The following is a 144179-nucleotide window of genomic DNA, read 5'->3' on the forward strand; positions in this document are numbered from 1 at the left end:
TGTGGTTTATTACTGTAAGCTCTCCATTAAACATTATGGCCTTAAACAGCTTTAGACGGAACAGCTGGCAGGTTCTAGCTGGTAGGATCACATGTTCAGATGATGTGGACACTAATCTGACCAGCTTCTGTTTTGGGGAATCATTCAGTGATGGGACTAATTTTGACTCTGCACTTGTGGCTAATTCTCACCCCTCTGAATGGTGGTGTTTATGTTGTAGTTAGTGTTGCTCTTGTACTTTCAGCTGATGATTCGGACGAGCGAGAATTGCACCTCAAAACATGGACACATTTTGTCGGGGAAAGAGCGACCGTTTGCATGTTGATGAAAAATCTCCAACCTTCTTTCTCCCACTTTCAACCCTGACAAAATGTCTTGCAAAAAGTTTCTTTGTTTTCAAGTGAACAACAGACCTGGTTTAAAAATTATAAATAAATTATTTGATTTTTAATCAAATGTCGTAGCTTGTTTTTTCCTTCCTTCTGAAAGGAGCACTATAAATTTCAGATTAATGATGTGGTTGCTTCATATTTCTCGGACAGTGTTGCCAACTTAGCAACTTTTCAGACCCTCCCTAGCGACAAATTTTCAAAAAGCGAGTAGCGACAAATCTAGCATTTTTTGTGTGTTCCTTTAGATTTTTATAGACTGTCATATGTCCAGACTGTACCATCCGTCCCTGCTCTTCTCAACAAGCTGCGGGTAATGCCGCCGGCCCCTCCCCCGCCTCAGCGCACTGACAGGCGGCCCAGTCCTAGCAGCAGCAGCCTTTCCTACCTGCAGCCTGACGGCAGATCACCCTCTGTGTACCAACGGCAAATTTTTTAGCACCGGCAGTGTGAAGTTATTTCCCTTGTACAGTCAAACAGATCTGATTTAATCTGAAAAATCTGATTAATCTGAAATTTCGTTTATCCTTTTTTTTTGTTCACAATCACAAATATTTTAGTTTCAGTTTCGGGATTGTCTATTACGTCTGAGAGATTATGCTGCAAATTCACTACACATGTATTATGATATACTGTATTCAAACAGCAATACATTTAGTTAAATTGTCATGCTTACATAAAGCGTAGTGCAAATATAAATACTCAACACATTCTCACGGCAATTCGTAACTTTTTTTCATTTATTGGCTAATTCGTATGAATTCATACGATCTAATTCGTACAATTTAGTACGATTTGCTTATCCCCCAATGACGGGTGGGGTCAGGTGCCACGCCTCCTTTTTAAAATCGTACCATTTCGTACGACTGAACTCGTACGAATTAGCCACTAAACTGGCAAAACGTAAAATACTTACGTTTTCTCGTGAGATCAGGCTGAAATACCCCTTTATTAACCTTAGGCTGTTAAACAAACAGAAACGGTAGAACGTGATGATGTCAGTAATATACTGGCTAAGCTTAGCGCCTTTTCATTGAAAATTGTTGGCAACAGTGTTCTTGGATGTCATTATTCAGTCCATTTCCAGCTTCTGGATTAAGGGTTAGTTTACAGAAATATTTAATTGAGTAATTAATTGAACTAATTAAATGAATTGCTTATCCTCATGTCATTCCACACCTCTCGAGACCCCTTCATTCAAAGTGCAGGAAGATAGCAGGGCAAAAAATGGACCATATGCCTTTAGTGCAGAGGTTCTCAATCCTATTTCTGGAGGTCTACCTTCTTGCAGACTTTAGCTGTTAAGATTAAGTTAAGTTATACTTCTGCGTCGAGTGATTGGCGTGATCCTTGAGTGTAGTAGTCCATTTATACTTCTGCACGCTGTTTGTGTTGCTCTGCAATAACACTTCCAAAACACTAGCTAGCAGTGAGGTTTTAATGTTCCTCTGTGTCAAGTTTCTTCGTAGGTATTTTGTTTGTTCTGAATGAAGTGCTTCTACAAGTAGCTCAAACTCGCTCATTCAGAGGCGGGAACTGGCGGACGTGCAACTTTAATCCTAATGTAAACACAAAACAAAAGTTTCCATCTGGAGCTCCTTCATGTGACTCGACACTTGTAAACAATCGCTCCATCGAGTTCTCTCAGCATCGCCAACGCTCGTCACCACTACCAAGCCGACCAATCAGAGAGCTTGCTCTTTGCATTGTTGCAACGTGTAGTAAATTTTTTTAAGCAGTGCGTGTCAGCCACGGCAAGGGCTATGTGACTATGCACAGTAGTGATGCGCAGATGGTGGTTATATCTGCGGGCGCTGCGGATAATCCGCAGGTCGGGTGGGTCAGGTAATAAAAAAATACATTATGATTAATTGCGGGTTGGTTGTGGGTGGATTTAGCGGGACATGGCAGTGGACCAGCAAAAAAAAGCAGAGTGGGCTTTGCAGAATGGGAAGATGAGGTGCCCGAATTAATGAATGAAGTGCAAGAGTAGCCTACTGTTCAAAGTTTCAGTTAGAGGAGTCATGAGAGGAAAATCTGCTATCGTTCTGGGAGAAACAAGATTGTTTATTTCCACAACTGCAGCGCCTTGCGAGGAGAATCTTGTTCATTCCTAAAAGTGGTGCGAGCAAACACCCATTCAGTGTAGCAGCCCGCGTTTTGGAGGCAAGGTAGACTTGCCAGAATCCAGGCACAAGAGATGCTATTCTGTTTTTGCAGTGCGAAGAAAAAGGCCAAGTAAACATAACAGCTGCCGTTTAGGCTGAAGTAGCACCCCTTTTTGTTATCTGTAAAAGCTATAATGTCTTAGTTTTACTTTTTGTATCTATTTAAAAATGAAGAAAATGTTGTCCAAAGACAAAATAAATGTTAATTTAAAAACGTTTACGATTAACATATTATTTTACTATCAGAGATGTGCAGATTATAGCTCACTGAATGTGCTGTTAATATCCACGGTGACCAGAGCCAGCGCATCCATATAGGCGACCCAGGAGGCTGCCTAGGATGACAGAATAGAGAGGGCGCCGACACCCCCCCACTTCCCCGGTCCTCACTTTCGTCCATCACAATCCCCCCACCAACCCGTTCCTCGCTCTCATACGCGCAATCACACTCGCGTTTCTCGTTTTCGCGTTCGGTATGAGGGCAGCATGATCATCTTTTGCCTAGAGCTCCAGTTCAGTTTACTCCGGCCCTGACGGTGACCTATTATGCCTAAAACAAAGAATTAAATTATTAAAGTGATAATCGGATGCTGATACATAGATAAAACTATATGTGCAGGCGGGTGGTGGGTAGATGATTAGTATAAAGCCGCGGATTTGGGTGTCATTGCAGCTGATCTTTGCTGATCCGTATGCACAGGCTGAGCCAGACCATATGCTTGTGCTCTATGCAGAAGTATAAATCAGCCTTTAACCCTATACTGTGCCCTATACTGACACTGAGGTGAAGAAACTGTTGAATAAAGTAAGTTTTATTTTATGTGCTCACGTGACACATTCTTGTAGCTTGATAATTTTTCGATTTAATCACTGAAAGCATATGGTCTGGTGTAGTTTTTTTGGGGTATTTTTCTGGACAAGTTGGAATCTCGCTGTCTATGGAGGATGAAGGAGCTCTCGAATTTCATGTAAAATATTTTAATTTGCCTTCTGAAGGCCTCAGGAGTTCGGAATGACTAGAGGATGAATAATCAATAACAACATTATGATTTTTGGGTTAGGGTGAACTGAGGCTATATCTGCATTTTTCTTTTTCCAAAGCAAATATACTTGATTTAGCTCATGTCAGATAAAAAAGAGACCAAAATGTGATAGGTTGGGGGTACATGTACATGATATCCAGGCTGTCATAAATCAAATAATCAAAGATTTAAGTGTGCAGTATTAGTGTCACCAAGTGGACTTGTAATCTGTGTGCATGTGCAAACATTCTTGTTTATTTTTGAAGGGGCAACAATCCAAATTTGAATAATGGAAGCCCGGGAATTACCTGGAACTTGTTTGCAACATCATTTTTCTGTTTGATTCTTCCAGTAGTGCAGCAATTACAAGCTTGACTTTTAAACCTTGCTTACGTCAGTTAAATAAAAGGTCATTGCAGCAAAAAGGGACCATGACTTCAACATCAGCTGTATTCCAGTGCAGCGCCTTTTATGCTAATTTACAGAAATAGAGGCACTTGATTATTCATTGTTCATGTTAATTTAAGTGTGCTGATTTAAATCTGTTAAAATTCATTATTTGTTGTCAAGAGGAGGCAGCTGTACACAAAACGACAACAATGTTTAGTTTATCATGACAACTGAAGAAGACAGACTTGCATGACAAGATTGTGTTTTTTATTCAGACTACAAACAATATGTTGTAGAGGGAAATTCCAAACATAACACAACGACTTACTTTTTTGATTATTTATTTGTTTTGCATTATACCAAGGGATGTGTATCTTTTTTTATTGTAAGTCATTTTTATTTTTATTGTTTCAATACTTGGAACAAATGCCTGCAAGATTGTCATCACTTGATCATCACTTGGATGATGCAACAGCAGCCACAGGACAACGGCGCCAGTGCGCTCACCATACACCAGCTATTGGTGGAGTGGAGAGACAGGGATGGAGCCAATTCGGTGGATGGAGATGATTAGGAGGCCATGGTGGATATGGGCCGATGGAGGGAATTTGGCCAGGACACCGTGGTTACACCCTTAATCTTTGACTAGAAGTGCCTTGGGATTTTTAATGACTACAGAGAGTCAGGACCTCGGTTTAATGTCTCTTCTGAAAGATGGCGCTCACTGACAGTGTAGTGTCCCCTTCAATTTTACTAGGGCATTAGAACTGACCAGGCTCAGCCCTGCTTAGCTTCAGTGAGTAACTGGTCTTGGGCTGCAGGGTGATATGGCTGTGGCGAATATTGGGGAAATGAATGGGAGGAATTAGATTGGTTGTGATCTGCTGACAGATTCCTTGGTTTCTCTGCTTGGTATAGTCTCTCAGCAAGTCAGCTGCTAGTTTGGGCAGCAGCTAAAGTCTGAGACACTGGATGCTCCCAATTGAAAATCATCTATATATGTCACATCTCCTTGAACTTTGGAAGTTTAAACAGGCTAAAATTTTAATAACCATAACTCTACATAGGGCAAAATATGTGGAAAATAATTAAATAGAAGGTGATTGTAACTGACTGCAAAGTTTCTTTTTGCAGTCCAAGTCCAAGCCAGATGGATTGCATGACAGATATGCTTTAGACCATGGTTTTAAGACAGTGGGCCTCCCTTTTGACACAACTTATCCATTGGCGCCCCCCTCCTCCCAAACACGCGCACACACACACACACACACACACACATATATACAGTATATATAAAGACAGACAGATGTCAAGACTGTTAACTCACTTTTATCATCATTTGCATGAAAGTGCAATTATTTACAGAGTAATAAGTATTTTAATATAACGTTTTTAAAACTAGGATGATGGTTCAATATGAATAGACAGATCCAAGAACTGTCCATCCCAGTCAAAACAGTCGAAGTTTAGCGGGTCTCATGCTGTCATTAGCCAAAATATCTTGACAAACCACACATAAAGGTCGTGGTTCATCAGCTGGTCCTGTTCACGTAAATCCTAAACTCAAATACTGATCATCATATCGTCGTCTTTTAGGTTTAAGCTCTGAACTTGAAGGCTTTGAATCGGGGGGTCTCAGAAACCGATCCATTGTATTAGCAGGCATATACCAGTATTGGCGGGCTTGCCAAACAGAAGCGAATTCACAGCTATGGCCTTCTGGGTAAAAAAGGTTTTCTTATTTTTGACGTATTATTTTATTTTTTTAGCTTTGTTTAATTAAAACATGTAAATATAATAAAAATACATATAATAATTAAACTTAATAATTATATTTTTATTATATAATATTTTTTCTCGCGCCTCCCCTGACATGCTCTGGCGCCCCCCAGGGGAGGCACGCCTCACACTTTGAAAACCCCTGCTTTAGACCACAATCACAAACATGAGAACAAAAATCCTATATTTATCCATTTTGCTCCTTTGGTATGTGGTGTGTTGCAAAGTGGCACAAACCAACAGCTATTCAATCAGATTCTGACTATGAACATGGCAAATCCATTTGAAGAAATTTATTTGATCGTGTTTAGAGATGCTGTATGAAAACTTATCCTGTTACCCCAAATTGACATACTGGTCCTCCATCTCTACTGTCCAAATACTTCAGTGCAGCGCCTTGACTGTGTTTGTTATGCCTCCATGTTCTATTACCTCACTTTCTGCCTGGATATTGTTTTTTTCATGTGATAATCTCCAGATTGTATTTGACCTTGTTGTTCCTCCCACTCATCTTGATTTCTGATCAGAAATATTCAGCGTGTTGAATATTTACAATTTGCAATCAAAGTGCCTCCAATGTTCTTCTGAGCAGATTCAGTCCTTCCTAGACAGGAAAATATTATAAGCCATTCTTTAATCTTTAATCGAGGTAATTGGGACATTACCTAGGCTTTGATGCAAAGGAAGAAATCAGTGTAAAATCAGGTAGATTATCTTGTGGTGTGTATTTAGCTTTAAAGTTTGTGTAAACCCCTGAAGGAATGAACTCATTGAGAAACATTTAAGCAGTTGAGTCTGAATTGGTTTTAGCTAAACTGTAGAGCTGTGGCCCTCAAGATCATTGCTCTACACTAGGATTTCTCAATCTTGCTCCTCATGAGTCCCTGCTCTTTTTTTTTTTTTTTTTTTTTTTTTTGACACTATTTTGTTTTAGATAACCAGCTCTTTAGAAGACAGCTTCATGAAGAAACTGTGTTCAGATTGACAAGTACCCTGCATAGTGTTCACTGTTTACTACCCATACACATAGGAAATCAGCTTAACATGAAGTTTACTTCATTAATCCTTTAACATTTGTAGCATTTTCAACCATCGCAGAAATGTGAAGGGTTCTTTAACTGTAACCATGAGATTTCCATAGAAGTTATGTCTTGCGCAATGATAATAATTCATAACATTTGTATCGTGCTTTTCTGGACACTCAAGGCACTTTTACATATTGGGGGGAAATCTTCCTGGATGATTAGATGGGAGTCATTTTGCACACCAGTGAATCGGTGGAGAGGAGATGGAGTGATGGAGGACATGATGGACCGAGGCCCAAGGGCAAATTTGGCCAGAATACCGGGGTTAAACCCCTACTCTTTTAAGGACCTCGGTTTAACATCTTATCGAAAAGAAGACACTGAACGGTATAGAGTCCTCATCAATACTGGGTTACACTAAGTTGAGCACTCCTTGCTGGCCTCACTAACACCACTTCCAGCAGAAACCTTTCTCATGTGGTCTCCCATCCAGCTACTGACCAGGCACAGCCCTGCTTAGCTTTAGCGGGCGACAATATGAGAGTTGCTGAGAGCTAGCTATCAGACAAACTAACCTACCATTTGAATTGAACACACTTTCAAACTGGAATCATGGCAGAATATCCGTGAAGTCCACTTCAAATGGATCTTACGGTCAACTGGAACAAACCCCTGAAGCGGTAAGAGAAACACAAAATATGCATAGCAGTAGATCCTGAGGACTAGGATTGAGAATCTCTGCTCTACACAAAGATTAACTTTGATGCATCTGGTGTTGTTTACAACAACAGGTGAGCATTTGCTGCATGTGCCTCCAAATTAATTCACAGAAATGGTTAATGTAGATGTGAAACATATGGGGAAAGTTTAGTTACAGCTCTACACAAAGAAACATACGTTTTTCAGAATCACTTGAAAATACTCTGGTGTGCTGAAACTTCTACTAGGAACAGGGTTGAAGCCCTCTGACCCAGAGTAATGTCCATGCTCATATATTTAACTGCTATTGTACATTTTCAGATTCATTTTTCCTCTCGAGGCCCTTCAAGTCTTTCGGCTAAGATATCGTCATGCTTGTGTCATGCAGCCTTTGTACTTTTCCTCTCAAACCCAAGTCCAGATTTGTTCTGCTCTTTTGACAAATCAGGGAGTCCTTATAGCACGTTTCCATTTTCAGCCTCTGGCAGTTACATTTTCTGTTAGTGGTTTGTCATGCATTTTGCCTTCTATGTTTGTGCCAGCAAGCTGAGGACTTGGCTGTATCAGCTCCCTTGGATCCAGAATCTGTCCCTCAAAATCATCCCAAAAGATGTTTTGTGCCCTTGGTCTAGTCACAAGCCTGACCTTCTGTCCTTTGCTCTCATCTTCTTCTACTGGTAAATAAGAACAATTCTTAAATGAGTTTAAGTGAACAAGAATCATATGGGCAGTGCATTAACTGGTAAAGCGAATGATCCGAGGAACTTACCATAAGGGGTGTACACCTTCTTCTGTGTCCTTTGTCTTTCCTGAAACCACCTGTGCTGAGCTTGCTGCTTCTTGGTTGCTTGGTGACTGTGCATCGTCTGTGCCAGCAGGAGACCTTTCACATGTTCCTGTGAAGGTAAAGAATGCTTCCATGCAAAAATCTTGTCATGACACAAATTTATGAATACCTCAACCAATTTGGTTAACAGATTGATTGACTGAGGTATGTGTAACCCCCCTAAAATAATGAATGGGAGTAGATAAAACAGATAAGATAGATAAAATAGATAAGACAAATAAAAACAGATAAAATAATAAATAAATATACACCTCATCATCATTATTAAAGTGTTAAAGTGTTGATGTTAAAATAAGTATTAAAATAAAATGTATAAAAAATGTTAAAACATGTATATGTGAGTTATAATTCTCTAATTGGGTGTCAGGCTGTCAGCAGTCTTAAGTCAGCAAATGAGAGCGCTGGATGCTCATCTCCGCCCCCTTGTGGTTGCGGATATTACTAAAGCATCGGAAGAGACACACAGCGTGACAGAAAGGAAACCCGAGTGATTATAAAGTAAATATAGCAAAAATACATAAGTTAAAACTTTTAAAACCAATATAATGTTAAAAATATAAGTCTATAGCACGAGGATGGCGAGGGATTGAGTAGATATATGCTGATTTGAGCGCGATGGATGCATTTTGACTCGGTGAGTTTATCATTAGCTTATTGCTAAAATAATAGAAACATATTGAGTGACAACATGTTGAATGTGATAATATTTTATTAGTTTCATGTTTAAGAAGTGATAGAAAGTTGTATCTTTCTGTTTAATGGAAGAATTATCCATTATCACAAGGTTATAAAACCGCATGGTGTTTTATTATTTACTACAGCTCACAGACATCACTGTGGTCACGTGTACCTGATAGGAATAAAAAAAAGAATACATTAGAAGAACAGGTAACTGAAATTAATGTTATTTGTTATGACAGTAGTTTTTGTATATGTTTTGTGGATGTTTTTATGCTATTTTGTTCTTTATGTATATATTTTTTTATTATATTGTAATACTGAATATTTGCTCTGGTCTGTGAAAACAGGCCAGGTTTTTTATGTTGCTGGATTTTGGAACTCTTGCGATTCTCGGTTGATGGCGAGCCTCCCAAGTGCAGTTTCAGTGGACCTACAGGAAAGGACTGATTTCTAGGGAAAAAGGACACTTGCTTTTTCACTATTTCCCTTCACTCAAGTAAGAGGATTTGATCCTTAAGACTGTTTCTCTTTTTTTTCCAAGAGGAAGACATTTTGTGAGTACCAAAAAGACAGTTGAAAGTAAATAATTCATTTATTTTATTTTGATCTTCCTGGATTTGAGACTTGATATATTTGGAAAAATTTTATTTGGTTACATGTAACAAAACAATTTGGAAATTGCTGATTTATTTGAACTCTCATCTATTTGTTAAATTGTGAATTTAACAAAATTTACAGCGTCATATAAAGGGTGCACCCGGGGTATATTTTTACTTAGTGTTTATATTATTGGTATTTCTTTTGTGTGTGTATATAATACAGAACAACGTTGTGCAACTTACTCTTTCGTCTCTGTGAGTTACTCAGCATCACCACTACCTCCTTTACCGTTCTTAGTAATCTTCTGATTTTAATTGTTTGGTCCTTTAAGGTTTAATACCCGTTACAAAGTGGCGAGCCAGCCAGGAGGTGGCGCTGTTGCTGAGTATTAATTACATTCTAAGCCATTATTTTTGCCTACGTTGACCAGTAACAATTGACAATGGATATAATAGAGGCAGAAGGGATTAAAATTCCGAACTCAGTGATCATTAGCGGATTAACACAAGACAAAAGTGATGATGAGCTGTTTGATTTCCTAAAACAATATGGTTCTTTTGCCAAAACAGTTTTTATTAGTGACAAGGATTCTGAGTTTTATCAAAGTGTTATACTTGAATATACCAGTGGCCAAGCTTTGCATTCTCTAGAGCCACAGCTACCTTATACTCACCAGCTATCAAGTGACCCAAGTGTTACTTACCATGTGAGAGCATTATCTAGTGTGTTTACACAGTATAAGGGAACCAGTGTCACAAAGTCATACCTGGAGGGACTGAAAGAAGTAGCAAAATTGAGTGGGACTGATTTTGAGATTGTCTTGAGCCAGATGCTGTCGCAAATGACTGCTGAGCTTACTCCAACGTCCGCTGACACAGAGGCTGATGACGAGGATCTGGATGAACCACAAGCTCAGGTATGTCCTGAAGAGAGTTTTACCCCAGCCCCTGTCAAAATTAGTCAACCAGATGACTCACTGTCACAGCATACCTCTGCTAAACCAAATAAGCCCCCCCTCTTAACCTCTTCAGAGGTGTTAAATCCACCTGAGGTTCAAAAACTCGTAATTGAACATGTGGTGAGAACTGGTGAAGTGGCTACTCAAGGACTTATGCAGCAAAGGCTTAGGGTATTTTCAGGAAAATGTCCCAGACCCGGAAGTGAGGTCGATTACGACACTTGGCGCTCCAGTGTAGAGCTAATGCTGAAAGATTCCACCTTATCTGATTTGAACGTATCCAGGAAAATAGTAGACAGTCTTTTACCACCCGCAGCAGATGTTATAAAACATCTTAGCTCTGAAGCTCCATCATCAGCTTACCTTCATTTGCTGGATTCTGCTTTTGGAGTTGTTGAGGATGGAGATGAACTCCTTGCAAAGTTCATGAATACTCTGCAGGACGCTGGTGAAAAGCCATCTACTTACTTGTACAGATTGCAGACAGCTTTGAGAGTGACAATAAAAAGAGGTGGTGTCTCACCTGAAGAAGCAGATCGGCATCTTCTCAAGCAGTTCTGTAGAGGCTGCTGGGATAATGATCTAATTACTGACCTGCAGCTAGAGCGAAGGCGTAATAATCCTCCTTCATTTGGGCAGCTTCTACTTATGTTACGCACTGAAGAAGACAAACACACCGCAAAAGTCACTCGTATGAAGCAGCATCTTGGGTCTTCTAAACCAAGAGCAGTAATGCACTCGCAAAGGACGTGGGTTTCTTCTGAGGTGGAGCAAGGAGAAGTTTCAAACATGGTATCACTTGCAGCTGAAACTAAGGAGATCAAGAGACAGATAGCTAAACTACAAAGTCAGTTGGCTAGCCTTGTTCCTGCGCATAAAACCCAGAAGAAAGCTTCACAGCAAGCAGTAGTAAATAAACAGGACAAAAAGAAGTCAGATACTGCTAACCAGTTAACTAGGGCTCCAGTTAGCCAAAGACAAAAGGACAGGCCTAGACCATGGTACTGCTTTACCTGTGGTGAGGATTGTCATATTGCATCCTCTTGCACTTCTGAGCCAAACCCCACACTTGTTAATGCCAAGCGTAAACTTTTGAGAGAAAAACAGCTACTATGGGACTCTCAGAACGCCAACTCCAACCCTGATTTAAACTAGAATCAGTCCTTGTTGTGGGACAGACAGGGGCTGAGTTGGAATCACAATGTCCCAATACTAATCATGTTTTTGAAAAAAGTCAGGTTTCTAAAGTGCAAAGCACTAGCTTGCCAAAGGGGTTAATAGGTGCTATGAGCATTGCTGAAGTTACTATAGCCAATGAAAAATGCAGCTGTTTATTGGATACAGGCTCTCAAGTAACAACAGTTCCAAAGTCCTTCTATGAACAGCATCTCTCAGGATACCCAATTAAGTCCATTGATGATATCCTGGAAGTAGAAGGCGCAAATGGTCTATCTGTTCCATACGAAGGCTACATAGAAATGGGAATTACCTTTCCAGAAGAATTACTAGGAGTGAGCGTTGAAATACCTACAGTAGCCTTGGTAGTTCCTGATGTAAAAGCTCACAATCAGTCAATGGTTCTTATTGGGACAAACACCTTGGATGTTCTCTATAAGAAGTATTTAAGTGCTGATCCCCCAAGATTTCAACCTTGTTCATATGGTTACAAAGTGGTACTTAAAACTCTTGAAATAAGATGGAGACAAAACACAAGTGGTTTTCTTGGCCATGTACGATTGAGGAGTCGAGCACCCAAAGTTTTAATGGCTGGTCAGACTGTAGTGGTGGGAGGTTCAGTTTCAAATCCATGCAGAATAGATCAGACTATACTTGTGGAGCACTCACCTGATTCGTCTCTACCTGGAGGGGTGTTTGTCAAGCGGTGTCTTCTTAATCAGCCTGAGAACCAGATGAATAGTATACCAGTTGTGCTTACCAATGAGACAAATCATGACATTACTATCCCACCCAGATGTGTGATCGCTGAGCTCTATGCTGTGGACTCTTTACAGTCTCTTTCAAAAACTTCCAATAGTAATGGAGAGGGTGATTTCACTCTGAACTTCGGTGATTCCCCCTTACCTCAGGTATGGAAGGAGCGCATTTCTAAAAAACTCAGAGAAATACCTGAAGTGTTCAGTCATCTTGACCTAGATTTTGGCCACACCCAGAAAGTGAAGCATAGCATTAAATTGCACGATGAAACTCCCTTTAAACAGAGGGCACGACCTATTCATTCACAAGATATTGAGGCAGTTCGTAGGCATCTACAAGATCTTCTTGCAAGTGGAGTCATCCGGGAATCAGAGTCACCTTTCTCTTCCCCAATTGTGGTGGTGAGGAAGAAGAATGGGGATGTACGTCTATGTATAGATTATCGCAAGCTGAATATTCAAACAGTGAGAGATGCCTATGCATTGCCGAATCTTGAGGAAACATTCTCGGCTCTGACAGGATCTAAATGGTTCTCTGTCCTCGATTTAAAGTCTGGGTACTACCAGATAGAAGTGGATGAGGCAGACAAACCCAAAACCGCCTTTGTCTGTCCGCTGGGATTTTGGGAGTTTAATCGCATGCCACAGGGTGTGACGAATGCCCCAAGTACATTCCAAAGATTAATGGAAAAATGTATGGGGGACATTAATCTGAAGGAGGTACTTGTTTTCTTGGACGACTTAATAGTTTTCTCAGACACATTGGAAGAACATGAGACTCGACTATTAAATGTCCTGTTTCGTCTAAAGGAATATGGTCTGAAACTCTCCTTGGAAAAATGTAAGTTTTTCCAGACTTCAGTCCGCTATTTGGGACATATCGTGTCAGAGCATGGAGTGGAGACTGACCCTGAGAAGGTCCAAGCTTTAAAAACCTGGCCTGTACCTAAAAACCTAAAAGAACTTAGGTCTTTCTTAGGCTTTGGGGGATATTATCGTCGTTTCATCAAGGACTACTCTAAAATAGTGAAGCCACTTAATGATCTGACCTCAGGATATCCTCCGCTAAGAAAGGGTGCCAAGAAGTGTAACAAGGGAAGCCAGTACCATAACCCAAAAGAGTCCTTTGGTGATCGATGGACGCCTTCTTGTGAAGAAGCATTTCGAACCCTTATAGAAAAACTCACTTCTGCACCTATTCTGGGATTTGCTGACCCCAAACTCCCTTATTTTCTCCACACTGATGCAAGTACAAAGGGACTAGGGGCAGCACTTTATCAAGAACAGGATGGGCAGATGCGTGCAATAGCATTCGCAAGCAGAGGGTTGTCTCACAGTGAGTCTAGATATCCTGCTCACAAACTTGAATTCCTTGCCCTAAAATGGGCAGTGACTGAAAAGTTTAATGACTACTTATACGGTAACCATTTCACCGTTATTACAGATAGCAACCCTTTGACTTATATCCTCACTACAGCAAAATTGGATGCTACAAGTTATCGATGGCTGTCAGCTCTTTCCACCTTCTCTTTCAAATTGCAGTACAGAGCTGGCAAGCAGAATGTAGATGCGGATAGTCTCTCAAGGAGACCCCAGGAACCCATTCCTGAGACTGCTTGGTCCAGTAAAGAGCAGGAAAGAATCCATCAATTTGTACAACACCATCACCATGATGCTGCTGACATTGTTAGTGCCCCAAATGATGTAGTTCATGCTATTTGCGAAAAGCACCTTATTAATCAAGACGCAGCTTCTGGGGTTGCACTGGTGGGATCACTTGCACTCCGTCCTGATGCTGTACCTGATGAGTATGGAGAGGATTGTAATTTAGATGGATTACCTGTTATGCCTTACCTACCACATGAGATTGGTGAAAAGCAGAGAGCAGACTCAGTCCTTCGAGAAGTCATTTTTCACTTGGAGTTGGGGGAGAAACCTTCTCCTACAGTGCGAAAAGAGATTCCAACTTTTCCTCTTTTTCTAAAGGAGTGGAATCGACTTGAGTTGCGAGATGGAATACTCTATAGAAGAAGGCAGGAAAATAATTTACTCACTTACCAACTAGTACTCCCTGAGGAGTTAAGACCCTTGGTGATGAGCAGTTTACATGATGACATGGGTCACCTAGGGATTGAGAGGACTGTAGATCTGATTCGATCTCGTTTCTACTGGCCAAAAATGGCTGCAGATGTGGAACGAAAAGTCAAGGAGTGTAGTCGCTGTGTGCGTAGGAAGGCACAACCCCAAAAAGCAGCTCCTCTGGTCAATTTTCATGCCACTAGGCCGTTACAGCTGGTGTGTATGGATTTCCTTTCATTGGAACCTGACAGGAGTAATACCAAAGACATCTTGGTTATTACGGATTTTTTTACCAAGTATGCAGTGGCTTATCCTACACCGAATCAGAAGGCTAAAACAGTAGCAAAGTGTCTTTGGGAGAACTTTGTCACACACTATGGGTTTCCTGAACGCTTGCATAGTGACCAGGGCCCTGATTTTGAGTCACATGTCATCAGAGAGCTCTGTGAAGTGTCAGGCATAAAGAAAAGCCGAACAACTCCCTATCACCCGCAGGGAAACCCGGTTGAACGCTTCAATAGGACCCTGCTGGGCATGTTGGGTACTTTGGAGGAGAAAGATAAAGCCCATTGGAAAGACTTTGTCAAGCCACTTGTCCATGCGTACAATTGTACGAAGCATGAAGTCACTGGGTTTACTCCTTATGAATTGATGTTTGGCAGACAGCCAAGATTGCCTGTTGACCTTGCTTTTGGTCTGCCTCATCATGGGAAATCAGATGTCATTCCTCATTCAGAGTATGTGAAACAGCTGAAATCACACTTGAAGGAAAGCTATTTGCTTGCTTCACAAGGTATGTTGAAAACTGCTGAAAAGAACAAAACCAGGTTTGACAAATCTGTCACTCATTCTTCTTTGGAGGTCGGGGATCGTGTCTTGGTGCGAAATGTCAGACTGCGTGGTAAGCACAAGTTAGCAGACAAGTGGGAATCTGAGGTGTATGTGGTGGTAAAGAAGGCTGGCGACTTACCTGTCTACACCGTTCATCCTGAAAGCAGTGAAAGTCCCCTTCGTACCCTTCACAGGGACCTCCTTCTTCCTTGTGGTTACCTGCCATTGTCAAACAGTTCAAACCCCTCCCCACCCAAAATGTCAAGACCTAGAACAAGGCAGAATCCAGGTTTCCAACAACCTGAAGAGGATTGTTCTTTCCTTAGTCCAGAAGATGAGGATTATGAGTGGTATGGTGATAACCATCAAAATGTGGAACCATTGCAGTTCTCTACAGTGTATGATGTTCCCCAACCAGTAAAAGGAAAGAGTGTGTCCTTAGCTGATGAATCAGCTGGTCAAAACCTCGGAAAAGATGGAACTCAATGCAAGGAAGGAACTCAAAATGATAACCTACCTGTAACTCCTCCAGTTGACAACTTACCTGATGATCTTCCAGCCAATGATCCTCCAGTTTATAATGCACCTGTACACTCTTCAGTTGATAACCCATCTGATGATGTTCTGGAAGTCTGTGAAACAACTGAGACACCTGGAAAAGACCAACCTGAAACTGATAACAGTAAAGACTTACCCACTCAGAGAGAGAGTAAAGTTGAAGAGGCAAATGATTCAGAAAACTCTGTTTCTTGTGAAAGAGAAGAACAACAATCAGAACAAGAAATACCTTCACTAAGACGTTCTGCAAGGGAGAGAGACAAACCTGAGAGACTTACCTACTTTCAGCTTGGAAATCCTCTGTCTCATGTTGTTCAGTCTCTGTTCCAAGGATTAAGCACTGCTCTTGTTAGCTCTCTCAATAGTGTTGAAGATCTGGGTGATTCTCCTATAACTTCTGACATTCCAGCAAACATAGTGACTACCCAACCGCTCAGAGCATGCAAAGGGACTTGCATTGTTTCAAGAGGGGAAGGTGTAACCCCCCTAAAATAATGAATGGGAGTAGATAAAACAGATAAGATAGATAAAATAGATAAGACAAATAAAAACAGATAAAATAATAAATAAATATACACCTCATCATCATTATTAAAGTGTTAAAGTGTTGATGTTAAAATAAGTATTAAAATAAAATGTATAAAAAATGTTAAAACATGTATATGTGAGTTATAATTCTCTAATTGGGTGTCAGGCTGTCAGCAGTCTTAAGTCAGCAAATGAGAGCGCTGGATGCTCATCTCCGCCCCCTTGTGGTTGCGGATATTACTAAAGCATCGGAAGAGACACACAGCGTGACAGAAAGGAAACCCGAGTGATTATAAAGTAAATATAGCAAAAATACATAAGTTAAAACTTTTAAAACCAATATAATGTTAAAAATATAAGTCTATAGCACGAGGATGGCGAGGGATTGAGTAGATATATGCTGATTTGAGCGCGATGGATGCATTTTGACTCGGTGAGTTTATCATTAGCTTATTGCTAAAATAATAGAAACATATTGAGTGACAACATGTTGAATGTGATAATATTTTATTAGTTTCATGTTTAAGAAGTGATAGAAAGTTGTATCTTTCTGTTTAATGGAAGAATTATCCATTATCACAAGGTTATAAAACCGCATGGTGTTTTATTATTTACTACAGCTCACAGACATCACTGTGGTCACGTGTACCTGATAGGAATAAAAAAAAGAATACATTAGAAGAACAGGTAACTGAAATTAATGTTATTTGTTATGACAGTAGTTTTTGTATATGTTTTGTGGATGTTTTTATGCTATTTTGTTCTTTATGTATATATTTTTTTATTATATTGTAATACTGAATATTTGCTCTGGTCTGTGAAAACAGGCCAGGTTTTTTATGTTGCTGGATTTTGGAACTCTTGCGATTCTCGGTTGATGGCGAGCCTCCCAAGTGCAGTTTCAGTGGACCTACAGGAAAGGACTGATTTCTAGGGAAAAAGGACACTTGCTTTTTCACTATTTCCCTTCACTCAAGTAAGAGGATTTGATCCTTAAGACTGTTTCTCTTTTTTTTCCAAGAGGAAGACATTTTGTGAGTACCAAAAAGACAGTTGAAAGTAAATAATTCATTTATTTTATTTTGATCTTCCTGGATTTGAGACTTGATATATTTGGAAAAATTTTATTTGGTTACATGTAACAAAACAATTTGGAAATTGCTGATTTATTTGAACTCTCATCTATTTGTTAAATTGTGAATTTAACAAAATTTACAGCGTCATATAAAGGGTGCACCCGGGGTATATTTTTACTTAGTGTTTATATTATTGGTATTTCTTTTGTGTGTGTATATAATACAGAACAACGTTGTGCAACTTACTCTTTCGTCTCTGTGAGTTACTCAGCATCACCACTACCTCCTTTACCGTTCTTAGTAATCTTCTGATTTTAATTGTTTGGTCCTTTAAGGTTTAATACCCGTTACATATGGGCTGTATGAAAAGAACCAACTGCAAACCCAACTGGTGGAGCTTGATGTCTAGTTCCTTTTCTCTGGAGTTTATCGGTAGAACTGGATAGTCCAGCCATACCCTAAAGGCCCTTGTATACTTCAAAACATAACTGAAATGGCATTATTTTGAACAAAATCTAGCCAAAACAAGCTACCACTGGTCTGTTGCATATATGAAATGGGTCTGGTGTATACTAGAATGTTTTGGACATGAAATTTCTGATTGTATGAAGAAAAGACAAAAAAGACAACATCCAAAACAAACACAATAGCCACTGTAAAACACTGGAGGTTTGAGTAGCAGAGCTGGTACAGATGTATCTGCACCTGGACGATTATTTACAGAGAGATTTTAGGGAATCCGAGGGGGTCACACACCAGACGAGAAGTGCCACAATGATGTAGCCATTCAGTGTCTGTCTGTAACAAGTAGAAAACTATGTAAAGATGTGGTACATCACCAGATGTCAATGAAATGTTAATTTTCTATCTCAGCCCTTGTCTTTGTGTTTTGGGGTGCATGCAAACAGTGTGACACATTTATGACCTCACCTCCTACAGTTCGAGGGGTGTTTAAGTGTTTGAACCGTATACTGTCACTCAGTCTTTTCAAACTTACTTTGGACCTCGAATGAAGAACAAAAAGAACTTCATTTGAAGAATATTGAGGCCTTAAGCGTAACTCCATCACAAACATTCAGAACTAGGTCAAGCTCCACCCATCCAGAGAGGGAGATTTAGTCACCCCTTTAGATCTGCAGTGAGCAAAACATGTTTGAATGATGTCAGTGTACACTTGTTTAGAAGATTGGTTAAGGTCGTACAAGTGAAGATCTCTCAGTGTTGACTAAATCCGGCATTTCCAGAGTAAGAAAAATAGATCTACACTTTTTTTTTCTTGTACCCTGATGGTGTATCCCAGAAATTAAGGCACCACGACTACAGCGAATTATACTTTCCACTCCAACAACACTGTAATCAGATCTTGTGGGACGACAGGGCAAGGCTCAGTGCTCACCAGCTGCCAGTCTTCTCCCTCTTTATTTGAATCTTTTATTCTTGAAGCACTCACAAACTTTTAGTTCTTGTATCAGATCCACCTATTTAGAATATACCTGACTGAAACTCAATTTGCATGTTTTTTTCTATATGACAAGCAACATAAGGTTCAGAGTTTGAATTGTACTAACGCAACTCATATCAAACACACCTGCCTGTAACTATGACGTAGTGTTCAGGTCCTAATTAATTGGTTCAGGTGTGTTTGATAAGGGTGGCAACAGAAATCTGCAGGACGGTGGCTCTCCAGGAACAGGGTTGGCCACACCTGTACTATCGTTTCAAGGGAAACTTTTATTGTGAATAGGAAACCTAAGGTGTACTTTAGAATATCAACTGCCTGACTGTACTTTGTCCATTACAAATCTGTAAACTACTCAATACTACTTTGTCTATGAGTCGTAATGGTGCAAATTTATCAGTTACTTAAAGAACATTCAGAATATAAATTTACATCAAATTTGTTTGTTTTCATTAATATATATTGTATTGGTCTAACCCAGGGGTGCCCAAACTTGGTCCTGGAGGGCCGGTGTTCAGCATAGTTTAGCTCTAGCTTCCTTCAACACACCTGCCTGGAAGATTCTAGTATACCTAAAAAAAGAGCTTGATTAGCTGATTCAGGTGTGTCTGATTGGGGTTGGAACTAAACTCTGCAGGACTTTGGCCCTCCAGGAGCAAGTGTGGGCACCTCTGGTTTAACCTGAATGAGTGGTATACCTGTGGTGCTTTTCTTGTGCCACAGTGTCCGCCCAGGCTGGGAGTGGAATAACAGTGGACAGGCCCATCTCTCCATTCCATTTCCTGGCAAGAACAAAATTCATGATGTTCATTAAATGGCAAGACCTAAGCCACCTTATGGATCACCCTGCTTTAGAAACAACTTGATGCATTCTTTTTAAACTATTCAGAAAAGATGAAAGAACATTGTAAGTAACCTCAGACGTTGTTGTTTTGCCTGCCATGCATGCATGCTTGTCAGGATTCAGATCAGCCCTTGTGGCAAGGATCTTTGTTTGCCATCCCTGTGAGTTGAATGTTAATAATTAGGATAAAAATGATATTGATTGCAATAAATTTCTGAATGAAAGTATGAATGACTGTTACTATTTGTTATGTTCAGAACTTTACTGGTTGTGGTGGATGGGACTTAATAATATTGTCACCAGATTTATCACAGGTGCTTTGAGATCCTTTGGCTGACATTAGAACTCGGTACACAAGTATAAATAAAGTAATGATAAAAATGCATTACAAACAATTGGGGTTTAACAGTACACAGAAGTCAAGATTTGGTAAATCCCTTGGTTTTGAGGTCAGAGTTTGATAACAGGAATATATTCTCTGTGCTTGCCTTTTTTATTTATTTTTAACAAGCAGACTTGTTTTGTCACATTCACCAACAGAACTGAAAAGCTTAATGTGTTTCGAAAGTAGAAAATAAATAAAACAATGAAAAATAAAACAATTAGGAGATTGTATTAGGTTTACAACGGTTCATCCCTAACATCTAATTAAATAACAGAAAAAGAGTAATTGTGCAAAGATTCATTCCTGGAGGTCCATCCATAACAGAAAGTGCAGTGGACAACAATTGTTCAGTCTTGTGCAAGTTTTGTCTCATGTAGCAGCATTCATTAATGTCAATTCCAAAGCATTGGACCAGTCAGAAGAACTTGGCAGGTGAAACGAGCATTGTGAGCTTCTGTTTACAGTACCATGTCGGCATGACAACAACAACATGGCGGAAGTATTTCTGAGTCCTGCAACTCATGTTATCAAATGCAAAGACACGTTCTTTGTGAATGGCTTCTAAGTTGTTGCATTGCTGTGGTCTTTGTTGCCAAACTCCATTGACTGGCACATTTGGATGACTGTTTTTGTCGTTCAATCGAACTGTGACCCCCATACTGTGACAGGACAAATACATGTACTGTTACCCCCCTAACATAACATACAATTATAATAATAATGATAAAATCATAATTATGTGTTCGACCATTAAATCTGAAGAGTGACATCTGCAAAACAAAAGAAACTGCAAAAATGTAACTATTTAAACATGTTTCCAGAATATATCCCACATTTATCATTGGTCAAGCAAAAGGACAGTTCTGCCCCAAACTAATGTCCAGCCTCTCAAAACAACTCCTGAATTGGAACAGCTTATAATTATGCTACTCTTACCCTTTTGTAAAAGAAATGTAAATACAATATAGTAGTATGCTAGTACATTTTTAACCTTCTGACTCAGCCTTGGCCTACAAAGTTTGGATATAAAAAATATTTAAATAATGAAAAAAATAAAAATTACGTTAAATCTCATGTCTTTTTAGCTTCAACATAAAGATAATATCACAGTACTGACCTGGTTCTAAATTAACAAGTCGAGGCACTTCAGGTCTTCCTGTCAAAGGAGGCAGGCGGTTGGGTTTCCTCTGTCCCACAATTCCTTTCTCTTGCATCTCTGGGTCTTTAACAACAGTGACCATCCATGGCGAGGTTGGAAGCAGGGAAGGTTTATCCTCTATTGGTTGACTATGAGATGGTGCAACTTGGCAAATCTTTGGTCTGGAGCTGTTGCTCCCCATGGTCCATTTATACTCCCAGCCAAGGTAAACTATATATCAAAATCAATACCTTAAGTAACCACACTAGCCGCAACCAATAGCCTAATTCCTTACTCTATTCCAATGTTGTATCCGGTTGTCTTAATATTGGCAAGGGTGTGCATTCTTCAAATATGTCCATTTGCAAATATTCCAGTGAATTTAAGACTTGACCTGAACAGAAGGTTATTTCCTCTCAGTTCTGTGAACTACAAAATGAAACTCTTGGCAAAGTTGTGTTGTGAAATGGCAGGTGTGTGCCCCCTCTCTCTTGCTTTATAATTCCTCGTTTTGGCGTAATGAGGAAAGTTTCCATGGTGACTGTCCCCACAGGTTACTTTATAACTGTGTGTTAATGCTTGGACGGCAGTGAGAGGGCCTGTCTCTCCACTGATTGCTCAGGCATGCGACTGCTCAGGGAACCAGGCTTGATGATTGACAGAATTAGTGGTATTTTTCGCTTTGTCTTTGATTGTTTTCGGATTTAGAGAAAATGAACCTAAGTGGGCCGGTATTAAAATATGGCATTCTAATTATGCTATTTTAAAGTATTAAATTAGTTTTTTCTTCATAAACCAAGCAAAAATAAGTTGGGACAATGATAAGAATATATGGTATCACTTTATTTTGATGGTTCCTTTTAAAGATCTTGTTGACTATAAGTTTTATTTTCCAACTACATGCCAACCAATTCTCGTTAAGAGAATTAGTTGACAGTTTAATAACTACCAACAGACATTTTCTTCACTATAAGATACTGTTGGACAAGTAAATGCCAACTTACACTAAGCCAAAAGTAACCTAGTCTACTAATACTCATAACTGATAATCAACTATATGCATTGAGTGAAGTTTTTAAACTAATTTCGAGAGGAGCACGTGATATAATTGACTGCAGCTGGCCACCTATCTACACTCATTAGTTAGCCAATCAGATCTATCCTAACTCACTCTAAGTAGCCTAGCTAGATATTACTCCCTTATCTTCGTTTTCCGAAGAAACCCCCCATCCACCCCTTTCTCCTCCTTTCCTCCTTTAAAAAGGGGAGCTCTCGAGAACCACCTGATCTCGTACTCCCCTCACATGCTCTATGGACCTGGCGGGATCCCTGGGCTCAACTATCTCCGAGCTCAGGGTTCTCTCCCGGGACAGCATGCCAAACCTGCTAACAGTTGTCAAGCAACATCTAAGTGTGAACTCTTGAAATGACCATTAAATTAAAGTTATACGGAATATAGATGATAAAATAAAAAGTATTTATGCAGTTTTCACCAAGATACTTGAATGAATGCCCCACTAGTCAGCATAAGAGACTTCTTGTTGAAATATTAAAAATCTCATGACTCTGAATTTTGGCCTTTGAAAAGGTCATAAAAAATACTGTACATCTTCTGATTGAACTGTGTCAGCTTATGGAGTGTTATCACCACCTTCCAGGCTGAATGAACCGGGCCCATTATGTGGATTTAAAGACTTCCTCTGTGCTCAGTGTACTCCCCTCCTGTTACCCTTCTTTTTCTCTGCCTCATTTGATTTAATGGGCTCCTTCAGCAGAGAGAAGATGTTCAGACTGTCCAGTCAGCTAATATCTCATTACATTTCCAAGAAAGCAAGGTCATTATATGCATTTACACAGAGCAACTGACAAAGGACTGTGATGGTGTCCATGTGTGTTTATCATTGGGAGAAACGAGGGAATGAGGTGACCTCTCCCACCTGCAGCTTCTGCACAAGAAGTTTGGCTATAGGAGAAATGGTCAGGCCCAACTGAACCTGGTTTCTCTCAAGGTTGTCACACTGGCTTGTATGGTTTGGGACTTGTGGAGCTGCGCATCTATGGATTTGCTCTTCGGTGTTTGGACTTTTAGCAGTGAAAATTAACCCACAATAAACTGAAGTTCAACTCTGAAAACTGGACTGACACTGTTTCAATGTACTATAATCTTCTATGTTAAGCTGCTTTGACACAATCTACATTGTAAAAGCGCAATAGAAATAAAGATGAATTAAATTGTACCTCATGGTCAGATCATAGAATATAGAGCAGTCCACCAAAGCTATAGAGAATGGGGTGAAGGTCTGAACCCTTTCTGCACATTTTAAAGACAGAATTTGCCCTCCATTCCTGGCATTTTCGTGTACAGTATTTAACATTTGATGTGGATCAATAGTTTTTCAAAATGATCCTGACCAGAATAGGTGTTGCTCAAGAGTTTCAGGATAACTTGAAAAGTGGTGCCACTTGGCCCCCAGGAAGTCCTCGCTATGCCCACTCTAGCCCTATGTGGACTGGCCTCACCTTACCCACAGGAAGACCTTACTAGGCCCCTTACTTAGTTTGCACAACTAAACCAATGGTATTGAATGGTCTCAAAAGGTTTTAATGTATAACAGTAATTGTGTTCATCTGAAGAAAGAAAGTCATCATTTTTTTATGTTGATTTTTTTTGTACCTGTACATGTTTCTGACTCAAAATTGTGAATGCCATTGACTTGCATTTTATGAATAACCAGGTTCCTAGTCAAAAGACTTCTTTAATGTATCAAAATTAAGTCACCCACATCTTAAATGGCCAGAGAATGAGAACATAAACAGCAAATTTTTAAACTATTCAAAGGGGTGCAATTCTTTTAAAATGTATTTCAATTTTGAACAGTCTTTTGAATGTATGATGAAATATCCATGCAGGTAACAACATAATATATTGAGATCATCATATTTCGTTTTGAAGGCTTTCTAATTTATGTCTCTTATATCAGGGGTTCCCAAACTTTTCAGCCCGCGACCCCCAAAATAACAATGCCAGTGACTCGCGACCACCAATATCCTCTGAGGTGGTTATAAATACAAAAACCTTGCATGCAATGACGCAAACACACCAATTAAATTTGTGTCAGTGCTTTAAATGTGCCAGAAAGTTTAACCTGATGTTATAAAATCAAAATGCATCTGACGCTATTGCTGCCTTTAATATAATGTTATTACCCCAGGGGTCGCATTCAAATAGAACTAGTAACTATAAGCTACTATAGTAACTATAAAGTATATAGTAACTATAAACGACTATTTTTATTTTCAGTATAGTTATGGATAAAATATGTTAATTCTTATGGTTTAATAAAAATAAATAGATTTTTGGAAATCACCAGGCGACCCCCTTTCATTGCCCCGCGACCCCTCGGGGGGTCCCGACCCCCACTTTGAGAACCACTGTCTTATATAATGGTGACTTTAATAATTAAATCGCTTCAGGATTATGAGTAGTGTGGCTTGTCCATAAATATCTAAAATAAGATTTCTTGTGCAGAATGTGATGTTTGCACTATATACCCTCCAATAGTCCAATAACAAAATGACAGGCACGTTTTCAAAGTAGATCTTTATTTTTGTCTTTTATTATAAAAGGAAAAGAAAAGCTTATTCATTAAAGCATATTATATTTCTCCTACATATATTACACTACTACATACAATGCAAATATTCCTCATATTTCATAGACATATATATCCGATCTCTGAATGCATTCATGTGAGCCGAACTGGCCCTGACAGAGTCTATATTCACAGAATACATTCCATGGGGAGGGTCAGTCGAGAGGTTCAGGGGTGCAGGGCTGGCGTGCAATAGGAGACCAAAGTCTGAAAGTCCATTTCTATGGAATGGATGCGTAACTTCCCATAGAAACGGCAGGGAAGATAATGCTAGATTTAGATTGTAAATTAAAAAATACTGTCAGTAAATATCCCCGTTCCAGTAAAACGCTATTCTCAGAGCACTCAAATCTCTAATAAAGAGCAGGGGTCTCATTTATAAAAATTGATGTAGAGACCATCCTAAAAGTTAACGTACGTCAGAATAAGTTTGAATGTATTTATTATTGATAATGGCTTATAGGGTATACTTAAGTTAAATATGTTTACTTACAGCATAGGTCTCAAACTGGATTCCTGGAGGGCCACAGCTCTGCACAGTTTAGCTCCAACCCTAATCAAACAAAGCTGATCCAACTAGTCAAGGTGTTCCAAACTACTAGGCTGCGTCCGAAACCGTTTACTTCCATGCTATATAGTACGCTAAAATCAGTATGTGAGCTGAGGAGTATGTCCAAATTACTAAAATTTAAAAAAACAGTATGTGAGAAGTACCCGAATGACCTACTACTTCCGAAGAATCCATGCACGTTGCACTATCCCATGATGCCCCACAAGAGAACTCATGAATGGGAGTGAAGCGATGCAACTGACACGGTTAGGTCATGTGACCATGACAAAACGGCAAATGTAGTACATCCGGATTCCATTCATATTGCTCTGCACTGGCTTTTTATTGTCTACACCAACCCTGACCTGCTTATACTGTATAGAACGTACTTTTCAAACTGCCGAGTAGTATGTTTAAATCCAAATGCAGTACCTACTTGGTAGTGAGCAGTTTTGGCTGCAGCCCTAGAGACTATCAAGCAGGTGCGAGTTGGAGGTGGTTGAAGCTAAACTATGCAGAGCTGTGGCTCTCCAGGAATTAAGTTTGGGACCATTGACTTACAGCCTCCCATCAAGTTAGGTTTAGGGTTTGTTTTTGACAAATCACAACCTTAGCGTGAGAAGTACCCACGTTTCCACCCTAGTTTTGTGCATACGCCATGTTTATAAATGAGACCCATAGGACAGCATGCTCTCATTTTTTACTTTGCGACATGATTGATTATTATTAAAGAAACACCATCCTTCCTTTGCTTCACTATTCTCTTACTCCCCCCCCCCCCCCCCCCTTCTAAAAAACAATTAAACTGCTGGATCTATGTTGATCGCTGGCTACTCATTCACAGGTCAAAGGTCATGCCAAGGGAATGGATACGGCACCGTTGGCTCTACTTCGGCTGCGCGTGTGTACGCTGGATTCTGTGAGCTCTTCTCCATGCTCCTCCGTCTTCTTGTCGGCCAGGGTGGTGAGGAAGCGCAGGGTAACCGTGTCCCACTCCTCAGGGAGCAGCAGCAGCAGGAAGCCCAGGCAGATGATGCAGGTGGCAGCCAGACGCACCACGCTGAAGATGACCTCATGCTTCAGCACATCAATAGCTGATCACCGAACAAAGAAATTAAAAAAAAAAGAGAAAATCATGTTTAAAATAAAAATGTCTAAAAATAATGCCTGTTTTTGTTAGGAATGAACTTGAGGGTGTGCGGGATCAGTATGTTGTTCAGCTGATGAAATGTCTTTTTGACAACATTTTGAGCTCAAATGTTAAGGTCTGTTTTCCAGATGTCTTCACTGCAGTCTGTAGCGTGATAACATACTTGATCTGGCCTATTATGTAGTGGACATTGTAATGCACATGCCCCTGTGAGGATTGGGTTTAGGGTTGGGATAGGTGTAGACGTTAATGACTGAGGGTTGGGGTAGACATTAATAACTGTGAGGGTTGAGTTTAGGGTCGGGGTAGGTGTGGACATTATTAACTGTGAGGGTTGGGATAGGTGTAGACATTAAAACTGTGAGGGTTGAGTTTAGGGTTGGAAAAGGTGTAGACATTAATAACTGTGAGGGTTGGGTTAAGGGTTGGACAAGATGTAGACATTAATAACAGTGAGGGTTGGGTTATTAAAGGTTGGGATAGGTGCAGACATTAATAACTCAGGGTTGGGTTGTAAAGGGTTGGGATAAGTGTAGACAGAAATAACTGTGGGTTGTGTTGTTAAAGGTTGGACTAGGTGTAGACATGAATGACTTTGAGGGTTGGGTTAAGAGTTGGGATAGGTGTAGATATTAATACCTGAGGGTTGGGTTAAGGGTTGGGAAAGGTATAGACATTAATAACTGTGAGGTTTGGGTTGTTAAAGGTTGGGATAGGTGTAGACATTAATATATGTGAGGGTTGAGTTTAGGGTTGGGGAAGGTGTAGACATTAATAACTGTGAGGTTTGGGTTGTTAAAGGTTGGGATAGGTGTAGACATTAATATATGTGAGGGTTGAGTTTAGGGTTGGAGAAGGTGTAGACATTAATAACTGTGAGGATTGGGTTGTTAGGGGTTGGAATAAGAATAAAAAGTCATAACTAAGGGTTGGGTTGTTAAGGGTTGAGCTAGGTGTAGAAATTAATAATGCGTACCTTGACTCTAAAGGTCAAACAACAAAAAATAAGGTCAAAATCTTGGTGTGATTCTGGAGTCAGATCTGAGTTTCAATAGTCATGTCAAAGCAGTAAGAAAATCAGCACACTATCATCTGAAAAACATTGCAAGAAATAGATGCTTTGTTTCTTGGACTTAGAGAAACGTGTTCATGCTTTTATTAGCAGCAAGGTGGATTACTGTAATGGCCTTCTCACTGGCCTTCCCAAAAAGACAGTCAGACAGTTGCAGATCATCCAGAATGCTGCAGCCAGGATTCTGTCCAGAACCAGAAAATCAGAGCACATCACACCTGTCCTCAGGTTTTTACACTGGCTCCTAGTTACATTCAGAATAAATTTTATTACTTGTCTATAAATAACTAAATGACCTCAACACATTACAGATTTGCTCACTGAATACAAACCTAACAGATCACTCAGATCTTTAGGATAAAATAAACTAGAAAATCCAAGAGTTCAGTCAAAGCAGGGTGAATCAGCTTTCAGCTACTACGCCCCTCGCTGCTGGAATTACCTTCCAGAAATGATCAGATGTGATCCAACAGTAGGCACATTCAAATCAAGACTGAAAACACTTCTGTTTAGCTGTGCCTTTACTGAATGAGCACTGTGCTACGTCCAACAGATCACACTATTATGTCTTTCTTTTCTTTTTCATTCTTTTATAACCTGTTTTAACACATTTTCACCTGTTTTTAATCATTTTTATTATTTGTTTTTTTACTTTCTTATACTTGTCTTTTTTTATTCTTGTTTATGAAAAGCACTTTGAATTACCACTGTGTATGAAATGTGCTATATAAATAAACTTGCCTTGCCTAACAACTGTGATGGTTGGGTTAAGAGTTGGAATAGGTGTAGACATTAAAAACTGTGAGAGTTGAGTTTAGGGTTAGAATAGGTATAGACATTAATAACTGTGAGGTTTGGGTTGTTAAGGGTTTGGGTAGGTGTAGACATTAATGAATGTGAATGATGAGTTTAGGGTCGGGGTAGGTGTAGACATTAATATATGTGAGGGTTGGGTTTAGAGCTGGAGTAGGTGTAGACATTAATATCTGTGAGGGTTGGGTTTAGAGTTGGAGTAGGTGTAGACATTAATATCTGTGAGGGTTGGGTTTAGAGTTGGAGTAGGTGTAGACATTAATATCTGTGAGGGTTGGGTTTAGAGTTGGAGTAGGTGTAGACATTAATATCTGTGAGGGTTGGGTTTAGAGTTGGAGTAGGTGTAGACATTAATATCTGTGAGGGTTGGGTTTAGAGCTGGAGTAGGTGTAGACATTAATATCTGTGAGGGTTGGGTTTAGAGCTGGAGTAGGTGTAGACATTAATATCTGTGAGGGTTGGGTTTAGAGTTGGAGTAGGTGTAGACATTAATATCTGTGAGGGTTGGGTTTAGAGTTGGAGTAGGTGTAGACATTAATATCTGTGAGGGTTGGGTTTAGAGTTGGAGTAGGTGTAGACATTAATATCTGTGAGGGTTGGGTTTAGAGCTGGAGTAGGTGTAGACATTAATATCTGTGAGGGTTGGGTTTAGAGTTGGAGTAGGTGTAGACATTAATATCTGTGAGGGTTGGGTTTAGAGTTGGAGTAGGTGTAGACATTAATATCTGTGAGGGTTGGGTTTAGAGCTGGAGTAGGTGTAGACATTAATATCTGTGAGGGTTGGGTTTAGAGTTGGAGTAGGTGTAGACATTAATATCTGTGAGGGTTGGGTTTAGAGTTGGAGTAGGTGTAGACATTAATATCTGTGAGGGTTGGGTTTAGAGTTGGAGTAGGTGTAGACGTTAATAACTGTGAGGGTTGGCTTAAGGGTTGGAGTAGGTGTAGACATTAATATCTGTGAGGGTTGGGTTTAGAGTTGGAATAAGTGTAGACATTAATAACTGTAAGGGTTGGGGAAGATGTAGACAGTAATAACTGTTAGGGTTAAGTTTAGGGTTGGAATAGGTATAAACATTAATAACTGTAAAGGTTGAATTTAGGGTCGGGGTGTTAAGGGTTGGGTTAAGTGCAGACAGTAATAACTGAGAATTGGGTTGTTAAGGGTTAGGCTAGGTGTAGACATGACTAACTGAGGGCTGGGTTAAGTTTGGGTTGTTAAGAGTAGGGATATGTGTAGACATTAAGAAATGTGAGGGTTGACTTTAGAGTTGGGGTAGGTGTAGACATTAATTGTGTGGGTTGAGTTTAGGATCTTATTAGGTGTAGACATTAATATCTGTGATGGTTGGGTTTAGGAAAGGTTAGTTGTATAGACATTATTAAATGTGAGAGTTGAGTTTAGGGAGGGTCGGGTTTGGTGTAGTCAAAAACTGTGAGGCTGAGTTTAGGGTCAGGGGAGTTGTGGACTAATAACTGTGGGTTGGGTTTAGGATAGGGGTAGATGTAGTCATTAATAACTAAGGGTTGAGTTTAGGGTCTGGGTAGGTGTAGACATTAATAGATGTGAGAGTTTGGTTTAGGGGTCAAGGTGGGTGTGGGCATTAATAACTGTGTGGGTTTGGTTTAGGTTAGGGGTAGGTGTGTGGGCATTAATAACTTTGAGGGTTGGATTAAGGGTTGGGGTATGTGTAGATGTTAATAATACAAAATATAATGGGTAATTTAATAATTAATACAAACAATTCACATTTCAGGCAAAACAACCCCTCGCAACATGCACATACCAGATCCAGTATGTCATCATGCTACAGGCTAAGGCGAGGATACACTACCTGTTTTAGGGGCATACAGTAGTCCACATTTCAAGTGGATCAAAAAAGTTTTTCAAAATTGTCAGAGATTTTGATGAAAGGTTCCACTTGTTGAGTACCATGGTTTGTTAGAATCAATATTTTAAGAGTACTGAAAGTACAACGCCCAGTGCTTGGAAACACCTACACCATCTTTCATTCACACTCCTACATCACATGTCTTAGGACTGTGGGGAAAACAGAGCACCCAGAGCAAACACACACAGAAACACCTCCTGGTCCAGCCGGGTCTTGCTGTGAGACCATGCTAACAACTTAGCCACCATGCTTATTGCAATTTAGCATGTTAGAAATAAGTTTTGCTAAGTTGATAGATTGCAATAAATTAGCTAGCTAGACATACCTTTTTACTTACATTATGCTAGCTTAGTTGATATGCTTAAAGTTGTTTTCCAAATATCTGAAACATATAAATATCTGAACTTTCTGTCAGTATTTGTTAGTTGGAAAATATGTTTATACTGTTATTGTTATAGATATACAGGTATTTATTACTATACTCTCTACATTAGAGATTCATGGTCTGAATTATTTGGAGAACAATTCTTAGAACTATTTCTTTAAACAGTGTTTGCCATTGCACAAATGCTCTCTGAAACTGATTGCATTACATAATAGCAGCAACGTATGCTTGTCTATCTATCAGATGTGTGCATTTACAAATCTTGATCTTTTCATTTATTTGTCAAAATAACTGTTCATACATTTCATTGCTTGTATTTTGTTCACAAATGTGACTTTTAAATAACTTTGTGCTGGTGCAAACTGGTTGTAAATATGAACTCTTATTTGTTATTAAACTGAATGTTGCTATGTGGGTTGCTTGATGGTCCAAGTCAAAACTGCACTCTTAAACTTCTATTAAATTTTGGTCCCTAAAAAGTGTGTCAAAATAAGAAAAAAGTCAGATTTAAACACTCATTTTATCATCTTTCAGTTTAAACACTTTGAATAGTAACAGAAGGACAGTACGAAATATAAAAATTAATTAAAGCTGCAAGCAGCGATGATAGGGACCTCGCACCCGGGCTCACCGCCGCCGGTGGCCTCCGGATGACAAAGAACAGCGAACAATAATAACTTAAGCCGATATATAAAAAGAACCAGAGAAAATCACAGATTTATGCCTAACTTTCTCCTGTCAGCAGGTGGCGCTATGACTGTGTCTCAATATTGGCATGTAGATGTGTTCAGGAGAGGATTTTACTAAACCATGTGAAGTTTCAGGCTGATCAGACATTGTGGGGCTGAGTTGTAAGCCAAACTACTATCTGCCAGCAGGTGGCGCTATGACAGACTCAATATTATTATGTAGATGTGTTCAGGAGAGGACTTATATCAACCATGTGAAGTTTCAGGCAGGTCGGACATTGTGTGGTTGAGTTATAAGGACTTTCTGTTCCATGGCGAAGCGTTGAGGTTTGTCATGCCGCACAGACACTCTAGATCTAGATCTTTACAATATATCATCGCTAGAAATTTCAGATAACACCACCCAGTTTTGGTGCTGATACGATAAAATATGTGGGAGGAGTTTGTTACTCCGTAAATCATGTAATTTCCTGTGGCCAGCAGGTGGCGTTATAACTGTATCTGGATATTGGCATGTAAACGTGTTCTGGTATGGACTCTTATTAAACATGTGAATTTTGAGGCAGATTGGATAATGCATGCCTGAGATATAATGACTTCCGGTTTTGTGGCGAATCATCAAAGTTTGCGAGGCCGCCACAGACACGCCCATCGACAAAAACTCTAAAGCTTCGCAATTTAACATCGCCAAGGCCTTTTGATGACAAAACCCAATTTTGGTGTCGATCGGATAAAATCCCTAGGAGGAGTTCGTTAAGATACAACGCCTGGAAATGGCAAAAATGCCACTTATTTGCCGCAGGAAGTTAAAAATATCCGACTTCCTGTTGGGTTTGAGTTATGGCTCCAAGAGACTTTTTTGTATGTTTTGGCGTGTTTGAGGTGTGTGTCAATTTTCGTGCATGTGTGTGATTCGTAGATCAGGGGCTCGTCCGTTTAATTATTATAGGTGGCGCTGTCGAGTCATTTTGCCACGCCCACTTCAATATTGTTATGGGGATGTGTTCAGGAGAGGACTTTTATCAACTATGTGAAGTTTCAGGCAGATCAGACATTGTGTGGTTGAGTTATAAGGACTTCCTGTTCCATGGCGAAGCGTTGAGGTTTGTCATGCCGCCACGGACACGCCCCTCTGCAAAAACTCTAGATCTTCACAATATATCATCGCTAGAGCTTTCAGATGACACCACCCAAATTTGGTGCTGATACGAAAAAATTTGTAGGAGGAGTTTGTTACAGTGTAATACATGTCATTTCCTGTAGCCAGTAGGTGGCGCTATAACTGTATCTGGATATCGGCATGTAAACATGTTCAGGTCAGGACTCTTATCAAACGTGCGAATTTTGAGGCAGATCGGATAATGCATGCCTGAGTTATAACGACTTCCTGTTTTGTGGCGAATCGTCAAAGTTTGCGAGGCCGCCATGGACACGCCCATCGACGAAAACTCTAAAGCTTCGCAATTTAACATCGCCAAGGCCTTTAGATGACAAAACCCAATTTTGGTGTCGATCGGATAAAATCCCTAGGAGGAGTTCGTTAAAATACAACGCCTGGAAATGGCAAAAACGCCACTTTTTCGCCGCAGGAAGTTAAAAATATCCGACTTCCTGTTGGGTTTGAGATATGGCTCCAAGAGACTTTTTCGTATGTTTTGGCATGTTTGAGGTGTGTGCCGATTTTCTTGCATGTGCGTGATTCGTGGATCGGGGGCTTGTCCGGTTAATTTTTCTAGGTGGCGCTGTCGAGTCATTTTGCCACGCCCATTTCCAAAACCAGTAACAAACGTAAATTTTCGCCACTTCTGAGGTGTGTGCAAAGTTTCGTGAGTTTTCGGGCATGGTAAGGCCCTCAAAATCGCGATTCATTCCGGAAAAGAATAATAATAATTAAAGCTGCAAGCAGCGATGATAGGGACCTCGCACCCGGGCTCACCGCCGCCCGGTGGCATCAGGATGACAGAGAACAGCGAACAGTAATAATTTAAGCCGATATATTAAAAATATCTGAGAAAATCACAGATCTATGCCAAACTTCCTCCTGTCAGCAAGTGGCGCTATAACTGTGACTCATGATTGGCATGTAGATGTCTTCAGGAGAGGAAACTTATCAACCATGTGAAGTTTTAGGCAGATCGGACATTGTTTGGCTGAGTTATGAGCCAAACTCCCTTTTGTCAGCAGGTGGCGCTAAGACAGACTCAATGTTGTTATCAGAGATGTATAGTAACGAAGTAGAACTACTTCACTACTGTACTTAAGTACTAAAAGGCAGTTTCTGTACTTTACTGGAGTATTATTTTTTTGTCCTACTTCCACTTTTACTTAAGTACATATTTTCCATGAGTTTAATACTTTTACTCCGATATATTTTTTATGTGCTGCATCGTTACTCGTTACTAGGGGTGTCAAAATGATTGATATCAGTTCATTAATAGACCATAACCACTTATTACGTGATGACGTCATTTATCTCCTATGCGCGATGTCGCAATACTATGGCGAAGGACGGAAGCGCGAGGACGAGGCGGCATGAGCCGCTAGTTTACTATTTGGGAGGAATGTTGTAAAACTTCACCTCTGCCTATCTCTCGCTCTCTCACTTTGGACATTTGACCCGCTGGCCAGTTTGTAAGGTAACTTTTCCCCTCTTCTTAGCTGTTAAAGCTGTGGATCCAGACATGAGCATGCCTAATGTGCAAGTTTTCTCCACTGTGTCTATTACCTGTGAAAAATCACGTATTTTTCCCGCCATGGGTGAACAGCGCTTATATTTCTAAAGCCCTTTCCGTTGAGGACAATAACCAATCATAGCCGTGTAAGACCCGCCTGTCAGCGCTCAAAAAGCAGCCGGGATAATATTGACATGAGTTTATTAGCTGTAAATGCTCGTGCTGTCTTCTGTGAATGAGTTTTGTTTGATACATCCAGAAAGAGTGTTTTCTTTGAGCAGGTCAAATTGAGGGCACAGTTTGTATATCTGACTGCTGTATTAAAGGACAAAATTGTATTACAAAAAACCCTTTAACTGTCACACCAAGACAAAGCAATAGAATTTTTTTGATTGTATTTCTTAACTCCTAATGTCGCTAGTTAACACAATCAGTGCATTTTTATTCAACACATCACATTATTTCTAAAATATCAGCCTCTACCAAATGGTTGAGATGTTGGTTTATGGTAAATGTACCAGAATTAATAAATATACTACAGAAAATATGAACTGTAAGACCAATTTAATTAAAAACATAATAAAAATAAATAAAAATTAATACTAAATCATAGCCATAAGCCATATAATATTTCCGATTTTCATTTAACACAGTAATATACACATTTTCCTGTTTTTTTTTAATTAAAATCAAAATCAAGTGAATGAGTGAAGCAGGATTTAGTTTGCTTGTTTAGTTTAGTTTCACAAGTGCTTCCAGAAGACAGAACTCCTGTTTATTGTGGTATTAACCAATCAAACTTCAAAACTCCCAAAGTGTGAGTGTGTCTTTGTGTGTGTGTGAGTGAGAGTAAATAATGTGTGCGTAAGAGAGAACAAAAGTGTGTGCGTCTGTGTGTGTGTGTGTGTGTGTGTGTAAGAGAAAGAGAGTGTAAAAACAATTGCAACCTATGTAATGTCCCCACAATTCACAAAAATTTGTGTGTGAGAGAGAGATAGAGAGAGAACTGTGTGTGTGAGAGTGTATGAATGTGTGAGAGTGGGGAGAGAGTGTACATTTAGGTGTGTGCAGTGCAGTGTGTGTGTGTGTGTGTGTGTGTGTGTGTGTGTGTGTGTGTGTGTGTGAGAGAGAGAGAGAGAGAGTGTATGTATGTGAGTGAACATGCTGAATTATCTCATCAGTGAAGGCATTTTCTGGTAAAAGGGCCTGACGATGTGAGTTCCTGTACCATAGAAACTATTTACAGAGGAAAACAGTATCATAAGCCATGTTTCTTTTCGTTCTGCTAAATCAAGTACCCCAAAAAACATATTTAAAATAAACAAAATAATTAGTGTATTTTGATTACTTTCTTTAATAACTACATTACACAATACTTGTACTTTTACTTTCAGTACTTGAGTAGTAAATTTTGAAATAAACTACTTGCAATACTTAAGTACAAAAAATGTTGAATACTTTTGTACTTCCACTTAAGTATGGTGCTTAAAGAGCACTTCTACTTCTACTCAAGTCAATTTTTGATAAAGCACTTGTACTTTTACTTAAGTATGGGTCTCTAGTACTTTATACATCTCTGGTTGTTATGTAGATGTGTTCAGGGGGTGACTTTTATTAACCTTGTGATGTTTCAGGCAGATCGGAGTTTGTGTGGTTGAGTTATAAGCCAATCTACCTTCTGCCAGCAGGTGGCGCTATGACTGACTCAATATTGTTATGTAGATGTGTTCAGGAGAGGACTTTTATCAATCATGTGAAGTTTTAGGCAGATCAGACATTGTGTGGTGTAGTTATAAGGACTTCCTGTTCCATGGCGAAGCGTTGAGGTTTGTCATGCCACCACAGACACGCCCCTCTGCAAAAACTCTAGATCTTCACAATATATCATCGCTAGAGCTTTCAGATGACACCACTCAATTTGGTGCTGATACGGGAAAGTTTGTGGAAGGAGTTTGTTACAGTGTCAAACATGTCATTTCCTGTAGCCAGCAGGTGGCGCTATAACTGTAACTGGATATCGGCACGTAAACCTGTTCAGGTCAGGACTGTTATTAAATGTGTGAATTTTGAGGCAGATCGAATGATGCATGCCTGAGTTATAACGACTTCCTGTTTTGTGGCGAATCATCAACGTTTGCGAGGCTGCCACGGACACAGCCATCGATGAAAACTCTAAAGCTTCGCAATTTAACATCACCAAGGCTTTAAGATGGCAAAACCCAATTTTGGTGTCAATCAGATAAAATCCCTAGGAGGAGTTAGTTAAAATACAACGCCTAGAAATGGCAAAAGAGCCACTTTTTAGCCGCAGGAAGTTAAAAATATCCGACTTCCTGTTGAGTTTGAGATATGGCTCCAAGAGACTTTTTCATATGTTTTGGCATGTTTGAGGTGTGTGCCAATTTTTGTGCATGTGCGTGATTTGTAGATCGGGGGCTCGTCCGTTTAATTTTTATATGTATTCAGGAGAGGAATTTAATTAACCATGTGAAGTTTCAGGCTGATCGGAATTTGTGTGGTTAAGTTTTAAGGACTTCATGTTTCATGGCGAAGCGTTGAGGTTTGTCATGCCACCACAAACACGCCCCTCTGCGAAAACTCTAGATCTTCACAATATATCATCGCTAAAGCTTTCAGATAACAACCAACCAAATTTGGTGCTGACACGAAAAAATTTGTGGGATGAGTTTATTACTCTGTAAATCATGACATTTCCTGTGGCCAGCAGGTGGCGCTATAACTGCAACTGGATTTTGGCATGTTCTGGTCTGGACTTATATTAAACATGTGAATTTTGAGGCAGATCGGATAATGCATGCCTGAGATATAATGACTTCCGGTTTTGTGGCGAATCAAAGTTTCGAGGCCGCCACAGACACGCCCATCGACAAAACCTCTAAAGCTTCGCAATTTAACATCGCCAAGGCCTTTAGATGACAAAACCCAATTTTGGTGTCGATCGGATAAAATGCCTTGGAGGAGTTCGTTAAGATACAACGCCTGGAAATGGCAAAAATACCACTTATTTGCCGCAGGAAGTTAAAAATATCCGACTTCCTGTTGGGTTTGAGTTATGGCTCCAAGAGACTTTTTTGTATGTTTTGACGTGTTTGAGGTGTGTGCCAGTTTTCGTGCATGTGCGTGATTCGTAGATCAGGGGCTCTTCCGTTTAATTTTTATAGGTGGCGCTGTAGAGTCATTTTGCCATGCCCACTTCAATATTGTTATGGGGATGTGTTCAGGAGAGGACTTGTATCAACTATGTGAAGTTTCAGGCAGATCGGACTTTGTGTGGTTGAGTTATAAGGACTTCCTGTTCCATGGCGAAGCGTTGAGGTTTGTCATGCCGCCACGGACAGGCCATTCTCCGAAAACTCTAGATCTTCACAATATAACATCGCTAGAGCTTTCAGATAACACCACCAAATTTTGGTGCTGATATGATAAAATTTGTGGGAGGAGTTTGTGACTCTTTAAAATCATGTCATTTCCTGTGGCCAGCAGGTGGCGCTATAACTGTATCTGGATATTGGCATGTAAACGTGTTCAGGTCAGGACTCTTATCAAGCGTGTGAATTTTGAGGCAGATCGGATAATGCATGCCTGAGTTATAACGACTTCCTGTTTTGTGGCGAATTGTCAAAGTTTGCGAGGCCGCCACGGACACGCCCATCGACGAAAACTCTAAAGCTTCGCAATTTAACATCGCCCATGCCTTTAGATGATAAAACCCAATTTTGGTGTCGATCGGATAAAATCCCTAGGAGGAGTTCGTTAAAATACAACGCCTGAAAATGGCAAAAATGCCACTTTTTCGCCGCAGGAAGTTAAAAATATCCGACTTCCTGTTGGGTTTGACATATGGCTCCAAGAGACTTTTTCGTATGTTTTGGCATGTTTGAGGTGTGTGCCAATTTTCGTGCATGTGCGTGATTCGTGGATCGGGGGCTCGTCCGTTTAAGTTTTCTAGGTGGCGCTGTCGAGTCATTTTGCCACGCCCACTTCCGAGACCCATAATAAACGTAAATTTTCGCCACTTCTGAGGCGTGTGCAAAGTTTCGTGAGTTTTCGGGCATGTTTAGCCCCTTAAAATCGCGATTCATTCCGGAAAAGAATAATAATAATAATAATTAAAGCTGCAAGCAGCGATGATAGGGACCTCGCACCCGGGCTCACCGCCGCCCGGTGACCTTACAATGACAGAGAACAGCGAACAATAATAATTTAAGCCAATATATAAAAAAAGATCTAAGAAAATCACAGATTTATGCCAAACTTCCTCCTGTCAGCAGGTGGCGCTATAACTGTGACTTAAGATTGGCATGTAGATGTCTTCCGGAGAAGAATGTTATCAACCATGTGAAGTTTCAGGCACATGGGACATTGTGTGGCTGAGTTATAAGCCAAACTACCTTCTGCCAGCAGGTGGCGTTATGACTGACTCAATATTGTTATGTGGATGTGTTCAGGAGCAGACTTTTATCAACCATGTGAAGTTTCAGGCAGATCAGAGATTGTGTGGAGATTGTGTTTTAAGACAAACTACATTCTGCCAGCAGGTGGCGCTATGAAAGACTCAATATTATTATGTAGATGTGTTTAGGAGAGGACTTTCATCAATCATGTGAAGTTTCAGGCAGATTGGACATTGTGTGGCCGAGTTACAAGCCAAACTACCTTCTGCCAGCAGGTGGCGCTATGACTGACTCAATATTTTTATGTGGATGTGTTCAGGAGAGGACTTTTATCAATCATGTGAAGTTTCAGGCAGATCAGACATTGTGTGGTTGAGTTATAAGAAATTCCTGTTCCATGGCGAAGCGTTGAGGTTTGTCATGCTACCACAGACACGCCCTTCTGCAAAAACTCTAGATCTTCACAATATATCATCGCTAGAGCTTTCAGATTACACCACTCTATTTTGGTGCTGATACGGGAAAGTTTGTGGAAGGAGTTTGTTACAGTGTCAAACATGTAATTTCCTGTGGCCAGCAGGTGGCGCTATAACTGTAACTAGATATCGGCACGTAAACCTGATCAGGTCAGGACTGTTATTAAATGTGTGAATTTTGAGGCAGATCTGATAATGCATGCCTGAGTTATAAAGACTTCCTGTTTTGTGGCGAATCATCAAAGTTTGCGAGGCCGCCACGGACACGCCCATCGAAGAAAACTCTAAAGCTTCGCAATTTAACATCACCAAGGCTTTAAGATGACAAAACCCAATTTTGGTGTTTATCAGATAAAATCCCTAGGAGGAGTTCGTTAAAATACAACGCCTGAAAATGGCAAAAGCGCCACTTTTTTGCCACAGGAAGTTAAAAATATCTGACTTCCTGTTGGGTTTGAGATATGGCTCCAAGAGACTTTTTCGTATGTTTTGCCATGTTTGAGGTGTGTGCCAATTTTTGTGCATGTGCGTGATTCGTAGAGCGGGGGCTCGTCCGTTTAATTTTTCTAGGTGGCGCTGTCGAGTCATTTTGCCACGCCCACTTCAATATTGTTTTGTAAATGTGTTCAAGAGATGACGTTTATCAACCATGTGAAGTTTCAGGCAGATCGGACATTGTGTGGTTGTGTTATAAGGACTTCCTGTTCCATGGCGAAGCGTTGAGGTTTGTCATGCCGCCACAGACACGCCCCTCGACGAAAACTCTAGATCTTCACAATATATCATCGCTAGAGCTTTCAGATAACACCACTCAATTTTGGTGTTGATACGATAAAATTTGTGGAAGGAGTTTATAACTCCGTAAATCATGTCATTTCCTGTGGCCAGCAGGTGGCGCTGTAACTGTATCTGGATATCGGCATGTAAACGTGTTCAGGTCAGGACTTTTATTAAATGTGTGAATTTTGAGGCAGATCTGATAATGCATGCCTGAGTTATAACGACTTCCTGTTTTGTGGCGAATCGTCAAAGTTTGCGAGGCCGCCACGGACACGCCCATCGACGAAAACTCTAAAGCTTCGCAATTTAACATCGCCAAGGCCTTTAGATGACAAAACTTAATTTTGGTGTCGATCGGATAAAATCCCTAGGAGGAGTTCGTTAAAATACAACGCCTGGAAATGGCAAAAACGCCACTTTTTCGCCGCAGGAAGTTAAAAATATCCAACTTCCTGTTGGGTTTGAGATATGGCTCCAAGAGACTTTTTCGTATGTTTTGGTGTGTTTGAGGTGTGTGCCAATTTTCGTGCATGTGCGTGATTTGTGGATCGGGGGCTCGTCCGTTTAATTTTTCTAGGTGGCGCTGTCGAGTCATTTTGCCACGCCCACTTCCAAAGCCCATAACAAACGTAAATTTTCGCCACTTCTGAGGCGTGTGCAAAGTTGCGTGAGTTTTCGGGCATGTTTAGCCCCTCAAAACCGCGATTCATTCCGCGGAAGAAGAAGAAGAAGAAGAAGAAGAAGAATAATAATTAAAGCTGCAAGCAGCGATGATAGGGACCTCGCACCAGGGCTCACCGCCGCCCGGTGGCCTCAGGATGACAGAGAACAGCGAACAGTAATAATTTAAGCCGATATATTTTAAAAATCTGAGAAAATCACAGATTTATGCCAAATTTCCTCCTGTCAGCAGGTGGCGCTATAACTGTGACTCATGATTGGCATGTAGATGTCTTCAGGAGAGGAAACTTATCAACCATGTGAAGTTTTAGGCAGATCGGACATTGTTTGGCTGAGTTATAAGCCAAACTGCCTTTTGTCAGCAGGTGGCGCTATGACACACTCAATGTTGTTATGTAGATGTGTTCAGGAGAGGACTTTTATCAACCTTGTGAAGTTTCAGCCTGATCGGACTTTGTGTGGTTGAGTTATACTGCAAACTACCATCTGCCAGCAGGTGGCGCTATAACTGTGACTTAAGATTGACATGTAGATGCCTTCAGTAATGGAATTTAATCAACCATGTGAAGTTTCAGGCAGATCGGACATTGTGTGGTTGAGTTATAAGAAATTCCTGTTCCATGGCGAAGCGTTGAGGTTTGTCATGCCACCACAGACACGCCCCTCTGCGAAAACTCTAGATCTTCACAATATATCATCGCTAGAGCTTTCAGATGACACCACTCTATTTTGGTGCTGATACGGGAAAGTTTGTGGAAGGAGTTTGTTACAGTGTCAAACATGTCATTTCCTGTGGCCAGCAGGTGGCGCTATAACTGTAACTGGATATCGGCACGTAAACCTGTTCAGGTCAGGACTGTTATTAAATCTGTGAATTTTGAGGTAGATCGAATATTGCATGCCTGAGTTATAACGACTTCCTGTTTTGTGGCGAATCATCAACGTTTGCGAGGCCGCCACGGACATCCCATCGATGAAAACTCTAAAGCTTCGCAATTTAACATCACCAAGGCTTTAAGATGACAAAACCCAATTTTAGTGTCGATCGGATAAAATCCCTAGGAGGAGTTCATTAAAATACAACGCCTGAAAATGGCAAAAACGCCACTTTTTCGCTAAAGGAAGTTAAAAATATCCGACTTCCTGTTGGGTTTGAGATATGGCTTCAAGAGACTTTTTCGTATGTTTTGGCATGTTTGAGGTGTGTGCCAATTTTCGTGCATGTGCGTGATTCGTAGATCGGGGGCTTGTCCGTTTAATTTTTATAGGTGGCGCTGTCGAGTCATTTTGCCACGCCCACTTCAATATTGTTATGTGGATGTGTTCAAGAGATGACGTTTATCAACCATGTGAAGTTTCAGGCAGATCGGACATTGTGTGGTTGAGTTATAAGGACTTCCTGTTCCATGGCGAAGCGTTGAGGTTTGTCATGCCGCCACGGACACGCCCCTCTGCGAAAACTCTAGATCTTCACAATATATCATCGCTAGAGCTTTCAGATAACACAACCCAATTTTGGTGCTGATACGATAAAATTTGTGGGAGGAGTTTGTTACTCCGTAAATCATGTCATTTCCTGTGGCCAGCAGGTGGCGCTATAACTGTATCTGGATATCGGCATGTAAACGTGTTCAGGTCAGGACGCTTATCAAGCGTGTGAATTTTGAGGCAGACCTGATAATGCATGCCTGAGTTATAACGACTTCCTGTTTTGTGGCGAATCGTCAAAGTTTGTGAGGCCGCCATGGACACGCCCATCGACGAAAACTCTAAAGCTTCGCAATTTAACATCGCCAAGGCCTTTAGATGACAAAACCTAATTTTGGTGTCGATCGGATAAAATCCCTAGGAGGAGTTCGTTAAAATACAACGCCTGGAAATGGCAAAATCGCCACTTTTTCGCCGCAGGAAGTTAAAAATATCCGACTTCCTGTTGGGTTTGAGATATGGCTCCAAGAGACTTTTTCGTATGTTTTGGCATGTTTGAGGTGTGTGCCAATTTTCGTGCATGTGCGTGATTCGTGGATCGGGGGCTCGTCCGTTTAATTTTTCTAGGTGGCGCTGTCGAGTCATTTTGCCACGCCCACTTCCGAAGCCCATAACAAACGTAAATTTTCGCCACTTCTGAGGCGTGTGCAAAGTTGCGTGAGTTTTCGGGCATGTTTAGCCCCTCAAAACCGCGATTCATTCCGCGGAAGAAGAAGAATAATAATAATTAAAGCTGCAAGCAGCGATGATAGGGACCTCGCACCCGGGCTCACCGCCGCCCGGTGGCATCAGGATGACAGAGAACAGCGAACAGTAATAATTTAAGCCGATATATTAAAAATATCTGAGAAAATCACAGATTTATGCCAAACTTCCTCCTGTCAGCAGGTGGCGCTATAACACTGACTCATGACTGGCATGTAGATGTCTTCAGGAGAGGAAACTTATCAACCATGTGAAGTTTTAGGCAGATCGGACATTGTTTGGCTGAGTTATAAGCCAAACTGTCTTTTTTCAGCAGGTGGCGCTATGACAGACTCAATGTTGTTATGTAGATGTGTTTAGGAGGGGACTTTCATCAACCTTGTGAAGTTTCAGGCAGATCGGACTTTGTGTGGTTGAGTTATACTGCAAACTACCATCTGCCAGCAGGTGGCGCTATAACTGTGACTTAAGATTGGCATGTAGATGCCTTCAGTAATGGACTTTAATCAACTATGTGAAGTTTCAGGCAGATCGGAGTTTGTGTGGTTGAGTTATAAGCCAATCTACCTTCTGCCAGCAGGTGGCGCTATGACTGATTCAATATTGTTATGTGGATGTGTTCAGAAGAGGACTTTTATCAATCATGTGAAGTTTCAGGCAGATCAGACATTGTGTGGTTGAGTTATAATAACTTCCTGTTCCATGGCGAAGCGTTGAGGTTTGTCATGCCACCACAGACACGCCCCTCTGCAAAAACTCTAGATCTTTACAATATATCATTGCTAGAGCTTTCAGATGACACCACTCTATTTTGGTGCTGATACGGAAAAGTTTGTGGAAGGAGTTTGTTACAGTGTCAAACATGTCATTTCCTGTAGCCAGCAGGTGGGGCTATAACTGTAACTGGATATCGGCACGTAAACCTGTTCAGGTCAGGACTTTTATCAAACGTGTGAATTTTGAGGCAGATCTGATAATGCATGCCTGAGTTATAACGACTTCCTGTCTTGTGGCGGATCATCAACGTTTGCGAGGCCGCCACGGACACGCCCATCGACAAAAACTCTAAAGCTTCGCAATTTAACATCACCAAGGCCTTTAGATGACAAAACACAATTTTTATTGTCAATCAGATAAAATCCCTAGGAGGAGTTCGTTAAAATATAACGCCTAGAAATGGCAAAAGAGCCACTTTTTCGCCACAGGAAGTTAAAAATATACGACTTCCTGTTGAGTTTGAGATATGGCTCCAAGAGACTTTTTCGTATGTTTTGCCATGTTTGAGGTGTGTGCCAATTTTCGTGCATGTGCGTGATTTGTAGATCGGGGGCTCGTCCGTTTAATTTTTATAGGTGGCGCTGTTGAGTCGTTTTGCCACGCCCACTTCAATATTGTTATATGGATGTGTTCAAGAGATGACGTTTATCAACCATGTGAAGCTTCAGGCTGATTGGACATTTTGTGGTTGAGTTACAAGGACTTCCTGTTCCATGGCGAAGCGTTGAGGTTTGTCATGCCGCCACGGACACGCCCCTCTGCGAAAACTCTAGATCTTCACAATATATCATCACCAGAGCTTTCAGATAACACCACCCAATTTTGGTGCTGATACGATAAAATTTGTGGATGGAGTTTGTTACTCCGTAAATCATGTCATTTCCTGTGGCCAGCAGGTGGCGCCGTAACTGTCTCTGGATATTGGCATGTAAACGTGTTCAGGTCAGGACGCTTATCAAGTGTGTGAATTTTGAGGCAGATCGGATAATGCATGCCTGAGTTATAACGGCTTCCTGTTTCGTGGCGAATCGTCAAAGTTTGCGAGGCCGCCACGGACACGCCCATCGATGAAAACTCTAAAGCTTCGCAATTTAACATCATCAAGGCCTTTAGATGACAAAACCCAAATTTGGTGTCGATCGGATAAAATCCCTAGGAGGAGTTCGTTAAAATACGACGCCTGGAAATGGCAAAAACGCCACTTTTTCGCCGCAGGAAGTTAAAAATATCCGACTTCCTGTTGGGTTTGAGATATGGCTCCAAGAGACTTTTTCGTATGTTTTGGTGTGTTTGAGGTGTGTGCCAATTTTCGTGCGTGTGTGTGATTCATGGATCGGGGGCTCGTCCGTTTAATTTTTCTAGGTGGCGCTGTCGAGTCATTTTGCCACGCCCACTTCCGAAGCCCATAACAAACGTAAATTTTCGCCACTTCTGAGGCGTGTGCAAAGTTTCGTGAGTTTTCGGGCATGTTTAGCCCCTCTAAATCGCGATTCATTCCGCGGAAGAAGAAGAAGAAGAAGAAGAAGAAGAAGAATTAAAGCTGCAAGCAGCGATGATAGGGACCTCGCACCCAGGCTCACCGCCGCCCGGTAGCCTCAGGATAACAGAGAACAGCGAACATTATTAATTTCAGCCGATATATATAAAGAACCTGAGAAAAATCACAGATTTATGCAAAACTTCCTCCTGTCAGCAGGTGGCGCTATAACTGTGACTCAAGATCGGCATGTAGATGTCTTTAGGAGAGGCATCTCATCTAACCTGTGAATTTTCAGGCAGATCGGACATTGTTTGGCTGAGTTATAAGCCAAACTACCTTCTGCTATCAGGTGGCGCTATGACTGTGACTCAATATTGTTATGTGAATGTGTTCAGGGGAGGACTTTTATCAACCATGTGAAGTTTCAGGCTGATCGGACTTTGTGTGGTTGAGTTATGAGGACTTCCTGTTCCATGGCGAAGCGTTGAGGTTTGTCATGCTGCCACAGACACGCCCTTCTGTGAAAATTTCAGACCCTAACAAAATGTAATTGCTAGAACTTTCAGATAACAACCAACCAAACTTGGAGCTGATACGAAAAATTTTGTGGGAGGAGTTTATTACTCTGTAAATCATGACATTTCTTGTGGCCAGCAGGTGGCGCTGTAACTGTATCTGGATATTGCCATGTAAATGTGTTCAGGTCAGGACTCTTATTAAACATGTGAATTTTGAGGCAGATTAGATAATGCATGCCTGAGTTATAATGACTTCCGATTTTGTGGCGAATCGTCAAAGTTTGCGAGGCCGCCATGGACACGCCCATTGACAAAAACTCTAAAGCTTAACAATTTAACATCGCCAAGGCCTTTAGATGACAAAACCTAATTTTGGTGTCGATCAGATAAAATCCCTAGGAGGAGTTCGTTAAAATACAACGCCTGGAAATGGCAAAAATGCCACTTATTTGCCGCAGGAAGTTAAAAATATCCGACTTCTTGTTGGGTTTGAGATATGGCTCCAAGAGACTTTTTCGTATGTTTTGGCGTGGTTGAGGTGTGTGCCAATTTTCGTGCATGTGCGTGATTCGTAGATCAGGGGCTCGTCCGTTTAATTTTTATAGGTGGCGCTGTCGAGTCATTTTGCCACGCCCACTTCACTATTGTTATGGGGATGTGTTCGGGAAAGGACTTTTATCAAGCATGTGAAGTTTTAGGCTGATCGGACTTGGTGTGGTTGAGTTATAAGGACTTCCTGTTCCATGGCGAAGCGTTGAGGTTTGTCATGCCGCCACAGACACGCCCCTCTGCGAAAACTCTAGATCTTCACAATATATCATCGCTAGAGCTTTCAGATAACACCACTCAAATTTGGTGCTGGTACAATAAAGTTTGTGGGAGGAGTTTGTCACACTGTAAAACATGTCATTTCCTGTGGCCAGCAGGTGGCGCTATAACTGTATCTGGATAGTGGCATGTAAACGTGTTCAGGTCAGGACGCTTATCAAGCGTGTGAATTTTGAGGCAGATCGGATAATGTATCACTGAGTTATAATGACTTCCTGTTTTGTGGCGAATCGTCAAAGTTTGCGAAGCCGCCACGGACACACCCATCGACGAAAACTCTAAAGCTTCGCAATTTAACATCGCCAAGGCCTTTAGATGACAAAACCTAATTTTGGTGTTGATCGGATAAAATCCCTAGGAGGAGTTCGTTAAAATACAACGCCTGGAAATGGCAAAAATGCCACTTTTTCGCTGCAGGAAGTTAAAAATATCTGACTTCCTGTTGGATTTGAGATATGGCTCCAAGAGACTTTTTCGTATGTTTTGGCATGTTTGAGGTGTGTGCCAATTTTCGTGCATGTGCGTGATTCGTGGATCGGGGGCTCGTCCGTTTAATTTTTCTAGGTGGCGCTGTCGAGTCATTTTGCCACGCCCACTTCCGAGACCCATAATAAACGTAAATTTTCGCCACTTCTGAGGCGTGTGCAAAGTTCCGTGAGTTTTCGGGCATGTTTAGCCCCTCAAAATCGCGATTCATTCCGGAAAAGAATAATAATAATAATAATAATAATAATAATAATAAACGGAGCAATTCCAATAGGGCCTTGCACCGTTCGGTGCTCGGTCCCTAATTAAAGCTGCAAGCAGCAATGATAGGGACCTCGCACCCGGGCTCACCGCCACCCGGTGGCCTCAGGATGACAGAGAACAGCGAACAGTAATAATTTAAGCCGATATGTTTAAAAAAATCGGAGAAAATCACCGATTTATGCCAAACCTCCTCCTCTCAGCAGGTGGCGCTATGACTGTGACTCAAGATTGGCATGTAGATGTCACCAGGAGAGGAATCTTATCAACCATGTGAAGTTTCAGGCAGATCGAACATTGTTTAGCTGAGTTATAAGCCAAACTGCCTTTTGTCAGCAGGTGGCGCTACGACAGAGTCAATGTTGTTATGTAGATGTGTTCAGGAGAGGACTTTTATCAACCATGTGAACTTTCAGGCAGATCGGACTTTGTGTGCTTGAGTTATAATGCAAACTATCATCTGCCAGCAGGTGGCGCTATAACTGTGACTTAAGATTGGCATGTAGATGCCTTCAGTAATGGAATTTAATCAACCATGTGAAGTTTCAGGCAGATCGGATGTTGTTTGGCTGAGTTATAAGCCTATCTACCTTCTGCCAGCAGGTGGCGTTATGACTGACTCATTACTGTTTTGGGGATGTGTTCAGAAGAGGACTTTTATGAGCCATGTGAAGTTTTAGGCTGATCTGACTTTGTGTGGTTGAGATATAAGGACTTCCTGTTCCACGGCGAAGTGTTGAGGTTTGTCATGCCGCCACGGACACGCCCCTCTGCAAAAACTCTAGATCTTGACAATATATCATCACTTGAGCTTTCAGATAACAACCCACCAAACTTGGTGCTGATACAAAAAAAAATAGTGGGAGGAGTTTATTACTCTGTAAATCATGACATTTCCTGTGGCCAGCAGGTGGCGCTATAACTGTATCTGGATATCGGCATTTAAACGTGTTCTGGTCTGGACTCTTATTAAACATGTGAATTTTGAGGCAGATCGGATAATGCATGCCTAAGTTATAATGACTTCCGGTTTTGTGGCGAATCGTCAAAGTTTGCGGGGCCGCCATGGACACGCCCATCGACAAAAACTATAAAGCTCCGCAATTTAACATCGCCAAGGCCTTTAGATGACAAAACCCAATTTTGGTGTCGATAGCACAAAATCCCTAGGAGGAGTTCGTTAAGATACAACGCCTGGAAATTGCAAAAATGCCACTTATTTGCAGCAGGAAGTTAAAAATATCCGACTTCCTGTTAGGTTTGAGATATGGCTCCAAGAGACTTTTTCGTATGTTTTGGCGTGTTTGAGGTGTGTGCCAATTTTTGTGCATGTGCGTGATTTGTAGATCAGGGGCTCGTCCGTTTAATTTTTCTAGGTGGCGCTGTCGAGTCATTTTGCCACGCCCACTTCAATATTGTTATGTGGATGTGTTCAAGAGATGACGTATATCAACCATATGAAGTTTCAGGCTGATCAGACTTTGTGTGGTTGAGTTATGAGGACTTCCCGTTCCTTGGCGAAGCGTTGAGGTTTGTCATGCCGCCACGGACACGCCCCTCTGCAAAAACTCTAGATCTTTACAATATATCACCGATAGAGCTTTCAGATGACACCACTCAATTTTGGTGCTGATACCATAAAATTTGTGGGAGGAGTTTGTTACAGTGTAAATCATGTCATTTCCTGTGGCCAGTAGGTGGCGCTATTTCTGTATCTGGATATTGGCATGTAAACGTGTTCAGGTCAGGACTCTTATCAAACGTGTGAATTTTGAGGCACATCGGGTAATGCATGCCTGAGTTATAACGACTTCCTGTTTTGTGGCGAATCGTCAAAGTTTGCGAGGCCGCCACGGACACGCCCATCGACGAAAACTCTAAAGCTTTGCAATTTAACATCGCCATGGCCTTTAGATGACAAAACCCAATTTTGGTGTCGATCGGATAAAATCCCTAGGAGGAGTTCGTTAAAATACAACGCCTGGAAATGGCAAAAACGCCACTTTTTTGCCGCAGGAAGTCAAAAATATCCGACTTCCTGTTGGGTTTGAGATATGGCTCCAAGAGACTTTTTCGTATGTTTTGGCGTGTTTGAGGTGTGTGCCAATTTTCGTGCATGTGTGTGATTCGTGGATCGGGGGCTCGTCCGTTTAATTTTTCTAGGTGGCGCTGTGGAGTCATTTTGCCACGCCCACTTCCGAGACCCATATCAACCTGCTATTTACACCGGGTTTGGTGTGTGTGCAAATTTTCATGAGTTTTCGGGCATGTTTAGACCCTCAAAAGTGCCCCGATAGGGGGCGGAATAATAATAATAATAATAATAAAAAACGGAGCAATTCCAATAGGGCCTACGCACCGTTTCGGTGCTCGGTCCCTAATTAAAGCTGCAAGCAGCGATGAAAGGGACCTCGCACCCGGGCTCACCGCCGCCCGTTGGCCTCAGGATGACAGAGAACAGCGAACAATATTAATTTAAGCCGATTTATATAAAGAACCTGAGAAAATCACTTATTCATGCCAAACTTTTTCTTGTCAGCAGGTGGCGTTATGACTCTGTCTCAAGATTTGCATGTAGATGCCTTCAGTAGAGGAATCTTATCAACCATGTGAATTTTCAGCCAGATCGGACATTGTTTGGCTGAGTTATATGTAATTTCCTGTTGCCAGCAGGTGGCGCTATAACTGTGACTCGCTATTGGCATGTAGATGTCTTCAGGAGAGGATTTTAATCAACCATGTTAATTTTCAGGCTGGTCAGACTTTGTGTGGCTGAGTTATAAGCCAAACTATCTTCTGCCAGCAGGTGGCGCTATAACTGTGACTCAATATTGCAATGTAGATGTCTTCAGGAGAGGAATTTAATCAACCATGTGAAGTTTCAGGCAGATCAGAAATCGTGTGGCTGAGTTATAAGCCAAAATACCTTCTACCAGCAGGTGGCGCTATGACAGACTCATTATAATTATGTAGATGTGCTTAGGATAGGACTTTCATCAACCATGTGAAGTTTCACGCAGATCGGACATTGTGTGGTTGAGTTACAAGCCAAACTACCTTCTGCCAGCAGGTGGCGCTATGACAGGCTCAATATTGTTATGTGGATGTGTTCAGGAGATGAATATGATCAACCTTGTGAAGTTTCAGGCAGATCGCACATTGTGTGGTTGAGTTATAAGCATTTCCTGTTCCATGGCGAAGCGTTGAGGTTTGTCATGCCGCCACGGACACGCCCCTCTGCAAAATCTCTAGATCTTTACAATATGTCATTGCTAGAGCTTTCAAATAACATCACTCAAATTTGGTGCTAATATAATAAAGTTTGCGGAAGGAGTATATTACAATGTAAAACATGTCATTTCCTGTGGCCAGCAGGTGGCGCTATAACTCTATCTAGATATCAGCATATAAATGTATTCAGGTCAGGACTGTTATCAAATGTGTGAATTTTTTAGGCAGATCGGATAATGCATGCCTGAGTTATAACGACTTCCTGTTTTGTGGCGAATCGTCAAAGTTTGCGAGGCCGCCACGGACACGCCCATCGATGAAAACTCAAAAGCTTCGCAATTTAACATCGCCAAGGCCTTTAGATGACAAAACCAAATTTTGGTGTTGATAAGATAAAATCCCTAGGAGGAGTTCGTTAAAATACAACGCCTGGAAAAGGCAAAAATGCCACTTTTTCGCCACAGGAAGTTAAAAATAACCGACTTCCTGTTGGGTTTGAGATATGGCTCCAAGAGACTTTTTCGTATGTTTTGGCATGTTTGAGGTGTGTGCCAATTTTCGTGCATGTGCGTGATTCGTGGATCGGGGGCTCGTCCGATTAGTTTTTGTAGGTGGCGCTGTCGAGTCATTTTGCCACGCCCACTTCAATATTGTTATGAAGATGTGTTCGGGAGAGTACTTTTATCAACCTTGTGAAGTTTCAGGCAGATTGGACATTGTGTGGTTGAGTTATAAGGACTTCCTGTTCCATGGCGAAGCGTTGAGGTTTGTCATGCCGCCACGGACACGCCCCTCTGCAAAAACTCTAGATCTTCACAATATATCATCGCTAGAGCTTTCAGATAACACCACTCAAATTTGGTGCTGATACGATAAAATTTGTGGGAGGAGTTAGTCACACCGTAAAACATGCCATTTCCTGTGGCCAGCAGGTGGCGCTATAACTGTATCTGGATATCAGCATATAAATGTATTCAGGTCCGGACTGTTATCAAATGTGTGAATTTTGAGGCAGATCAGATAATGCATGCCTGAGTTATAACGACTTCCTGTTTTGTGGCGAATCGTCAAAGTTTGCGAGGCCGCCACGGACACGCCCATCGACGAAAACTCTAAAGCTTCGCAATTTAACATCGCCAAGGCCTTTAGATGACAAAACCCAATTTTGGTGTCGATCGGATAAAATCCCTAGGAGGAGTTCGTTAAAATACAACGCCTGGAAATGGCAAAAACTCCACTTTTTCGCCGCAGGAAGTCAAAAATATCCGACTTCCTGTTGGGTTTGAGATATGGCTCCAAGAGACTTTTTCGTATGTTTTGGCATGTTTGAGGTGTGTGCCAATTTTCGTGCATGTGCGTGATTCATGGATCGGGGGCTCGTCCGTTTAATTTTTCTAGGTGGCGCTGTCGAGTCATTTTGCCACGCCCACTTCCGAAACCCATAAAACCCAGCCATTTACACCGTGTTTGGTGTGTGTGCAAATTTTCGTGAGTTTTCGGGCATGTTTAGACCCTCAAAAGTGCCCCGATTGGGGGCGGAATAATAATAATAATAATAATAATAATAATAAATTAAAGCTGCAAGCAGCGATGATAGGGACCTCGCACCCGGGCTCACCGCCGCCCGGTGGCCTCAGGATGACAGAGAACAGCGAACAATATTAATTTAAGCCATTATATTTAAAAAATCTGAGAAAATCACCGATTTATGCCAAACCTCCTCCTCTCAGCAGGTGGCGCTATGACTGTGACTCAAGATTGGCATGTAGATGTCACCAGGAGAGGAATCTTATCAACCATGTGAAGTTTCAGGCAGATCGAACATTGTTTAGCTGAGTTATAAGCCAAACTGCCTTTTGTCAGCAGGTGGCGCTACGACAGACTCAATGTTGTTATGTAGATGTGTTCAGGAGAGGACTTTTATCAACCATGTGAACTTTCAGGCAGATCGGACTTTGTGTGGTTGAGTTATAATGCAAACTACCAACTGCCAGCAGGTGGTGCTATAACTGTGACTTAAGATTGGCATGTAGATGCCTTCAGTAATGGAATTTAATCAACCATGTGAAGTTTCAGGCAGATCGGATGTTGTTTGGCTGAGTTATAAGCCTATCTACCTTCTGCCAGCAGGTGGCGTTATGACTGACTCATTACTGTTTTGGTGATGTGTTCAGAAGAGGACTTTTATGAGCCATGTGAAGTTTCAGGCTGATCTGACTTTGTGTGGTTGAGATATAAGGACTTTCTGTTCCACGGCGAAGTGTTGAGGTTTGTCATGCCGCCACGGACACGCCCCTCTGCAAAAACTCTAGATCTTGACAATATATCATCACTTAAGCTTTCAGATAACAACCCACCAAACTTGGTGCTGATACAAAAAAAATAGTGGAAGGAGTTTATTACTCTGTAAATCATGACATTTCCTGTGGCCAGCAGGTGGCGCTATAACTGTATCTGGATATTGGCATGTAAACGTGTTCTGGTCTGGACTCTTATTAAACATGTGAATTTTGAGGCAGATCGGATAATGCATGCCTTAGTTATAATGACTTCCGGTTTTGTGGCGAATCGTCAAAGTTTGCGGGGCCACCACGGACACGCCCATCGACAAAAACTATAAAGCTCCGCAATTTAACATCGCCAAGGCCTTTAGATGACAAAACTCAATTTTGGTGTCGATAGCATAAAATCCCTAGGAGGAGTTCGTTAAGATACAACGCCTGGAAATGGCAAAAATGCCACTTATTTGCAGCAGGAAGTTAAAAATATCCGACTTCCTGTTGGGTTTGAGATATGGCTCCAAGAGACTTTTTCGTATGTTTTGGCGTGTTTAAGGTGTGTGCCAATTTTCGCGCATGTGCGTGATTCGTAGATCAGGGGCTCGTCCGTTTAATTTTTCTAGGTGGCGCTGTCGAGTCATTTTGCCACGCCCACTTCAATATTGTTATGTGGATGTGTTCAGGGGAGGACTTTTATCAACCATGTGAAATTTCAGGCTGACCGGACTTTGTGTGGTTGAGTTATGAGGACTTCCTTTTCCATGGCGAAGCGTTGAGGTTTGTCATGGCGCAACGGACACGCCCCTCTCCGAAAACTCTAGATCTTCTCAATATATCATTGCTAGAGCTTTCAGATAACACAACCCAAATTTGGTGCTGATTCGAAAGAATTTGTGGGAGGAGTTTGTTACAGTGTAAAACATGTCATTTCCTGTGGCCAGCAGGTGGCGCTATAACTGTATCTGGATATTGGCATGTAAACGTGTTCAGGTCAGGACTCTTATCAAGCGTGTGAATTTTGAGGCAGATTCGATAATGCATGCCTGAGTTATAACGACTTCCTGTTTTGTGGCGAATTGTCAAAGTTTGCGAGGCCGCCACGGACACGCCCATCGACGAAAACTCTAAAGCTTCGCAATTTACCATCGCCAAGGCCTTTAGATGACAAAACCCAATTTTGGTGTCGATAGGATAAAATCCCTAGGAGGAGTTCGTTAAAATACAACGCTTGGAAATGGCAAAAACGCCACTTTTTCGCCGCAGGAAGTCAAAAATATCCGACTTCCTGTTGGGTTTGAGATATGGCTCCAAGAGACTTTTTCGTATGTTTTGGCGTGTTTGAGGTGTTTGCCAATTTTCGTGCATGTGTGTGATTCGTGGATTGGGGGCTCGTCCGTTTAATTTTTCTAGGTGGCGCTGTCGAGTCATTTTGCCACGCCCACTTCCGAGACCCATATCAACCTGCTATTTACACCGGGTTTGGTGTGTGTGCAAATTTTCATGAGTTTTCGGGCATGTTTAGACCCTCAAAAGTGCCCCGATAGGGGGCGGAATAATAATAATAATAATAATAATAATAAAAAACGGAGCAATTCCAATAGGGCCTACGCACCGTTTCGGTGCTCGGTCCCTAATAAACGGAGCAAATCCAATAGGGCCTACGCACCGTTTCGGTGCTCGGTCCCTAATAATAAACGGAGCAATTCCAATAGGGCCTTGCACCGTTCGGTGCTCGGTCCCTAATAAACGGAGCAATTCCAATAGGGCCTTGCACCGTTCGGTGCTCGGTCCCTAATTAGGCATAAATGAGAGATTAATCAGGCTTAGCACAAAAAACCCTGTGCAATTATTTAATATTATTAACAGTTCAATGATTACCGGCAATTTCTATAAAATTATTTAACTACACAGGAGTGAGTTCTTATAATTCAGATGTGACCTTGTGCCCACACTGTCTACATCACCAAAGTCCTCTTTGCCACACAACCAATTAACTCCAGTAAAAGAAGATTCATTACTGTGAAAATCTTCAGCATGAGCTTTAAGATTTCCAGGAGAGAGCCGTTTGGATGACTTTAAAATACACAACCTTTTTAGTATTAAAATTAGTGCTCATAAAGTCCAATTATAATAGCGTTTGTTCCTCATTAATGGCTCTAAAAAAGAAATTATTTCATATCAAAGAGTGTAACTGTGAATTTACATTTACAATCCCATTCAAATGCATTACGCAGTCTACCATAAGCAATGCAGCATAAATCACAAATGAATCATAGAAGACTGTGTAAAGAAAAGCCAAGTGGAATATAACAAACTGACCTTGAAAGACAAGGAACAAGACAAGCACCCTCTTAAGGCATTTACTGTCGTCTTGGCAACCTCGCCACCCCTTTATTATAGTCTGGTTGTTTGCCTTGAGTTAAGAAGACCTGACTTATAATACAGTATGCCTTAACATCATTAACATCTCCAAGTTTTATTTTGCACCAAAATCTTAATTTTGTCAGTAATATTTTTAGATTAATTTAATTTGGGTTTTTTTACAAGTTGTTTTTTTGTGATAATATTAAACTAATATGAATAATCCTAATTATCATCCTAATAATTTATGATAACACCCATCTACCAGATGCTGTATTAGGTACATCTGTACAACTGCTAGTTAAAGCTGTTATCTGATAAACCAAACTGAACATGGCAGCACCTTGATGCAGATGTAGACAAGACAATCTGTAAAACGTGAGAATGGGAAGAACATCTGGCTTAAGAATACCATTAAACGTCTTTGATCTTTTTTTTTTTACTCGTCAGTAAATGTAATGCTATTTAAGTTTAGAATTGATTTTAAACTTTTGATGTTTGTTTTTAATGATCTTGCTCCTACTTATTCATGCCAAAATTTTGCACATTGACAAACCCAGCAGAGCTTTGCGATCTGCTGACAAACTTCTGCTTAAAGTCCCTCGGTTAAGATACAAGCAGTAGGTTGATCGCTCTTTTGCAGTGGCAGGTCCTAAACTTTGGAATACCCTTCCTACTGAGCTTCGTGCAATCACTGACCTGCCACTTTTAAAGCCGAGTTTAAGACCCACTCGTTTAAATTGGCTTTAATGCATAGCACTGACACTTCGTTATGTTTTAATGTTTGTGTATTTTATTGATATTTCTAGTATTGTTTTGCATAGTCTGCTTTTTTAATGTGTTGTATAATTTGCTTTTACTTGTGTAAAGCACTTTGGTCAACCTTGGTTGTAGTAAAGAGCTACATAAATAAAAGTTGAGTAATTGATCTTTTTTTTTGACAGCGCAATTATAAGCATTTTATGTTTGCTTTTGATTAATTTTGAAGTTAAAGTCAGAATGAAAAAGAGAAAAAATCCCTATTGATGCCAGATTAATGAGGAGAATGACTGGACAGTTTAGCTAATACAAAGACAACAGTTAGAACCTTAAAGTAGATGAGCTACCACAAATAGCTCACACCACAAATGGGTCTCGGCACTTACGTCATCGCTGCTGCGCTGTTCAGTGAGAAGCGCTCTCTCACTCAGCAGCACAGTAGAGATTTCTCTACTTATTTCAAGAGATCACACTTAGCTGATGATTTACAAAGCTTATTTGGCATGCTGTCCCGGGAGAGAGCCCCGAGCTCAAGGGCTCCTCGAGCCCGGGGCTTCCTCCCGTTGGCAGAGCAAGAAGGGTGCCCGAGCTCAGTGGATCTCAGAACTCCCCTGCTGCTGTAGCTAAGGGAACGTAAGGGATTAGAAAAGCTTAATTGTTATGTATGTTGAATGTCTTTGGATGGTGGGAGGAAACCGGAGAACCCGGGGAAAACCCACGCGGACACGAGGAGGACATACAAACTCCCCACAGAAACACCCACCGGTCCTATGGAACTAGGGCCGGCAGTATTCTTGCTGTGTGGCTCGCAGTGCTAACCACTGGACCGCCGTGCCGCCCAATCACAGGTAAAGGAGGAGAATAGGGGAGGAGGGGGGTTTCTTCCAAACGAAGATAAAGTGAACTGAAAACTGAGGCTATTTATAGTGGCTTAGGGCTCATATGATTGGAAGATTAGTGATTAGCAAATGCGAGACTGGCCGTGATAAATCATAAGCATGTGATCCTCTCAAAATTAGTTTATGAATAAACTTCACATAGTTTCAGTCGTTTGATATGCAGTGACATGCAGTCAAATATTTCGCCAAACAGTCCTTAGGGATGCGGTGACACGCAGTCAGATATTTCGCCGAACAGATCCGCCACTTTTGCATTATTTGTTTTAATTTTTGTCATTTGCCCTTATTTTATTTTTTTGTTTGTTTCTTTTTCTCTCTCTTTGTCTTTTGCTTTACCTTTTTAAAATTTCTTTTAAAATTGTTACATTTCTCTTGTTGCAAAAAGTAATATTTGTATTGCTTGTACTATACTTCTATCAGTTTTTTTTTTGTTTCTATTGGTTGTAATAAAAACATTAAATAAAAATAATGATAATTAATTTTTTTACAGTACTGTAACAGTTGAGTTTAGGGTTGGGGTAGGGCTAGGCGTTAAAAAATACAATTTATTGGGCAATTTAATAGATAACATAAATAATACTTGGTACAACTACAGTTTTACATTACTGTATTACTGTTAATAAAATACAATAAATTTAGAAATTTAATAAACTATAAAGAATTCTTGTTAACTTTCGGCCACAAACGTATCCGATCTAGCAACAACCCAGTTTCAACTGCTTTCCCCCACAGTCTAAAAACATGCGCTATAGGTGAACTGGATGAACTAAATTGGCTGTAGTGTGTGAATGTTAGAGTGTATTCCCGGTACTGGGTTCTGGCTGGAAGGGCATCCGCCGTGTAAAACATATGCTGCAATAGTTGGTGGTTCATTCTGCAGTGGTGACCCCGGATAAATAAGGGACTTAGCTGAAAGAAAAAAAATGAATGAAAGAACTAATCGCTTTTCCCAGTGTATGATTAGAATTTGGCATAATCAACATGACAGCATGAATACATTCTGTTTCATTGAGTCAAGCAGTTGGTGCTGTAAGGGAATATGTTTGGGCCTATTAGTACAAGTATTATTTTAATCACAGCCAACCAAAATATTGTTACATATTGGGACCACAGTGCCTCTTTGTGATGGCTATTTCTGGCAGAACGATGTGTATGTGTGTGGATGCAAGTTTATAAATACAGTTCATACATATATACTTATAACTAATAAATCATCATGCATTGTCTACTGCCTAATGGCATACAAAATTGACTCACGCACCTGCATTGCCTGGAACACTGAGTAACGTCCCAATGGATATGAGGATAGGATATGTGAGCACCACTCCTACATTGACCAGGATGTTAAATACTATGAGAGAGAGAGAGGGAGAGAGATAGAGAGAGGGAGAGAAAGAGAGAGAGAGTAAATAAGAAACATGAACTTAGTGTTATGCTTTAGTCATATAGCATCTTTTGTCATTCAATCCTCTCCGAGTGGTCAAATATGCAGCAAAATTCATGATATTTGGACAAGTGACAAAGGTTAATGGATATCATATTATCCTTAACCCCCCCTAGAGACACGGAGGTCCGCTTCAGCTCAAATATACTGTAAATATAAGTGGATCCGTTACTATTATGCTCTACACTGTCTGATGCAGCACATATTGGGTGTCTAAGAAATGCTTCTTCAAGGTGTAAATTGATGATTCTAACCTGATTTCGCTCACTTACTAAGCACTTAAAGCAATCTTGGAAGTGTACTTAAAAGATGTACTGTATTTGATCCACTGCAAGGCTGGCTTACATCTGAACCAGCAGTGATGAAGTGGTAAACTGTCAGCAGGATTTATCACCAGAAACTTTGTACAAACTGAGGTTCTTTTTTTTGCTAAGCTAAGCTTTGGTTAGCCTACTGTTGCTTACTGAGACAATACTCAAGGTTTTGCTGGTTAGCATTTGTTTTAGCGGTGGGTGCATTTATTCTTTAGTTCAGTTCATTTAGGCATTTATGAATGAATTGGATCTGCAGCAAATAAAACAGTGAAATATCATTTAAATGCGAAAATTATCTCTAAAGTTGTTTGGTTGCTGTAAAAATAAGCAGCTCAAGCAAATAGATTAATGAAGCAGGCTTTTTTATAATGAATGATGAACTATTACAAGTACTGTAAGCACTTTTGATAACAACTCTGAATACGAATCATAGATTTAACTGGAATATCTAATTAAAATAGCCAGATTGAGGCCCAATCCCAATTCTACCCCTTAGCCCTGGGCTATTCAATTGGCGGCCCGCGGGCCGAATCCGGCCCCCGAGGCACTTTGTTCCGGCCCTCCAAACAGTGTGACAGACATCAAAAATAAATTTAGTTCAGTCGACAAATGGCCGCTATAGTTATGAAGTTATGTGCGTCTGTTCAATAACAGCACGAGCTGCAGTTAAAGGCTTACCAGAGCGTGAGTCATCATAAGCGAGTGGTGCGGGCAGCTGAAAACATGTTTGTAGAAAAGGCTATTTGTACAATGCACTGATATCGATAATAGGGATGCAACGATTAGTCGATTTCACTATTAACTGCGATTTAATTCCTCACAGTTTATTAATCGTAAAGTCTTCTCTAAGCCGCATTTCTGTTGCACGGAATGCACTGTCTGTGCGCCAGTTTTAAGTTTGAAGTACACCGAGGCTAATACGCACGCACACAGGATTTACTATCGCAGCGGCCGTTCCCATATCACGTCTTTTCCGCTTGCAAGTTTGTTATTTCTAATGTAAGAATATATGACAATATGCGGGCGCCAGCGGAGCGACGCGCTTGCGTCTTTCTGGGCGAGCACGGTAGAAAACATTTCACGGTGAGATTTGTGCGTGCCTTTTAGTGCAATGTAAACAAACGATATGTTGGATGAATTATTATTAAAATGATTATGTATGCATGAATGCAGATGGCAACAACAGTTAATCTTAATAGCTACCTACCTAATATAAAGTTTGAATTTACATTATACGTGATAACAGTGAAAACATGATTATTCTTCAGACTATATAATTGTACAACCAAAATCTATAATTGTTGCATCCCTAATTGTTATGCAGTTCAAAACATAACATATGAACGTGTTTGAATGTAGAAGAAGCCTACTTCAGCAATGCACTGCTTTTGTTGTGCTCTGAAATACAACATTTGTATGTTTGTAAAAAAAAAAGTCTATTGTACAATGCAGTAATATTATGTAGTTTCAAAATACAATATATTAACATTTTAATGTAGAAAAAGCCAACGTGGGTGTCTTAAGGAGCAAAAATATACAGCATATTGGCTCTTAAATGCAGTTGTGTCATCACTTATATAGCAAGTTATATCTCTCCGGCCCTTCGTCTGGGATGCTTTTCATGAACTGACCCCCATGACAAACTGATTGAATAGCCCTGCCTTAGCCCTTCCCCCTTTTTACCCTGTCCCGATTCTCTTTAGCTTAAAAGTGTAGGGCTAAGTTGAAGGGCTAGATACCCCTTAGAACGGAGATTTTTTATGACCACACATAAAAACCAAGGGGTAAGAAAATTTCCCAGAATACATCTGCCACAATGGCAGCATGGCTTTTTTATCATTATTATGAATTTTTACAACAAACAAGTATATATTTTAATATATTTAAGTGTTTTACAGTCATGCTTTAAAAAAAAAACCACTAAAATAAAAAAACTCTAAATTTTGCTCTCCATAATACCTAATAATAACTCCTGTATAGTAGTCCAACAACATTCTGAAACTGAATGAAACTCGAATACCCAGTCAGAAAAGTCAAGCTGGGAATGACCTTTACAGCACAGGTGTCAAACTCAGTTACAAAAGGGCCGCAGCTCTGCACAGTTTAGTTCCAACCCTAATTAAACACACTTGATCAAACTAATTGAGTCCTTCAGGCTTGTTTGAAACCTACAGGTAAGTGTGTCGGAGCAGGGTTGGAACTAAATTGTGCAGGGCTGCGGCCCTTTTGGAACTGAGTTTGACACCCCTGTTTTACAGTGTCTGCTATAATATCAATGTTGTTTTTTGTGTGTTTAAATTGATGAATATAGCCACTTTGCAAATGAGCAGTATAGTTTTAATCTTATTGCCACATTATATCATTATGATAACATGATATTATTGCATTCAGTGATTTCCTGAAGAATAAATACCAAAAAAAATTAACGCAACTGGAAAAACTCCAACAGTCGCGATTGTCAATCTCTTTTGAAGCATGAGATTGTGATGACATATGATGATGTGTGCAGGTGCTGTAGGGCTGTCCCAATTGTTAGGGGTAAAGTTTAAAGCCCTTCCCCTTCACACTCGGTATTAAGGGCCGAGGGAAAGGAAAGAGGTAGGGGTACAAAAATAGAATTGGGATTGGGCCAAAGCTACTTTTGTCAAAAAATATACATGAAGGTTTGATTCCTACTGAAAGTCATAAGGTGCATTATAACCGCGACAAAGTTGTTTATTTAGCCTGATATAAGGAGAATCCTATAACATACTCTGACTTGAACTACGGGTATAACTACCCAAGTATTTATAGGAATTAAGTTATATGATCAAGGCCAGTCCCTTGAAAACTAAATATACCCCTGGGCAATTTTCAAATTTACCTTGCACTAATGATGTCACAATACTGGAATTCGATACTAACCGATACTGAATGTTTTAAAATTTCCCGCTAATATTTGAGCATTGTAACCACAGATACAGGGACATTGATCCCTTCGATCAGCGGGCTTGTCTGTTTGTTGCTGATGAGCGATCGCTGTATCTGTGTTTACACTCAAACAGCATTGAGTTGGGTGAACTGATTACCTTCATGGCCAATCACAGTCACTTCTGTTGAGCACTTCAATGGTAATTCTAGTATGGTGACAACTCCTGTCACTAGGAACTGATGTAAGCTAGCCGACAGTGACATCAGGTATTCAGTCGGCAATTGAAGGACAAGTCATGGGTTGGGATAATGAAAACATAATGTCATTGTATGAGTTGTGTTCTAGCGCTAAAAACGGAAGGCTAAATCACCTATGACAACTTTTGCCATTCCAAATCATCCAAGGTGAAAAGAGAACACAGCTCCACAGTGCTAACATTAGTTTTCTGTCTATTTAAGTATACGTACAGTATATTGTATGGGATGCTTAGTCAAAGCACATTGTGTAAGTTGGACCCTACTCTGAAGTAAATGCTAATTAAGCCCCCCAACAGTGTTACTTTGATCTAAATCATGGGTCTAAAAATCCTGGAGGGCTGCAGCTTTGCACAGTTTTGCTCGAACCCTAATCAAGCACAGCTGATCCAACTAATCAAAGGCTGTGTCTAAAATTGCGTAATTTCATACTATATAGTATGCTAAAAACAGTATGTGAGCCGAGTAGTATCTCCGAATTCAGAAAATTTGAATTGAATTGAACTTGAACAGTATGCAAGAAGTACCCGGATGACTTACTACTTCCAGCATGATTCTGAAGTGCCCATCCGATGCTCGCTACGCTTTCCCATGATCAGGTCACGTGATCATGACAAAATGGCGAATGTAATACATTCTAGTTAGTCATACTACTCACATTCATACTATATAGAGCGTACTTTTCTAACGGCAGATTAGTATGTTTCAATTCAAATGCAGTACCTTATAGTATACCTGCATAGTAGGTGGTTTCGGATGCAGCCAAGGTACTCAAGACTACTCAAGCAGGTGTGGTTTGGAGGTGGTTGAAGCTAAAATCTGTTTGAGTTTAAGACCACTGATCTAAATGCTCAAAAATAATTTCTAGTTACAGTGTTACAAAAAGCGAGTGATTTTGACAATAATTCAAGGAAGCATGGTAAGTTTCTGAGGTAGGAAAGCCCAGTTGTATGAAAATGTTTTGATTTATTTATTTAGAATGTTGTGAAAGCCAACCAAACTAAGGAGAAACTGCAAAACTGAATGCCTGTTCCAGAACAAATCAAACAACCCCTAGGTGTGAAAACATAAAATTAGGTAACACTTTAGTATAGGGACCAAATCTCACTATTAAATAGTGGTTCATTTCCTGCCTACTCTTAAGATACAGTATTTGCTGTTTATTAATACCCTGGATCCATAATCCTACCCAATATCTAAACCCAACTACTACTTCATTAATTACTGCATCAAATTAAAGTTTATTGAGCTAAATGTCACAGTTAATTAGTTATTAATAGTGAGAATTATACCTTAAAATGAAGTGTGGTTAAAAGTAGTTTTCATAAATTCATGTTACCTAGCCAAAGGCCAGCCACCCCGCAGAGGTAACCCCAGGGTAAAGAGGAGAGGGATCCCCAGTGCTCCACTCTGGTGAAGTACAGGATGAGGGGAACACAGGAAATGAAGATGAGGTTGAAAAAGCCCATTGTTGAGAAGAAATGAGCAGCCTCGCCCAAATTGGCACTGCCGAGGAACATCTTAAACAGCACCTGAGTGGTACAAAGAGGTTTTGAAGGAAAGCATACCAATACTAAAGGAGTCTTAATGGTCATCAAGGGTCTTCTGGGAATCAGTATTTTCAGCTGAGCATGAACAGCACTGACCTTGTAGAGCGCAGAAGTGGAGGCGGAGCCAACGGCTAAGGCCACACCCATAAAGGAATCTCCATGGAAACCATCAGCATACGCCATCATCACAATTCCTGTGATAGCCATGATGGCAGCAACAATCTTAGAGGAACAATTACAAAGACATTATTATTCAATAAAGCCTTAAACACTACTGAAGTCAAACTACAACATGCTTCAGTGCCCTTCAGGGTATGATTTTGATTTACACTTGTCTGCTTTAATAATTGAGATGGATAGTTGAAAATAGAAGCATGTTTGCTGGAAGTAGTACGCAGATACTAAAGAGTCCAGATCTCTGAGACATCAAGTGCAGTAAAAGTCAAGAATTCTGACATAAAATAGCAGCGTCTTTCAGTGCCGAGCTTTTTAAAACTTGAATAATTCATTTACCCACCAATTATATTTGCTATCTGTAAAAAATATGCCACGACACTTGTATCTTTACAATCATCTGTATACTAGATCCTGTGGAAATATTTTAGGAGCCAATTAAAAATCCTAGCTGCGCATCTTGTTCTTATCATCGAAAATAATGATTCTAGACCTAAATGAATATATGTATTGCCTTTCTGTAATATTTACACAGATTTTGACTTAAACGTTTTTGTGGACATCTTCTATTATAGACAATGTCATGATGATTGGACATATTCAATAAAAAGAAAATCAGTTCCGTTCTGATTTGCTATTGGTGGTCATTTTTATCACTGAACCTAAGAAAATGCAGAAGAAAATACATATTCTACCTACCCGCACACCCATGAAACGATCTTTGAGGACGATCCATGACAGGAGGAAGACAAAGGCCTTGTGGCAACAGTAGAGTGCTGAGACATCTGTGGCGGTTAGTTTTCTCAGAGCTAACAGGTACAGGTAGTTAGTCAGTGTCCACAAGATGGAGAATGGTGCCGTCCTCTTAAGAAACACCTTCAGAGACATGCCATCCTCACCAAACAATCTGCTACATTCCCTAAACAATTAAATGAGAAAAAAATGCTGTTTGTTTAATTTGTTAATGCTGGACTGTAGCCTACTGGTTCTACCAAGAGCAATGATTTTCAATCATGGTACAAGGAACCTACAGCTCTTCAAATGTCTCATTTTTAACACAATTGATTCACATCACCGGCTTATTAATTTAGGACTTGAAGGGCTCATTTAAGCAAGACATAGGGGTTTTTTACATCTGGTCACTTAATGTGCTTTTTTTGATCAGACGCATTTAAGATGCAAATAGTTATAGAGAGACATGTAAATCCGATCCCTCAAACCACTTCAGGAGGTGGTTTGGGATGAAACGGGACAGGTATAAATGCATCTGGTTGTTGAGATCATATACAAGATCAAATGTATGTACATTTTAGTTCTCCCAAAATGTCAAAAATAATTGGGAGAGTAGTGAATAATTTGTATGTCAAATAAGGTACAGAGCATATGATTCTGTAAATAATAAAATGGGCAGATCCATGGGACAGGTATCCATCTATGTGCGGAATTTGAAGATCGGAATCATATCTGTTTAGCTGAGACGCATTATTGTGGTCAAATGTACATTTAACCATTTTCACAAATCAGATAGCTATCCAATCAGAAAAAGATGCATTAAGTGACCGTACAGAATGTGCAGATCACAAAGTTTGCAGGATCAGGACTGAAAACCATTGGTTTAAAGTTGGGCTATCCAAATCTGTTCTTGGACAGGTGTTGGCAGATTGAAGCTGAAGTCCTAATTTAAGCAGCTACATAGATTCACTACAAACTTCGAGGCAGTTGTGTTTGGACTGGCTAAAATTAAACTCTGTAGGACTCTGTGGGACCTTTAGGATCACCCCTGGTACAGACATGTTAAAGCCCACGCCTCAAATATGGTCCTCCGGATTCATTTTCCTGCAGTTTAGCTTCAGTCCAAATGACGCACATATAAAGAGGTTAAACTAGAACTTCAGGAGCACTAAAATCTTTAGGCAGATTTGCTTGATTATGATTGAAGCTACGCTCTGCTAGCACCAAAGAGTTTGCATACCCTTAGTCTAGATATTGCTGAGCCTGAAGGCCTTTATTAACTACTTACAGTTTAATGAGTTAGAAACAAATCTATGCAGGATGGTCCTGTTCAGAGCAGGTTTAGAAACTTTAGTAAACTGTGTGTATTCCACCTGGAAGGGCTCATTCCTATGTCATAATATCTTCAAAGGGTTTACCCTCCAGAGCATCGAAAGGATTAGGGCAGGGTTCACCAAACTTGTTCCTGGAGGGCTGGTGTCCTACAGATTTTAGCTCCAACCCTAATCAAACTCACCTAAACAAGCTAATCAAGCTCTTACTAGATATACTTGAAACATCCAGGCAGGTGTGTTGAAGCAAGTTGGAACTAAACCCTGCAGGGACACCGGCCCTCCAGGACCAAGATTGGTGACTCCTGGATTAGGGCATAGGGATGAGCCCTTCAAAAATTAAAGTGCGGTTTGACACCAAACAACTTCCCTGACAAAGGATCATTGGGGCCTAAAGTCTCAATCAGTTGTTCCCTTTGAAATCTTTCATTCCGAAAAGGCGCTTCAAAGTGGGCAATTTTGAGCACTTGGGTATGGAACTCCACCTAAATATGGTGATGATGATAGCTTTCACACCAAAGTTTTTCATTCAGAGGGCAGTATATCCAGTTTGGAGTTCATCGTGTTTCTGTTAGAGAAGTACAGCAGGAATGTCCAATACTGTTTCTGAGGGCCAACATCTTGGATTTCAGCTTGATACATCACGCTTGCCTGAAGTTTGTAATGAATTTGAACACCATGATTCGGTGTGTAATTGCAGCAGAAGCTGAACTTTGTCGGACAGAGTTCCCCAGGAGCAGGTTTTGACATCCCTGTACAGTAAGTTACTTTAGAGGAAAGTGTTTAATAAAAGACAAATGAGTAAATACTCATATCCTTGTAGCATTGTAGGGTATCATATCACATCCTAATTCACCTGATTCATTCATTTGAACTTCACCTGAATTTCTGAATGGGTGTCTGTTTTTCTCTGGTGGTAGCCACATGCCCGGAGTAGTAGAGGGGGAAGAATAGAATGTTCCAGTTGGTGCTGAACCATGTGATGAAAAAGGGACAGGAAAACGATTTGAAAGTAAGCTGGACCACCTGTGTGGTGCCCACCCAGGACGAGGAGACACACAGCACCAGCAGCAAGCCCCCCAGCACCTTGAGCACTGTGTTGGCGCAGGTTTGACATGCAGTGGCCTCTCCACTTGTTTCACTGACTGGAGTCTCTGCATGCGAATCTGAGCCCTCCTCTCCTGCAACACAGAGATCAGTATTGCACCATTACAGCACACATTAGAGCACACTTCCCAGCCTCATTACATACCAGGTAATCAAACTGGATTCTGAAATTGTGTTTATTTTTATTCTCTGCTGCACACTGTTCTGCAGCTCCAACTCAGTTAGCGGTCCATTCAAATGCTATTGTGTAGATTATTTCAGCTTTATGGGTTGCTATGTATTTTGAGTAATGTTTTAAAAAAATGTTTAATGGCTTTTTTCTCAAAATACATTCTTACGCAATGAGGTGAAATACAGACATTATGATAGTAATCCAGATGTTTGGGAGTTTTGAATGAACGTGAATGCTGGGCACGTTCATTTACAATCTTCATTTACATTTGTTTAAAGAGCACCTACTGTATGATGCAAAATCAAGTTTTAAAAGCTTTGCTCAAACAAAAGAAGTGCAGGGGTGTCCAAACTCACTCGTAGAGGTCCGGTGCTCTGCATATTTTGATCCAACTTGCCTCAACACACCTGCAAGTATGTTTCTAGAAGGCCTAGTTGGAGCTTGATTAGCTAGCCCAGGTGTGTCTCATTGGGACTGGAACTAAACTTTGCAGGACACCGGCCCTCCAGGATAGAGTTTGGGCACCCTTGGTGTTGTGTGTCCACATTTATATTGGAGTTATATAAACCCAAGAAGTCTCTTTTTCAAAATTCCATGACATTAAAATAGGATCCAAATTCCAGTGATTTTGAGGCCCATCACAGCATGATGTACAGAAGTGCGGTTTTCCCCTCCCACTGAATTGATTGACAGCAGCGTAACATGTCTCCTTTAGTAACACAAATAAACATATCCACAGAACAGGATTTGTAAAGAAACTGGAATTAAAAGATCTGTTCCAACTCTCTGTGATCAGCTGGACCTCAAGAATGAGTTTTAAGTTAAAATGGTTTTTAAATAAGTTTGTGTTTGTAATGAAGTGAACACCGTAAAATAGATTTAAAGGCACAAGCAACAAAACAGCTCCAATGTAATCTTATTCAAAATGTACATATTCAGCAATTCATATAAATCAGGGATTCGATTGTTGCCTTCTGATTGGTTTTTGAGACATAGCGGCTTTTGCTGTCAAAGGCAAGTGGCGTTTAGCGGCTTTTGCAAACAACTGTTATTTGTGGATGCGCTGCCACTGGGTTTTAGATGATTTTAAACAAAACTTTTTGTTGAACATGTACTACGTGCCTAAAGCACTCACTCAATGTTATTAGCTAATTTTTGCTGGAAATGGCTTTTGTTGTGCTTTCTGTTATCAGTTCTATTATTAGCATTTTATAAAAAAATATATTTTATTGATTTAAATTGAATCATATATAAAATAAAAAATATATCATACATATATATATATATATATATATATATATATATATATATATATATATATATATATATATATTTAAATATACACAGATTCAAAGAGAACCACAGATCAAAAGGGATTTTGCAAAAGACTGGACTGACTGAATATCTACTATTAAACATCTATTATTCAATACAGACAAATGTAAAAATGCAGTAAACCAGCCTAAATCTGTTGAAGCACGTCGATCTGATGACAGTTGAGTTTGCAGCTGGATATTGTTGAGAGATCGCTGACAGAAACAGTGAACAGCTCCATCAGAGCATGTCTGAAGCTCATATGCAAGTTTATTTTACATTCTATGGCAGAAAAACCATTGAGCCTCACTAGATCCTCCTGTATGGGCACACGTCCATTATAAAACACTTACAGGACATTAATTTGGACAACTATGCGGATATATTTAATAGATCACACAAAAATACACAGAGATACTTTCACTTCACGCATAGTTTGTGAATGAACAGACATGTTGTAATAGAAGCAGACGCAATCATGAGGCAGTTTTTTTTGAGCGAGTTTGAAGTAATCAATCAGTGAGCACGATAAAGTGCATTACCTTAATCATTTTAATATAGCATATTATAATGAAATCCAAAAATGATTGTATATTATTGAGAGTTCATTTTAATCTTGCAGCCCATCTGCAGGATCGCTAAGGCCCACCGATTGAGAATCCCTGTAATAATTGATCTGCTAAGTTTTTTGAGCAGAAAATCTTGTAAAACTTGTAAAAATCTGATTTTATCATACAGTTCTAGCATTCTTTTTACAGAATTATATTTACATATAAAAACAGTTGCCGAGTGAATTGTGGTGTTTCTATGGCGCAGACGTGAAAACAATACATTTATGATCACTAAGCAGCCCCAGATAGCACAGACAGCTGTCATCTCTTACCTTATGCTGTGTGCTTTAGCGCCATTTCTCCTCTGTTTTTGAGGTGATGTGCAAAAGTATTCCTTTTATTTGTCTAAAGTGGTCCAAACACAGTGAATTATGTTTGATCAAACAAAAAAATAGTGAAATATGAAAACAATGATCGGTCCCTGTGGCTTGTATAGCACCTCTCATCAGATGAAATACAATAACTTTTGCATAAATTATGGTAGAGACATTTTTCTCTTTTCCTATGATTATAGACATGTGCAGGAACCACCAAAATTAATCACAGCACGCTAGACCACATAGAACCTAAAAGGTACACTTTCAAATTTGAGTTCATAAAAAAATACAAAAAGCACCTCTTTTTTTAGGTGGTTCAAGAGTTTACACTTAGCTGATGATTGATTACAAGCAAGTTTGGCATGCTGTCCCGGGAGAGAGCCCTGAGCTTGAAGGTACTTGAGCCCTGGGCTCCCTCCCGTTTGCAGGAAGAGATGGGAGCCTTGAGCGCAGGTAGATCTTGACAACTCCCCCTTGATAAGAGCTGATGACTAAAAATTGAATGCTATTAAAAGATATGCTGCATTATGAGATTACCTGTATTGCAAAATTTAGATTTATCAATTTACTTGTGCATATTTTTGGAATGTGGGAGGAAACCTGAGGACTTGGGGAAACCCACGCAAGCACAGGAAGAACATGCAAACTACACACAGAAACGACCACCGGCCTGTTAGAGGACTAGAACCAGTGAGGTTCTTGCTGTGAGGCGACAGTGCTAGTCACTGGGCCACCATGCTGCTCTAAGGAGGGAAAGCTGAAAAGGTACGGGTGGAAGGGGGGATTCATTATGAATAAACTTCACTTAATATAACACAGACAACATATACAGTTATTTTAAACACTTTCAATAGTGTTTTATGAACATTTCAAGGGTTTTCTTCAAAATTATACTAAATTTTTGCATTTACACCTCTGCATGTGGATTCGGGAAGCTTTTAAATTTGGGTAGGAAAAATCCAGGCGGAGATCCCAAAATAACAGCAGAGTTTAACTGGTTAAGTGAAATAATGTAGGGAATATTGAATGACTGTATTAGTGGCGATTTTGGATACAGAAATAATGTTTAAATGACCCATAAATTCTGATTATGTCTTATTTGGCAAATAAGAAATTCATTATTTAAAACCATCTCTAATATGTAATTACACTTTGTTTTCTTTATTTCCCTTTATGTTTAGGTGCACTTTGTTTCTAACTATATTCTACTTCAAACTTTAAAACTATTCCTTTGTTGCTTTCCAAGCACTAGTATTTCCTGCTGATGATGCAAATATACTTTAAGTTTGCTGTACATGAGCAAAAAGGTTCTGTTCCAGCCTTTTATTTGGTCAAACATTGGGACACATTATTACAGACTATTTTTAGCCAGGGTTTGGAAATGCAAATCACTTGCTTTTGTTGGCGTGTTTTATTCACCAACACTTCCTCATGCTGCTGGCCCCAATCTTTCTCTTTGATACGTACGGATGTATTGATCAGTGGCTGCGAGTGTCAGTTACCTGCAGGTGAAGCACTAATGCTGGACACTGTTTAAAAATCTGCCAACGTCGCACAGTCAAGCCTGTCAAAAATAGCTCCACAGGGTCATGGCACAGAGACCATTCAGATATAGTGGGATATACATAGAAACTCGACACCACATGGCGCCCACAAAAACATCGGCCAATCAGCATGCATTCTGCTTGACATCAGTCATTACTTTCTCCATAGAAGATTTATTGATGACATTTTATGTGTCTATATAGATGGATGGATGGATAAACAGACAGAGTACTGGCAGATGGAGGTGATTGAAAAAAGGGAAAGAGCGCTAGTATCACAAAGCCAAGATCCGTTATGCTGTAGACTCAGAGTGATCAATTTACACCAGGCCAGGAATAAAAGATGACATGCGCTGGCCGTGGTCACTAACTTGCAGTGTGCTGGGTCAGCAAGCACGTCCACACACACACACACACACACACACACATACACGGATAAACGCACATTCACATAGACTCTTTGTTATAGTGATCTTCGCAAAAGGCCAAGGAACTAGACTTAAATTTAGAGAAAAAATTATTTTAAAAGATTTTTTTGAGGATGTAAATGAAATTAAAGATTTTTTTTGTTTGCTTTCCAAAAAACACAAACTCAGTGTGTAACTAAATGCTTCTTTGTAATTTGTTTCTATGTGTTTTTTTGATGAAAGTGTCTAGGTTAGTGTTGTGTTAAAAATAAATCTGTAATATCTGTATTGATTATCAGTGGTTTTATTTCTGTAATTTTACTTGTAAAATAGGGTAGAAACCTAAAAGAAATTCAAAATTTTTAAGTACTGTAAATGTTACCGTATTTCCTTATTCCTAGTGTTTTTTAATTATTTATAGTGTTATAAACTGTAGTACACACAAATCTACAATTTTTATAATCCATTTAGCTGATTAGTTCCGCTAAGCTAAAAGTGCTCCCGCCCGACCTGGAGATCTGCTAAATCTATAAACTGAAATGTAAAAGAAATACCAATTCCAATTTATAGTGTTATAAATCAATGTTTTGAAGTGCACACAAATCTACACTGAGAAAGTTGAGGTTTACCATTTTTTTGTCAATTTAGCCGTGTAGTTCAGGCTAATTAGACAATTATCAACTTTTCTTTTTTGGTCAGACTCAGGACATGATGAAACTACACAAGAGTCCAGCTTTAAATAGGACAATTATCAAAACTCTTCTGCCATTTACGAGCGAGATGCTAATGATCTAATCCAACTAACTGATCTATGCTAAGCTAAGCTAAAAGTGCTCCTGTCCAACCTGATGATCTGAGTCAATAATGAAGTGAAATGTAAAAGAAATTCAAAAATTTTACAGTAAACTACCGTATTTTATTAACTTATAGTGTTATACATCAATGTTTTGAAGTACACACAAATATTAACTGGGAAAAAACAAAATTTTTTTGTCCATTCAGTCGAGTAGTTCTGGCTAATTAGACCAGCGATTCCAAAAACGGGGTCTCATCGAGCTCTGTGGGGGGAGTCGCGTCATATTTTAAAAAAATGTTTAGCAGTGGACAATCAGGAGAACGATCATGTTTCTATAGTTCACCTCATCCCCTGGCTGTCCAAAAAAATTTAACATATTAGTTATTTGTCCACCACAAAAAAGACAGAGTCTCACTGATTCTTATGTATATACTGAATCCAATTTTTAAGTAAATGCTACCATATTTCATTAATTTTTAATGTTATACACCCATGTACAAAAATGTACAAATTGTAGCTTTGTTACACAGAAAAAAATCTCATTAGATGTAACATTAATTAAAAATAATTAAAAAGACTAAAAACAACCATAGCCGCAAGCCAGCAGGGAATTCTGGAAAAGTCCATCTATAGTTACTCACCATATATATTAAGGTAATTTACTGTTAACAAATTTTTACTGGATAATTTTTACAGTTTTTATCGTTGAAAGGGCTGGGCCAATTTTATATCAAATCGCGATAAAATTTATGTCAATAACAATGATAAGCTCAGAACTTTTTTACTCTATACTGATCTAAGAGCCAATAACAGAGCAGAAATTTGCAACAATGAGAATCTAAAAGTGTGATGATATTAGAGATGTGTCGAATTTTCGGCCCCAGAGAATTTATCAGCTGAAAATGTGTTATGCCATATAATGGACCCTCTAAATTTTGTGGCTAATTGTTAAGGTACTCTTTCAAATGTCGCAGCATTAACAACTTATATCAATATATATATCAATATATATCAATATATATATATATATATATATATATATATATATATATATATATATATATATATATATATATATATATATATATATATATATATATATATATATATTAATATTGTGTGATCGTTCAATGTGGAAATTAATTATCGAGATTGCACTTTTGCCATATCGCACTGCCCTATGTTGAAATCACAACCATTTTTACAGTATTGAATTTGACATGCTATTTATTTTTCAGACTAAAAAAAAATATTTGAATAAATATTACTCTAATTCCATGTAAATAACAGACAGTTTGTTACATTACATTATTGTATTATTTAACAAAATAATAATTACATCAATTTGTATTGTATAATTGACCAATGTATGTCTACGAAATCATGGTAAAGTGCAACACAGGCATTTAAAAACAAATATAAACTGCTAATTTTACAGTATTATTTTAATACCTGCAGATCATAATCAAGTCAAGTCTCCTAAAATCTCAAATAATTTAATCAGTTTATGACTAGTCAAGGCAAAATTCCCATGTGATATGATTATGCAGTAATATCTGTTAAATAATGAATTATATTTGATAAATTAATGAATAGGCAACACAGTGGTGCAGTGGGTAACACGATCGCCTCACAGCAAGAAGGTATCTGGTTCGAGCCCCTGCTGGGTCAGTTGGCATTTCTGTGTGGAGCTCTCCCTGTGTTTGTGTGTGTTTCCTTTAGGTTCTCTGGCTTCCCCCAGAGTCCAAAGACATGCGCTATAGGTGTATTGAATAAGCTAAATTGGCCGTAGTGTTTGAGTGTTTGTGCAAGAGTGTGTGGATGTGTCTTGGGATGCGGCTGAAAGGGCATCAGCTGCATAAATCATGTGCTCGATAAGTTGGTGGTTCATTTCGCTGTGGCAACCCCAGATTAATAAAGGAACTAAGGCGAAAAAAAAAGAAAGAATAAATGAATTAATTAATAAATAAACTTAAAATATATTTACATTCCTTTAAAAATAACTAAATGTGTATTTACTATTAAGATTCTTTTGAAATATTTAACATTTTAGAGTCAATTAATATCGTTTACGCTTTTTTAATGGTCACATTAGAAACAAAAAAAAAAAAAACCTTTGCAACTGCATACTTATCTGAGTATTTGGTAGATTGAAGGTATAGGTTAAGGTTAGTAGAATAAAGCAGCAGGATAATGTTGATGGCACCAGTAGAGAAATAGTCTTACTGAAGTCGAATATGCAGTTTGTAAACATTCATTCATTCATTTTCCTTCAGCTTAGTCCCTTATTTATCAGGGGTTGCCATAGCAGCATAAACCACCAACTATTACGGCATCTGTTTTACACAGCGGATCCCCTTCCAGCCATAACCCAGTACTGGGAAACATCCATAAATACTCACATTCACACTCATAAGCCTACACTAAGGCCAATTTTGTTCACCCTATTTAACTATAGTGCATGTCTTTAGACTGTAGGGAACATCAGAGCACCCAGAGGAAAAACCATGTGAACACGGGAAAAACAAACTCCGCACAAAAATGCCAAATGGCCCAGCCGGAACTTGAACCAGCTAGCTTCTTGCTGTGAGAAGACAGTTCTAACCCCTAAGCCACTGTGCTCCAGTTTGTAAACATGACAACAGTAAACAAGAGACTGACCCCATTTTACACTATTGATCATTACTTCACATGCTTCAGCCTTTCACACAAAGGGTATGTCTGTGAGTATGTAACATCAATATTCTGCTCAGAGAGAAGCCAGAAAGCTGCATTAATGAGCCTCATTTTACCATAACTAACTCTAAACTACAAAGCTACCTGACTTTTTAATGCTAAATATACAGTAAACAAACATCAACATTCACCATTAAAAGTTTATAAGTGCTTTAGTGACCATTTAGCTTCTTTTGCAGTCCAATTAAAATGTCCTTAAAGGATCACTCAACTTTTTTTCCTCTTTTTTCAATGGCCTATTTTGCAACTCCTCTACCGTTGAGGTTGACCATTTTTTAATGCATTCTGCCAATTGTTTCCAGCTATTTTCCCTTTTCCGTTGGTCTTAGAACACGATAAACCTACATAAGAGTTCTGCTTTAAATAGGAAAACTATCAAAACTCTTCGATCATTTTTGAGCGAGATGCTAATGATCTAATCCAAATCACCAGCCTGATCTCATGAGAAAACATTAGTATTTTACGTTTTGCCAGTTTTGTGGCTAATTCAGTCGTATGAAATTGTACAATTTTAAAAAGCAGGCGTGGCACCTAACCCCACCCCTAAACCCATCCGTCATTGGGTGATGAGCAAATTGTACTAAATTGTACGAATTAGATCGTATGAATTCATACGAATTAGCCACTAAATCAAAAAGTTACGAATTGCCGTGAGATTGTGTTGGACTCACTGATCTACACTAAGCTAAGCTACATTAAAAGTGCTCGCACCAGACCTGACATACAAGTCTATACAAAAGTGCTCAAATACAGTAAGTGTACAACTGTACAACAAAAGTAACTGTTTAACTCGATAGGGAATTGTAAAATTAGACTTTTCTCAAAAAAGAAAATGTCTAAAGAATCTTAAAAAAAATTATATTTCTAAACTCCTTTCAGCGAGCTACTGTACTCTAAATCAATGGTTCTCAAAGTGGGGGTCGGGACCCCCCGAGGGGTCGCGGGACAATGAAGGGGGGGTCGCCTGGTGGTTTCCAATAATCTATTTATTTTTATTAAGCCATAAGAATTACCATATTTTATCCATAACCTACTGAAGAGAAAAAATATTGTCGTTTATACCATATATAGTTACTATAGTATAGCTTATAGTTATTACTTCTATTGGATTGCAACCCCTGCGGTAATTACATTGCATTAAAGACACAGCAATAGCGTCAGATGCAGCAGATTTCATAACACCTGGTTAAACTTTGTGGCCCATTTACAGCTCTCATACATTAAAAAAATTAAAAGAAGAATAGACTTTGGTCCATTGGTGTGTGTGCGCCATTTCATGCAAGGTTTCTGTATTTATAACCACCTCAGAGGATATTGGGGGTCGCGAGTCACTGGCATTGTCATTTTGGGGGTCGCGGCCTGAAAAGTTTGGGAACCCCTGCTCTAAATGGTCAGGTGGTCCAGTCTCTCGTGATCAGTTACAGCACATGTTACATTACCAAATCTGAATTTTAGTCTAAAAGATTCCAAAATTTTGGTACAGTAATGCTGTAACACTTTATTTTGATAGTTCATTGGAGTATTAGTAGACTGTCTGCCTAATATCTGCTGATACTGCTTCTTCAACAGTCATTTAACTTACTATAAGAAACTTTGCAAGTACATGTCAACTTACACTAACCCTAACCCCAACCTTACAGTCTACTTATAATCTAATGAGATTTAATTCACATGTAGATGCAATGAAACTTAAATTCAACAAACAGACCATCAAAATAAAGTGACCAGTAACACTACCATTGATCTAACCCTATTAATTTAAGCACATGAACTAGTTCTTATTCTCAACCTGTTGATGTAGCAAGCACACCACAATCAAATAGTTTATGTCTAGCTATGTTTCCATCCACCTATTTTTATGTACATTTTAGAAACACCAAGATCCGCATCTTGTAAATGCGAATAAAAACGTATGCACATAACTGAGAAGGATAAACTTTTTATTCGATTAGTAAAGATGTGCATAAAATAAGATGGAAACACTTTTACCAAACTAATTCCAGTATGCGCATTAAGTCATGTGATTTTGTTTTAAGAGATCGTGTGGTGATAAAAATCTGTGTGAATGGAAAAACCAGCAGGCTGAGCACATTGTAAAACATCTGGGGCCTAATGTATCAACGCTGCCAGGTTTCATGCTCACATTTGGATTAACTAACAATGAAATGAACGTGGGAATGTGTGCTGGTCCATGCCAACTTCATGCCAGGCGTACGTGCATTTCTTGTGTGTGTTTGTTTTATTTCCATTGGCGACTCCTAGAGGATGTTGTGCTAAACTGCACACTACAAAATGTCTTTAAGCCGTGCAATGGCAGCTGTTTAAGACAGGTTCATCTGCATGTCTAGCAGGTATATAAGGTTTTTGTACCATGCAGTTGACCAGCCAAACATTAAATCGCAACTTGCAGCGGTCGCCGGTTTTTCCAATGTAATCGGAGCGATCTAATTTGCATACGTGAATCAGAAACATTTCCATTCAATAAATGTGCAAACAACATATGATGCACAGACTTATTAATGATTCCTACTTGACTTCCTTGTGATGAAGAGTAGGCAAAATCTGATATGTAGCGGGGGAAAAAAGAAGAATGAGTTCATCAGACGTTGGATTCGAACCGAGTGCATGCTTGAACGTAATTTACGAGATACGCTACTCACGCTGTTAAAAACATGACACACTTTTACACCTATACATCGCACTATTTTATTTTTAATCCACTCAGTGCGATGTTCAGACCAAACTGTGTTAACCGCGTCCGCTAAACTCTCTCACTCTATTGTCTTTCTTTTGTTAATAATTCTGGAGGAGAAACTTGCAAATAAGGCTGTTTTTCTCCGGTGTACCTCCGAATGAAGCAGCACCTTCAAATCACATTCTGTGTTAAGTTTCTTCTTGCTTGCTTTTGCCATTGTTTTTTCTTGGGTTTTGCCAAAGTAGAGTCATTAGCATATTCATAAGGGAGCGGAGGCAGGGAGGGGTTTTGCGCTCATGCATGTTGCGCTTAGTTTCACGTTCATTTGGATGTACAAAGAGAATTATGCGTGGGATTGCGCATACGCAGTGTTTCATACATCTGAATTTTTTACATTTACAAAGCTGTAAATGTGCGTACGCAATGTTTTAGTATGATTTCAACGCAAGTCTTCCTACATGAGGCCCCAGAAATGTTGTTTTACTCATACTAAAATCCTGTAACCATTTCAACATTGTTATTATAATGTTATTATAGTGTTATTATAATATCAATATCCTCTAGAATCAAGAGTGTCTGTGCTCTGCGGCTCACGCCTTCAAATGTGACCATGCATTCATTGGATGTCAACATTGTCTTCTGAGGCACAAGTCAATAAAATCTGCAAGACTCTTAACCACAGTATTGCTTTCTATTGAAGGCTTAATCTTTCCCCCTCCTTTTTAGATTTCTGATCAAGTTATGTCAGATTTATTAATGTAGTGAATCATCTGATTTTCATTACGCAGATGTAATATTCATTAATATTAATTATTCAAATTCTTACATTCACTAAGGTGCCGCTGTTTGGGGTTGAATAATAGTCAACCTGCAGGCTGCATTCTGCTCATAGGGCTGCGAGAAAATAAATACATAAAAAGAGTGAAGCTGCGGCAAAAAAAAGGCTACGAGTCAAATAAATAAATAAATTTAAAAAGAGTGACTGCTAAGAGTGCAAGCAGCTAGTGAAACCGGCACTCGTGGCCAAAAAAAACGGACCGGCCCACCGGGAATTCTCATGGTCCTCCCGATTAGCCAATCCAGGCCTGGCATTAGCCCTTTTTCACACAAAGCAAGCATAAAAACTTTTTTTTATTAAAAATTTGTCATTTCCACCTTTCATTTCCAATGTAATACTTTAAAATGTGCATTGACACAGGGTAAAGGAAAAACATCACATGTCCAATTTAGACTTATCAGAAAAATGTCACCAAAATGAACAAAAATATCCTACAAATTCAAAGTAATGGGTTAAGAATTGCCCCTGCACAGCTAAACCAAATCTATCATGACTGTTGCTATTACAGCAAAGTGTGACAATTTAACAAATAAAGTGTCAATTTGCAGCATTACATTTGGATTTTTTTTACATTGCTTTGAATATTAACAAATCACTCTAGTTTCTGTAAAGCTAATAAACCCAAAGGCCAATCAGAGGCATTAAGATAATCACCACAGCGACATGCGACATGTTCACAAGCACCCAATGAAGTGACTTCCCCATGCTGATGCTCGGTTTGAACTGCAGCAGATCGTCTTGACCATGTTTACATGCCTAAAAGCATTGAGTTGCTGCCATGTGATTGGCTGATCAGAAATTTGCCATAACGAGCAGTTGGACAGATGTACCTAATAAAGTGGCCAGTGAATGTATACTGTATGACAAGGGGAAAGAATTTACAATTGTGAAATTAAATGTTGCAGTTGACCTTTCAATTTTTTATTCTATGATAGAACTTTCTGCAAGAAACGGCAGTTTCTCTCAGCCTGTAAAAAAATACACTGTTCTTCCCATAACGTCAAAATCACATTGTTGTTTCAATGTTAAAAAGCCTGGGATTTGTATTTCTGAGATGTGCTTCAGATATGAGCATCTTTGTCCTGTCTGATGGAGAGCAATTCCTGACATTATCAGACAGAGGTGCAGAAAAACCACAACTCAATTCCCACGTCTTTTTAAAGACAGAGAGAGGGGAAAAAAACATACCTGACAACGTTTAGACATATTTTATGCTGAAAACAGGGCACCCGCAGTGTGCACCCACACTAGGAGACTTTTTATATCCAGCAGAAAGCTTGGCTGGAGAGCTTAACAACCTGCAGAAACCAACAACACCAGGGAGGTGCAGGTCCAAGATGTGGAGGCACAGAAATGTCACATCAATGGTAAATCCCTGCTTTACCGCACCTACACATTTTCACAGCACAGCACAAAATGCTATTGTTATTTTACAGCAGTGAAATTCATAAGCATCATTTTACAAGGCAGGAGAAGAGAGGAGAAAATTGACTTTATACTCAACCTCGGTTTTAAGTATATAGTTTGGATGTTAAAAAATATTATTTGATTTGTTTTTTAGAATTGTTATTACAGCAATTATTAAGACCTTGATGTATTTGTAGGAATAGTGTTATATTTAAAGTGTTATGTTTGCATGTGTTTAGGAATATTTCATCAAGATAATTTATTTTAAATCCTCACGTTAATCATTCATTTTCCTTTGGCTTAGTCTCTATTTCAGAAGTCGCCACAGTGGAATGAACTGCAGAGGATGCCTTTCCAGCCACAACCCAGCACTGGGAAACACCTATACACTCTTGCATTCACATCCACACATACACTACGGACAATTTAGCTTTTTCAGATCACCTATAGCGCATTGTTCGGGAGAGCGGAGCACCCAGAAGAAACCCACACAAACACGGGGAAAACATGCACACTCCACACAAAAATACCAACTGACCCAGCCAGGACTTGAACTAGCAACCTTCTTGCTGTAAGGTGATAGTGCTAACCACAAAGCCACAGTGCCACCTTGATGTCAAACAAAAAGGTCTATGGACAATGTTTATAATAATTTTAACAACTATTATTAATTGATGCTTACTTTTAGAAATTGCATATGGGTAAACTATTCCTTTTCAAACGTTGCAGTGCCTAAAATGTTCACTCAGCAATTTCATGCTCATCTAAATGTATTAAAAGCATTTTAGTTTAAATCCAGAATTTGATAGTAGAATTAGACATTAATTAGACTAATTTATATAAAGGTATTGATGAATTATTTATCGATACAAAAAACTAATTATCTTATTAGAAGCAACTAATTAAAGGCCACACTGTAAAAAATAGCTGTAAATTAGCAGTTTCTTCTTTGTTTAGTTTTTGTCTTTTAATTTTCACTGTTTATTTTTGCTTTTGAATTACATTATGGGACCTTGATCTTTCTTCCATTAACCTTTTACCTTGAAAAGTTGGAAAAAGTGACTTTTATTACCATTTTTAATAGTTTATTGTCTGGGTTGGTGTTGTATATTACACTACAAAAACCTTGTAATAAACTGCCGTACATTTTCTGTTTTTTACATATTTCTCTATATATTATTTATTATACATTAACTTATTATAAAGTTAAGAATAAAGTTGAATTTTCAACATCAAAAGTCGACAGAGAAGAGATCAAGAAACAAATTCACAACCACAGATAAAAGGAAATCACGAAATACAGAAACTGTTAATAGACAGTTATTTTTTTTAAGTGCAATACAGTATAATCAAATATAATGGGAAAAAATCAGCTTAAAAAATCCAGTTACCACTGTACATTGAGCTACTACTTCAAATTTACATAACAGAGACATTTTAAGAGCCTCAATCTGATTTGTCACAATCCCACAATGCAACAGTGCTGCATGCTAAGTGCTGCTGAAACCACAGCCAACAGCAAAAACATATCTGGAAAACAATCAGACATCCTACTGAACACTTGTTACTGAACAGGTAAAACCACATCTTTTCAATAACATCCCTAAGGACTTAACCGTTCATTAAATGCTTTACATAAACAAGCACACAGACAAGTTCCCCGCAGTCTTAAATATAAACCCATTCTCATTTACTCACAGTCATATTATCACAGAATAATGTTAAACACAAACACTGAAATTCGATCATTTTTCTTTTTAGATTTAAGGTAATTAGGTTCAGTTTGTTCACATTAGTTAAGCACATTAAATCACATGAACTAACAAAGAACGATACTACTAAATAATAATTATCTTATAATGTTTTGTTTAATACAAAAAATGTGCATTTATAAATTGTAAGTTGTAGCTATTTTTTTTATATGTGTATTTATCAATTAAACAGATTAATAAATGTTATGGCACTGTAAAAAAGCACTCTCTATATACCCCTATGTACATTTCTGGAGAGCATCAAATACATCCCAGTAGCTATTTTTTTGCAGTTTTTGTTTTCGCGAAACCACTAGAGGCCACTGTGTCCTCCCTTTGAGATTTCAAATTTCTCTCGGGAGTGCCATTTACACCTGCATGTCTCGCGTAAATCCACCAGAGGCCAATGTTGACTGACTGATTGACCGATCAGCTGACCCACCATCCTCCTTCCCAAAACCCAAACGACAGTGTTTTGTTTAAAAAAAAAAGCACCACTTGACCTGGCCACCCACTTCACAAAACCCAACCGACAGTGTTTTCAAAAGCTATCAAGAAAAAGAAAGTCTGATTTTTTCCACGTTTTCAGATTTTACCATATTCTAACTCTGTTACTCACTTGTTTATTATATTTTTTGGCTTTTGGAGCTGTTCTTCATCAGACTTAAATCCCATTGCCGTGGTCAACTCCTATTCATGTCGCAAAAAGCTGTTATGCGCTAAAAGACACGGCGTCATACCCCTCCGTAGTGTTAATTTTAAAGACAAAATGCAGCCATACTTACTTCTGGCTACATACTTTGTGATCTCCAGAAATGTATATAGGGCTACGTTATAAGAATGAGACTATGTTGAAAAAATACTGTTATTTCATGCTGTCCTAACAAAAATCGATGTATTTAACTTAATGTTTTTACAAATTTAGGTGGATTGAACAAAAAACTAATAAATCCCAACCCCACCCCCAAAAATATAATAATTATGTTGCTTCAACTTATTTCAAATAAGTAGTTTAAACAAGCAGCAAAAGTCATTTTTGTTTATCATGTAAAAAAACAAGCCCTCATTGTAAAGAGTTGTACTTCAGAAGCACTCAAACACAGCATGAAACCTGTGTCAAACGTAAATAAACAAACTGTACATCATCAAATAAAATGATATTTATTACTGAAAATGCGATACAAACTCCTCAGGCGAGATCGTGGCTCCTATTCTCCCTGGTTGCTAACAATAAACAATAAACTTAAGCATTCATTAACAATATTTTGTTAAATACGACGTTTACTACTTTATATTTTAAATTAAAGTAATACTGTAACTGTTAACTCTCTGACACAAATAGTAAACAACTGTATTTTTAACTATTTGTAGTTACTAAACATTAACAGATTATTAAATGTTACAAAATATGTTAAGGCATTAACCAACGTTAACAAAGAAGACCTTATTGCAAAGTGTTTTACTTCAGAAGGACTCGACACACCATGAAACCTGTGCCGAACTTAAATAAACAAACTGTACATCGTTAAATAAAACGTAATTCGATACTGAAAATGTGATATAAACTGCTGAGGCCAGATTGCGGCTCCTTTTCTGCTTGGTTGCTAACACACTAACTTCTGGAAAGGAACACACACACACATACACACACACACACATTTGTACAGCTTTCTTTATGGGGACTTCCCATAGCTGTAATGGTGTTTTTACTGTTCAGACTGTCTCTTCTATCCCCCATCCCAAACTTCATGGGAAACAGTTTGTATTTTGACTACTAATACTAGTAATACTTAATTCTGAGTGCTTTCAAATGCTATAACTTAATTAATACTTAATTTTTCTCATCTGATCAAAATAAATGTTGTACATTTACTGTTATTGATATACTTATGGGGACATTTGGTCCTCATAATGTATGCAATACAAGGTACGCACTCATACTCTGAATACATTTCACATCACAATCATTTCTGAATTAATTTTGTTCATTTGATCAAAAAAATTGTCAAAAATTTACTGATATTGCTATACTTATGGGGACATTTGGTCCTCATAATGCATGCATACACACATACTCTCAATACATTTTACATCACAATCATTTCCGAGTTTATTTATATCTGTTTTATCCCTTCTTTTTTTTATTACAATGCACAAGATTTCCATCTTCATAAAAAGTTACTAGACTCAACAAAACCCACAATTTAACTCTAAGGATGTCCCTTTTTCTCAGATGTAGCTAATATCTGTGCTCAAATTCTGCAATGTAAGCATAATCAGTAACACACAAGCATTGCGTTTTACCTTCCGAGATGGGGCAGGTGAGCACCTGAGCGCTATAGGAGCTGAGCGGAGCCACACGAGCCGAGTGTTTCTTCATTCTCTCCTCTTTCCTTAAGAGTCCTGAGATTTTAGAAGTATTTGTGTTTGAGCGGCACGGCTCAACTCCTCCGGCAAACCCACTTCATCCCCACGCGCATCTTCTCCTGTCACTCCCACAGACTCTTTCTTGTTCCTCTTGATATATCGCTGCTGTTACTGCGCTCTTTCTGCCCCCTGACAAACTTACTTCTGTTCTCTCGCACGGCTCACACACACACTCTCAGCATGGCGCACACAATGGTACATCGTAGATGTTGCGCTGTCATGCTGCTATCCTGCGTCTCATAGAAAGACTGAGCTTCAAGTGTGTGTGGAAAGCAATCATCCCCTTCATATCATTCTCTCTCTCTCTCTCTCTCTCTCTCTCTCTCTCTCTCTCTCTCTCTTTAGCTCTGTCTCCGCCTCTTCTCTGAGTATCCTTTGCTGTGTTTGGAAGGTAACCAAGCAGCTCAGGCTAATTATGCTGCATTGGCCCTGCTCCCCTTTTCCTCTGTTTTACTGCTCCAAACCGATGTTTTCTTGGAGGTTGACACATTTCTTGGATTAATACAGGCAGGATGATAAGGATGCGTGATTTAGTAGAGTGGAAAAGTGTTTCTTGGGTTCTCTGTTCTTGTCCAATCATGGTATTTCTTTCTTTCATCAGCTCTCCACTTGAAGGCCCTTCACTGCTCACTTTAGCTGAGGTCTTGTCTTGCCATCTGAGTCTCTGTTTAGCATTATGCTAATAAAGCTGAGTACAGAGCCTTGGGGGGACGCCATGAAAAAGTACCGCTTCTTAACATGCTGTGCCTTTTCTGGATTGAACAATTCAACCCCTCTTCTTCACATTCTCCTCTCAGTGTGTCAGAAGTCTTGGACCAGTACTTTTGTTTAGTTTTGATTTAGATTTTTGAGAGTTGGGTTGCACGGTTGCTTAGTGGTTCGCACTTACAGCAAGATCATGGCAGGTTCGAGTCCCGGCTCGGGATTTTTCCCACAGTCCAAAGACATGCGCTATAGGTTAAAAAAATTAACCAAATTGGACCTAGAGTATGTGTGGAAGGGCATCCTCTGTGTAAAAAATACGCTGGAATAGTTGGCGGTTCATTCCGCTGTGGTGACCCCTGATAAATAAGGGACTTCAAAGGAAATTGAATGAATTTTAAGAGATATTCAGAGGTGTAAAACCTCTTTTACATCTTTTACTTGCCTCTTAGTTGTTTTATTATTGCTGTCTAATACCGTGGAACACAAAAAGAGATTTTTGAAGAATCCTAATGCTGTACTTTTGATATTTTTTGTACTTTTGATATTCTTTTGATATAATACTATGCGAGGAGACATTGAGCATAACAGGTATGACGTTGTTTCAAGATGGACAACTGAAGGAGCGATGTGCAGGGTTGTCAGAGCTGCTATTTTCCAAACAACAACCTTTTCATGATAGGGTTATATAGTTTTTTTTTTTCCCTTAATATAAAAACCGTCATATAAATAAGGCTTTTTGGTTTACTTGTGCTATCGTTGATCTTTGTCTTTCACATCATTCTGTCGAGGGACTACAGATGAAAATTACTCTTAATGTCTCTAAATATATTAATGAAATGAAAACAGATTTGTTAATTCTCTGAGAAATGTGGTCAGAATACTGTATGCTTTAGTCTTATGGAAAATTGCAGCTTTAACATTTCACGAAATCTCTCATTTTGTGTCCTTTGGAAAAAAAAAAGAAAAACAGGTTTAGAATATCATAAACAATAACAGAAGTCTTCTTTTCTTGTAAACTGTCCCATAAAATGTACTTTATTAAGTGAGCTGACTGTACTGAGATTTTATCGGACTTAAGGGAGTCTTCAGATGTAACTCTGGTTTCGAGTAGACCTTTAGCAGGTCTGCCTGGTCAAAGCGGAGTCCATTACAAGCTGCCCTTGTCTGCGGTTTTCATGGCCTTGCATTTAATACGTCTCAATGATGCTCGTTCCAGTGGCCTCAGTTGTGCACTTGATTAGCGATTCACCCACACACGCCTACATCTGTTTCTTCTCCATCACACACACCACATCACATATACATAAAGCCTTCCGCCTCTCATTCATTTATGCCGGCTTTATTTAACACCACGAACACAAACAGGCACGGCTAATAGTAACACATTGCGGCGCTCTGCATACTTCTGTGCTCAAATGAAGCTTGGTTGCTTAGCCAGCACTCATTACACTGGCAAATCTGTGGAAGAGTCAGATTTCTCGGATGGGCTCAAAAAGTGTCACCCAAACAGCATACTGTGCCAGGGTTGGCATTGTTTTTTCCTGCATTGTATGAGTCTCAGCAGTTTTGTCTTATTCCCTAAAACGTAGATGTGTCTTCAAAAACGAATCCTAATGTTACAGAATGAAATATTAACATGTTGCATGGTAATAATGTGTATTGGCGCAGTGGGTAGCATGATCAGCAAGAAGGTCGCTGGGTCGAGGCTCGGCTGGATCAGTTTGGCATTTCTATGTGGAGTTTGCATGTTCTCCCCTTGTTCATGTGGGTTTTCTACTGGTGCTCCGGTTTCCCCAACAGTCCAAAGACATGCGGTACAGGTGAATTAAGTAATCTAAATTGTTTGTAGTGTATGTGTGTGTAATGAGTATGTGTATGGATGTTTCCTAGTGATAGGTTGTAGCTGGAAGGGCATCCGCTGCGTAAAACATGGGCTGGATATGTTGCCGGTTCATTCTGCTGTGGTGACCCCAGATTGATAAAGAGATTACACTGAAAAGAAAATGAATGAATGAATGTTGGAAAAAGCAGTTTCCCCCAACATTTTTCAGAATATCTTATTTTGTGTTTTGTGAAAGAAATTCCTAAAATAATATGGTGAAGAAATTTTTATTTTTGGGTGAACAGTCCCTTTAAATAAAGCTGCTGTAAAGTATTATTATGCAATCATATTGTATTTACTTGTGGAGATCTGAACTTGATGGACTGAACATGCTAAAAGACTTTTAGATAGACTGAATATTGTTAAAGAATGCAGAGCTACAAAGTGATGCCCACCTATTACATCATCATCATAGACCAAATAGTAGGGGTGTAACGATACACTCAGCTCACGATACGATGTGTATCACGATATAATGTTTACGATTCGATATGTATCACGATATTTGGAATAAAAATTAAAAAAATTAAACTGAAATGCAAATTTTACCAAGTAAACTATTTTTTTAAGTATTTCTGTTGTTTCAACTTATTAAACGGAACCTTCTTTAAGAAAATAAATTAAACAGGCCTGTCTCTGGAAAATAAAACAATTTAAAAACTTCTTAAAAAATATTATTGAAATGACAGAGACAAAATTAAGGAACAATTTAAGTAAAGGTGCAAAAAAAATAAGCTTTCTACTCAATTGAATTTAACAGTAAGAGCTTAAGGCTTTGCTTGGTCACTTGCGTTTTTTGTGTGTGCAAAAAAAATAAACATTTCTAGGTATTTAATTCATATTTAATTAAATTCATTTAGAGATATCTCTAATTACAATTGTGACTAGTCAAAACTCATTTAGAGATATCTGCAAATATTTTTCAATGGAAGTCAATGGAGGAATATGACTAGTCATGATATATTTGCAGATATCTCCAATCTGATTTCGTACTAGTACAATTGTAATTGCAGATATCTCTAATTGTCATTCTGACTAGTCGAATTATAATAATGACTAGTCAAAATATAATTAGAGATATCTCTAAATATATTTATGGATAGTCAGAACAAGAGTTTAAATGCTAAAACGGCTTGCCATACGCGCGCGTCTTTCATAGTCCGCCCTCACGGTCAGCTCACGTCATGTGTGATTTTGCGGCCGCCAATACATCATTATATGAAAACAGAATGATATTTTAGGGTGAATTGTACCTTATAAATACAGTCTGTGACTCTTTCAACACCATTAGAAGGTTTCCATGTCGCTGTGCAAAGTATGTAAATCACTGTGAAGACGTTAAAACTTAGGATGTTTGACCCAGTATGCGTGACAAAAAGCGGACGAGTCTAAAGCAATGACTGTACAACCGAAATGTTGCCAGACGTCTGATTTTGAGAGGATGAGCCATCCTCTATTTCAGCTCCACTCATCTTGGTCTGCTAACATTACTGCTGCTGCAATCTGAACTCACGTGCGACAGCAGGTGGAACGTAGCTCACGTGCAAACAGCTCAACTAATAAGAGAAAACGGTTGTCATATCGTAATCAAATCGCCATAACGCCACGAAGCATATTGTGACATTTTTGCATCGCAATAATTTGTACAACGATAAATCGTTACACCCCTACCAAATAGTAATTCAAAAGTAAAAAAAAAAAACTATTTAAATGTGTTCCTAAAAATTAGCTTTTTGCAAAGTTGTTTCACTTAGGTTTGAGTCCGGCAAAGCATGGTTCCACAAAAGAGATTAAAGTAATGTAAAATCAAGGTAAAATTATATGGTTGTGGTGCACTTTTCTCTTTTGCTTGCTTTTGTAAAGACTATTGCTTGAGTTTAGGCATGGGTTTAGTTTAGTGGTACAATAAGCCCTGCCTTCTCATACATGTGTACATGTAGGACTTGTATCTGAAACATACAACAAATTGTACCCTAGGCAACACATTTCAGATTCTCAAAAATGTAAACAGCACCCTCTAGTGGATTTGTCATCTGAAACATGCAATGAAATGTACCCGGAGGAATGTAATTTATACGTTTCACAAACATTTAGACACAGATCCTTAATTACAGAAGGGAAGACTGAGAGTAGCTTGACATTTAACTCATAATTAGCTTGATGACAAAAGGTTCGTTGGGACAAAAATACACTGATAGTTGACTGTAAAAACTTTAATCTTTTGAATCAGTATTTTCACAGTAGGCCACAATTAATTTGCAGATTTGGCTTATTATTGTGTCTGGATCATTGCAACTGCAATCTTTTTATGAATGTAACATCACTTCTCTAATTTTAGTTAATTAAATCTTACTATTTCAGTTTAGTTTTAAAACTATTGAACAGTCTTTCCACATCCACAAAATCCACATACTATACAACTCATTCTGTTCAGTCAACTGAGTTTGCATTCAATCATGTATTCATCAATATCTTTCCTGTGTTTGCATCTCTTCACACTCATAAAACATAAACCCCAGCAGTGCATGAAGAGAGAGAGAGAAATCTCAATAAACAGATTCATATTTCCGCAGCCCAAGTGTAAGCTTATATTACACATTCACACATTTCCGATGATGGATTTTATGCTAACAGTGCGTATATCTTGTGATGCCAAAAAGAAAATAAAACCATGACTTTTTTAAATGACCTAACTTTTCTCTTGCTTATATATAATTAATATGCTGCAGTCACTAAATGATCATTTACTTTACCGAGTGAAAGACCTCATGTGTAGAAAATGGAAAAGCACATAAACCGATTAATGCTCTCATTTTTTTTAAGCCTCTCTTTTTTAAATGGACACCTGCCAATTGAGAAGCCTGTTGTTTTTCGTCCCAGTGCCCTCCTCCTTTTTGCATTCTGCCATAGCAACGCCTGGACCCTTGTGTTCAACCTTGGACACTGGCATCACGGCCTCATTCAGCACCTTTGTCATTCAGATCAGTGCCATGTTCCTCCACCATTGTCCACAGACCTGCTGCGTCCTTTATGCACGTCTATTAGCGCTGCACCCACACGCTATGAGTGTTACACACTTCAGGAGCGATTCGTCAAAACACTGCACAAGACTTATGAGTGCTGATGAGCTGCGGGATTTGGATAAACATGAACTTTTGCATCTTTACTGCTTTAGATCAGGGGTTCCCAAACTATTCAGCTTGTGACCCCCAAACTAACAATGCCAGTGACTCGCGACCCCCAATTTCCTTTAAGGTGGTTATAAATACAAAAACCTTTCTTGCAATGGCGCACACACCTATAGACCCAAGTTTATTCTTCGTTACATTTTTTAATGTATGTCAGTGCTGTAAATGTGCCAGAAAGTTTAACCTGGTATTACAAAATCAGTCTGCTGCATCTGACGCTATTGCTGTGTCTTTAATATAATGTAATTAACTAATTAAAATAATAACTATAACCTACTAAAGTTACTATATACAGTAGTATATAGTAACTTAACAACTATTTTTTAGTAGGTTATGGATAAAAATATGGTAATTCTTATGGTTAATAAAAATAAATAGATTTTTGGAAATCACCAGACGACCCCCCCCACTTCATTGCCCTGTGACCCCCACTTTGAGAACCACTGCTTTAAGATGACTAGTTAATGTTGGAAAACAAATTCTAAAAGGTCAGAGGTATCTGGTATTTTCTTCTTACAAATATGTCAACAACTCTGTAAAAAGCAAAGTTATAATGATAAGAAAATATTTTTAAATATCGAATAATTATAAGGACATATTTAGTCATTACTAGAAGAGATGTCAAAATTTTGACTAACTGACTTAAGTTTTAATGATACAGTACAAAAGTTATAAGCAAAAAAGATGAAATTGTAAGATTATAAAATTTAAAGATAACGTTATCAAAAAAAAAAAGGAAGGAGGAAATATCAGAAAAAAAAAACAATAACCATAAGATAAAAAAATTTAAATCATGAGATTTTTTAGATTAATAAAAAAAATTAAATGGGCAAAAACTTTCAAAAATGATATGATAAATAATAATTTTGAAAATTATAAGACAATTATAGACAAAATATTTAGAGATAAAGTACAATATTGTCATACTAAGTAATAGTGACATATAAATACAACTATGAGAGTCTAAATTACGCAATACTAAATTCTGTTTATGAGATAAAAAGACAATTATGAAAATACTGCAGTCAAAGTTATAAGTAATAATCATGAGATGATTGGAGGAAAAATACATATTTATGGAATTAAATGTCTAAATATGAGTTTAATTATAATTATGACAATATTTCAAAACATTCTGACTCTCAAAGTAATTTTTATAAAATAAAAGTGAGACACTGCAGCACAATATATCATTTCAGCATCGATATCACAATGTGTGTGTCCGCAATATAGTCATATTGCAGGATATGCAATGTTAAGGTGGGATTATAGAAGATCAACAATTGAGAATACTGTACATGAGATTTGTGGAGTCATATAACCATAACAGAGTGAAACATTTTAATTTGCAAGTGCTTTTTAGACTTTTTAAGAAGAGTAAAGCATTCGGGCACAATAACGTACAGCATTTGTAACACTAATGAAGGATAATTTGACTGAATAATACAATGAAGCCTATGAAGTGTTATTTTTATACCTGAATACTGGTTGACTCTACAAAAACCATAAAGCACTGTTGGACTTTTTCCCCTTGCTCTATTGTAATTACTCTTGCTTGCAATTTGTTTATTATTTTTATACATGATTCATTTAAGCATTTATTTCCCCAAATGGAGCTATTGAAGCCATCTAGTGAAATTGTGGTCACATTGCAATATATATTGCAGAAAAACAAAATATTGCAATGTCAGATTTTTCTAATATCATTAGTAGATTAGCCCTACACTGCATCATAAAACAATATGATCAGCAAGTTATGAAAACAAGCTTTAATGTTACCTTAACTTAAATTATAAAAGTTAAAGTTAATTATATTTCAATATTTTTTATATCATATATGATTTTTTAAATCATAATCAACTTTAAGCTATAAATAATTTAAATTGTTTTAAGACAGTTTGGTCAGAAATTATTAGTAAAGTTAATGTATGTTAAACTAAATCAGAATTATGTTTTGATTTAATAACCATTATCTTTCTACCCTATACTCTATAAAATAAATTGTTCATAATTAGTACTTTTTGGTCCTTGATGATTTGCAACAGAATTTATTATTATTAATTTTTAATATGGCAGAAACAGGTTTTCATAAACAACTCAATTTGCCAACATCAAACCTTCAGTATATTAGTCTCCAAAGCATCTTTTTGATTTTGACCTAATTGTGTTCAGGTTTATTTCAGCTATTAAAGGAATAGTTTATTCCTTTTTTTTTTTTTTATTAGAATATGCAAAAAGGTACATAAATTGGGATCATACAAATACAAAAAACATCAACAAAAAAACATAACAAAACAACAATAAAAAAAAACAAACAAAAAAAAACAATATAGTCAGGTACTGTTAGGTGTGTGTGTGTGTGTGTGTGTGTGTGTGTGTGTGTGTGTGTGTGTGTGTGTGTGTGTGTGTCCATGTAAAGGTAACTTGGTGGAAGGTCAGATTACATACATTAGGAACAATGTTAGCCAATAAATGAATCTAGTCTCGCAGATATAAGTAAAACAGATATAGAAGAAACCAGTCAGAGTTAGGGAGTAACAACTATGTTTAGTAATGTATAATAGAAATAATGACAGTAAAAAGAAAGAAAGGACAACAGTAATAATAAATGACAATGATAATAAATCACAAGTACTACCCTAACTACTACTACTGCAGAAAGTTACTTATATTACAATTATTAACTACTATTGCTGCTACTACAATCACAACCACAACTATTACTACTATAATGTCTACTACTGCTGATACTACCACAACAATGACTATCACTACTGATACTACAGCGTCTGCTACAACTAATACAACTTCTACTACTACTACTACTACTACCGCAATCACTGCTACTACAACATCTACATCAACGACATCTACTACTGGTACTGCTACACCAACAACGATTACTACTGCTACAACGACATTTTTACTACTTCTGCTACCACTATAACAACGACATCAACTACTACAGGAACTAATACTTCAATAATCACAATTACGATCGATACTACTACAATGACTACTACTACTACTACACCAACAACGACTACTACTACTACTGCTACAACGACACCTTTACTACTTCTGCTACCACTATACCAACGACATCAACTACTACAGGAACTACTACTTCAAAATACAATTACAATCGATACTACTACGATGACTACTGCTACAACTACTACTACTACTACAACAACAACAACAATTACTGCAACCTTATTAATGATAATCGTATTAATACTTATATTAATGATAATGAAAAGATAACAGGAGGACAGGTCAGAACAGTGATAATATTAATGATAACAATGATAATATTAATGATAACAAGGGATAGTTTATTCCTAAATTAACATTCTGTCATCAGTTACTTACCTTTCTTTTTTTTTTTAATTTAATTAATTTAATAATAAAATAATTTAATTATTTAATATTTAAACACTTTCCTACTATGGATGACAATAGCTACCAGCTTCTAACATTCTTCAATACATCTTCTTTTGTGTTAAACAGAAGATAGAAACTTATAAAGTTTTGGTAACATTTTAGAGTGAGTAAATACTAATAGTGAGTTTTAATTTTTATTTTTGGGTGAACGATCCCTTTAAACTCTGGTTATAGATGGTGGTGTATTAGATGAATTACTTTACTGGCTCATAACAACAATGAAAACAAAAAATGTAGATTTAGGGTGCACAAATAGGAATGTGAACTGATACTGTAGCTTTTTCCAGGATTAGGCCTCTTCAGGACCATTGGGAAATGAGAAGAGTGACACCTTGCGGCCAAGAGAAAGAGCAACTCTTTAGCTCAAACAACGCTGCTAAGGTAACCATAACTAAACATTTATTGTGTGTGTGTGTGTGTGTGTGTGTGTGTGTGTGTGTGTGTGTGTGTGTGTGTCCACAAGTTTAGCAAGAACAGTACATTTTGACCTTGAGGGGACATTTCTTTGGTCTCCAAGAGAAAAATGGCCCATAAATCACAGAGAACCAAGTAATTTGAATATGTAAAAATGCAGAATGTTTCCTCTGTGGGCTGGTTTTGGGTGGGATACTCTGTAAACTTTACAGAGTAAAGTATAAAATCATTATGTCTACGGGAGTCCCCAAAAAGACAGCTGCACAAGTGTGTGTTTGTGTGTAATAGTCTAAAAACATAGATCCTTACTATATTAGCTTGAATTAAGAGGATACTTTAAAAAACTGGAAATTCTGTCATTATCTGTTATCATTATGTCACCTTTAGTTCCAAAGTTTGACTTTCTTTCTTCTTTTGAACACAAAAATATAAATTTTAAAGAAAACTTGACAACTGTTACTTCCAAAGTAGTTGTTTCTTCTACTATGGATGTTTTCAGATTTCCTCAAAATATTCCATAAAGGTATTACAGTAAATAGTGAGTAAATTGTCATTTTTGGGGTAACCAATAGTCATATGTCCAATGACCAGACGGGGGCAGTGCAGGAGTGGACAAAGTATTCCTGCAGTTTTGAGCTGATCTTGCAATATTTGAACACTGTTTCTTGCGATTACAAACAGCATCAGAGATTCAGAGGCTAAAACTGATTTCGAGGTTTTGAATGTTTAAGACGACATTCAGTGACCCAGAAAAACAAACACCATGCACTATATCTTATATAATAACTGCCAAAAATATCAATAACTGTAAGTGAAGTGTACAGGGACGGCCAAAAAGTTTGGAAATGCCTCAGGGAAAGTGGAATTTTGGACAACATCTGCATAAAGCCTTATTATTCTGTGATGAATTCATGCATTAATGAGACAGTACAGATTATGCACACAATGTATTGTATAAAAATATTCAGAAACTTGAAAATACCAAAGATACTTCTAAATCAAATCTAAACTGTATTCATATTGTGTGCTAACCTTGACTAGCTCAAGAGAAAGGAAACCTGTTTATTCAGTAATCAGGCATACAATAGGCATGACTGTGTTGAATACTAGATTGATTTTAACATGCCATTAAAAAGAAAATCATTATTGCTGCTCTTTAATAATCTTACATTATCTCAACATTTATGCCAAGACTGATAAAGATTTATGCGGATATTGTCTAAAAGCATATTTTGCCTGGGGTATTTCCAAACCTGCAGGAAACAGAATGTCAAAACAAATCAGTTATAAAGGTTTATTTCCACATGTCGCACAGCTTGTGTAAACACTATTAGAATTCATTCACTACAAACTATGTAATAATATTTCTGGCTGTTCACACTGCATTTGCGACGCACAAATCTGTTTATTAAGATGAACATTTTAATTCAGGATTCAGCAAAATATACATTTGTTTTCTGAAAGTAAACTACTGTGAAACTGATAATTTTGTGCTATTTGTTGAGTGTATATTATTAACAGATGAAAATATTTTTCAGATATGCATTTTAATATAACAGTACTGTGAGCGCTGTGCTTAAACAACAAACATATTTCAAGTGATAAGACACAAAAAAATATAAGGAATTATTAAAAGGCCCCACATGAGAATATCAGACCTCAAAAAACCCAAATGTGATTCAAATCTTATGAGAGTGTGTAGTAACATCTCTAAAAGTTCAAATGCTCTAAAGCTCTAATGCACTTCACTTTTATAGGTAAATAGCTGAGTTTAACCATTTTTATACAATCATCAAATTTTCAGCTCTGACAGAAGTACTTTTAGATTAGCTTAGAACATTGAGGGCCCTATCATACACCCAACGCAATAATGTGCAAGACGTTTATTGTGCAATTTGTTGCTATTTTCAGACCAGTGCAACAGTATTTTTCATGTTTTGCGACACGTTGTTTAAATAGCAAATCTATTTGCGCCACTTTGCAGAGCAGAGGTGGGCAAACTACGGCCCGCGGGCCATATGCAGCCCGCTGAACACTTTCATCCGGCCCGCGAGGGAGTTTAAAAAATGCTGCTTCTGAGTAACAGTTTGGTTTCAGAATTAGTAAATTAATGATATATTAATTTACTATATATAAACAATACAAGTGAACGCCATTTGATGGCAGTATTGCACGCGGTACAGTAAGTGCAACCAGTAGAACACACTCTCGAGTATTAAAATGCACACGACCATTAATGACTGAAAATGAGTCAGGCAAAAAAAAAAATTTAAAAAACGACTTAGAATGTCGTGTGTTTAAGGAAGAATGGGCAACAAAATACTTCTTCGCCAATATCAGACAAATAGAGATAGGTCTAATATGGCCAGAAAGTATTGCTGTTTTTAAGGAATACAACCTCAGAGTCAGATCACACCGAACGTGCATTTACGTTCCAAAAACGCGAGGTGCACCGCACTGCGGTTTGTTGAAAAGAAAAAAAGGAGCACAGTGCGCTTTTTAATGTCGTTAGTCAACGATTGAATCAGGTATTTTGCGAGAGTGTTGCTGTTGATATTAGTGTTGCCACAGCCATATTCCCCTGCAGCCCAAGACCGGGTACTCACTGAAGCTAACCAGAGCTGAGCCAGGTCAGTACTAGGGTTGGGTACCGAAACCTGGTGCCATTATAGCACCGGTACCTTGGTAACCGGTATGTACCGGTATTAAATCAGCGTATGAATTTTGGTGCCTAATTTCGGTGGTGCGGCAAGAACTTAAGGGGTGCATGAAAAAGGCACACATACAGTAGGTGTTGTGTCACAGCATCACTAAACATTTTATTCTTAACAACTTTGAGGAATACGGACAGGCGATATCAGGCAATTGTTACTGTTGCTAGGGAACAGACGCACGCAACGCGCGCAGTACAGCGTATTTAGCCTGGTTTTCCAGCGGTTTTCTGTGAGCGAGAGATTAACACGCATGATCGCGTTCATCCAATTTGCTTAAACTAAGCATTCTAAAGCGTATTTTACAAGTAAGGATTCTTATATAGCAACTGTCTTTACAAAAGTTGCGTGTAAGGGGGAAACATGTCAAACTTAATGACACATGATTTGAGGGCGCAAAGGCAGAGCCTCTCTCGCGTGCTTTAGGTCGTGACTCACGAGCAATAGCTCCCTCGGGCACTCGCTTATGCTTGTTCCCTGTTTTTGCGGCACTTGCTATCTCTGTGACGGTGCTGCGCGCATCAGGTCCCTGCATTCGGCAGAAGTTGTCGCCCAAATTGACACAGGTAATAAAAAGATTAAACTTAAGTCATGTTTATGTTGTTTATGTTTCAATAACGATTTTAACACTGTTAATATAGGAAGTCCTATAAACTGTAGGCCTGTTAAGGTTTACAGGTGCAACAATGTGCCTTGATGTACTTGAATGTTAGAGTATGTGTTCTCCTACACCAGTATAACATTAGTTGTCAAATAAATGAACAAGGAAGATTATTTTGAGTTTGTGTATTGCTGTACATCCTTTGTGTATTAAGCAATGTGTAAGCGAGGTGCACAACTAACGGGCTCGGCGCTGGACTTTAGACCTCCTCTCAGCTGGTCTATTGAACAGTGTATTTTAGTTCCTCAAAATAGCAACACGCAAAGAGCCTTAACACGCCTCTTTTTTAGACCAGAACGCCTTTGGGCGCACATATGAGCGCAAATGCATTTGCTATTTAAACAACGTGCAAAACGTCAAAATGACTCTTGCGCCGAGCTAAAACTAGCAAACAACAATTGCGTCGCACCTTGAGCCTCATTGCGCCAGGTGTATGATAGGGCTCAATAGTTTTAATAACTCATTTCTAATAACTGATTTAATTTATCTTTACCATGATGAAAGTTACTAATATTTTACTAGATATTTTTCAAGATACAAGTATTCAGCTTAAAGTGACATTTAAAGGCTTAATTAGGTCTACTGGGGAGGTTTGGGTAATTTGGCAAGTCATTGTATAACGCTGGTTTGTTCTGTAGAATATCAAAAAATATAGCTTAAAGGGGCTCATCATTTTGACCTTAAAATGATTTTTAAAAAGTTAAAAGCTGCTTTTATTCTAGCCAAAATAAAACAAATAAGACTTTTTCCAGAGGAAAGAATATTATCAGACATATTGTAAAAATTTCCCTTCTCTGTTAAACATAATTTGGGAAATATTTCATTCATTCATTCATTTTTTATGTCAGCTTAGTCCCTTTATTAATCCGGGGTCGCCACAGCGGAATGAACTGCAAACTTATCCAGCAGTTTTTTTTTTTTTTTTTTTTTTACGCAGCGGATGCCCTTCCAGCCCATGCCCTTCCCATCTCTGGGAAACATTCACACGCACACACACACTCATACAATACGGACAATTTAGTCTACCCAATTCACCTGTACCACGTCTTTGGACTGTGGTGGAAACCGGAGCACCCGGAGGAAACCCACGCGAAGGCAGGTAGAACATGCAAACTCCACACAGAAATGCCAACTGAGCCGAGGTTCGAACCAGCAACCCAGTGACCTTCTTGCTGTGGGGTGACAGCACCACCTACTGCACCACTGCCTCGCCTGGGAAATATTTAAAAAAAGAAAGAAAATTCAAAGAGGGGCTAATAATTCTGACTTTAGCTGTAACTTATTGTTCATTTATTTGTTTGCTGGAAATTAGAACTGAGTTTAGAAATAGTTTAGAAACAAATCTTTGTGCTTTACAAATGAAATTAAAAGAGAAAATAAAGAGGCCGAGAGGAAGAGGCTCGTTCTTTAGCCTCGCACAGATGCTCTGTTTAATTGTTTTCTTGCTAGTAAAGCGTTCAGTTTTTCTGCTTACAAAGTACGCCATGTAAATAGCAAATGTGCCATGGCACGACACAACTGACTCTTAAAGGGAATGGGAGATGAGACTCTGATTGGTTTAATGCACGTTATGCTCAAAACACACCCATATCTCATTAAGAAAATAAACCCAACCCTGTTAGACCATGCGCCAGAGCGCAAACTGTATTTTTCCGCCTTTGAAATAGCAAAAGTGGATTCGACATGCCCTTAATGCTTTTGCGCCCCGCTCTTTAGACTTTGCGCCTATAAGTGGTTCTCAAACTGTGGTACGTGTACCACTAGTGGTATGCAGGCTTCCTTCTAGTGGTACCCGGAGGAATAAATTATGTCATGTTCATGCTACACACATTTAAACATTTATCAAAAATGATCTATATAATATGCCATATATGACATATAGCCTTTATTTCTGAGATAATCTGCCACGTTTTTTTTAACTGTGCAGAGGTGTAGCTGCTTTACTGGGCCTATTACACTATTGTATTTCAATACTGGTAATTTTGGTGGTCCTTGGAAAGACCATTTTTTTGGGGGTAGATCATTAAAACAGAACCCTTAATCAGATTGGCCATAAGCATCTTGCTCAAAAATTACCAAAGAGTTTGATGATTTTCCTACTTAAATATTTACATTGTGTACTTTTTGCTCGTCAGACATTGTGACAGTTTTTAGGATTCCTGTGTGAAATTTAAATGAGTTTGAATTATTTAACTTTGCTAATGTTAGTTAGCAATAAAAATACAACATTTCACTGTTATATGTAAGTTAGATCAGGCTCATAAACAAAATACTGACAGATACAAGTCATGGGTTACACCAATTTAAGGTTTAACTACTGAGTAATGTAAAATTAATTACACATACCTACTATATAGTTAAGGTTAGAATGTGGGTAATGTTTTGAGTAAGGGTTAATTATTAATTAAAAATGAATATATAAAAATATCAACTAAAATATATAAAAAATAGTACCTCTGTGATACTAAAGTAACACTGACTTTAATGATTATTTTTTTTTGGGTTAATGATTTCTTACGTCAGCTGTCTTTTCTGAAGTCTGTAAAGCTCCCTAGAGCTCACAGTTAACCGCGCCTCTCTGGCTAAGTAGATGAGAAGAGTCCCATTAGGCCTGTGACTAAAAATAGCTCTCCAGACGAGGTGGTCTGCAGCTGAGCGCTGCTGCAGATACATTTAGATGATTGGGTCACATTGACTCACATTGGGTGGATGAGAGGTTAGAAGACAAAAGATGACACCAGCAGACTGTTTCTGGCATAACTCTGCTGGATAATTCTTTCTCATGCTAGATGGATTTAATTATTATTTTTGGGGGCCAATTAACAAATGGTTACAAACTTTCTGTTGAAAAAGCTTAGTGCAAGAACGCTGTTTCTGCTATGTGATCTCAAGCAATTACATCCAGCGGGTAGAGAAGCATCATCATGGGTTGATTTGGAGATTCTGGGACTTATTTGCCCACATTAGTCTGATCAAGTAGTTTGTTACACAACTGAATCAGAGTCAAAACCTCATTGTGTTGAACGTTACTCATGCACATATAATTGGCCAGTGTCGTATCATAAATGGGGGTGTGGTCTAGGAGTTGAGTTTGTGTGGAGTAAACAATTCTTATCCCTGTGTTGGAAATGGATAGCAGTAACCCGAGTTTAGGGCTGAGCGATATTAGAAAAAACTAACATTGCAATTTTTTAAAAATTGTAATAGATTTTTTATTCTGATATATTTTACGATATGAATGAAATTTTACTCAACGAGCTGAGTAACTATTTGGAAATTTATAATTTTACATGGGATGATCGTGTAGGAGGGTGCATCTGCAAAAAATATAATAAACAATTTACTGGCATAAAAAAAAAAAAAAAAAACAAACGAAAAAAAAAACTAAAGAAACAGTATTTTATTGCTTTGCAAGGAGTCTAACTGTATTAAGGTATACAGTACTTAAATAATTAAAATAAAAAATAAAAAATTACAGTTACAGAGAGTACAATTCCTTATCTATAAATGCTATTAAAATCCTCATACATGCCTCAAAAACACTTGCGAAATGATCAATTCTAATCTAGACTCATTGCATATTTTGCCATATGACTATTTTGAACGGTCACATTATGATATTAATAGAGAAATATATTAAAATGTGCAGCCCTACCAACACAATCTCACGGCAATTCGTAACTTTTTCATTTAGTGGCTAATTCGTACAAATTCGCACTATCCAATTCGTACATTTTAGTACGATTTGCGTATCCCCCAATGACGGTTGGGTTTAGGGGTTGGGTTAGGTGCCACGCCTCCTTTTTAAAATCGTACATTTTCTTACGACTGAACTCGTACGAATTCGTACGAATTAGCCACTAAACTGCCAAAAAGTAAAATACTTACGTTTTCTCGTGAGATCAGGCTGGCCCTACCAGAGTTGTAGAAAAAAGTTTGCCTTTTATCACCAAAAATGACACCCCTACCCGATTAAGCATCGCTTCTGTGAAATCGCTAACCGATTGCCTAATTCAAGCCAATTCTCTTCCAAATAATAACCCATGCAATAATCCACCCAATGATCCCTATATTGGCAAATAAGTTGAGCCATAATGCATTTTTTGGCAGTACACTGACTTCTAGGGTAAACATCACCACACAAACTAAATAAGGGACATTTGTCTCAAGTTTGTGTGAGACAATGTGGGCATCCTAACTTAAATACCTTATTTGTATTTGCCTGTCAGATAGTATGTTCTGTGGACCCTTCCAGAAAACACATTGCAATGTAATTTCTTAATTTTACATGTAATTTAAATTCAGGGAATGACCTGCTTCACATTTTAGACAGCCAACTATTATATAGGCGAAATAAACTACACCATAAAATAATAAAGGCCTCATATAAAAGGCAAGACTGCATTTCTTAATATGACCATTATCCCAATATGCGATGTTCGGGACAAAGTCACCAATAGCTGATGTGTGGTGAGCACAATGGCGCAGTTGTCCTGTGGCAGTCGTCGCATCATCCAAGTGGATGCTGCACACAGGTGGTGGTGTGGAGAGACCTCCCCTCATGATTGTGAAGCGCTTTGGATGTATGACCATTACATTACAATATAACTATATTTTCAGGCTCATTGTTCACATTAACACACTCATAATAACAAGACTTGGAATAACAAAGACTAAGATTCTTCTTCTGCTTTATCTCATAGTTTTATAATGATTGATATGAGCATATTAATACAAGCTCAAATGAGATTTTTGTCAGAATATATTTTCCATGCAAACATCCACTTTAAAAAGTTATTTTATCAAAGATTTGTGGTTTTATCAAGTTTTATGATGATTGATATGTATATTCTAAAAGCTGTACAAATTAGATTATTGTAAATTTGACTGAATAGTAAACTTAGTAAACAATATGCGATGTTCGGGAAAAAGTCACTGAGTGGGTGGTCAACCTACTGGTTTCTGATTTTTTTTGGCAATATATAAAACTTAAAATTTGGATTTTTAACTTATCTGAGTTGAGAAATATTACTAGCAACTTTATTATTAAATCAAGCTAAAATATATCAATTTCTTTAAAAGGTCAAGATAAAGTGCCTAGCAAGGTCTACAAACATTTGTTCTTATTGGTTGTTTTTCCCCATGGCACAGACTGTTTTGATGTTGATGTAAAATGACTTCTGCAGCTTGTTCAAACTACTTATTTATGATGAGTTAAAACAACGCGATTGTAGAGATTTATAGATTTATTTAGACAACTTATTTTTTTTATGTTCAACATACTTAAATTTTTGTGCATATACACACACAAATACACACAATTTTTTGCCCCCCAATTTTTGGACAAAAGATTTTTAAAACTCATTTGTAAACATGATAGTTTTAATAACTTATCTCTAATAACTGATTTATTTTATCTTTGCCATGATTACAAATAATATTTGACTAGATATTTTTCAAGACACTTCTATACAGCTTACAGTGATATTTAAAGACTTAACTAGGTTGATAAGGTTAAAGCCTGATTTATACTTCTGCGTCAGGTGACCGGCGTAACCCACGGCGCATGCAACGCGCGTGGCTGTGCATTTATACTTCTGTATCTATACTTCTGTCTCTGTTGGTCTGCATTAACACTTCCGAAAAGCTAGTGGGCGGTGAGGTGTAAATGTTCCTCTGTGTTGAGTTTCTTCTTTCTTCTTTTCCTGAACACTTCCTGGATGTACAAGTGCCTCAAACTCGCTCATTTTGAGGCAGGAACCGGCGGACGTGCAACAACTTTAACTATGAGGTAAACACAGAACAAAACTTTCCATCCGGAGCTCCTTTACGGTACTCCACACTTGTAAACAATCGCTCGCACCATTCGCGCGGCTCTCGGTCCCGCCCAGACTCGTCAGCGCTACCAAGCCGACCAATCACAGAGCTTACGCTATGCATCGTTGCGACGTGTAGTTACATTTTTGAGAGGTGCACGTCAGTGACGGCGACGGCGACAGCCGTAGCATACGCTGGTGTTTGATGCAGAAGTAATAATTTTAATTATAATAATAATTATAAGCGCTAATAATTTTGACCTTAAAAACTGCTTTTGTTCTAGCCAAAATAAAACAAATAAGAATTTCTCCAGAAGAAAAAATATTATCAGACATACTGTGAACATTTCCTTGCTCTTCCTTGCAAAAAAGAAAAAAAAACTAAGGGGGGTGGGGGGGTGGGGGGGATGGGCTAAGAATTATATAACAAACAATTAGGTTAACATATTGTGTTGGTGCAACCATGAACGCAGCATTTTTTACACAGTTTAGATGATCTATTAGTGGCTCTGCTATTTTCTGTGTTGTAAAATCATTTTATTATATTCAAGATGGAGTTTGGAAAGTTTGTGTTTACTCTTAGTCACCACAAGTCATCACAAAATGATAACACTTTATGCTGATGTTGTCCAAAACACTACTTTGCCAAGGGTGCTTACAAACTTTAAGAGGGGACTTTAAATATGCACATATATTACACTGACTACCACTGCCAAAAACTGGCAAAACTAATAATTGTGTATATTATTTAGCTTTCATTCCTTAAATAGGACAAAAGTTGTTAAAACATTAACACATGTTTTTGTACATCAAGTACAAAAACACTAATGTTAATTAATGTTTAATTTTAATAAAAAAATGTTTGAATTACATAACTGAACATACACGTATATTATGTTGTATTAAGATGAAAAATGAATTCATAGTTGATTTAATTATAATTTATATCAGAATTTATAATAGAAAAGGACTACAACATGCTATTAGTTGATGATGAACTTGATCACATCCCTGGTCGTTATATCCCTGTCAAAAATCAAAATGCCTGCCAGGGGTGTTTTAGATTTACATTTACAGTAGTCTGGTCTGGCTTTGGAATAGATATTTTTCACATACATCAATAAAATACCACGTTTCCCTGTAAACACTCTGCCAGTAAAGATATATTTTCTCAGAAAAATAAGGATTTAGTGTTAAAGCGCTCACCCTTAAGATATGGGTGACTTTTTCCTTCCATAGAACTTTAAAAAAGATTTTTAGCTAAAATGTTGCTCTTGGTGATTCAGAAAATGCAACTGAAAGACTAATGACATTTTGAAAGTCAAAAAAAAAAAAAAAATTCAGGCTAAACAAAATCAATGCCTTTGGGTCCTGATGGTATATTGAGGTCTAATGATAATGATGAAGCAAAAATATCTGGACCATGTGCCACACGCACTGTAATAATTGTATTGAAGGTTCCGATAGTTAATGTTTGTTCATGTATTTACTAACATGAACTACTGTAAGAACGAACAATACTTGTACAGCATTTATTATTGATAGTTCAACATTTACTAATGCATTATTAAAAGCTAAAGCTGTGCTTGTTAACTTTAGTTAATGCACTGTGAGAACTAACAATGAACCACTTTTTTCATTAACTTACGTTACAAAAGATGAATACATTCAGTAATAAATATATTGTTTATTGCTTGTTCATGTTAGTAAATACTTTAATTGACATTAACTAATAAAACCTTGGGCTGCACGGTGGCGCAGTGGGTAGCACATTCGCCTCACAGCGGATGCCCTTCACAGCTGGAAGGGCATCCGCTGCGTAAAACATATGCTGAATAAGTTGGCGGTTCATTCCACTGTGGTGACCGCAGATTAATAAAGGGACTAAGCTGAAAAGAAAATGAATGTATGAATAATGAAACCTTGTTGTTTAGTGTTGCCATTTTTGTTATTTAACATGTTTGCACTCTCCAAAAAGTGCCTGTAACTTTCCATTTTAAGAATCACCAAGGATCAAGTTTGAACCTAAAAGCTTTCTTTAACATTCTACTGAAGAACAACATCTTTGAATAAGTATGAGTTACTTTTCCTATTTCCTCAGAATGAAATATGTGTGCAGTTTGAGCAAAACCAACAATAATTTGTGTATAAATTATAAAGGATCAATTCTGTGCTTTCCCATCAATTGCTAAACATCTGAACCTGAACCCATGTGAGCAAAAGCAGGACCCCCTCCTCTCTCCCCCCACACAATCACAAGGAGACCATTGTTAAACAGTGAGTGGGCTTGACAAACCACCAATCTCTCTGACACTTTAACCAACGCTTGCACCAGTTTTGCAAATGTGCACCGAACACTTTCTTACAATCACGCCGAAAATTACAATCTTACAATCGATCTAAAATAATACAATGTGCATTTATGATGAGTGCTTCAAACAGGTGAGTGGGCTTGACAAACCACCTGTAAAAAACACAATCTTTCATCTTACTGACACTTTAACTGACACCAATTTTTATACCTGTCAACCCTCCAGTCATCCATCCCACTATCCTCCCGTAAAGGTATTTTCCCTGTATTTCTTCCATATTTTTAATCTTCCTATAAAGGATAGTGTAATAAAGTTTATGGCCCTTTGGGCGCCAGGAAGAAGAAGGCGGAGAACCGACGCACTTTTAAAATATTTATTTATAACATGAACAGCAGCTCCTCACGGAGGCTGCCGTCTAAACCAAAACAAACGGACGGCAGCTCCTCAAGGAGACTGCCGTCAAACTGAAAGCAAAAGTAAAACAATATGTCCGGTAGAGATGCGCGGATGGGCTATTATTTCATCCGCAACCGCATCACAAAACTCATCATCCGTCCGCCATCCATCCGCACTAACATTTTTGACCAAATTTTAAACCGCACCCGCCCGTCATCTGCTGACTGAGCTCTTTATTTGAATGGCTTATTCCTTTTTATTATTAAATGAATGTTTCTTTATTGATTATTAGAAAAAAAGAGAATGACTTTAATGACATGCAGTTAATCCAAACGTGCAAGTCAAATCCAGCATTAATTGACGCTTTGAAGTGACGCTAAACAATACGAGGACGTGTCTTTTCACTTGATTCGATTCCTCGGTCGGTTCTTGAGTCTTTTCCTTGCGTCCTTCCCTCGCATCCTATAGGGGTGGAAAGACGAGGAAAGAAAGCAAAGAAAGGAAACGAGGATACACAAATAAGAAATGAGAAGCACCCCTATAAAGCTCTCAGAATATCAGCAGTGAACTCCGTCTCCAATTGGCGCACAGGAACAAAAATAAATAAATAGCCTAAATTAAACGCACTGTACTGTACAATTTTTTTTATTATTATTGTAGCCTAGAAAACGCATTTTGACACATCATTTCAACATTCAGACGAGAGCGCTTGGCCTCTGATGCGCCCTGCTGCACTGAAGGAGCGCTCGCTCGCAGCACTTGTTGCTGGAATGCATAGAATTCTCTTGGCAAGGTGCTGTAGACGTGGGAATGACTGCCTTGTTTCTCCCAAAAGGAAAGTAGATTTTCCTCTGCTGATCCGTCTATACGGAAGTTTGTAGATGAAGACTTCTGTACTTCATCCAGAATTAGTGTATCCGATTCCTCCTCTCATTCTGTGAAGTCAGTCCTAAGCTTTTTCGTTGGTGCGCCAGCTATGTGTACAAAAACAGTACAACCGCTCACCACCCGCCCGAATTTGATTAAAATATTATTTTTCGTCACGTCATCCGCCCGATCCGCGGTTTATCCGCGGTTTCCGCGGCTGTAACCGCCATCCGCGCATCTCTAATGTCCGGGCCCGGTCCTCTCTCGGCTTCCTCTGCCATCGTTCCTCCTCTTATAGTCCAGAGCTCCTTCCGTGGGATTCGAGGCCAGTGCGCACCACAGGTGCATCCACTTACGCGGCAGCCTTATTCCGTTCTCACGGCTCTCGGCCACGCCCCCTCACCACAGATAGCAATAAACATCAACCCATACTGCTGAACCACCAGGGGATGCCCCTTGCTCTTTGAAATAAATCTAAATACGGCAGGATTTCCTTCCTTTCCATTACAGGCACCATTGCCCCTTCTATTCAGTCCTCAAAACAATTCTTTCATATAGCGGTGCGTGACTGTTAGACTGTTATTCCTAATTTTCACATCCCAATGTTGACTGGAATGCCAATTGTGCACATTTGCACCAGACACTTTCTTACAATCACTCCATAATTCTGTGCATTTATGAAATTTGCATTATGTAGGTGAGTGGGCTTGACAAACCACCTGTAGAAACACTTTCCTCTCTCTAAAATAACAACACTCCCCTCCTTAGCACTCAATTCTCTGAGCAATAGCAGTTCCTATGTACAATTAGCACTTCTTGTGTATTGCCTCTCTTGATGAATCGCTGAATTTTTAAGTCGCTTTTGCACAAAATCGTCTGCAAAATCATCAGTTTTTTTGGTGCCAATTAATGAAGATCACAGATAGTTCTCTTAAATAAAAGAGTTTTTGCATTGTTCTCCTCTCTGACACTTGAATTCACTACATATAGTGCTGAGTCAGGGTTTAAAACTCTGAAGTCCCAGAGGAAACATATTAACATGACACTTTCTCATTAAAAAAAGAGAGTAAAAAATAGCCTCTTTATTTGAAAAAAGTCATTTAAATATAGTGCCCCTAAAAAGTTTTCTGCGCTTTAATTGGCAACTCTGGCATAACCCATCATGTGTGATGTGCTTTTGCAATACAACAAGAGGCAAAGATGAATGAATGCTATGCAGAGTTAACATTACCATGCACCATCCTCAGGAACTAAGAGATACAAAACATGCAAATACATTCAGTCAAACATGCTGATGTTCATTAGACATGATTCATGTACTTGCATACTGCACCAGTGTAATAACAGCACACCAGAGACCAGAGTGTGGTGTGTACTTACACTTACACTTGGCCACAAAAAAAAAAAAAAAAATACACAGGCCTATATACTTATATCCTGCACGCTATTAAAAGCAGAACCTCAAATTTGCCCTGAAACAAGACTCCTTCAGTCGCATTTAAATAGACCGAGGGCATTGAAATTCAGGAAAGACAGAGACCTATAATTAGGATTCAATCATCACGCTACTCCATTCACATTGTCATTTTAATAAGCATTCAGCAAATGACTGTCTGCTATAATGATTGCATTCTGTCCAACCACACATGTTGCTTTATCCATTGCTTGTGATTCCTTGTTTGCTTTTTGTTTAATGATTTCTTATTATTTTCATTGTCTTACTGTGGGTGTAATGTGCAGCATACATTATTTTTATAAAACATTTTACCCAACAAAAGGTATTAAAAGCCATATGTATTTACCACACAATCTTTGTAAGATATTTTTATTTGTTGACACTAAATCACTGATGAATCATTGATGAATTTAAACTGTCCACAAAGAAAATGTGCATTTATTTAGGTCATTTATTTTTACTTGCGTTAAGTTGATTTCACAAAATAATCTGGATTATTTTAATTTCTTAATTTTTTATATATCAATTTTTGTTCTACTCTGTATTTCAGTCTTTCCCATTTTCAATAATTACATTTTTAATTTTAACCTTTAATTTTATTCTATTTTAAATTTCACCTCATCCATCTTATATTCCACATTCTGTTCTATTCTATTCTATTCTATTCTATTCTATTCTATTCTATTCTATTCTATTCTATTCTATTCAAAACTTCGACAGAAAGTTCTGTCAACTGAACTGAATTACACAGAAAGCACCTAACTTACGAGCAAAGCTCCATAAAGACAAAATGAAACATTCTTCACAGCAAGTGTTTTCCCTTCACATTCAGATTGCATACGTTCTTCTTTCAAGGCCACCCGTGAGAAGACAGCAGTGACTTGATCCTGACACCATCACTATTGCATCTATTATTGCGCGTGTTTATAAACACTTACTTCTGTGGCTGGAGTATCCGGGGTTATAGCCGTAGTAGCCGGTGATTCGTAAAATCCGATCCTCAATGTCATGCAGCCCGTTGGCCGTCACTTGAGGCGCATCCCAGCGGCTGGTCACCTGCGGAGACGCCTTGCCCGTTAGGTGCGGGCTCTTGCCCGGTAGGGGCTCCAGGCGAAAGCAGGGCTCCTCTCCCGAATCCTGGATCTCCGGGCTGCTCATTTTACCTCCGCACGGGCAAAACGGCAGCTTTCAGGTCACAAGCGATAAACATGCGAAACCCGCTGTTGAGAGCATCACCCGAGTCAAATTCCAGCACACGTTGCTTTGAGGAGTCGCTCAGGGTTGTGTGAAACTTGCTCAGCGCCGTTCCTGCATCAGACAGCAGGTGGCGTCACGATGCTCCGAACAGATGGTTGCCAGAACAGGGAGATCCGATTCATTCCGGCGAATCGGTTCGTTTGAATAATTCATCCTCATGGAAATCGACCATGGTTTTTATTGTAGTAAGAGTGTAATTATGCATCACCACAATTTTCTACAGATATCAACTGTGGGTACTGTAGCAAAACCATTAGTTATTTATTTGTGATTATCATGATTTAACAAGTATAATTTTAATTTTGTAGCAGTTTTGTAAGAATATTTCATTTCAGTTTCATAAATCACTATTCTCTATGATTTATTTATTTATTTATTTTTTTGGATTAAATACATTTTTTGTTAACATTTTACGGTAACACTTTACAAGGTTCTATTAGTTAATGTAATGCATAAGTAGGCTAAACAATATATTATCTCAGAAATGTTCTATCTTGTAAGAGTTAGATAATGTGAATAAAGTCATCTATTGTTTTTGTTAACCCATTACATTAGGTAATATTACGTTAGAAAGCACAACTTTAGATTTTAAAAATGAACTACATTTGGAGCTATTGATAAAGGGTGTACAATTTTTGTTCATTCTTAGTTCATGTTAGTAAATACATGAAATAACATTAACTAATAAACCTTATAGTAAAGTGCGTATTACTCCTTTGTAGTTCATAACACTCGCCTCACAGTTTGACTCTTGGGATTCGGTTCGAATGAATCAAAGAAAAGAACCTGTTCAAAACAACGATTCGCTTAAGATTCAGAGTGGACGCAGTGGAGTCGTTTTCGCAACAGAGACACGAGTGCATCGTCGTGTCATAATCATGTTATTAGGCTCCTCCCCAAAAATATTTTATCATGCAGTGTTGCACTGACTTTCAAGGCACTGCAGTGAGAAGGCATATGGTCTTGTGCATTGCACACTATTACATGCCAACTAGTCATACGCAGTTTTAAAGTGTAAAGGAGATGCCAAATATCTAGAGCATAAAAAGAGCTTTTAGATTGCTCTCAAAATATTTAAGTCAATAATACTATCAGTTACATCAAAATGAAAATGGTCAAAATTTTCAGTCGTTTTATGTATAAAACTCTGTTGTGATCTATGGCAACAGTTTGAGTGTTAGTTTACTGTTGTGAAATGTAGAAGGCTATAGTATAGTACGCATGCCATATATCCATTTCAAATATACACATCATCGCACGTTGGATATTGATTGAAAAAGACTGGATATGATTCACAACCACACTACTATATAGTAGTGGACTGAGTCTGACAAGGGAAACATTTTATAACTTTATTGTGATATTAAAATTCTAATTAAACTGCAAAGTTACTGTATAAACACGTGTAGTCTCATCATGTCTGGTTTATCATTGGTTAATTTACATTCTCTTCATTACTGTAGTAAAAAAACATCATAAAGATGGCGCCGAGCATGGCCGCCGTGTTGCGAGCTCCCAGCAAACTTGTTTTGTGTTTTGTGTGTTTTACTAGTATTTTTGTCGTTTTTTTTTTTTTTGTGGTGGATGTACACACTCTCATTACCTACGACAGACACACACTTCGGGAAACTTGCTCCCTCCCTGCACATCGAAGACTGGACTTTAAGTTCTTTAACGACGCTCTGTTTACAAACACAGCAACAGAGCCCTTTGTCTAGGCACACAACCAAAGCGACGGCGGAAACGCAGCTGGAAATGAGGTAAGAGAGCTGGCGTCCTTGTCAGACTAAGACACAGTGGATTTCGACCGATGCTCCCCACTATTCTGCTGGCTAACGTTCAGTCACTGTACAACAAACTTTGTGAGCTTCGGGCACGCATTTTCTTCCAATGGGAAACAAAAAACTGCTGCATTATCTGCCTAACAGAAACCTGGCTATCTGGGGAGGTACCAGACACAGCTGCTGAACTTTCGGGGTTCTCCGTGCACCGCACGGATAGAACAAAAGAACTCAAGGAAAAAGCAAAGGAGGAGGTGTTTGTTTCTTTACTAATAACTTATGGTGTGATGAGAGAAACATACACCCAGTTAGATCCTTTTGTTCTCCTGATCTGGAATACCTTATGCTTCGGTGTCGACCATACTGGCTACCAAGGGAGTTCACAGCTGTTATAATTACGACTGTGTTCATCCCCCCCTCAAGCCAACACAGAGCAGGGGCTCACGGAACTGTATTGGAGCATAAGCGAGCAGGTAACCGCACATGTGGTGGCAGCGTTTATTGTTACAGGGGGACGTTAACAACGCCAATATCAGGAAAATCGCTTCAAAATACTATTAACATATCACCGCAAACATGCGTTATGACCGTATTTTGGACCATTGCTACTCTCCATTCCGGGATGGCTACAAATCCCTCCCCCGCCCACCGTTTGGTACATCAGATCACTCTTCTGTTCTGCTCTCACCCACCCTCTTGACGTTTCAGAGCTGAATGGAACAATCAGATTACATACTTCAAGACTGTTTTGATCACGTGGATTTGGAGATGTTCCGGGCAGCTTCTGATGACATCATCGAAGTGTACTCAGACACAGTTACGTGCTTCATCAGAAAATGTATAGAAGACGTGGTCCCAACAAAAACTGTCCGTATCTACCCCAACCAAAAACCATGGATCAATGGCGAAGTTTGAACAGCCCTATCAGTGCGAACCCTTTGTCTATATATCCAGAAATGCTAAGGAACAAAAACAAGCAAATTACAACCTCAGGAAAACCATCAAAGCAGCAAAAACGTCAATACAGAGACCAGGTAGAGAGTCAACATAACACCAATAACGCAAGGAGCATGTGGCAGGGACTTAATTACATTGAATTCAATTCAATTCAATTCAGCTTTATTTGTACAGCGCTTTTACAATGTAGAGTGTGTCAAAGCAGCTTCACATAAATGGTCATAGTAGCTGGAACAGTGTGGTTCAGGTTTTAGTGTTTAAGTTCAGTTCAGTTCAGTTTAGCTCAGTTCAGTGTGATTTAATCATTACTGAGTGTTCAAACACTGAAGAGCAAATTCATCGATGCGTAGCTCTACCAATCCAGAACCATGCGAGGCAGTGGCGACAGCGGAGAGGGAAAAAAAAACTTCACCTGATGGGAGTGAAGAAAAAAAACCTTGAGAGAACCAGACTCAGTTGGGCACGACCATTTTAATTTCTCCGCTGGCCAAAAGTCTTGTGCAGAGCTTCAGTCGCCGTGGTTGAGGCTGGAAGATGGCCTCAGCGAAGACTCGTCTGTCCCTGGAGCGTCGCTGGAATCAGACTCATGTTCTCCACTCCCCACGACCATCAGCGCAGCAGCAGCTCAGGATATGGCCTGGTCCCGGATATGGAATCCTTGGGATCATCTCGTCGCTGGTCTTGGATCCAATCAGTGACTCCGCATAATCTGAGGACCTCGGGATGAGTATCCCCAGGTGAAAATAGAGAATAAAGAAAATAATTAGCGTAGCTGCTGTTCATAGTGTATATAAACAAGATGCAGAAGCCTGTGTGGAACCCGCTAGGTGATGCATTGAGTGTATGCTTTACTAAACAGATAGGTCTTTAATCTAGTTTTGAACTGGGAGAGTGTGTCTGAGCCTCGGACGTTATCAGGAAGGCTATTCCAGAGGGTAGGAGCCATGAAAGAGAAGGCTCTTGAATTGAATTACATCACGGACTTTAACAAGTTAGCCACTGTAAACATTGCAGCGTCTCTCCTGGATGAGCTCAACTCGTTCTACGCCTGCTATGAAGCCCAGGACACACTGTGCGGTTCCGCGGCCGATACCGAAACTGCCAGCACACTCTCTGTTTCTGTAGCAGACGTAACAAGATTTTTCCGCCAGATATGGGCCTAGATGGCATCCCTGGACATGTACTTAAAGCACGCACACACCAGCTACCGGAGGTTTTCACGGAGACCTTTAACCTCTCGCTCTCTCTGTCTGTGGTTCCCACATGCTTTAAGACAGCTACTATTGTGCCTATACTGAAATCAGCTAAATCCACATGCTTGCTTTCACCTTGCACACTGCTCGGTCTCACCTTTAAAACAAAAACACATATGTGAGAATGTTGTTTGGGGACTACAGCTCAGCATTCAATACCATAGTGTAGTTAAGCTCCAGGCTCTGGGTCTGGGTCACATCTCTGTGCAACTGGATCCTGGACTTCCTGTCAAGCAGACGCCAGGTGGTCAGAATGAACAACATTACATCATCCACACTGATCCTCAACACTGGTGCTCCACAGGGCTGTGTTCTCAGCCCACTCCTGTACTCCCTTTACACACATGACTGTACAGCCAAACACAGCTCCAACGTCATTGTTCCCACTGAAAGGAGGTGCACACTCTGACGCAGTGGTGTCAGGAAACCACCTCTCACTCAACATCAGCAAAACCAAGGAGCTAGTGGTGGATTTCAGGAGAGAGAGGAAACAACACACTCCTATCACCATCAATGCGACGCCAGTGGAGAGAGTCAGCACTTTCAAGTTTTTTGGAGTACACATCGCTGAGGATGTGACATGGACTGCTCATACAGACGCAGTGCTGAGGAAGGCACAACAACGCCTATTCTTCCTCAGGCATCTCAGGAGGTTTGGAATGAGCCCCCACATCCTCCGCTCTTTCTACACCTGCAATGTGGAGAACATCCTGATTGGCTGTATCACCACCTGGTATGGAAACAGCACCAGCAGCAATCGCAAAGGCCAACATAGGATTGTGCGAACAGCTGGACACGTAGTAGGAGGTGAGCTTCCTTCCCTCCAGGACATCTACAACAGCTGTTGCATGAGGAAAGCCAAGAGAATCATCAGCGACTCCAGCCACCTAAGCCATAGACTTTTCTCTCTGCTACCCTCAGGGAGACAGTTCCGCAGCATCCGGTCACGCACCAGCCAACTGAAGAAAAGCTTCTTTCCTCAGACTATCAGGCTGATGAACACTTAACACACCTCATACAAGCTATTCCATACCCTTCACTGCACACCATCAATATGTAGCATGCACTGCACTTTAACCAATACATACTTAAAACAATACTGCCTACAGCTATGGGTACACCTGTTCATTGTACATATCGATGTCATCATTGCCAATTTTAAATTGTCCTGTTTTATGGGAGTATGCCATAGTATTTTGCACTCTCGTTGTATACTCAAAAAAAAAAAAATTGTTGAATGAACATGATTTAATCGTGGCACCCTTTATGCATCTGATCCAATCAAGTAAACCTGAACTGCTTTGAACATGTTGTATGAACACAAAGCACATTTGTGGATAAAACATGGTTTCAATATGTCAGTCTAACTTCTTTGCAACTTATTGACTCAAAATGTTTGTATTGTGTTATTCTAATTAAAATGATTCTAATTTACTCAATGTAACACTAAAGCTTTACTTTAACAAAATTATGTCTTGTTAAATCAGCTAGTAATCAGCAATATTGTTGTTTAAATTCATTCATTCATTCATTCATTTTCTTGTCGGCTTAGTCCCTTTATTAATCCGGGGTCGCCACAGCGGAATGAACCGCCAACTTTTCCACCAAGTTTTTTACGCAGCGGATGCCCTTCCAGCCGCAACCCATCTGGGAAACATTCACACACACTCTCATACACTACTGACAATTTAGCTTACCCAATTCACCTGTACCGCATGTCTTTGGACTGTGGGGAAAACCGGAGCACCTGGAGGAAACCCACACGAAGGCAGGGAGAACATGCAAACTCCACACAGAAACGCCAGAAGCGACCTTCTTGCTGTGAGGCAAACGTGCTACCCACTGCGCCACTGCCTCGCCCTGTTGTTTAAATTACATTTTTTAAATGACAATACTATGAAGCAAGATTTAAAATTAAGTAATTCAACACAAAAAGGACAGAAAACATGTTTTATATATATATATATATATATATATATATATATATATATATATATATATATATATATATATATATTTCCCAAACTGTGCCGAAAACACGCGGTAATACTTCTTCTTGTTGTTTTCGTATGGTGACATCCAAACGCACTACCGCCACCTACTGATATGCGCGAAGTGACTCTCCAGAGTAAGAGTTGTCGATTTGAAGCGTCTCAGTCTCATTGAATCAACATGTTCTGATCAAATTGATTTGATATTTCTTGATTCAGTTTCAAATAACATGAAATAATCATTTAACATACGTAAACTTGATTTGTTCTTTTCAATCTGACAAGTTTTTATTTTGTAAATCCAATACATGCCTAGTTGATTTTTTTGAGTGTATTTGCACTGTTTGTAGCCAGCACCTAAGGTTTTCATTCATCATAGCACACGTGCTGCTGATGATGTGACAATAGAAGTTATTTGATTTGAAGTCAAGATTCACTTGCACAATTCATGGTTCAAATGAATTGAGAATTATTTTGAAAGTATGCTTGATATGCCATGATAGAGAGCTAATTGAAGATGAACTGGCTGCCAAATAGACAAACAGATATGTAAACTGACCAACCAATAAGAGAGAAAAGAGTATGCAAGAAGAAGACAGATTAATTGACAAATGAAGGAATGAATGCTGGACAGATGGACCCATAGATGGATGAATGGATGGACAGATGATAATGACACACAAGACTGATCAGTATTCCAGTCTTTTTGTCCTTGCATACTGTTTTCAGGGAAAGTAAAGAGACAGTGTTTGTCCATTCCATGCTTGAATTGCCCCTTCTATGTTTTAGTGCACATATGTTACACTTTAATACTTTAGTGGCCTGTGGCTGTGTCTCTATTTATTGTTTATCTTCAAATATTTATGAGGCTTTGAGAGTGAGAGTGTAGAGGCTCTGAAATGGTGCCGCAGGGCATTTTTTTAGCCCAACAAAATTAGATTCCACCAGCTTCATGGTTTCTGCATTCAAGGATAATTTCTCCACTTATTGTTAATGTGAGTGATACAATAATGGCTACTTCATATTTGATCTATAACCACAGATGCACAGTTTTTGTCATGAAATCTTATTGCTTCCATTTAGCCACATGGTTTAGAGCTCCAGTGAGTAAAAACAACTTTACATCTAGCAAAGCACTACAAAATGCCTCTGAATGCAAGTTTGTGAGTTGTTGGTCTCAGCTTAGAGCACCTCTGCTCAAAACCAACACATCTTGGACAGAACATCCTGCAAAAGTGCTGAGGTTCACCCCAAACCCAGTCCAATATCACTGGCCAAGTCTATTTTGGTGACTCCTCTATGGTTCTGCAGCAAATCCTTTACAATTTGTGTGAAATTGATCTCCGGCAAAGGGAGGACAATTTTCTCACGGTGCTCTCGGATTTTCTGCGAGAGAAGGACACATGCTGAGTTTCATATGTGGCCCAATTACAGTGCCAGACTCTATAAGCTTGCCTTCCCTCACTCTTGGCTAAACCAATCTGCTCTGTGCATTGTTTTGTTTCCTTTTGTTCTCCTTCCAGCTAGCTATAGTATCTCTGTCTCCTACCATTATTCATACTTGTTATGGTTGCTTTATGTCCACAACAGCAACTTATGACACTCAAGCCTAGAACTTTCCTTTACTGATAAGAAGGAATTTCTACTCATCACAGTTTAAAAGTACATCATTTTAATCTTAACAGACTAGAAATAATTCCATCAGCTAAAAAAAAGGCATTAAAGAGAAAAGGGGCACAAATATGAGTTGAATATAGGCAAAGGAAGTTTATTTAAATAGCACATTTCATACACAGTGGCAATTCAAAGTGCTTTGAATATAAAAGATAAAATCTGAATAAAATGTGTTAAACCAGGTTATAAAAGAATGAAAAAAGAAGAGAAAGACATAATAGTGTGATCTGTCAGACATAGCACAGTACTCATTCATTCAAGCAACACCAGCACTATTAGTTTGCTTATAAGATATCTTTGATTATCTTCATAAGGGCGCTCTCTGAACTATGATGTGCTCTGAAACCAGATTAGAAATGGTCTAAACATTCTCTGGAGCTTAAAAACGTGTTAACCTGGTTAAAAACTACTTTTCAATGATTTTGCCAATGGAAGGGAGATTTGAAATTGGTCTGTAATTGCTCAGTAGGGTGTTATCCTGGTTGCTCTTTTTTGAGAGGGGTTTAACATGGCTAAAATATATGCCTGGAGTTGGGGAATATGTGCCTAAATTGAAAATAAGAGCATGTCTTTAGAAATGTGTTTAGTTATTTTAACAATAAGCAAACTAGATCACATAATATATGATTAATATATATTTAGAGCAGGTGTTCTCTATTCAAACAAACCCAAACACAACGTAAAAGTATATTTGAAATCAAAATTTACAATGTTTGTTTAGCTAGCGCACATTTTTCTTCAAGGTAACATTTAATCCATGCAAGTTAATCCACTAAAAATATTTGTTTTGGTAATAGTCAATCAAAGTCTGACCATTTACTTTCGCGTTTGAAGTCGTGGTCCTGTTTATGTCATTTTGATGGCTTCATCTACAATTACATTAGTCATTTAAATAGCAGCCGGCAGCTAGCTCTTTGCAACTCACATGGTCACCCACTGAAGCTAAGCAGGGCTGCACACGGTCAGTACCTAGATTGGAGACCACATGGGAAAGCTGGGTTGCTGCCGGAAGTGGTGTTGGTGAAACCAGCAGGGGCCACTTAACTTGTAATCTGTGTGGGTCCTAATGCCCCAGTATAGTTACGAGGACTCTATACTTCTTTCGGATGAGACATTAAACTAAGGTCCTTACTCTCTGTGGTCATTAAAAATCCCAGGATGTCCTTAAAAAAAAAAAAAAAAAAAGAGTAGAGGTTTAAACCTGGCATCCTGGCCAAATTTGCCTCTGGCCTCTATTTAACCATGCCCATACCATAATTGGCTTTATCACTCTGTCTCCTCTCCACCAATCAGCTGGTGTGAGGTCTGGCGCAATATGGCTGCAAGAAAGATTGAATGTAAAGGTTTTGGAAAGTTACTTAAAGCCTCTCTGTGATGGTACTTCAAGGCATTGTTCACGTATTGACCAGAGACTCCTTGAGGGGTTGTAAACTTTCAGAAGCAGGTGCAGGTAAGAGGGTCCTGAATAAGTGGCTGTTCTATAAGCAAACATCAATGACTTGAACTATATAAAATCTCCAACCAATCACCAGTGTAGAGAGATAAAGAAAGGTGTGATGTGGGCACTCTTGGGCTTATTGATGACCAGATGAATTGCAGCATTTTGGATCATTTGTACATTACAGTAGTCCAGCTAATAAATGACAAGAGCTTGGAATAGAAGTTGAGCAGCATGGTCAGTTAGGAAGGGTCTGTTCTTTCTGATTTTGAAAAGTGCAAAGCTGCAAGAACGAGTTATGTTAGCAATGTGCTCTTTTAAGGACAGCTGGTCATCTAGGATTACCATAAGATTCATTACTGAATTAAATGAGGTAATAGATAATCCAAGTTGGATGGAAAAATAATGTGTCGAGTTGCAGGGAAGACAAGAAGTTCTGTTTTTGCCAGATTAAGCTGTAGGTGTTACTTTTTCATCTATGCTTAGATATCCTCCAGACAGTGTGAGATCCTTGCAACTACCATTGGGGGTCATCTAGCTGAAATGAAAGATAGTTCTGAGTGTCGTCAGCCCAACAATGATAAGAAAATAAGAAAATTTGATTGGATGATGTTTCTAGCGATTTGGTGTAAATAGAAGGGGACCAAGGAAAGATGCTTGAGGTACCCCAGAGACCAATTGATGAGCTTTGGATAACCCTCCTCCCTAGGCAGAAAGATCTGTCAGTGAGGTAAAGGCTAATTTATACTTCTGCGTCAAACGGCGGCATATGCTACGGCGCTGACGCATAGCCCTTCGCTGTGGCCGTCGGCGTCACTGACGTGCACCTCTCAAAAAATGTAACTACACGTCGCAATAACGAGTAGCGCAAGCTCTGTGATTGGTCGGCTTGGTAGCGCTGACGAGTCTGGGCGGGACCGAGAGCCGCATGAATGGTGCAAGCCTGATGGAAATTTTTGTTTTGTGTTTACCTCATAGTTAAAGTTGTTGCACGTCCGCCGGTTCCTGCCTCAAAATGAGTGAGCTAGAGCCACTTGTACACCCCGGAAGTGTTCAGGAAAAGCAACACAGCAGCGAAGAAACTCGACACAGAGGAACATTTACACCTCACTGCCAACTAGCGTTTTGGAAGTGTTAATGCAGACCAACAGAGACAGCGCGCAGAAGTATAAATGCACAGCTATGCGCGTTGCATGCGCCGTGGGTTACACCGGTCACTTGACACAGAAGTATAAACCAGCCTTAAGACTCCAACCAGCAAAGTGCGGTTCCAGTTATGCCCATTGAGGAGAGGGTGGACAGTAGAATCTAATAAACCTGCTTTAGCAATCTGTAGGGTTTCAGTGACCGAGGATTATACTGTAGTTTCAGTGGAATGTCCACAATTGAAGCTTGATTGATTGGCATCTAGCAGGTTGAATACAACCCTTTCCAGTGTTTTGATTGTAAAAGGAAGGAGAGAGACTGGTCCTAATTTTTAACCATTGAGGTCTAAGTGGTGTTTTTTTGAGCAGCTGGGTTACTCTGGCCTGGATAAGGATGTTTGGGAAAATACCAGTCTGGAGTGAAATGTTAATGACGTGTGTTAGGTCCAGCACTATGGCCGGGGAAATGAACTGTAAGATGTGGTGTAGTGTCTAGAGGGCAAGTTGTGGGATGTGCAGAGAGGAGGTATTTGGATACTTCTTCCTCTGTTTTTTTTCTTCTGGGGGTGTTGTCTGACGGTAATTTGGGTTGGACATGGTGGAAAACAATTAAACAATGAATTAACAATGAAACATGCAAAAACAACTCAAACTTACCTTACCTTTAACAATTAAGCAAATAATTACTTACTTCAAGCAAATAATTAATCAATGCAAAACAAACAGACGCTTAATATAATTAAACACTCTGTCTGCACTGAACACTGAGATCACTTATTCTGAACCCAGACTGCAGCTAACCTGAGCTGTGAGAGTGTGTAATTTGTAATTTGTTTATTAAATTCTACATTAATGGATGGGAAAGAAGATAAATCCGCCAAATTTTTGGTCTAAAGTAGTGTCCCTCTTTCTGCTTTCACAAATAAAAGCATTCCCGTTGGTTCATAAATTTAAAAGTTGAACCACTGCAGTACAATGGACTACTTCAGTGATGGTTTTAATACCTTTAATGCCTCTGAAGTGATAATGGAGGAACATAAATGGCCAAGACTTGTGTCTTTAATTGACATGAATGGCTTTAATTCCAAAGAAAAAGAACTTGCTAAGAAATTGTATCTATATATATCAATGGAGGGTGGCGCAGTGGTGCAGTGGGTAACTCTGTTGCCTCACAGCAAGAAGGTCACTGGTTCGAGTCTCGGCCGGGTCAGTGGGATTTCTGTGTGGAGTTTGCATTTCATCCTCGTGTTCGTGTGGGTTTCCTCCGAGTGCTCCAGTTTCCCCCACAATCCAAAGACATGCACTATAGGTGAATTGGGTAAGCTAAATTTTAAAATTTGTAAATGAGAGTGGATGGGTGTTTCCCAGTGTTAAGGTGCAGCTGGAATTGCATAAAACTGTGTAAAACATATGCTGGATAAGTTGGTGGTTTATTCTGCTGTGGTGACCCCTGATTAATAAAGGGACTAAGCTGAAAAGAAAATGAATGAATATATCAATAGAAAGCTTATTTATTCAGCTTTCAGATTATGTATAAATCTTAATGGCAAAAAGGGTCACAAATGGTTCAGGACCACAATTGTGTATGCTAAGGCATTACAATTGTAGTGGTATATTTAATCAATTGAAACAAGTATCTTTAATATGAAGGGTGGTTTTTAAGAACTGTTGAGGGAGCAGCTGAATTTGATTAATCACTTAAATTAATTGGAGCTGATTACCATTGTTGATTAATGATGCTCTTGGAAAAGACACCCAAGTCACCACAGCTCTAACATTTACCAATCACAACAACTGGAAGGGCAGCACTTGTCCACCAAGACATATTTTAATTTCTTCTATGTTACTAAAAACAATATAACATCAACAACAAAACGATTTGTGTCTCGGAAGTGCCATCAATCTGAAAGTTTAATAGGCATCCTGGTCTATAGCCTTGACATTGGTATTCATACTCTGTACCCACACATTTATCATTCATGCTTAATCTGAAATGGTGGTTGTTTAGTCACTCTGTCTGTATTGTAATAGTGCTGTCAGACAGATTGCTTCGGTGAAGAGATCTTCAGCATGATAATAAGGACTGGACGTAAATGACTGTCCTCTTCACTCTTCATGGATTTTCTGCTCAAACAGGAGACATAGTTCAGTCAGTAAATCACTAGGCAGTCAATGCCCTGTGAACCTATCACTATGTCACACTGTACTGTATCTTTGAAGGCAATCTATTTTTCTCTTCTCTTCTTTCTTTTTCGCTTCTAACATTTTTTTTTTTTTTTTGTCATTTGCCCTCTGAGGGAGAGGACAAACAAAAATTCATCATCGGAAACAGAGCAGGCAGACATTCAGTGCGTGACTGGAGCCTGAGATGTCTATCCAGCTGATGCAGGAAGGATATTCTGTCAAGTGAGAGGGAGAGAGAGAGAGACTATTGTAATGAGATACGGAAGTGACATTTTATTGATTCCAACTAAATTAGTGAGGAAGATACTAATTACACAAGTCTGAGATTACGCTCACGTCTTTAATTTGATTTTGTCTCACAGTGTTGTTGTTTTTTTTTGTCCATCACATTTTAAGTAATTAACCTTGCTACGGCAAGCATCACTATTAATGTAGCTCATACTCTAGGGATTTGTTCTAAACTTTTTATTGTATAAACTATTGTTTATATGTACACAACCTCAAACACACAAGAAATGCACAGCCTTACAAAGTGTACCTGATTTGACTCAATGAGTACACAAATGTTGCAACAACTTGCAACAGCCCTCCTGGCTTCCTCTTTAGAAAGTGTTTTTGCAATGCAACCACAAATTGAAATCCATATAACATTGTTGTTATAATTGCTGCAGAAAAACTAAATGTGCATGTGTGACCTGCCCGCACAAAGAATACCCCGTTATTAAAATCGCATAATGAAATTTGTGTCACTCGCACTGTACCCTGAGCTTTGTGTACATGTAAAAAAGTGAAGAAAACATTGAGCTTATTGTTAAACGTTGATGTGCAACTTATTCTGCACCAATTATGCTATGCATTGATACCTTATCATTGCTAAAAAAAAAAAAAAAAAGAAGTCCGCAAGAAGCTTTTGATTCAGATTGCACCAATTTGGAATGAAAAAAAAAGATATAAGGTTGTCCACCAAACATATCTGTATTGAAAAGACAAACAAAAGAGGTCACACTTTACAATAAGGTTCATTAGTTAATGTTAATTCATGCATTTACTAACATGAACAAACAATGAACAATACATTCACTACTGTATTTGTTCATGTTAGTTAACGTTAGTTAATGAAAATACAGTAGTTCATTGTTAGTTCATGTTAACTCATGGTGCATTAACTAATGTTAACAAGTATGGACTTGGATGTTAATAATGCATTAGTAAATGTTCAATTATGATTAATAAATGCTGTATGCTCATGTGTTATTCATGATTAGTTCATGTTAGTAAATGCATTAACTAATGAACCTTATTGTAAAGTGTTACAACAAAAGATGTCTTAACGCAGACATCTTGACCAAAACAAAGCTAAATTTGTTAATACAGATCTAACAGTAGTCAAAATATATGGTAGTCACCAAATCAACAAATTAAACAGATTTCAAATTTGTTTTCATTTATTTCTGTGTGTATTTGACAAATAATCTATTATTGTTGACACTTCAGATTTAGTCTTGTTTTAAGTAAGATATCTATGTTTTGATGTCTATTATTGTGCTTTCACATCTGTAGTTTGCTTCATTTGGTCTGGACCAAGAGGAATAAATGATACATTGTTGCATTTTATGCCTTCTTTGGGTCGTTTTTACACCACACTGCTGGCTTTGGTCCAAACCAGTTGAAAAGAACTAAAATGCAGTAGTCTGACAAAATCCACATCTCTCATTGGCCAGATGTTGTTGAACATATCCTAAACTGCTTGTTGATTGGTCAGAATTCATGTGCGGGAAAATGCCAATGACCTCCCGCAAGGAAGGAATTTCCCATAATGCACAGCGCATTGCCCTACGGCAGCTGGATTAGTCCAAAAGGCGCAGAACTTTTTGTGGTAAGGTCTGTTTTAGTATGTTTCCCCCATAGTCTAAAGACATGCGATACAGGTGAATTGGGTAGGCTAAATTGTGTGTTTGTAAATGCGTGTGGATGTTTCCCAGAGATGGGTTGCGGCTGGAAGGGTATCCGCTGTTTTAAAAACTTGCTGGATAAGTTCAACCCAAGCTCATTCTGGAAACGTAGCCCCGCGGACGTTTTTGGAGACCGTGATTTACGTGGCCGGAGGTACGTAAAGGCCGCGTTTGTTTTTTTTCGAGCGAACGCTGCGGGGCGGTGTGGCGCCGCTCCGCCCCTCCTCTTCGCGCTCGCCAGCCGACGCCTCTGAGTGGAGGGCTTTCCCGACGCAATCAGTTTGTCTGCCTAGCTCACAGCGTTGCATCGGCGGAGAGGAGGCCCCGGAGGAGGAGGAGGAGGACGAGCTGGACAACGACCGGGATCGAGTCCGGGGAACGACAGGTTCCGGGAATCAGGTAAGACGAAAAACGGAATCCGGAAATAAGGGCGAGAACGCGGCGGGATCCGAAAACGCGGTCGAAATCGAAGACGAGGGCTTTTGCTTTTTTTTTTTTTTTCCCGATCCGGCGGCTATTCGCGCGAGAACGGCGCGGGCGCGAACGCCGCGCGCTCCCGAGAGGCGCCCGCCCGAGACGCGAAAAAGCCCGCACATCGGCCTCTCGCGGATCCACGAAAACAAAAAAACGCTCGAATACGTACCTCCCGGGACGTAAATAGCGGTCCGCAGAAACGTCCGCGGGGCTACGTTTCCACAATGAGCCCGGGTTGGATAAGTTGGTGGTTCATTCCGCTGGGATGACCCTGGATTATTAAAGGGACTAAGCCGACAAGAAAATTAATGAATGAATGAGGTTGTTTTAGTTCAGATCATATTCTCACCACAAACAAACCGCTCCAGGGTTTGTTTGAAAAAAATACCAAGACCCACTCTTCAAGCAGGTCTCGGTACGCTTTTTTGGTCCGCGTTTGGTGCTTACCCGAGTACAATTGCTGCATTCATACCTGCCCAAACGAACCACGCCAAGAGGGAAAACGAACTCTAGTGCGATTCAACCAAACTAAATAAGGCAGGTGTGAAAGCACCCTTAGTTTTCTTTAAAACACACAAAAAAACGTGCTGTGAAAGAATGGCTGCAAAAGACATCCTGTACATCCATGATGAGAATCTCCCATTCCACCACATCCCAAAGGTGCTCTATTGGATTGAGATCTGGTGACTGTGGAGTCCATTTGAGTACAGTGAACTCATGTTCAAGAAACCAGTCTGAAATGATTTGTGCTTTACGATATGGTACGTTGGGTACACTGATGGTCGTAAAGGGATAGACATGGTCAGCAACAACAGTAGCCATTAAAACGATGCTCAATTGGCACTAATAGGCCCAAAGAGTACCAAGAAAATATTACCACCACTACCAGCCTGAACCATTGATACAAGGCAGTAATGATGCATGGTTTTATGTTGTTGACACCAAACTCTGTCCCTACCATTCGAAGGTTGCAGCAGAAATCGTGACTCATCAGACCAGGCAACGTTTGTCCAATCCTCTGTTGTCCAGTTTTAGTGAGCCTGTGCCAATTGTAGCCTCAATTTCCTGTTCTTAGCTGACAGGAGTGGCACCCGGTGTGGTCTTCTGCTGCTGTAGCCCATCTGCCTCAAGGTTGGACGTGTTGTGCATTCAGAAATCTCTTCTACATAACTCTGTTGTAACGAGTGTTTATTTAAGTTACTGTTGCCTTTCTATCAGCTCTAACCAGTCCGGACATTCTCCTCTGACCTCTGGCATCAACAAGGAATTTGCACTCACAGAACTGCTGTTCACTAGATGTTTTCCCTTTTTCAGACCATTCTCTGTAAACCCTAGAGATGGTTGTGCATGAAAATCCCAGTAGATCAGCAGTTTCTGGAATACTCAGACCAGCTGTCTGGCACCAACAATCATGCCACGTTCAAAGTCACTTAAATCACCTTTCTTCCCAATTTTGATGCTCAGTTTAAATTGCAGCATGTGATTGGCTGATTAGAAACTATATATAATTTAGCATGTTATGTAAATATTACAGAGGCTTCAGTGACACATCTGCATTACTCTGAGATTGCATCTTTGAAAATATAATATGTTTTAGTTATGTGAAAGATCATTAATTTTGCCCGTTTGTCAGCCATTTTAGCCAAACTACAAGTGAAATTTCACAATCAACTGATTGTCAACCATTAGCAACAACCTTAGCATAGGCAACTTTTACATTGGACAAGCATGGTCATGAAGCACAAATTTTGAATTCAAGTTAATCTTTTTCTGATAAAACTGCACATGCTTCTAGCAGATATTTCACTTTGACGGTGTCACAAAACATACAAGAAACAATGTAGTACACTTTGTCCTTAATACTGTGCCATTATAGAAATGTAGCCAACGACTTCAATAGTATCTGTTTTTTCCTATGTGAACTGGAGCCGTTCAGTATCCGACATTGTTCAAAATATTGTGTTTTGTGTTCAACAGTAGAAAGAATCTCCATAATCCATAAAGGTTTGGAACCACTTAATGGTGCATAATTGAGTAAATGCTCATTTTTTGGGAGAACTATTCCTTTAAAAGGCACAAGGATTGTTTTTGAAATATTGCTGACTCATCTCTTCTGAGTTAGTGGATGGTATACTGGCATTAGATACTCAAATTATCAGCTCTAAATATGCCCTTCTTTTGCACTTGGCTAAATCGCTAATGCGAGGAGATTAAAATTCAGCTTTCATTGATTTCAGGAGCCAATAGCATGTTCCTCGGTCAGGGCTATCATGGTTAATGAGGCAGGTGGCTGTTAAGCCTCTATATTTAGAACTGCCATGGCCGTTGTATTGGATATGCAATCTTTTTAGGCAAATGAATCAGGCAGACCTTTCTAATCCGTCAGACCTCACATGATTTATGTAGAAAATATACATATTCAAGCAATTCGTGAATGCATTGTTGTGCTCTTCATTACATTTATATATTCAATGCTGAAATGTAGGCACTGCATGCATAACAGCATGCCTGCAGAGCTCTCTGATGTCCTGTGTATCGACTCTGGGGTTTTAATATCTGTCATACAGTACGGCTATCAAACATTTCATGTACAGGGACACTTGAAGGAGAGCAGTAACCTGAAGTCTCTTCTCTGTTTCTCAGACATGATGGGTCACCTTCACGATCAGTGTCTTCACAGCCACCTCCAGCTGGAATAAATATTCAATGTGCGCTAAAGATAAGGCTTAGCTGAATAAGAATGTTTTAGGCAGAATTTTTACATTCATTAGAGGCACTTGCTAAAGCTACATGGTAATACATGGTTAAGAATTCAAACAAGCCTCTTACCTAAAATCTAGTTCTCTTTCTTTGTTTTTCCTCTCAAGGCATTCAATGACCAAGCAACCAACAAAGGTCAGTTAGAAAATGAGCTTGTGAATATTTAATGTGTGGCTACTTGCAGTCACAGATCGTAGCAATGAATAGCCTTAATAAAAAAAAAAAAAAAGCATGCCCTGATTGTAAAAAGCCATTGGGATAAAACCTCCAGGTGTGCCAGAAGACAGACAGTGGTATTTTGGGGTTTATTGATTCACTCAGACAAGAGTTATGCTTGGTGGATAAAGGACAGTGAAACAAGAGAAATAAATGCTAAAACCTGATCAGCAGTTGGTGATAATGCACATTGCTTTGTTTTATCAATGTCTGCACTGACCTTATCCTCTTTCTCTCTTATAAATAAAGATTATTTTATGGTATTAATTGTTCCATGTGTAACCTTTTATATCTATGGAACCTTTCTAACTGTTCTTTATATTGTCTGACACAAAAGATTTACATAAGAACCATTCAATTCACTGTTTAATTTATAAAAAGAATAATGTGAAAATAAAACAAGTATGATTTTGAGTGTTTTTGATTACAAGGACACCAGGCCTGTCCTAATAAACCACTGTAATAGAATACAACTAGGTCATATACATGTCATTATACAAAAAAAAAAAAAAAAAAAAAAACTGTCATTATGGTGGCTTGAGAAAGCCAACATACTGTTATACATAAACTTATTCTTCCATCGTCTCCTTCTTCTTTGACTATTTTAAGAACCCATCTCATCTTAGACCAATCATAATACAACCACCAAACTAACTAAAAACCTCTAATCTTAACTTAATTAATTTGTTATTAAGTTGCTATATATTTTTCAACTGATCTGACTTATTTATTATTATTTTATTTTAATTTTTTTTGGCAATTTCCAGGCTGGTTTCCAGCCATTTCCAGCCTAGTCTTAGCTGGTCAGGCTGGAAAAATACCAGCCAAATCCAGCTAAAACCAGCTTGACCAGCCTGGTTTAAGCTGGATATAGCTGGTTTTGGCTGGACTCCCAGCTTGGCTAGGCTGGTCAAGCTGGTTTGCTTGAAATGGCTGGAAACCAGCCTGGAAGTGGCCAAAACCCCTCTAAAACCAGCCTGGTCGACCAGCTAAAACCAGCCAACCAGCATAGGCTGGTTTAAGCTGGATTTTTTAGCAAGTATGCTAGTTCATACTCAATTCATGCTAACAACATGCTACTAAAAACATGTTAGCAACATGCTAATTCATACTAGAGCCATGCTAATAACATGCTAATTTATGTTATCAATACCTTAGCAACTGCCTAGCAACCACTCAGTACACCTTAGCTACCACCTAGCAATGCCCTAACAACCTCTCAGACCACCCTAGCAACCACCTAGCAGCACCTAAGCAACCATTCAGAACACCCTAGTAACCACTTAGCAACACCTTAGCAACCACTCAGAAGCCAGAAACATGCCGATCCATACTAAACATGCTAACATAATTATAAGCAATGCACCACTTCCTGACCCACCACCAGCACCGCGCACTTCTTCGGCTTCCCCCAGCGCATCCAGTCCCATGGCTCGTCCAGCGCCCTACTCTGGCGGGGAGGAGGAGTGCAACGGATTCCTATTACAATGTTCCCGTGTATTCACAATGCAACCGGAGTTATATCCCACAGATCGATCTAAAATTGCTTTCATCATTTCACTTCTCTCTGGATCTGCTCTCCGGTGGGCTGAGACCATCTGGAATCAAGCTGGGCCGGTAACTAATTCCATTCAAGCCTTCACCACATATTTCAAAGAGGTTTTTGGTCGCTCTGATGGAGAAGTAGCAGCTGGAGAACAACTATACCATCTGAAACAAGGAACTATGTCCACACAGGACTATGCCCTTCGGTTCCGTACTCTAGCTGCTGCCAGCGGATGGAATAAGCGATCTCTTCTCACCACTTACCGGCTCGGGTTAGAACCCAAACTTCGTCTACAGCTAGCAGCACTAGATGATAATATGGGTTTGGAAAAATTTATCCAACTGTCTCTTCGATGTTCTGATCGTATAAACTCTTATCAACATAACCCAGATCACTTACCTCAAGCACTCCTCCATCCATCTGAGCCCACAATCCCTCCAGAACCAGAACCCATGATAATTGAAGGCGGTAGACTCACGGCCGCTGAGCGACAGAGGAGGCTGACCCGGGGTCTGTGTCTGTATTGTGGTGCCGGAGGACATGTCAGATTGGACTGTCCTCTCCATCCCATGAGCCCCTGGGTGAGTGTGTTCAGTTTTGATATCGAGAAGATGAATCCTCTCACTACCAAGGTACTGTTAACTACCCACTCTTCTTCTGTTTCAGCCACCGCCCTTATCGACTCAGGGTCAGCTGGGAATTTCATCTCACACTCCCTCTGTCGCCAGCTCCACCTCCGCACCGAAGCCTCGACGCACATCTACCAGATTCAACCCATAACCAACAATATCAAGTCACAGGCACGTATTCACCGTAAATGTGAACCCGTTAGTCTCCAAATTGGGTGGTTGCATAAAGAAGATATACAATTTCTGGTTTTGGAGGGAGCCACCATGGATATCATCCTAGGGCGACCGTGGCTGGTGAAGCATGATCCCATCCTCTCTTGGGGCACAGGAGAGATAAAGAGATGGGGTGAAGGATGTACACCAGGCTGTTTCCCCGATCTTCCCGTACAGATTCAAAAACCCCTATCTGTCTATGTCACGTCAGTTGAAAGCCCCATCGAGTCACGATCAGTCCACATTCCTGAGATCTACACTCCTTACAAGGACGTGTTTTGCCCCAAGAAAGCTTCCCAGCTACCTCCACATCGGTCATGGGTCTGTGCCATAGATCTGGTTCCAGATGCCCCAATGCCTAAAGGTAGAATCTATCCACTGTCGCTTCCGGAAACCAAGGCCATGGAGGAGTATATTCAGGAGGCATTGCATCAGGGGTATATCCGTCCTTCCACATCACCCGCAGCATCCAGTTTCTTCTTTGTGGCTAAGAAAGATGGAGGGCTGCGGCCGTGCATTGATTATAGAATTCTCAACCAAGGTACAGTCAAGTTCCGATATCCCCTTCCTCTCGTTCCTGCGGCCCTAGAGCAACTTCGATCTGCCAAGATCTTCACAAAGTTGGACCTCCGCAGCGCATATAATCTGGTGAGGATACGGAGGGGTGATAAATGGAAAACCACGTTTGTGACCCCTACTGGCCACTACGAATATCGGGTAATGCCGTACGGTCTGGTCAACGCCCCTTCCATATTCTAAAACTTCATCCATGAAGTCCTCCGAGAGTTCCTTCATCTCTTCGTCATTTTATACATAGATGATATCTTGATTTACTCCAGAAATAAGGTCGAACATCGCCACCACGTAGAGAAGGTACTGCAAACCCTCAGGAAACACCAACTGTACCTCAAAGCTGAGAAATGTTCATTTCATCTACCATCTGTTCAGTTTCTGGGATACATCATAGATAAAAGAGGGGTTCGTATGGACGAGGGGAAGGTCACTGCCGTTGTCTCCTGGCCAGAACCCACAACCGTCAAAGAACTCCAACGATTCCTCGGCTTTGCAAATTTCTATCGACGATTTATTCATAACTACAGTCTCGTCACCGCCCCACTCACCAACCTTCTCAAAAATAAACCCAAGAAATTATCCTGGCCTTCTGAAGCCGCCGCAGCCTTCCGAAATCTCAAAGAAGCCTTTACTCGAGCTCCACTCCTGACTCACCCTGACCCAGATTTGCCTTTCATAGTAGAAGTAGATGCCTCCACCACTGGAGTGGGAGCCATCTTATCTCAGTTCCACGGTACTCCCAAGTTACTCCATCCATGTGCCTATTTCTCCAGGAAACTTAGTCCGGCGGAGAAGAATTATGACATCGGGAATCAAGAGCTGCTAGCCATCAAGCTCGCCCTGGAGGAGTGGCGACATTGGTTGGAGGGTGCTAAACAGCCCTTCCAGGTAATCACAGATCATAAAAATTTGCAATATCTCAAAGATGCTAAACGACTCTGTCCTCGCCAGGCCCGCTGGTCATTGTTCTTCTCCAGATTCCATTTCTCCATAACCTATCGACCAGGATCAAAAAATATCCGAGCGGACGCACTATCCAGAATTCATGATTATCAAGAAACCATCGAAACCCCGGCCAAGATTCTTCCAGATCATATAGATGTCTGTCCCATCAGATGGTCTGCTCCTCCAGCCGTCGCCACTCCTGAAATCAGAGCTCCGCCGGGCTGCCCCCCAAATCGACAGTTTGTTCCTAATAATCAACGGGTAGATCTCATCCACTCCACTTATACCTCTCTGGGCACTGGGCATCCTGGGGTCAACAATACCCTCTCGCTGCTATCCCAACGCTTTTGGTGGCGGAGCATGGCAAGAGATGTGAGAAGGTATGTGCTAGGTTGTAAAGAATGTGCCATGTCAAAAAGTCCACGCCATCTACCTGCAGGCAAGCTCCACCCTTTGCCCATCCCAAATCGTCCCTGGTCACACCTAGGGGTAGACTTCATGACGGAACTTCCCTCATTTGACGGTAATACCTGCATTCTGGTTATCGTAGATCGATTCTCAAAATTCTGTCGTTTGATTCCCTTGAAAGGTCTTCCCACAGCCCTAGAGACAGCTGAAAGTCTCTTTAACCATGTCTTTCGATGTTTTGGTCTACCAGAAGATATAGTCTCGGATCGAGGTCCCCAGTTCATCTCCAGACTATGGAAAGCCTTCTTCCGACTCCTAGGTGTGACCGTCAGCCTCTCGTCTGGCTATCATCCACAAACCAACGGCCAGACGGAGAGGAAGATTCAAGAAGTGGGACGATTTCTCAGGACCTTTTGTCACGGTCGCCAAAATTCCTGGAACCAGTTTCTGGGCTGGGCGGAATACGCCCAAAAATTACTGCGGCAACCCACCACAGGACTCACGCCATTCCAGTGTATTCTGGGATTCCAACCTCCACTTTTCCCCTGGAATGACGAACCGTCTGATGTACCCGCAGTGGATCACTGGTTTCGGGAAAGCGAGAGGGTCTGGGACGAGGCCCATCACCATCTCCAGAGGGCAGTCCGAAGAACCAAGGGGGTGTCAGACAGGAGAAGGATTGAAGGTCACGTCTACAACCCTGGACAGAAGGTCTAGCTGTCCACCAGAGACATCCGCCTGCGACTGCCCTCCAAAAAACTTAGTCCCAGATTCATTGGTCCCTTCACCATCCTGGAACAAATCAACCCTGTCACCTACAAATTACAACTACCACTACAGTACAGGATCCATCCCACATTTCATGTGTCACTCCTTAAACCCTATCACGAACCTCTGATTCCCTCCACAGAGCCTGGCCACGAAGAGGAAACCCCTCCACCACTGTTGCTAGAAGACTCAATTTACTCTGTCAAGGAGATTCTACGGTCCCGGCGTCGTGGTGGTCAGCTAGAATACCTCGTTGACTGGGAGGGATATGGACCAGAGGAAAGATCGATGGTCTCCAGATCAGACATCTTAGATCCCTCACTGATGGAAGATTTCCACTCAAATCACCCTAAGTGCCCGGCACCTTGTGGACGAGGTAGACCACCACGGCGTCGGATTATTAGGCCCCCAGGAGCGGGCCCTGGGGAGGGGGGTAATGTCACAGATTGGCCAGGCTCTTCCACCAATTTAACACAATGCCCATCATCACCTGAGTTTTAATCATGCACAGCTGCACCTTATCACCGTGAGACAATATAAGCACACACCTCACACCACTCTTTGTCCGGGCTCGTTCATACGAAGCGGACTTATAACGAATACTCTCCACGTATTCATTATCAGCGATTGACCATTCAGAAACTTACCTATTCTCTGTTTTATCTCCAGTTTGTCCAGTCAGCCCCGTGTCCAGTTGGAGGTGTGTGTTTCATCGTTGTCGTCTCCGCAACTCATCTAGTGGGTGCTCCATCATTCTGTCTCATCCCCTACTCATCTGGTGTGTGTATTCGGTCAGCATCAATATCATCATCCATACTGAAAGGAATACAGATAGTTACATCTCCTTCGTCTCAACTAACGGAACCCTGCATATCCTTCTATTGCTCTGCTGTGAAAATAAACGTTTATATTTTCTACTCACCCTGTTTGTCCGTCCGTTTCCTAACAGCTATCTGGGGAACTTTTGGCAGATAAAGTCTAGAAGTAACTGTATAGGCAATAATTTTTACAGTACTGTGACGGTTGGGTTTAGGGTGGGGGTGGGGGTAGGCTTTAAAAAATAACATTTATTGGGTAATTTATTAGAAAGCAGAAATAATACACCATACAACTACTTTTTTTACGTTACTGTGACGTTGGGTTAGGATTAGGGTTGGGGTAGGCGTTAATAAAATACAATAAATGGGAAATTAAAAAAATAATAAAAATACTTCTCATTAACTTCCGGGCGCAACCATATCCAATCTAGCAACAACAAGCTTGCCATAAACATATGAGTGGATACTTGCTGAAATCTGAACGTTTCATTAAAGTGTTAGTTCACTCAAACTTTTAAAGTATTTTGCTATTTACTCATCCTTGTGTCGTTCCAATGACCTGTTTTCTTTATCTTCTGAACACATATTAAGTTATTTTTGATTAAAACGAGAGCCTCACAATCAAGGGTTGTGAGATGAACCAAGGAACCTAAAACATGTCAAAGTAATCCATGTGACAGTGGTTTAACTGCAATTGTTCAAAGCTCTAGAAACACATTTGTTTACCAAAATCTGTTCTAATTACAGAACTTTGTTCAGCTCTGTCCTATTTTCAGCTGTGTCAGGTCTTTTACTATTTTAAATAATGCTATTGTGTTACACTGCTCACTCAATATGTTGCACTGCCCTAAAATGCGCACCCTGGTAACCTTACAAGGAAGAGAAAACATGGCAAACAAAGTGTTTTTTTTTTTTTTTTTGCCACAAGTGTTCTTTTAGTTTCATATGATTACAGTTGAGCCACTGAAGACGAATGTTTTGACAAATGAACAAACGTTGCTGTGTCAGAGCTCTCTGTTTCATCAAAAATACACTTTTATGTGTTCCTAAAATAAACAAAGGTCTCAGGAGATTGGAATGAAATAAAGATGTTGCCCATTAAAAGATGAAGAATTCAACCCCTCCACCAATCTCCAAATAGGAAAGGGTCCTGGAGAGTCACAATCGTGTTGAAAGAGGAAGATGTGGTACTTCTACTTTTGCTGGAAAGAGAAAATTTAACAGAACTCCTTCAAAATACATTTGCAATGTCCTTGCTCTCTTCGTTTTCCTACTCAATGTACTAGGGTAGCTTGTTGAGTGAACTCTACACTTTTGATACCAGGATAGTTACAATTATACACCCTTTTCTTTGAACAATGACTAACTCTTCTTGTGCTTGTCACTTACCTGTTTCATATTCACACCTTGCTGCCATCAGTGTCAAAGTCTCGCTGCATGGGATTTTAAAGTTAAGAAGGTGCACAAAAGAGGTTGTAACCTAAACTAGCATTCTCTTGCAAAGGTAGTATCAAAACATTTGAGGTTCATAACTGCAGGTTGAAAAATCTACCCAAAATCCTCCCTGAATGACTTGAAATACTCTCAGCTTTTTAAATTTTTGCCAGACTCATAGCAGGCTTAGTGTCTTATAGAAAAAGGGGGTCATGTTCTGTTTTTTTTTTTCACATGCTACATCTGCTACAATGGAAAATACTAGCATAGCCAGGATTTAGGCCTGCTTGTTGTGTGTTTGCCAAGTCCAAACACAACAACAGTTTTGGCATCATTCTCAACAAGAATGATGAATTTACCTACATAAAAACTTATTTATAGTAAATATTATGGTGTTTTTTAATCATACATTTTTAAACATACGCTGTGGCTCTAGAAATTTCTAAACTGGTAGATGCAAACATCATCCCTTTAGCTGATTCACTGGGTCCACTGGGCTCTCTTTGACACTAAAGCAATAATGGTATTTAAGCCCACATCCAATGGGATTTAAGCAATTCAATGCTTTATCCACCCAGTCACCTCATCACATGTCCAGCATCCAGAAGTTGCACTGTAGCATTTTTAACTGTTCTTATTAATACTCTCATAAATAGCGGTATTGTTTCACTAGGACAGCATCTTTCAAAAGGTACATGTTTGTACCTATAGGGTCCATATTGGCGCATTAAAAGTGCATAATTGCAAATGCTGTTCATTGTAAAATCAGCAAGTTGAAAGTTTAAATATAAAACCTTTAATTGCTGCAAATCAGTGGGGGTTTATTCATTCAAAATTTACTACATTTAAATGGTCATGATATGTGAAAAAGAAACACGCACTGCTAAATGTGATAATCAATCATCTATAGTTCACTGGCCACTGCACTAATAGCAAATGGATTATCTGCTGCTAAGATGGTTTCGCATCTGACCTTTACTTGGGCATGGATCAGCATTTAGCAAATATGAAGTACTATGGTAATTACTATCAGTGGTTAAGTGCACATGCAGTTTTCGTAACAGAGAGTCGGTATTTGGTTTTACAGCATTCCTTGGCAGATTAGTGCCAGTAATGTTTGTCAAATGCTGCAGATTTTTTTTTTTTTTAACTTTATTAAACTGAAATTGATTGTGAGGCAATTAGAAGAATTTTCTCCAGTAAATATCGTTTTCATTATTGGTCCCACTTTATATTTATTTTTTGGAATTATGTTCTAAAACAGGTCGAGGCAGTGGCGCAGTAGGTAGTGCTGTCGCCTCACTGCAAGAAGGTCGCTTGGTCGAACCTCGGCTCAGTTGGCGTTTCTGTGTGGAGTTTGCATGTTCTCCCTGCCTTCGCGTGGGTTTCCTCCGGGTGCTCCAGTTTCCCCCACAGTCCAAAGACATGCGGTACAGGTGATTTGGGTAGGCTAAATTGTCCGTAGTGTATGAGTGTGTGTGTGTGGATGTTTCCCAGAGATGGGTTGCGGCTGGAAGGGCATCCGCTGCGTAAAAACTTGCTGGATAAGTTGGAAGTTAATTCCGCTGTGGCGACCCCAGATTAACAAAGGGACTAAGCCAACAAGAAAATGAATGTTCTAAAACAGGGGTGCCCAAACTCTGCCCTTTAGCTCCAACACCAGTTAGCCACACCTAAACTAGCTAATTAAGCTCTTAACTTATATACTAGAAGCTTCCTGGCAGGTGTATTGAAGCTAAACTTCAGCTTGTCCCTTCAGGACTGAGTTAGGGCACCCTTGTTCTAAAATGTAAATTAATATGATGAAATGCTTGTCAGGGGTGCATAAAGAAATAGCAGACACAGAGAGGCATGTCCTGGAGTGGTAAGGGAACAACTTTAAAGGAAAGGTGAGGGATTCAGATGGAGACAGAGGATCAGAGTGGAGACAGTGGAGAGAGGAGCCAGAGAAGAGACTGATGCAGGAGCATGGTGCAGACCCAAAACTCATTCAGGATTATGACCTACAATTGAGCTGAGAGAAGGAGTTACAAATGAAAAAAGCGACTTACAAATGAGGACAAAGAAGCAATTTACACAACTATAAGAGCAACAATGAATAAGTGCTGTAGGCAAGTTTAAAGAAAGTGTAAAAAGCAAAACATTAGTAATTTTTTTTTGTAGTTAGTTCAGGAGTCAGAGAGGGAATTACATATTAGTAGGGAAAGTGGAGACTAAATAGTTGAGTTTTTAGTCGTTTTTTGAAGACAGCGAGTGACTGCCGTTCTGATGCAGTAAGGAGTTCATTCCACCAACTGGGGTAGTTGAGCGCAAGAGTACAGGAAAGTGATTTCTTCTCTCTTTGGGATGGAACCATGAGGCGACGTTCAATCACAGAACGTAAGTTTCTGGAGGGCACATAAATCTGCAGAAGTGAGAGCAGATAAAAAGGGGCGCAGCCTGAAATCACTTTGTAAGCAAACATTAGAGCTTTGAATTTGATCCGAGCAGCAACTGGCAGCCAGTGCAAACGGATGAGTAGCAGAGTGACATGTGCTCTTTTAGGTTCATCAAAGACCACTCGTGATGCTGCGTTCTGAAGCATCTGAAGATTTGATAGAGTTCACACAGCGTGACAATATGTAAATGATCCACTAGAGGGGTCACACTCACAGACAGTGTTCAAGACAGCATTTAAAAATCCATGTTATATTGATCAATCCGCTTATGGATTGCATGATTCACGCAGATTTTTAACGCTCCCTTTTTAGCACTTTCTTGCTGTCAGAGCTATAATCAGCTACTGCTAGCTTTCTGGCTGTGTCATTGATGTAGGTCATCGTCACACAAGCAGCCAATAGTATTCAGCTATATCCAGCAGATAGATAGATAGATAGATAGATAGATAGATAGATAGATAGATAGATAGATAGATAGATAGATAGATAGATAGATAGATAGATAGATAGATAGAATTAACCTCAGTATTTTAATTCTTTTCAAGATAATTTAAAAATCGTTTGGTGTATTTTAAAATCAATTAATAAAACACATTATCACTTTTATTCTACTAGGGGGCAAAATTTATGTTTACTGTATTAACGTTAGATGATGTTGTAACTGTTTTAAGCTAGCACAAGACAGCAAAACCATAGTAAAGGCAGAGGATCAAACTTCTTTGAGAATTCCTTTTGCTCCAGTGTTTCCCCTACCATTACATTAGAGAGACCTTCAAGTGGAAGTGCATTAGTGTGTGAACCGTGTCATGATAGTATCACAACGTGTATTCAGCCAAAGCCTGTTTAAACCAACTCAAAATCACCGTGAACTCAGTTATTGCAATATACTCAGTTATTGCAATATATATTGAATAGTATTGAATCGGCAGATTAGTGTATTGTCCCAGCCCCAAGACAGATACATAGGTTCTTTCATGCTTTTAAAATATCTGTTTCTCATTTCTGCAGTTACATAAAGAATTATCGTTCTTATAGTTCCCTAATTAGCCTCCTGTATACCCTTAATATCCCTTTTGTTGTTCATTTGCAGTCTGATTTCATGTGTTACTGTCAGTTACTGCATGCAATTTCCCTCTCTTGCTTTCATGCAAGTTTGAAGAAGCTTTTAAATAGTGGCCGAGATTCTTTAAATTATGCACATAAAGACAAGTGCTCAGAGAGACAAGTGCCTTCTCCCGCATATATCTGTTCATCGCAGCGCCCAATGCTGTCCTTCATTTAAATAATGTCAAGGAACATTGCAGAAATGTTCCAGCGTCATATATTATTCACACGCCCAGCCAATCATCCTTATCCTCGGCAGACATCAAAAACGGATGCTTCACTTCATTGACAGTGAAAGGATGCCTGCTGAGAAAATAACCCCTTGCCCAGGTAATCCACTGGTTGTTTCCAGGATAGGGATAGCTAACAAAGTCAGTTTATCCAAGATATCTTCCTGGTTTTGCTAGTTAAAATTATTGGATAAAGTGATATTTTTAACAAGAGAAGTGTTACTTTAATATTCCACTCCCAAAAGATCACATTTGGTCAGGAACCCAGGGTCACCTTTTAAGGAACATGGTACCCTTTTAACATAATTTTCCAAAGCATATTACTCCATTTCTTTCTGTTAACCAGGCATGTGAACTCTATATTAAGACTATTGTTAGACATCATCTAGATTTTCACTGACAGCCCAAATTTAGCCTTGTTTAGACTTCTATTAAATGTCTATTAAATATAGTTGTCTTGTGGGGTAATTTCAAGTACTGTAGGACTAAGCAAATGTGATGTATAACATTATATCTATATATAGCTAATTCGATTTATTTACATTGAAAACCCTAATGTTGACTGAACTAAATTAATTGAGTAAACCCGTTGCCTCAATTTAATTGAGTAATGGAGTTTCCCAAAACTAGCACATATAAGTTTATTTAACTTGCCGGTTTTGTAGACTATACTTACAGTTTTTCTCAGTCGCTTTGCTGCATTTATCACAACACTATTTACATTAATGCATTTTGCAAAACAATTTGTCATCTGTGCACATTCTAGTAGCAGTTTCTCATTCTTTTCAACAAATTGCAAATGCTTTTGGACATGCATCAATTGCTTTCATACAACTCTCTGCTATTTTTAGCATTATCATTTGCTTATGTCATGTCAGTCAAAATTAACTAAACTTGTGAATGCTGAATAGTTATTCCATATAAAACTAACAGTCCTCATTTCATTACTTGAGTCATTACATACAAAAATGATGAACTAGTTGTCAAAATATGTTTAGCAATTTTTTTTTAAATTACATCATTTTCCTAAAAATGTCTTTAAAATTTAACAATTTCAAGGTTGATTTACTGACCTGTGTATGTAGTAGGTTCAGTTTCAATATGTTCTGCAATATAGTTTAAAGTTGTGCGCAGCTCTACCCAAAGGAAGTTTATGTTTTGTTGTACATAAGAGTGTATTTATTCTTTTGCACAATGCTGTGAATAAAGTAAAAATGTGAAACATACATATTTAGTGTCTTGTACACAAATACCTCACATAATGCAGTGATGTCTAACTTTACTGTAGTTTTCAAATGGTTCTGCAAATAGTATATAGTGCAAATAGTATATAGTGCTGTTTAGGGCATTTTGAGGAAGTGTCACTAAAATCAAAATCTTGGACTTTTTTGCATTGAAAAATATGTAGAGTAAACTGTCATAATGAAAACATGACAAAGCCATTTGACTACCTTGGTCATAAAAAATGGTGTCAATACTTTTCATTTTGATGATACTGACACTTTGATTGACATGAACTCTTGCTTTTGATGAATTTTGAGCATGTGACGTGCTTTTGCAGGTTATCATCTAGGTTTTGCAGTTTGTACTAATTGTTTTGAGAAATGGATTAACAGTTGTGCAGAAATGCACTAGTGTTGTGAGAAAGGCACCAAAGCGACTAAGAAAAACTGTAAATTGTTCAGTTCACCAGATTTAGTACAAGTTAAGATTTAGTACTAGCATCCTTTTTTTCATCTGCAGGAAGAGCCAGTTCTGTCCTTTTCTTCTTTCACTTACCATAGAACATGGTGGTGCTTACTGTATTCATATCTATTCAAAAGTAGTATTGCACTTAAAACTAGATTTTATCCATAATGCAAATGTCATTAACATATAACTAAGCAACATTATATTGCTAGCATTCATGTTGTTATTGTTACAACTTAAAAGTTTACAGCTGACCTTGCTAGCTAGCTAGCCCATTGCAATGTTGCACATTCCACTATTGTACAGTGTTGCCATTTGGCAACACACACATTTGATTGATTTACAAAAAACTAATTTGATTAAACATTTTTTTTTGTAAATATGTCATCATACTTACTGGAGGTGATGTTTTAGATTTTTTTTTTGTGGATCTGACATGAGTTGATACTCTGTTTTTATTAACATTTAGGTTTGCATTTAGCAACTACTCACAATAAACACCAGTCTGTCAGAAAATCGCGCTACAGAAACACTGCATGTCATGTTACTTAACCAATGCACGTCACTGGCTATGGTCTTCTCTTTCCAACAACAAAAAAATATGTTGGAAAATTCATGTTTTTAAAAAACAGTGGCAGAGAAATTAACATAAGTATCATGTTGCCATATGATAACACCGTGCTGTATAGGGTTAAATAAACAAGTTAAATAAACCTAAATATGAATGTTTTGGGAGACTCCATTACTCAATTAAACTGAATTAATTAATTTAGTTCAGTAAACATATCAGGGTTTTCAGTATATATATATATATATATATATATATATATATATATATATATATATATATATATATATATATATATATATACAYATATATATATATATATATATATATATATATATATATATATATATATATATATATATATATATACTGTGACAGAATGAAATGAATATATAGTAACCAAATGAAATGTAACAGTAAGAAATGTCTGTCAATTGTTTTGTTTTTTTATCCATGGAATAATGGAAATAAAAATGCTGTTCTAATGGAACTACAGAGCACAATAGAGTGAGTTCTGTAGAGGCAGAAATATTATGGACTCAATATTATGTTTGGAATCAGACATCAGGAAAGCACAGACTAATAAAGAAGTTATTATAGCTATCTTTCTTAATATAGAAAAGGCGATATAATATGCTTTGGATGGAGAGATTGCTAATTAAATTAAAATCTTTAGGAGTCACTGGCAAAGTGTACAATTGGGTCATGGATTTCTTATTTGGAAGAAAGATACAAGTTAGGGTAGGAAAAGAATATTCACATGAATACACAGTGGAGAATGGAACTCCTCAAGGTAGTGTTTGCAGCCCATGGTTGTTCAATATAATGATAAATGAAATTTTCTCTCAGGTTGAACAAAGTGTAGGAAAACCATTGTATGCAGATGATGGGGCACTATGGATTAGAGGCCGGAATGTGTCATTTGTTCAAAGAAAGTACAGAATGCAATATTTGAGGTGGAAAAATGGGCAAATAAATGGGGATTTTAACTATCTGTTGCAAAAACTCAGGTCATTTGTTTCTCAAGATGGCATAAAACCATATCACTCGCTTTAAAACTAAATGGGCAACCACTATAACAAGTAAAAACTAAGGTTTCTTGGGGTTTGGTTCGATGAAAAGCTGATATGGAAGGATCATCTTAATAAAATCATAGACAAAAGAAAAAAGGTTATTAATGTACTTCGTTGTCTGTCAGGGCAAGAGTGGGGAGCGAGTAAGACGTCATTACAAAATATATACTGGGCCCTCATGAGATCTGTCCTTGATTATAGGTGTATAGCGTACATGTCGGCAGCAGAATCAAACCTAAAGAAATTAGATATATTACAAGCGCAGGCCCTTAGAATATGTAGTGGATCATTTAGAACCTCACCAGTTTCATCTATGCAGGTTGAAATGGGAGAAATGCCCTTAAGCATTAGAAGAATGAAATTAATGATGGCGTATTGGGTTAACATTCAGGGACAAAATGAATTACATCCAACAAAAAGTACGTTATTAGAATGTTGGGAGCATAAGGAAACTAATTTCATAAGTTTCGGATGGATAGCTGAGGCAAAAGCCAGAATTATTGGATTAGATCAATTGCAATACTGTAAGTCAGTCCCAACCCCATATATTCCGCCATGGTTTTTTCCATTACCTAATGTTGACCTCAGTATACAACAGGAGTTAAAAGATAACAATAATAATCTTCCAACAAAATGTATAGTGCAGAATTATTTAGAAAAACATTTTAAAGAATCAAAATTTTTATTTACAGATGAATCCAAAGATCCACAAACAGGTCATACAGGCGCAGCAGTATTTATCCCAGTTAATCAATCCCATATTAAGAAAAAATTAACTAATAATATATCAGTATATACAACAGGTTAATTGCAATATTAATTGCCCTGCAGTGGATTGAGGAGAATGACACAAATAGTGTAGTAATTGCATCAGATAGTTGCAGATGCATCAGAACCATTTGAAAAACCTTGCGTTTTATTGTCCAGATAGCTTAATGTTTGGAAAATTTATTGGTATGCTGTCTGAATAAGATTTGACGTTTTGGATACCATTATTGTAAAGATTCATTTCTCAATTATCTGCAAGTCGTTAAATCAATGCAAAAGTAGATCAACATATTTCAATGCACTCAATGTTTTTTTTTACTAGGAATCAGTGACCAGATTTTATTTTTTATTTTTTTACGCTTAACTTAAGGAAAAGACCATCATCCAAAAGCTAAGACATGTTTTGTTTTGTTTTGAGAGAAGTTTCAAAGATATTGGGGGTTTCTTAACCTTATTTTGGGTACAGTATTCTTTAATTACATTTTCCATCTAAGAAAAAAAAAAAAAAAAAAAAATATATATATATATATATATATATATATATATATATATATATATATATATATATATATATATATATATATATGCATAGAAAAAAAACTGGTCACTGATTTGGATATAAAAAAATATTAAGTGGTTTAAGAGGTTTGCACTGACTGTGGGCTATATGTTGCATGTTGTTTTTGAACCCAAATAAGGACTGTATGAATGCTGTTTGTAGTTTTTCTGTAATTTTTTCGGTAACAAATCAGTCTGTATGGGTCTGTATGTGTTCATATATGTTGCATTTATTTATTTATTTTATATAATTGCAAATGTTACAGAATCCTCAAGTCATTGATCTGCAGTTATAATCAAATCATGTTCATATAAAGGTTAGTATTGAACATTTCTACATAAGTATTTATGTGTTTAAAGTCATTGACATTTTCTCAATGACTGCATGATTCGTTGTGACTACTTTAATTTTAACTCAGCAATTAATTTTTTTGTTAAAAGCTAATTTACAAAATCTCGTCAGCGCTACCAAGCCGACCAATCACAGAGCTTGCGCTACACGTTGTTGCGACGTGTAGTTACATTTTTTGAGAGGTGCACGTCAGTGACGCCGACGGCCACGGCGAAGGGCTATGCGTCAGCGCCGTAGCATACGCCGACGTCAGATAGGTCTCAAGAGCTCCCCCTGGTAAAAGAGGAATAAGGGGAGATGGGGTGGAAGAGGGGATTCTTCCAAAATGAAGACAAAGTAGTAGGGTGAAATCAGTCTATTTGTTGTAGGCTTGGATCAATCTGATTGGATTATTGCTGATTACAGATGAGAGACGGGCTGTGATCAATCAGGTGCTCCTCTCGATTATATTAGTTTGTAAAACTTCACTTATTATAGACATCTCTGCTTCTTCTCCATGTGATCACAAACAGAAAAGCATGAATTGGTCAACTGGCAAAATAAAAGCTCAGCTGCTTTTTTGGTCCCTTATGATGTAAGGAAGACCACAACTCCCATGATTCCATAATCAGTCACGGTGTCATCAAACCATGTCTTTGTTGTGAATACGCACCCTCTAGCAGTGAAAATTACACACTATGCCTTTACTGTTAGTTTTGCGATGCGTTTAGCTATGGATTCAGATAATACCAACTCTCCATTAAGTATTTAGGTTACTGCAATCATAGTTGCCAAACTTTGTTTTGGGAAACACATCCCTGATTGACAGGATACCTGTGAGCTTTAACACAACTTCAGAACAGACCCTAGTTTAGCCAACTTTTGCAGCAGCAGTCATGTTAGTAATTTTTTACTCCTGAGTACAGGTCAGCAATCTGATAGACGCAACAAGGATAGAGAGAACAATTGTTTGAGAAACAACAATTCTAAAGCTTTTAAGAATTCCTTTGGGGATTTAAGTGAAAGCCTTAAATGGCCCTTTTCTTTTTCTCAAAACTTCAGGCACTTTAGAGAATGTTGCTTTGTGGTGTCTGCAGCTCATGCAAGAGCAATGTAAATCTTGCAAATGTAAGAAATGACTTGAACATGCAGCTTTATTTAGGCATATGTCGTACTGTATGTAGGTCATCTATTTCAAATGATCATTACCATTTGTGTATTTAAAGACATTACAGGGACACATCCAATTAAAACTCTCAATTACTCTCCAATCAAAACACAATAATTTCATGTTTAAAACACTGAAAGATTAAGAATCTGCTTGATTAATGTCAACATTGCTGTAAATCTTTTCATCAAATCAAGAAAACTGCTTGATTTAAAGGGCACCTATGATGAAAATCATCTTTTTGTAGCTGTTTGGACAGAACTGAGTGTAGGTATAGTGTGTCCACAGTATAGGGGTTTCCAAAGTAATTGTTTCTTCTGTGCACTGGTTCTGATGTTATTTTTCTCATATGCGCTATATCGCGGTAGCTTACTATGGCGAGGGAGGCGTGAGTTTGCTGGAAAGTCTTTCACTGACTCTTAAAGCAGAAACCCCTGTTTCACTGCGATTGAGAAAAGTCAA

The 144179-nt window shown here is 39.1% G+C and overlaps 2 protein-coding genes across 7 annotated transcripts in view; one reads left to right on the forward strand and one right to left on the reverse strand.

Annotated features, from left to right (window-relative positions):
* Positions 1–447, forward strand: part of naa30 (N-alpha-acetyltransferase 30, NatC catalytic subunit) — a 13517-nt gene extending 13070 nt beyond the window's left edge. Inside the window, exon 4 of the mRNA NM_001136249.2 lies at positions 1–447. This exon is cut by the window's left edge and continues 2459 nt beyond it. The gene's annotated coding sequence lies outside the window, so the exon portion shown is untranslated.
* A 24529-nt stretch (positions 448–24976) lies between these two features.
* Positions 24977–108639, reverse strand: slc35f4 (solute carrier family 35 member F4). 6 transcript variants are annotated; one of them, XR_012393006.1, is made up of 8 exons: positions 108313–108639; positions 66278–66578; positions 64034–64253; positions 63257–63382; positions 62950–63142; positions 57949–58038; positions 26151–26687; positions 24977–25575 (listed from the first exon to the last, which is right to left on the reverse strand). XR_012393006.1 is itself a non-coding variant. In XM_009293258.5 (7 exons), the coding sequence occupies exons 1-7, from the start codon at positions 108530–108532 to the stop codon at positions 26446–26448; spliced, it is 1392 nt and encodes a 463-aa protein (XP_009291533.1). In that variant the 5' UTR covers positions 108533–108639; the 3' UTR covers positions 24977–26445. The 6 variants fall into 6 exon arrangements, 4 of the variants coding, with proteins under 4 accessions (XP_009291533.1, XP_009291534.1, XP_073783850.1 ...); XR_012393007.1 differs by lacking the exon at positions 108313–108639 and adding an exon at positions 83397–83780; XM_009293258.5 differs by having other exon boundaries at positions 24977–26687.
* Between the last annotated feature and the right edge of the window lie 35540 nt (positions 108640–144179).

Source organism: Danio rerio, chromosome 17 (assembly GCF_049306965.1).
Source record: "Danio rerio strain Tuebingen ecotype United States chromosome 17, GRCz12tu, whole genome shotgun sequence".
Lineage (NCBI taxonomy): Eukaryota > Metazoa > Chordata > Actinopteri > Cypriniformes > Danionidae > Danio > Danio rerio.

Coding starts and splice junctions, on each gene's coding strand:
- slc35f4 (XM_009293258.5), bottom strand. CDS start 108,532: ATGAGCAGCCCGGAGATCCAGGATTCGGGAGAGGAGCCCTGCTTTCGC. Junction 66,579..108,312: donor CGGATACTCCAGCCACAGAA/GTAAGTGTTTAT, acceptor TCTGTGTTGCAG/GAGAGGAGGGCTCAGATTCG. Junction 63,143..63,256: donor CCACTTCTGCGCTCTACAAG/GTCAGTGCTGTT, acceptor TGTACCACTCAG/GTGCTGTTTAAGATGTTCCT.